Genomic DNA, 144,179 nt, shown 5'->3' with positions numbered 1-144,179 from the left:
TTTCAGAGAAACTGCTATGTTTATATTAGGGTTAATCCAGCCTCTAGTGGCTGTCTCATTGACAGCCGCTAGAGGCGCATGCGTGCTTCTCACTGTGAAAATCACAGTGAGAAGACGCCAGCGTCCATAGGAAAGCATTGTAAATGCTTTCCTATGCGACCGGCTGAATGCGCGCGCGGCTCCTGCCGCGCATGCGCATTCAGCCGAGGAGGTGGAGAGCAGGAGGAGAGCTCCCCGTCCGGCGCTGGAAAAAGAGGTAAGTTTAACTCCTCCTTCTCCATCCAGCCCGGCGGGAGGGGGACCTTGAGGGTGGGGGCACCCTCAGGGCACTATAGTGCCAGGAAAACTAGTATGTTTTCCTGGCACTATAGTGGTCCTTTAATTGTATTAAACTATACATATTGGTTAAATATATTGATAAGTAAACATAGTATTATAAGAAACCGGGGAAGCGACTGTCCCCCTTTGATTGTTTTTATAGAAGTGCTAAGTTCTTATTAATGTTGCTCTATAATATTACAACTATAAAAATACTAGTTACGGTTAGTCATTATAGGGTTTGTAAATTCCCATTACATTTTCCTCTAATTAATTTATGGAATAACATTGTATTGAGGTTCTTGCTAATAAACAGATTTCACTGTTGTTGTAGAGGTGATGACCTTTCTTAATTAAGCATGCATTGGTCATTAGTTATTACTAATCAGCGGGAGATGTTCTCTGTATAGCAAGGGTCTTGTTTCTTTCCGTTCATATTAGAATCTTATTGTGGCGTCTATTCACAGCTGCATTGTCTGCACTGAGCAATGTGTCCACACTTCATAAATAATAAGCCAACTCTCGGATCAGTGGCAATGAGATGGCCATATAATCCCACTGGAACCCGATGCTAATCTTTACATACACTACATGAAGAAAAGGATGAGGACGGTTATTTGTCATTTTTATTCTGAATTTATGTCTATTAATATAGAGTTGCTATCTCATTTGGTGTAATAACAGCGCCCACTCCACTGGGACGATTTTTCACTAGATGTTAAAGCAGTTCTGTCAGATATAAATTTTGTGAAATACAGATGCTGACCACATTGAAATGTCACTAAAATTCTAACAGAATCTAAAGATGCCATATGAACTACTTTGTCTTGTGGACAGGCCCGAGTCTGACAAATGGCGCAGCTCTGCTGCCAACTGTTGTCCTATCCCAGTAGCCGTCATAAGTGAAAGCTGTGCAGTTCAGGCGTGAGAGTGCGGGAGCTGAAGAAAGCCACCAGGAAAAAGATGGAGGAGGCCGCGAGGGACAGGTTCAGGTAAGTATAACCTACCTTCCCCTGCACCCCATGTCCAACAGACCCTAACTGGACCTGTCAATTTAGATGGTCTTTGCAAAATGTGTACAGACCCTCGAAAGTGGCAAATCTGCTTTCAAACATTCTTGCAGAGCTTTGCTTCCATTAATTCACATGTGCCTTATATATGTGTATGGATCTCACTTTGTTTATTGTTATACTGCCTTATATGCTGCTGCAAAGCATTGTTTATTTCAAACTTTCTGGTTTATTGTACATGGGATTGATGATGACGCAGAGATCTGGCCGGTGCCATGTTGGTCTCCGTTTCATTGCTGCTTGTATCTTGCACGGTGTCTGGCAGATGTCTGACAGATAGGTTTCCCACTTTTGTATCAATCCCACTCTTAAAGATCTACAGACCATTCTTGTTCTGAGGAATTAAGGAAATATCATTTTTACCTCACCTTTTCTGCTCCTACGGCCTCAGACGCCCACACCTAGGACAGATTCCCTCAAATACGCAACTAGGTGAGTATTCCCAACAAGCTAACTATCTGACCCCTAATCAATCAGTTTTTTTTGCCAGAATCACTCTACTACAACTGTGACATCCAAACTGGCATGGAACAAGAAGACCTAACTGGAGTTATTTTCCTTGATTTTGGTCTTTGATACAGTAGACCACGACATTCTACTGCACAAACTAGAAAACTCAGGTATTGGTGATCGTCGGCTAACCTGGTTTTGATCGTATGTATTGGATCGATCACAATATGTGTCCATTTCTGACAGCGACTCCCTCCCTCTTCCAGTCACGTGTGGTGTTCCCCAAGGTTCCATTCTCGGCCCCCTACTATTCACATTATTTATAAATGATCTGCCTAATGTCTGCAAATCCTGAACTGTACACATGTACGCAGACGACACAGTGATCTATGCGAGCAAATCCGATCTTCCGCAGCTTGAGGCTGTGCTCCAAGACCAGATACAGAGGTAGAAAAGTGAATCGCAAAAAACAAACGCTTCCTAAACACTGACAAAACTGTCACAATGATCTTTGGAACAGTACCTAAATTACACAATTACACAATTACACAGCATAAACATTACAACTTTTTTTTGAATGGCTTTACTTCTACCTAGGTCCATAGGGCAACGACAATCCTTTCAGTCTTCAGAATATCAGTAAAGCAGAAGCTCACACTCTATGCCAACAAATGATGTCCAAAATGTTGCTAAAGCAGAATGGAAACTTCTGCTTTAGATATATCAAGAAGACTGGAAAGACTTCAGTCCCCAAAGGCCCCATGTAAGTGTCCAATGGGAACGGTTTGACTCCTTACAGTTAGACAGTGCCACAGGGCTCCTGGAGTAGGACCCTACAAATATACAGATATACTCAGTTCTTCAAACATACACACAGACATACTAACTAAGACGCTCTTACAAAGACACTCACAGACATACTAAGACGCTCTTACAAAGGTACTCACAGACATACTAACTAAGATGCTCTTAAAAACATACCAACAGACACACTAAGACGCTCTTACAAACATACTCACAGACATACTAACTAAGACGCTCTTACAAAGATACTCACAGACACACTAAGACGCCCTTACAAACATACTCACAGACACACTAAGACGCTCTTACAAACATACAGACACACGAAGACGCTCTTACAAACATACAGACACACTAAGACGCTCTTACAAACATACTCACAGACACACTAATACGCTCTTACAAACATACTCACAGACACACTAATATGCTCTTACAAACATACTCACAGACACACTAATACGCTCTTACAAACATACTCACAGAAACACTAAGACGCTCTTAGAAACATACTCACAGACATACTAACTAAGACACTTTTTTACAAACATACTCACAGACACACTCAGACGCTCTTACAAACATACTCACAGAAACACTAAGATGCTCTTAGAAACATACTCACAGACATACTAACTAAGGCACTTTTTTACAAACATACTCACAGACACACTGAGACGCTCTTACAAACATACTCTCAGACACAGTATGACGCTCTTACAAACATACTCACAGACACACTAAGACGCTCTTACAAACATACAGACACAGTATGACGCTCTTACAAACATACTCACAGACACACTAAGACGCTCTTACAAACATACAGACACAGTATGACGCTCTTACAAACATACTCACAGACACACTAAGACGCTCTTACAAACATACTCACAGACATAGTAAGACGCTCTTACAAACATACTCACAGACATAGTAAGACGCTCTTACAAACATACTCACATACACACTAAGACGCTCTTACAAACATACAGACACACTAAGACGCTCTTACAAACATACTCACAGACATAGTAAGACGCTCTTACAAACATACTCACAGACATAGTAAGACGCTCTTACAAACATACTCACAGAAACACTAAGATGCTCTTAGAAACATACTCACAGACATACTAACTAAGGCACTTTTTTACAAACATACTCACAGACACACTGAGACGCTCTTACAAACATACTCTCAGACACAGTATGACGCTCTTACAAACATACTCACAGACACACTAAGACGCTCTTACAAACATACAGACACAGTATGACGCTCTTACAAACATACTCACAGACACACTAAGACGCTCTTACAAACATACAGACACAGTATGACGCTCTTACAAACATACTCACAGACACACTAAGACGCTCTTACAAACATACAGACACAGTATGACGCTCTTACAAACATACAGACACAGTATGACGCTCTTACAAACATACTCACAGACACACTAAGACGCTCTTACAAACATACTCACAGACATAGTAAGACGCTCTTACAAACATACTCACAGACACACTAAGACGCTCTTACAAACATACTCACAGACATAGTAAGACGCTCTTACAAACATACTCACAGACACACTAAGACGCTCTTACAAACATACTCACAGACACACTATGACGCTTTTACAAACATACTCACACACATAGTAAGACGCTCTTACAAATTGTTACGGCACCCCCAGGCATAAAAGGGTTAAACCTCAGTTTAGGATATCTTCCCCTTCCAGAGATACAGGCACAGCTACTGCAGAACACCAAACTGACAGTAAGATGCTCTTACAAACATACTCACAGACATAGTAAGACGCTCTTACAAACATACTCACAGACACACTAAGACGCTCTTACAAACATACAGACACACGAAGACGCTCTTACAAACATACAGACACACTAAGACGCTCTTACAAACATACTCACAGACACACTAATACGCTCTTACAAACATACTCGCAGACACACTAATACGCTCTTAGAAACATACTCACAGACATACTAACTAAGACACTTTTTTACAAACATACTCACAAACACACTCAGACGCTCTTACAAACATACTCACAGACACACTGAGACGCTCTTACAAACATACTCTCAGACACAGTATGACGCTCTTACAAACATACTCACAGACACACTAAGACGCTCTTACAAACATACAGACAGTATGACGCTCTTACAAACATACTCACAGACACACTAATACGCTCTTACAAACATACTCACAGACACACTAATACGCTCTTACAAACATACTCACAGACACACTAATACGCTCTTACAAACATACTCACAGAAACACTAAGATGTTCTTAGAAACATACTCACAGACATACTAACTAAGGCACTTTTTTACAAACATACTCACAGACACACTAAGACGCTCTTACAAACATACAGACACACTAAGACGCTCTTACAAACATACAGACACAGTATGACGCTCTTACAAACATACTCACAGACACACTAAGACGCTCTTACAAACATACTCACAGACATAGTAAGACGCTCTTACAAACATACTCACAGACACACTAAGACGCTCTTACAAACATACAGACACACTAAGACGCTCTTACAAACATACTCACAGACATAGTAAGACGCTCTTACAAACATACTCACAGACATAGTAAGACGCTCTTACAAACATACTCACAGACACACTAAGACGCTCTTACAAACATACTCACAGACACACTAAGACGCTCTTACAAACATACTCACAGACACACTAAGACGCTCTTACAAACATACTCACAGACACACTAAGACGCTCTTACAAACATACTCACACACATAGTAAGACGCTTTTACAAATTGTTACGGCACCCCCAGGCATAAAAGGGTTAAACCTCAGTTTAGGATATCTTCCCCTTCCAGAGATACAGGCACAGCTACTGCAGAACACCAAACTCCCGAACAGGATACAAAACAGCACTCCAACTCCTGAACTGGAACCTCACAAATAGCTGCTAGCAGACGAACAGGAAAAGCAAACAATCAGCTTACACTCCTGGCAATCAGTCTCTTACAGCATACAGTAAATCCCCCCAAAAAAAGAGACAAAGCTCCGTGTTGAAGGTCAGTAGGTGATCTGCTTTAATGTGGGCTACCTGCCCGGTATTTATGCAGATCTCCCACCTGGTGGACACTCCCATAGGGGACCAAATGGGAGACTGTGACAAGGACATTGTAAAAACCAATCACAGAGTTACACACATAGCCATTCCCCTTTAATTACCCAGGACCCTCTGCTCTGCCCGGGAGATAATTGTGAAGTAATTCAATTATCTCCCAGGACCGAGCCTAAACGCCATTTTAAGTGACAATGACAAAATGCATAAAAATACATAACTTTGCAATATTATACTATAATACAGGCATTTAATGTGTCCCCAGATAGCTGGGATCTGAGCGCACAAAACTACCGAATAGCGCTCAGATCCTATGCATACAGTTCAATCGCCGTGGAGTCAAAGTGTTCACATAGTCTGTTCCCCATACGAATAGACTCCACGGGATGGCTATCTGGGGTATGGCTTTTCGTGTCAAAAGTACCGAATACAGGGGCGTTCGTGAGCTTTCTACCGCACGAGAAGGGAGGTCGGTGGCTTCAGCGGTGTTCGTGCCAAATAGTGTCCGTTTCTAGTTCCATAGAATCCTGGCTGAACACCGCTGGTCTTTCGCGTGTTTAAAATGGCCGCCGCCATATGTTCGACAAACGAACGAAGGCCACCCAGTATTCGTCAATTAAGCTGCGGTTAACCGCAGCTTCTGGGAGGTAAATTGCCGAAACACTCCAGCTCCCAGGTGGTCCAGTCATTCGTGCGTTAAGTCGGTAGATTGAATCTACCGACCGCCGGGCAGAAAGGCATGAACAAGCCTTTTCTGCAGGCGAAAAGGAATACTTTTAAACATGGGGCCATAGTCCAGATGCAACAGGCGGGCAACCAGGCTCCTCCAATGCAATGTGGCGAGATTGGTCTCGTCACACAAATATACTCACATACACACTAAGACGCACTTACAAACACTCACAGACACACTAAGACACTCTTACAAACATACTCCCACACGAATGTACTCTCAGACACACTTACATACAGTCTATTGCAGATGTTAAAGGAACAAGTTAGGAGTACAAACCTGTGTTCTTAACGTTATAGTGGCCTTGTCCCTAGACAAGTAGATAAGTATCCCCCTCTTCCTGTCTGCATAAAAATTTATATAAAAAAAAAATCATTGCGTGATGGTCCAATCCAGGATTGCTCATAGAGGATCATTGGGGATCTGTTGCGAATGTGCTTTAAGTACCAATCGGGCAGCCAGTCCCACTCGTGTAGCCAAGTTTCGACATAGGAAAGCATTTTATTCCATGCTTTCCAATGAGTTTTCGTGTCAGATGACTGATCAGTTTTACTCACTCAGTACAGTGGAATCTCTTCTATGGATAGATATATCCCTGCAATGTTAACACTGCATTCTCTACGACAATTCACCATGACATCACAACAATAAAAGACATTCTTCCGGGTGGCAAAAAAGGGAGTGGGGGCTGACCGCCAAGCGGACTGGTCGCACCAAGCGAGAGCTCCATGCAAGATCCCCTAAAACTCTATCATCCCGACATTTAAACGATCAATCTAAGTCAGAGACTTCACATGGCTCCCAACTCAGAGTGGCTGAAAAGAAAGCAGACCCACCTAACTCCATCTCAGCACAAGTCTCCGCGAAAACTGAAACGGCTGGGCATGGTGCAAGACATGATCGAAGGCGGCGAGCTCCGCAACACTGCCAGACCTGACAAGCCTACTTACTCCGCTTGCCAGGTTTCCAAGCCAGCAGGAAGCAACGCCTCGTCCTGAACCCGATCCTGACCCTGCAAGCTGACCTACCCCGTCCAACGACAGCTGGGCCTAAAGGCTGGTTTTGCCTTGCTGGGAAGCAGAACTATCATACACCCTTAGCAGGAATCGGCTGAATGAGCTCCCAGGCGGCAGAAGACAGGGCAGACACCGCAAGTTGTTAAATTCTCTCTGGCATACCTAATTCATTATTGTTTAGCCTAGACTTCTCTTTCATACTGTGCACACAAGCCTGTGAAACCTCCTTGGGAACTGTGTCTGTCCTAACATATCCCTGTTTCATCTTTCTCCCTGTTGATGCATAGCAATAGCATAGTATAGCAACATGCCCTAATCTGATTTATACTCATGTATATGTTGTCCAGCGAAGTCAATAACTCTGATCAGTTAAAGCTTCCCGTCTCATGATCTTGAGTGCCTCATATCTTTACAAATGTTCAAATAATATGTTAAGTTCATTATGCATATCGGGATACCCCTCATGATAACATCTGTAATATATGGTGACCTGCACAATTACTAATAACTTGTCTTTTGCTACAAGTACACACGACTCACATGCTGCTCGGTACCATATGCAGATCTTAGCCTATCTCACGCACGTACACTAAGGATCTCTTCAGGTCAGTGGAAGCCGCTCGCGTTCTGCCTCACAGAAGTATCTTGGTGCCTATTGTTTACAAACATTCTGAAATCCACTCTAAAAACCTGTAATGTTTTAGATTGCAGGGTTAGAAGGACAGGGCCACTGCACCCAGACCACTCCTTTAAGATGAAGTGACTTTAGTGTTCCTTTAATTTGGTGTAGTCACTTTCTGGGTCTTGCTGCTTGACTCATACAGCAGGAAATACTCTTGACCTCATATTCACCTATCTCTGTACCACCTCCAATCTCTCCACTGTTCCATTTCCTTTAATTGACCACCATCTGTTGACCTTTGACATCAGCATACCCCATACCCAAATTTCACCACCCTTAACTCTCCAATCTTGCAGAAACCTCCACTGCCTTGTGTAACGGACCATTTCGCTCACAAGAGGATAAAAACCGTTTAGGTGATAATCCCCTTCCAGATAGACAAGCAGCTACTGCAATTACCCATCTCCCGAACTGCAAACTGCACGAATTCACCAACTCCCGAACAGGAAATACACGAACACTGGAAGCAGCCGAACAGGAAAAGCCCTATGAACAGCTTACACTCCTGGCAATCGGCATACAATCAAATTCCCCCCAAGAATGAGACGACACTTCACTTTGAGGGTTAAGCAGGAACTGACTGTCCTGGCACATACAGTCTCTTTTTTATTTCCAATCCACAACCACAGTACAGCCCACAGGGTATTACAGAACAACCAATCAATCCGTACAATACACACAGACACTCCCACAAAAAATCCTCCCCTCTGCCTGTGATATGATTACTGAACACAATGGGTAATCTCATGATCAAAGGGAGAAGAATACAAGTTTTTACACAATATTTATAGCTTCTAAAATATACATGTCACAAACATAAACCATACATTTTCATAAGCAGCATACTCCAAATACAAACATATGTCAAAATCATCCAAATTGGTCCATTGGTTATTACATAAAATACAGACATTCTACCTATCCCCAGATAGCTTAGATCTGAGCGCACATTATTACCTGATGGCGCTCAGATCACATACATACAGTTCAATCGCCATGGAGCCAAAGTCTTTCATACAGTCTTTCAGTATACGGCTGGGCTCCATGGCATAGCTATCTGGGGTAGCATGGCTTTAACAGTCCGCAGAAAGGCACAAACCAGCCTTTCTGCAGGGAAAAAGAATAGGGGCCATAGTCTAAAGGCAAGAGGCGGGCAAGCAGCCCCCTCCAAGGACACGTGGCGAGGACGGTTTCGCCACACCTTGATCTCCAGCATTTCTCAACCAAGCTCTCTTTTTACCAATCTCAAATCTCACTTGGCCTAACTCTGCAACCTCACTCTAAAACTCCACTCTGTCCTCTCAACTAGACATCATAGCACCTCCTACATTTAAAGGCAGCAAGCGTTCACAATTACAACTCTGGCATACCAAACTGACCCGATATTTCCAAAAATGTTCAAGAACAGTCTGCACCTGACTTCCTCCACTTTAAATTTATGCTGCGCTCCTACACTCTGGCTCTTTCCTCTGCAAAAGTAAATTACTTCAGTACCCTTATAACCACACTCTCCCGTGAACCCAAACGACTATTTCACACCTTTAATACTCTCCTTCGCCCTGTTGTCCCCCTCCTCCTACCACCCTGTCAGCCTTAAAATTTTCAACTCACTTAATTGAGAAGATGTCTACAATCAGGGAAGAGATCTTGAACTTCTCTCCCTTCTCTGCCAATACATCACCAAACCCCACTCCCTCCGCTGTTTTATGCTCATTCGCACCTACTACAACGGAAGAGGTTTCTGCTCTTCTCTGGTCCTCCCGCCCCACCACCTGTTCCCTCAATCCTATTCCCTCATATCTCATCCGCACTCTGTCTCCCTCTCTTCCTTAAAATATTTATTTAACCAATCATTGTTAACAGGAGTATTCCCAGAAGATTGGTAGTTAGCGAATGTTGTGCCAATTCACAAGAAAGGTAGTAGGGTGGAGTCGGGCAACTATAGGCCAGTAAGCCTTACTTCAGTAGTGGGGAAAGTAATGGAAACCATGTTAAAGGATCGGATTGTTGAACATGTTAAAACACATGGATTTCAAGATCAGAGACAATCTTATTGATTTTTTTGATTGGGTAACTAAAATTATAGATCAGGGTGGTGCAGTAGACATTGCTTACCTAGATTTCAGTAAGGTTTGTTGCACATAGAAGGCTTATCAATAAACTGCAATCTTTAAGTTTGGATTCCAATATTGTTGAATGGGAAAGGCAGTGGCTGAGTGACAGGCAACAGAGGGTTGTAGTCAATGGAGTATATTCGAAGCAAGGGCTTGTCACCAGTGGGGTACCTCAGGGATCTGTACTTGGACCCATTCTCTTTAATGTTTTTGTTAGTGATATTGCAGAAGTGATAAGGTATGTCTTTTTGCTGATGATACTAAGATGTAACAGGGTTAAAGTTTCAGGAGGGATAAGCCAAATTGCAAATGATTTAGTTAAACTAGAAAAATGGTCAGAGTTGTGGCAACTGACATTTAATGTGGATAAGTGCAAGATAATGCATCTTGGACGTAAATACCTAAGGGCAGAGTACAGAATATTTGATAGAGTCCTAACCTCAACATCTGAGGAAATGGATTTTGGGGTGATTATTTCTGATGACTTAAAGGTAGGCAGACAATGTAATAGAGCAGCAGGAAATGCTAGCAGAATGCTTGGTTGTATAGGGAGAGGTATTAGCAGTAAAAAGAGGGAAGTGCTCATGCCATTGTACAGAATACTGGTGAGACCTCACTTGGAGTATTGTACGCAGTACTGGAGACCGTATCTCCAGAAGGATATTAATACTTTAGAGAGAGTTCAGAGAAGGGCTACTCAACTGGTTCATGGATTGCAGGATAAAACTTACAAGGAAAGGTTAAAGGATCACTATAGTGTCAGGAAAACCAAGCGGTTTTCCTGACACTATAGTGCCCTGAGGGTGGCCCCACCCTCATAGTCCCCCTCCCGTGGTGCTGAAGGGGTTAAAAACCCTTCAGCAGCTTGCCTTAATCCAGCGCCCACGGCGCTGATAACCTCTCCTCCCCCGACGTCAGCGGAGCCAAATGTGCATGTGCGGCAAGTGCCGCTCGCGCATTCAAAATGTCCATAGGAAAGCATTTCTCAATGCATTCCTATGGATGCTCTGCAAGATGGAGGCGAAATGTGCCTCCAGCGTCGCAGATGCGACTCTAGTGGCTGTCATGAAGACATCCACTAGAGGCTGGATTAACCCCAAATGTAAACATAGCAGTTTCTCTGAAACTGCTATGTTTGCATCTGAAGGGTTAAAACCTGAGGGACCTGGCACCCAGACCACTTCATTGAGCTGAAGTAGGACGGGTTGTCTATAATGTCCCTATAAAGGATCTTAACATGTATAGCTCGGAGGAAAGACGAGACGGGGGGATATGATAGAAACATTTAACCCCTTAAGGACCAAACTTCTGGAATAAAAGGGAATCATGACATGTCACACATGTCATATGTCCTTAAGGGGTTAAATACATAAAGGGAATCAATAGTAAAGGAGGAGATATTTAAAAGAAGAAAAACTACCACAACAAGAGGACATAGTCTTAAATTAGAGGGGCAAAGGTTTAAAAATATCAGGAAGTATTAGTTTACTGAGAGGGTAGTGGATGCATGGAATAGGCTTCCAGCTGAAGTGGTAGAGGTTAACACAGTGAAGGAGTTTAAGCATTCGTGGGATATGCATAAGGCTATCCTAGCTAGAGAGATAAGGCCAGGGACTAATGAAAGTATTTTAAAAAATTGGGCAGACTATATGGGTCGAATGGTTCTTATCTACCATCACATTCTATGTTTCCTCTTCCTCTCACTAAAATTTTAAATCTTTCCCTTTTCTCCAACTAATTTCTCTCAACCTTCAAGCATGCAAATATAACGCCAATTCTGAAAAAGCCCAACCTTGACCCCAACTCCCCATCCAACTGCCTTATAACACTACTGCCATTTGCCTCCAAGATCCTTGAGAGAGTTGTGTATGCGAGATTGACAGACTTCCTTGTATCCAACTCTATGCTTGAACCGCTTCAGTCTGGATTCCACCTCGTCACTCTGTTGAAACAGCTGTAACCAAAGTATTCAACAATTTAATCGCTGCTACAATATCCTTATTCTCCTTGATCTTTCTGTTGCCTTTGACACTTTTGATCATCAACAGCTTCTTCTCATTCTCCGTAATCTCGATGTATGGGATACTGCTCTCTCCTGGTGTTCCTCCTACCTTTTCTAACGCTTTTTCAGTGTTTCTTTCTCTGCCTCTTCCCCCCCCAACCCCTCTCTGTTGCGTTCCCCAAGGTTTTGTCGTTGGTCCCCTTCTGTTCTATATCTATACTGCCTCCCTTGGTAAACTCATTAGCTCCTTTGGCTTCCTTTATCATTTATATGCAGATGACACACAATTCTACCTGTCCTCTCCTGATCTCTCTTCACCCATCTTGACTCGTGTCTCTGACTGCCTCTCCGCATTCTCCGACTGGATGGCTGCTTACTTCCTTAAACTCAACCTGTCCAAAACAGAACTCCTGGTCTTTTCTCCCTCAAGTGTTGCTACTCCCGTGTATGTCAACGATGCCACCAATGCTCCAAGTCAACGATGCCACCATCACCTCTACCTCGCAGGCTCGCTGCCTAGGTGTTCTCTTTGACTCCGACCTCTCTTTCACCCCTCATGTCCAGTCGATCACCAAATCCTGCCGCTACCATCTCAAAAACATAGCTCGCATCCGCCCTTATTTAACACCAGACACAGCTAAGGTGCTGGTCCATGCCGTTGTTCTTTCTCGCCTTAACTACTGCAATCCCCTTCTCAGTGATCTTACGTGTTCCCAGATTGCACTGCTGCAATCTATAATATATGCGGCAGTGAGGCTCGTTTTCCTATCCTCCCAAGCCTCCCCCTCTGTCAGTCCCTACATTGGCTTCCAGTTAGATATAGGGCTCAATTTAAGATTCTGGAGCTTGTTTACAAGTCCCTACTTAATGATACTCCAACCTACCCAATACACAAATATGTCCCATTGAGGCCCCTACGCTCAGACCTACGCCTAACCTCTGCCAGTACTCCCACATCTGATGCTCGCCTCCAAGTCTTCTCCAGGGCCACACCTTTTCTGTAGAAATCTTTGAAAACACACTTCTTGAGGAAAGCATATCATCTAAACTGTTAGCGGGTTTTCTTCCCCCCTCTCCCACCCCCCCAATGACTAATCTCCTGTCAAATATAACCTACTAAGTTCTCAGTGATTACTTTTCTAGAAACCTATTTTCATTACCCCTACTTATAGCCTTTGTGTCACTATACCCCACTCCCTTTGGCATGTATGACCATCAACCCCTCTGTCCCTGTGCGTCCATTTGCAGTGGTGTATCCTGGTTTTGTGCTGCCCTAGGCATGACAAAACTCAGGCACCCCACCACCCTTCCCCTCTGCCCCGCCTTCTAAATACACACAGAAACACATTCACTGAAAGACACGCATACACTAGCTAACAGACATACACACTCACTAACAGACACATACAGTCATTAGCAGACACACACATTCACTAACAGACACGCATACACTCTCCCTTTCCCTGGGGTCCAGTGGGGCTGCTGGGCGGGCGGCACTGGCGAGGGAGCACTGATTAGTGAGCTCTCTGCTCAGCTCCCTTGCCCGCCGCAAAGTGATGCCGGGAGCCGGAATATGATGTCATATTCCGACTCCTGGCATCACTCTGCGGGGTGCGAGGGAGCTGAGCAGAGAGCTCAGGGGAAAGTGCTCCCTCGCCAACGCCGCCCGACCGGATTGTTAGTTAGCCGCCAGGCTAACAAGACATTTGCCCTGGGCATTTGAGGGTGGCTTTTTTTGCTGCACACTGGAATTTGCCGCCCAAGGTAAATGCCTTGTTTGCCTCGCGGCTAATACGTCCCTGTCCATTTGTCTGGTTATAATTACGTGTCTGTTAGTCCACCCATTGTACAGCGCTACGGAATTTGATGGCGCTATATAAATAATAAAATAACAATAATGTGCGATGGCTGGGGGGAGAATATAAATACTTAACAGAAGTTCTCCCTCATGAGCTCCTCCATCTTTTTGGTGGGGTATGTCTTCAGCTACTGACGCTTCATGCGCCTCGAGCCATATCATTATCGTACCTTCGCACATGTAAAAGATCTAGCAAGACTCCATAGGATCCTCCATGGAACTTTCTAACACAATGCACAGAATGATCACCTTTCTCACAGGCGTTTTGGGGAAATTACAAACATGGATGATGGCAACTCTGTCTGTTGTCAACCTCGGACTTAATCATAAGACATAAGACTTAATCTGTCATATGATACCTACTGATCACATTGGAATTAACACCAATGTAGGTATTTTATAAATGTACCTTTATGAAATCCTAAGAATTGAGAAATGCGATTTGAGATGGCAGACTGATTGAATTTGTCCATTTTCTGGTATTGGAGCATTCTCCATTCTTCTTTCTTGTCTTTATGTTATGTGCAGTTATTCTATGTCTGATCACCAGGACACTTATAACATGAGAACTGGCTCAGCCATTAGTACAAGCTAAATAAACAAATGAAAAATCACTCATACGTAGACATATGGCGCCCATTAATGACCTTCTTGTCTCAACAATGTTTTAGGCAGGGGAGCCATCCCTTTCCTTTGGTATACTATACTGATGTCTCATATAAACTATACTTTAACCTAAAATACAGAATTACCATACCACCCGAATGTGACTTTTTAAAAAAGAATATTTTATGGCTATTGTTTTTTTTTTCTTTATTTGTTTCTTCTTGGTCTCTCTCCCATATCTTAGCAAAGAGTTTTATTTCTTTAGCTGTGCTCTTATTACATTCAGATTAGTTATATAGCTGTGTTCTTATTATAATCAGGTTAGTTATATAGCTGTGTTCTTATTATAATCAGGTTAGTTATATAGCTGTGTTCTTATTACATTCAGGTTAGTTAAATAGCTGTGCTCTTATTACATTCAGATTAGTTATATAGCTGTGTTCTTATTATAATCAGGTTAGTTAAATAGCTGTGCTCTTATTACATTCAGATTAGTTATATAGCTGTGCTCTTATTATAGTCAGGTTAGTTATATAGCTGTGATATTATTATAGTCAGGTTAGTTATATAGCTGTGCTCTTATTACATTCAGATTAGTTATATAGCTGTGCTCTTATTATAGTCAGGTTAGTTATATAGCTGTGATATTATTATAGTCAGGTTAGTTATATAGCTGTGCTCTTATTATAGTCAGGTTAGTTATATAGCTGTGTTCATATTATAGTCAGATTAGTTAACTACCTGTGATCTTATTATACTCATGTTAGTTATATAGCTGTGCTCTTATTATAGTCAGGTTAGTTATATAACTGTGCTCTTATTATAGTCCGGTTAGTTATATAGCTGTGCTCTTATTATAGTCAGATTAGTTATATAGCTGTGTTCTTATTATAGTCAGATTAGTTAACTACCTGTGATCTTATTATACTCAGGTTAGTTATATAGCTGTGATATTATTATAGTCAGATTAGTTATATAGCTGTGCTCTTATTATAGTCAGATTAGTTAACTACCTGTGATATTATTATAGTCAGGTTAGTTATATAACTGTGCTCTTATTATAGTCAGATTAGTTAACTACCTGTGATCTTATTATACTCAGGTTAGTTATATAGCTGTGATATTATTATAGTCAGATTAGTTATATAGCTGTGCTCTTATTATAGCCAGGTTAGTTATATAACTGTGGTCTTATTATAGTCAGGTTAGTTATATAACTGTGGTCTTATTATAGTCAGGTTAGTTATATAACTGTGGTCTCAGGTGTGTTATATAGATGTGTTATTATTATAGTCAGGTTAGTTAGATAGCTGTGTTCTTATTATAGTCAGGTTAGTTATATAACTGTGCTCTTATTACAGTTGATATAGATTCTTTTAAGCAAACAAATAAGTTTGAATGCCTATCTGTTCCTGTCCAAATTAGAGATGATTAAATTGCGTATACGCAGAAGTAAATTCACACTGACACACGGAGTTCAGGTTAAAAGAACTTCGAGAAAATTTAATGGCATCTGGTTAAAAAGCGGGTATGCAGACCCTTTTAAAAGCAATATTACATCATCATAGAATATCAAGATAACAACAAATAAACATTATTAATTGGTCTATGTGTTAAGTGGTAGGTTAAATGCCCTCCCATCTATATTATTAATTGGTTTAGGGGTTAAGTGGCTAGTTGGGCATCCTCCCATCATGGGATGTCGTCATTGTGACGAAGTGCCCTTCGCCACTTTGTCCTGGAGAGGCCTGCTTGCCTGCCTCCTCCCCTGTGACTATGGCCCTGGACTGTATTGGCCTGGAAAACGTACATTTGGGCATAATAGATTTGTGTATACTGCTCCTGGCCCTTTTAATACTTGGGAGCAGTGTTTCAGCGTTTTAACTGGCACTTCGAATACAGTCGAAGTGCCGAAGCCGTCGAAGTGCCAAAGCCGTCGAACTATCGAAGCCGTCGAAGTGGCCGCCATTACAGCCGAAAACGTAGGGGCGGCCATCTTAAGGCAACTGAACGCGGTCAGCGGTGAACTGTACTTTCCCTTATCCTTCGACACCACAGCTGGAGACTAAGTCCCGTTCGAACGTTCGAACACCCGTTCGAATGGGACTTTATCATCTTTTCAGGGGAAATAGATCGCCACTCGACTAGCGATCACCGCGGAAGTTTTAACCGCATTTGACTTCGACACTTCGACAAAAGTCGAAGTGTGTTCGAATATTCGAACACCGATTTCGGATGGAACTTTACCGTTTTTCAGGACAGAAATAGACCGACCACACAGCCTGAATCTGTGGAACTGTTTTTGGGCATGCAAACAGGCGTGCGGTCGGTCCAAAGAGACTTTTTAATATCTCTGGAACCACTACACGGATTCTCACGAATTTTGAATATGTTGTTCCACAATTTATGTTGTGCATAAAAATTTAAGTTTTATTAATGTACTATGTAAAATGGGAAAGTTATGAAAGTGCATACAAATGTGTAAGTTTTAGCTTGGAGATAATTGAGTAGATACAGTAGGAAACTCAATTATCTCCCAAGCAGAGGGGAGGGAAACTGTGGGCTGTACCATTCTGTTATTGGTTATTTTATGCCTCCCCCTGGGTGTGTCCTGTGTGTACTTTTTGTAATAAAAAGCAGGCTGGGTGTCCCAGACCTCAGAGTTCTTCTTGACCCTTCAAAACGTAGCCTTGTCTCGTTATTGGAGGGAATTGCTGTATCACACTGGGGATTGCTATGCTCTGCATATTCCCCTGAGCTTAATCACTTAGCTCTTTTAAGAGCTTGTTCCTGCTTCGCTCTGAAGGGAGATAGCTGCAGCCTGCGGTGCTTATGGTGTCTGGTGGAGTGCTTGGAGTCCTCTGGAAGCGCTAGGAGCATCCATCAACGGAGGGTACTCGGTCGGAGTACACAGAGATCCGTTACAGTGGTGGCAGTGGTGGGATGGCTTCCCTAGTGCGAAGAGCAGCATCCTGGGAACACCAAGCAAACCTGGAGTATTGGTATACGTACGGTTTGACGCTATACTGAAGAGGCGGTTGGCTCTCTACGGGCCCTACCTAACAGAGGAACTTGTACAGTACATAAGGAGAGAACTGGCGGATGATCTGCAGAAGGAAGCAGAATATCGGGCAGTGATAGCGAAGTATTCCGTCCCTGCGCCCCAGCAACAGCGTGAGTTACAGGGGGCCGAAGGTGCCGTCCTTCCCCCCCAGCGGCAGTGTGAACCCCAGGGAGCTGAAGGTGTCGTCCTTCCTCCCCAGCGGCAGTGTGAGTTACAGGGGGCCGAAGGTGTCGTCCTTCCCCCCCCAGCGGCAGTGTGTGTTACAGGGAGCTGAAGGTGCCGTCCTTCCTCCCCAGCGGCAGTGGGTACCCCAGGGGGCCGAAGGTGTTGTCCTTCCCCCCCAGCAGCAGTGTGTCCTACAGAGAGCAGAGACAGTTGGTCCCTCTCTACAGCAACAGGACAATGTTACGGGAGTGGAGACAGGCGGTCTCCCTCTCCAGCGGCAGCCTGTGTTTCCGGGAAAGGAGCACAGCGCCCCCTCTCCCCAGCGGCAGTGTGTACCCCAGGGGGCCGAAGGTGTTGACCGTCCCCCCCAGCAGCAGTGTGTCCTACAGAGAGCAGAGACAGTTGGTCCCTCTCTACAGCAACAGGACAATGTTACGGGAGTGGAGACAGGCGGTCTCCCTCTCCAGCGGCAGCCCGTGTTTCAGGGTGAGGAGCACAGCACCCCCTCTCCCCAGCGGCAGCTTACCCTAACAAGGGGAGACACCAATCTCCCAGACGGCGCAGATGGGACCGTGGTCTCTGTGCCTGACCTACAGGGATGCTGGACAACCTGTCAAGATCCCCAACTACCCTCACCGGGACAACAGGAGGAGGGGGTAAGTACAAATTCCCCTCCCCAGCTAACTCCTGGCGTGGCACCAGGGCTAACCGAGGCGACATTAACGCTCACTGACTCTTATGTTTCCCTGGCTACTGAGCCAGACTATGTTACCAGCACCCCAGTAGAAGAGCTGGCAGCTGGGCAGAGTGCAGTTGGCCTCTGCCCTACCTTTGTCCCTGGTCCAGAGCCTGATGCCCTGCAGGCTACCCCAGCAGAAGAGCTGGCAGCTGGGCAGAGTGCAGTTGGCCTCTGCCCTACCTTTGTCCCTGGTCCAGAGCCTGATGCCCTGCAGGCTACCCCAGCAGAAGAGCTGGCAGCTGGGCAGAGTGCAGTCGGCCTCTGCCCTACCTTTGTCCCTGGTCCAGAGCCTGATGTTCTGCAGGCTATCCCAGCAGCAGAGCTGGCATCAGGGCAGGGCGCTGCTGGCCTCTGCCCTTCAAGTCCCCTCAGCGTGTTACCCCATCACCACAGCAAAATACCCAGGTGCAGTGACTGTTTGTTGTGGGTGGGCTGCTCTTGTACTTTGGTGTTGTGGGGGGGCTACTCTGGCATCTATTTATTGTGGGTTGGTGGATCGACTAACGGAGGCACTGACCGACAGAAGGTTAAATAAAGAATAATGGTCAATCAATAATAGGTAATTTAATAATTCTACAACAGTCCCCCTATAAAATGTTAGTCACTAAAAGATAAACTATATATGTTAGTTCCAGAAGACATGTTAGCCCAAAGGCACAAAACCCTATGAAGTAACGGTTCCTAAAGTCTTTTTAGTTCTTCAGAGGGACATCATAAAATAGACAAGCTTACATTACCATATGGACCTGTGTTATCTGGAATATAGGCACAACAAGTCATGGTGACAGGTAGTATTTTACATACACCCCCCTTCTCAGCTAGAATCATGTCTAAGGCCATTCTGTTCTGGAAGGTCATCTGGGATGTGGCCTGCAACTGTTCGGCCAAGCCCTGGAGGGCATCTCTGGTGTAGTTGACAAAACGTTGTTGGTTGCAATAGATATAATAAATGCAAATCAAAATATTATTATTAGCAGTGACGGTTGGGAAAATGGACTCAAACTTTTCTTTAACTGCAAAATCATCTGGTACCCCCCTTGGCACACCTATGGCATCAATATATATGTATATATGTGTCAAACTTCCCTTTAGAGGGGTGCTCCTTTTTTTTTTTTTTTATTCTGAAGCATGAATGTGGTGTGTCCAGAGTACCTTGTCATGTATTATGTGTATGGACATAATAACCTTGGCTAGGGCACATTTACTTATTCATCATAGTATTAAACCTGTCCCACACTACATCAGTGTAGGTGGACTCGGATCATATAGTCAATATTAATATCACCACAAACTCAGGATGGGCAGATAATCCTGAAGAAGCTTGGCGTTTGAATCTCTTTAGCTTCACGAGGTCTCCTTTTGGGGTCCTCGGCTTTCCATCGATGGCAGGTGGTCAGGCATTATTATGGCCATCAAACACCTACTTGTTGATATCTTTTTGTCTTCTAACAAGTCATTTTTCCTTTAGAGTCAAAGGTTTGTCAAGATCAACAAATGTTACTTCCCATGTTGCAGAGAGAGTCTTGAATCTGGAACAGTGAATCCCCTGAGTGATCTCTGCAACTTTCACAATGCACTATTGGGTATATGGTCTTGGTTGTCACATTGATGACCGACTAGGCCTCTGGCCATCCTGGCAAAATGTCTATTATAACTAGTGCATATTTGAACCGGCAGCTCTTTGGCACCTGGATATAGTCACTTGGATTCTTGAAAGGGATAGTGAGAGTTAGCTAGGTGCTTAGGATTCTCCTCCTCTTCTGCCTGAGCTGTCCTTGGCACAAATGACACAGGATCGGCAGTAACTGTTGATTAGAGGAGTAATTATAGGTGCTTCAGAGTATTTAGAGATCAAAGAGTTCATGAGGGTCTTGGATAGGTATAAAACTCCATGGGCCCACTGCCCAGTACATGTTTTTGGGTAAACAGAACTTGAGAGTGTTGGAGTACAGCCCGTCTTCAAGGATTGCCTCTTTCTGTTTTCAGCTTTGTATTTCTTCAGGGTCAGCAGCTGCTTGTCATTCTTTCGGGAGCTTGAGATCTGTGGATAGGATCTACATAGTGAGTATAGAAGTTTCTTCAGCGGACACCCTTCTGTCCACTTCCCTTGGTGCACTTGTGGCTTGGTTGGCAGCTTGGTCAGCTGAGTGGTGCTTCTTCTAAATTCAGTTTTCCGTGGGCCTTTACCTTCAGTATGGCCACTTCTTCAGCAGGAGTAGGGCATCCACCAACTTCTTAATAGCCGTGCTATGCTTAACTGGCGTGCCAGTCGCTGTATGAAATCTTCTTGTCTTCCAGTTTGACATTTTGTATGCCACTGAGAAGGCTGTCAATTCGGCGTCTTGAGCAGATGTGGGTGAGGAAAGTGAAGATGTTTGACGTACCTGATCTTCTGTGGCAACAGCAAATCCAGTATGGTACCTTTCCTCTTCATCCGCAAACAGAGTGGAGTCAGGATCTGGCAAAGCTACTGCATGCCCTGTTAAGAGGTGTCTTGTTTCTTCTTTCATCTGTTCAAAGCAACCATGAGGAGCAGTAGAAGAGGTATCCTCAACTATTTCTGTGTGAGATTGGGGGTATTTGTCTTTCTATTTACAGTTCTCTTGCTGACCCCCCTCTGTAGAGAGCTAAAATCGTTTTTTAGTGTTTCATGTTTCTAATGAGCCAGGTTCCTTTCATGAGATTTCTGGGGACTTAGTGAAGAAAACATGAGGGACAGCCACACAGAGACACAAAAACACAACATTTACCCATACTATAGCAGAAAGTAATATGGCCATGTACACATTAGAATAATCATATAAACAGTAAAACACAGCAAATAACTTCCTGATCCAGTCAGGTCAATCATAATATAGTAATAATCTCAGTGAAACTCAATACAAAACCCCAACCCTCTACTAGGGTGGTCCTCTGCCATCTAATGGCTAACACAAAATACAAAAACCCCACAGCATTTAAGATTGGGGTAGGGTGGGGACCAGGGATGGTGACCGTGGTCAGCTACATTTCGGTCATTACTGACGGGATGATGGGAGTGGTCACCTCCTGGACGCCATGACAGGGCGCTGGCTGGGAGAACTTCCCAGTAACACAATTATTATGATAAACATACAATCTTAAACCTTTGCGATCAATTTCTTCCTCAACCCATCCCTCTTGCTGAATAGCTCTTACTACTCTGTACCAGGCTTCTGCTGTACGAAGTAAATCATTATCTGTAAGCTTGCCTCTCTTCTCTGTCAGTAATCTGCGCCAGCTCTCTGGCTGTAATCTACCACATGAAGGTACAGCAATTCCACACACTTTAGCAATCTTTTCAACTTTCTTAACCATATCTTCACCCTCTCTGTCTTCAACTAGATCACACGCTAACCAGCCCTTACTGGGCTTATCTAACCCCTGTCCCATTCCCCCTATAAAAGGCGTCCCAGATATAGAGGAAGAAAATGAAACAGAGTGTCTACAATGCTCGACTGCCACGTAAGGGTGGGTCCCTACGTGCGTCTTCCCAAAACGTAGACTAGTCACTTATTCCGCCTACCCGAGGTAGCCACGGATTGGAGCGAGGTGAGAAGTGTGTGACCAATCACTTCTCTCACAAAGAGAAATAGGAGGGGAAAGTGTAAATAACACAGGTAGTAGAGTAAAAGTAAAAAGTGAAATTAGAGATAGACACAGGAGTTTGAATGACTCCCAATTAAGACAACATTTCAATTGAAATACAGTGCATGCATCACAGTTCACATAAATTCAACAGTAATCCCTTTCCTTTACTCATGTGGCCAAAGCCACCTCCCTCAACCTCGTAGTGTCCCCGCTCGGAGAACGACTTTCGTAATTCTCACTACCAGCGGCCACAGGAAACAGCAACCATCTCCGACCCGAATCCTGTGTAGCCTCCCTTGTTACAGTGGCCCGGTACCCGTGACCACCACTTCCCTCACTCTCGTAGTGCCCCTACGGACCCACCCGTAAGTCCCACTACCACGTGGTGCTGGAGACAGCAATGCCTGCTTGAATCCACCCGCCACAAATAAAATTGGAATGCCACCAGCCTCAGTGCTCAATGAGGCTAGCTAGGCTATCAAAGTGACACCATGGGGAATCCCCAGGAAGCAGTGAGTCTACACCCCTCCACAGATTCCCCCCTCCTCTTTTTCCTTACTGCCGCAGCTACCCGGCACCTAAAAGAGGTAAACAGGCAAAAGAAGACCCCCAGGAAACCCCCTTTTTCCTTACAGCCACAGCCACGTGGCTCCTAAAAGGGGTAAACAGGCATTCACTCTACCCGGGCACTAAGCTAAAAACAAAACAAGGCAAACACACCCAGGCAACAGATAGTCAACATGCAGGTAAAATAGGTATTAACAAATAAGGTATAGGTTCTCTGGGCAAGATATTACCTGTCTTTGATGTCCTCTTGGCAGCCAATCACAGACACTGGGACAGGTAAATCACAGGGAAAAGGAACATACCGGCCAGGCCAGGAGCTGCAGCAAACTCTACCGTGTATTCAGAGGTGATCAATCTCCTTCCTTCCTCCAGGATTCATCTACCCAGCGACTTCTTGGACGGCTGCCAGATAGGTCATAACCCAGAGCCCCACGTTGGGCGCCAAATTGATATAGATTCTTTTAAGCAAACAAATAAGTTTGAATGCCTATCTGTTCCTGTCCAAATTAGAGATGATTAAATTGCGTATACGCAGAAGTAAATTCACACTGACACACGGAGTTCAGGTTAAAAGAACTTCAAGAAAATTTAATGGCATCTGTTTAAAAAGCGGGTATGCAGACCCTTTTAAAGGCAATATTACATCATCATAGAATATCAAGATAACAACAAATAAACATTATTAATTGGTCTATGTGTTAAGTGGCAAGTTAAATGCCCTCCCATCTATATTATTAATTGGTTTAGGGGTTAAGTGGCTAGTTGGGCATCCTCCCATCATGGGATGTCGTCATCTTTGACACGGGAGTGGACATAAGATACAAGCGCCATTGTTGTTTAGCACGAGGCTCGCTCGATGGGAGGGGGGATCTGGCAGCCAGCCATTTTGAGTACTTGGCACCATTTAGCTTCAAGGTTAGTTTCTCAAGCTTTAGTGAATAAACATTTTATTAGTACAGTTCTCATGATCTAACTATGGCATACAATGTTTCATACTACAGGAACTTGACTGTTCCGGTGCTGCTCATAACCTTCTAGAAAAGCATTTCCTTCTAATATTCTAAATACTGTTAAATAAAGAATAATGGTCAATCAATAATAGGTAATTTACTAATTCTACAACACAGTCAGGTTAGTTAGATAGCTGTGTTCTTATTATAGTCAGGTTAGTTATATAGCTGTGCTCTTATTATAGTCAGGTTAGTTATATAACTGTGCTCTTATTATAGTCAGGTTAGTTATATAGCTGTGATATTATTATAGTCAGGTTAGTTATATAGCTGTGGTCTTATTATAGTCAGGTTAGTTATATAACTGTGCTCATATTATAGTCAGATTAGTTATGTAGCTGTGCTCTTATTATAGTCAGGTTAGTTAGATAGCTGTGTTCTTATTATAGTCAGGTTAGTTATATAGCTGTGCTCTTATTATAGTCAGGTTAGTTATGTAGCTGTGTTCTTATTATAGGCAGGTTAGTTATGTAGCTGTGTTCTTATTATAGTCAGACTAGTTATGTAGCTGTGCTCTTATTATATTCAGGTTAGTTATATAGCTGTGCTCTTATTATAGTCAGGTTAGTTATATAACTGTGCTCTTATTATAGTCAGGTTAGTTATATAACTGTGCTCTTATTATAGTCAGGTTAGTTATATAGCTGTGCTCTTATTATAGTCAGGTTAGTTATATAACTGTGCTTGTATTATAGTCAGGTTTGTTATATAGCTGTGCTCTTATTGAAGTCAGGTTAGTTAAATAGCTGTGCTCTTATTATAGTCAGGTTTGTTATATAGCTGTGATATTATTATAGTCAGATTAGTTATATAGCTGTGCTCTTATTATAGTCAGGTTAGTTATATAGCTGTGCTCCTATTATAGTCAGGTTAGTTATATAGCTGTGTTCTTATTATAGTCAGGTTAGTTAGATAGCTGTGTTCTAATTATAGTCAGGTTAGTTATATAACTGTGCTCTTATTGTAGTCAGGTTAGTTATATAGCTGTGTTCTTATTATAGTCAGGTTAGTTATATAGCTGTGTTCTTATTATAGTCAGGTTAGTTATATAGCTGTGTTCTAATTATAGCCAGGTTAGTTATATAGCTGTGCTCTTATTATAGTCAGGTTAGTTATATAGCTGTGCTCTTATTATAGTCAGGTTAGTTATATAGCTGTGATATTATTATAGTCAGGTTAGTTAGATAACTGTGCTCTTATTATAGTCAGGTTAGTTAGATAACTGTGCTCTTATTATAGTCAGGTTAGTTAGATAACTGTGCTCTTATTATAGTCAGGTTAGTTATATAGCTGTGGTCTTATTATAGTCAGGTTAGTTATATAACTGTGCTCATATTATAGTCAGGTTAGTTATGTAGCTGTCTTCTTATTATAGGCAGGTTAGTTATATAGCTGTGATATTATTATAGTCAGGTTAGTTATATAGCTGTGTTCTTATTATAGTCAGGTTAGTTATATAGCTGTGATATTATTATAGTCAGGTTAGTTATATAGCTGTGATATTATTATAGTCAGGTTAGTTATATAACTGTGCTCTTATTATAGTCAGCTTAGTTAGATAACTGTGCTCTTATTATAGTCAGGTTAGTTATATAGCTGTGATATTATTATAGTCTGGTTAGTTATATAGCTGTGTTCTTATTATAGTCAGGTTAGTTATATAGCTGTGTTCTAATTATAGTCAGGTTAGTTATATAGCTGTGCTCTTATTATAGTCAGGTTAGTTATATAGCTGTGCTCTTATTATAGTCAGGTTAGTTATATAGCTGTGATATTATTATAGTCAGGTTAGTTAGATAACTGTGCTCTTATTATAGTCAGGTTAGTTAGATAACTGTGCTCTTATTATAGTCAGGTTAGTTATATAGCTGTGGTTTTATTATAGTCAGGTTAGTTATATAACTGTGCTCATATTATAGTCAGATTAGTTATGTAGCTGTGCTCTTATTATAGTCAGGTTAGTTAGATAGCTGTGTTCTTATTATAGTCAGGTTAATTATATAACTGTGCTCTTATTATAGTCAGGTTAGTTATGTAGCTGTCTTCTTATTATAGGCAGGTTAGTTATATAGCTGTGCTCTTATTATAGTCAGATTAGTTATATAGCTGTGATATTATTATAGTCAGGTTAGTTATATAGCTGTGATATTATTATAGTCAGGTTAGTTATATAGCTGTGTTCTTATTATAGTCAGGTTAGTTATATAGCTGTGATATTATTATAGTCAGGTTAGTTATATAACTGCTCTTATTATAGTCAGCTTAGTTAGATAACTGTGCTCTTATTATAGTCAGGTTAGTTATATAGCTGTGATATTATTATAGTCAGGTTAGTTATATAGCTGTGTTCTTATTATAGTCAGGTTAGTTATATAGCTGTGCTCTTATTATAGTCAGGTTAGTTATATAGCTGTGCTCTTATTATAGTCAGGTTAGTTATATAGCTGTGCTCTTATTATAGTCAGGTTAGTTAGATAACTGTGCTCTTATTATAGTCAGGTTAGTTAGATAACTGTGCTCTTATTATAGTCAGGTTAGTTATATAGCTGTGGTCTTATTATAGTCAGGTTAGTTATATAACTGTGCTCATATTATAGTCAGATTAGTTATGTAGCTGTGCTCTTATTATAGTCAGGTTAGTTAGATAGCTGTGTTCTTATTATAGTCAGGTTAATTATATAACTGTGCTCTTATTATAGTCAGGTTAGTTATGTAGCTGTCTTCTTATTATAGGCAGGTTAGTTATATAGCTGTGCTCTTATTATAGTCAGATTAGTTATATAGCTGTGATATTATTATAGTCAGGTTAGTTATATAGCTGTGGTCTTATTATAGTCAGGTTAGTTATATAACTGTGCTCATATTATAGTCAGATTAGTTATGTAGCTGTGCTCTTATTATAGTCAGATTAGTTATGTAGCTGTGCTCTTATTATAGTCAGGTTAGTTAGATAGCTGTGTTCTTATTATAGTCAGGTTAGTTATATAACTGTGCTCTTATTATAGTCAGGTTAGTTATGTAGCTGTCTTCTTATTATAGTCAGGTTAGTTATATAGCTGTGCTCTTATTATAGTCAGGTTAGTTATATAGCTGTGATATTATTATAGTCAGGTTAGTTAGATAACTGTGCTCTTATTATAGTCAGGCTAGTTATATAGCTGTGGTCTTATTATAGTCAGTTTAGTTATATAACTGTGCTCATATTATAGTCAGATTAGTTATGTAGCTGTGCTCTTATTATAGTCAGATTAGTTATGTAGCTGTGCTCTTATTATAGTCAGGTTAGTTAGATAGCTGTGTTCTTATTATAGTCAGGTTAATTATATAACTGTGCTCTTATTATAGTCAGGTTAGTTATGTAGCTGTCTTCTTATTATAGGCAGGTTAGTTATATAGCTGTGCTCTTATTATAGTCAGATTAGTTATATAGCTGTGATATTATTATAGTCAGGTTAGTTATATAGCTGTGGTCTTATTATAGTCAGGTTAGTTATATAACTGCTCATATTATAGTCAGATTAGTTATGTAGCTGTGCTCTTATTATAGTCAGATTAGTTATGTAGCTGTGCTCTTATTATAGTCAGGTTAGTTATATAGCTGTGGTCTTATTATAGTCAGGTTAGTTATATAACTGCTCATATTATAGTCAGATTAGTTATGTAGCTGTGCTCTTATTATAGTCAGATTAGTTATGTAGCTGTGCTCTTATTATAGTCAGGTTAGTTATATAGCTGTGGTCTTATTATAGTCAGGTTAGTTATATAACTGCTCATATTATAGTCAGATTAGTTATATAACTGTGCTCTTATTATAGTCAGGTTAGTTATGTAGCTGTCTTCTTATTATAGTCAGGTTAGTTATATAGCTGTGATATTATAGTCAGGTTTGTTATATTATGATATTATTGAATGTTGAATGTAATTAACTGTATATAACTTTATTCTGTGATTATTCTGTTTTTATATTTCCTGTGTGTAATTCGCTTTAACAAAAAAACAATCCTTTCCATCTTTTGCTAAGCTGTGTGTCCCAGTGCAGTGCTGGCTGACAGTCATGAGAGTTACAATTCATCATGTTTTATCCTCGGTGCGCTGCAGTTCCTTCTTGTTCCGCCAGGTGGCGATATCACAGCTGTGTCTCCCCATGCTACTTTCTCCGTCCCCTGCATGACATCACACGGCGTTCCGATCTCCCTGGTTGCCATGGGAGACCCGGGTCCTCTTGTTTCTATCAAAATGTTCCCGCCCCTCCTCTCAGTATTGGCCGAAGTTGAAGCGGACCGAGTGACGTCACCTCTTATTGCTGCCTCCTCACTGGTGGGTATCAGTGGAGCCGCAGAACCTCAGGCAACCCCAGCAGGGGCACATCATCACACACCCCAGGAGGGGAACATCAACAGGTACCCCAGCAGGGGCACATCATCACACACCCCAGCAGGGGCACATCATCACACACCCCAGCAGGGGCACATCATCACACACCCCAGCAGGGGAACATCAACAGGTACCCCAGCAGGGGCACATCATCACACACCCCAGGAGGGGAACATCAACAGATACCCCAGGAGGGGAACATCAACAGGTACCTCAGCAGGGGCACATCATCACACACCCCAGGAGGGGAACATCAACAGATACCCCAGGAGGGGAACATCAACAGATACCCCAGGAGGGGAACATCAACAGATACCCCAGGAGGGGAACATCAACAGATACCCCAGGAGGGGAACATCAACAGATACCCCAGGAGGGGAACATCAACAGATACCCCAGGAGGGGAACATCAACAGATACCCCAGGAGGGGAACATCAACAGGTACCCCAGGAGGGGAACATCAACAGGTACCCCAGGAGGGGAACATCAACAGGTACACCAGGAGGGGAACATCAACAGGTACCCCAGCAGGGGAACATCAACAGGTACCCCAGCAGGGGCACATCATCACACACCCCAGCAGGGGAACATCATCACACACCCCAGGAGGGGCACATCAACATATACCCCAGGATTGGAACATCAACAGATACCCCAGGAGGGGAACATCAACAGGTACCCCAGGAGGGGAACATCAACACGTACCCCAGGAGGGGAACATCAACAGGTACCCCAGGAGGGGAACATCAACAGGTACCCCAGGAGGGGAACATCAACAGGTACCCCAGGAGGGGAACATCAACAGGTACCCCAGGAGGGGAACATCAACAGGTACCCCAGGAGGGGAACATCAACAGGTACCCCAGGAGGGGAACATCAACAGGTACCCCAGGAGGGGAACATCAACAGGTACCCCAGCAGGGGCACATCATCACACACCCCAGCAGGGGCACATCATCACACACCCCAGCAGGGGAACATCATCACACACCCCAGGAGGGGAACATCAACAGATACCCAGGAGGGGAACATCATCACACACCCCAGGAGGGGAACATCATCACACACCCCAGGAGGGGAACATCATCACACACCCCAGGAGGGGAACATCATCACACACCCCAGGAGGGGAACATCATCACACACCCCAGGAGGGGAACATCATCACACACCCCAGGAGGGGAACATCATCACACACCCCAGGAGGGGAACATCATCACACACCCCAGGAGGGGAACATCATCACACACCCCAGGAGGGGAACATCATCACACACCCCAGGAGGGGAACATCATCACACACCCCAGGAGGGGAACATCATCACACACCCCAGGAGGGGAACATCATCACACACCCCAGGAGGGGAACATCATCACACACCCCAGGAGGGGAACATCAACAGATACCCCAGGAGGGGAACATCAACAGATACCCCAGCAGGGGAACATCAACAGATACCCCAGCAGGGGAACATCAACAGATACCCCAGCAGGGGAACATCAACAGATACCCCAGCAGGGGAACATCAACAGATACCCCAGCAGGGGAACATCAACAGATACCCCAGCAGGGGAACATCAACAGATACCCCAGGAGGGGCACATCATCACACACCCCAGGAGGGGCAGATCAATAAGTACCCAAGGAGGAACAGATTACCACGCGATCAAGGGCAAATCACCAAATACCCCATCGGGGCAGATCATCAGGAACCTCATAGGTGCTACAGGTAAATATGGTCAGATATGTCGGTTCTTGCGATATGGAGACTGCAACTAAGTGGCTAGAAATTGAAGGAGGAAGGTGTAAAGTGTTATTTCAATTTATTGCAACATTGTAATTATATTACAGCACAGGGAGTATTTATTATACAGGAGAACTACCAGAGGGTATTTGTTATACAGGAGAACTGTCGGAGGGTATTTGTTATACAGGAGAACTGTTGGAGGGTATTTGTTATACAGGAGAACTGTCGGAGGGTATTTGTTATACAGGAGAACTGTCGGAGGGTATTTGTTATACAGGAGAACTGTCGGAGGGTATTTATTATACAGGAGAACTGTCCGAGGGTATTTATTATACAGGAGAACTGTCAGAGGGTATTTATTATACAGGAGAACTATCGGAGGGTATTTATTATACAGAAGAACTGTCAGAGGGTATTTATTATACAGGAGAACTGCTGGAGGGTATTTATTATACAGGAGAACTGTCAGAGGGTATTTATTATACAGGAGAACTATCAGAGGGTATTTATTATACAGGAGAACTAACCAAGGCTATATGTATGTATGAATGAGTAGAGCCAAGGCTATATGTATGTATGAATGAGTAGAGCCAAGGCTATATGTAAGTATGAATGAGTAGAGCCAAGGCTATATGTATGTATGTATGAGCAGAGCCGGGACTATATGTGTGTATGTATGAGTAGAGCCGGTCTATATCTATATATGAGTAGAGCCGGGGGTATATGTATATATGAGTAGAGCCGGGGGTATATGTATATATGAGTAGAGCCGGGGCTATATGTATAAATGAGTAGAGCCGGGGCTATATGTATATATGAGTAGAGCCGGGGGTATATGTATATATGAGTAGAGCCGGGGGTATATGTATATATGAGTAGAGCCGGGGGTATATGTATAAATGAGTAGAGCCGGGGCTATATGTATAAATGAGTAGAGCCGGGGCTATATGTATATATGAGTAGAGCCGGGGCTATATGTATATATGAGTAGAGCCGGGTCTATATGTATAAATGAGTAGAGCCGGGGCTATATGTATAAATGAGTAGAGCCGGGGCTATATGTATAAATGAGTAGAGCCGGGGCTATATGTATATATGAGTAGAGCCGGGGCTATATGTATAAATGAGTAGAGCCGGGGTATATGTATAAATTATTAGAGCCTGGGCTATATGTATATATGAGTAGAGCCTGGGCTATATGTATATATGAGTAGAGCCTGGGCTATATGTATAAATGAGTAGAGCCTGGGCTATATGTATAAATGAGTAGAGCCGGGGCTATATGTATAAATGAGTAGAGCCGGGGTATATGTATAAATTATTAGAGCCTGGGCTATATGTATATATGAGTAGAGCCTGGGCTATATGTATATATGAGTAGAGCCTGGGCTATATGTATAAATGAGTAGAGCCTGGGCTATATGTATAAATGAGTAGAGCCGGGGCTATATGTATAAATGAGTAGAGCCGGGGTATATGTATAAATTATTAGAGCCTGGGCTATATGTATATATGAGTAGAGCCTGGGCTATATGTATATATGAGTAGAGCCTGGGCTATATGTATAAATGAGTAGAGCCGGGGCTATATGTATATATGAGTAGAGTCGGGGCTATATGTATAAATGAGTAGAGTCGGGGCTATATGTATAAATGAGTAGAGTCGGGGCTATATGTATATATGAGTAGAGCCGGGGCTATATGTATATATGAGTAGAGCCGGGGCTATATGTATATATGAGTAGAGCCGGGGCTATATGTATAAATGAGTAGAGTCGGGGCTATATGTATATATGAGTAGAGCCGGGGCTATATGTATAAATGAGTAGAGCCGGGGCTATATGTATAAATGAGTAGAGTCGGGGCTATATGTATATATGAGTAGAGCCGGGGCTATATGTATATATGAGTAGAGCCGGGGCTATATGTATAAATGAGTAGAGCCGGGGGTATATGTATATATGAGTAGAGCCGGGGCTATATGTTTATATGAGTAGAGCCTGGGCTATATGTATATATGAGTAGAGCCGGGGCTATATGTATAAATGAGTAGAGCCGGGGCTATATGTATAAATGAGTAGAGCCGGGGCTATATGTATAAATGAGTAGAGCCGGGGCTATATGTATAAATGAGTAGAGCCGGGGCTATATGTATAAATGAGTAGAGCCGGGGCTATATGTATAAATGAGTAGAGCCGGGGCTATATGTATAAATGAGTAGAGCCGGGGCTTTATGTATAAATGAGTAGAGCCGGGGCTATATGTATAAGAGCTGTGGTTTAGAACTTATTCTAATGTGCCCTTAACTAACAATTCTTCTGGAAGTCAGGGTTTAATTTTTGTTGGCGATGTAGCATGCATTAGGTAGTGGGGGTGCATACAATATATGTTTATTTTACAGCCCGGCATCCTATATGTTTTCTGTCTAGGTGATGCAAAGCCCGTATTCAGTTGTGCACGATAGCTGGCGTGTACAATATGTGTCCCCTTTCTTCCTTCACTAAGCTCTCGCTGTTTGTTCTCAGATTGGTCGTAGAGGAAGCCGATGATGGTGGATACTTTGAATGCAGATAGTGGCCTGTACCAGCAGCGGCATGCAACTGAAGGCAGTATACGGAAGGTGAGGCCATTATACATCTATCCATTACACCTATATATATCCACTGCACCTATATATATATCCATCCACTGAACCTGCGTACATCTATCCACTGCACCTGTATATATCTATCCACCGCACCTCTATATATATTTATCCACGGCACCTGTATATATCTATCCACTGCACCTGTATATATCTATCCACTGCACCTGTATATATATTTATCCACTGCACCTGTATATATCTATCCACTGCACCTCTATATATATTTATCCACTGCATCTGTATATATCATTAAACTGCACCTGTATATATCTATCCACTGCACCTGTATATATCTATCCACTGCACCTCTATACATATTTATCCACTGCACCTGTATATATCTATCCACTGCACCTCTATATATAGCTATCCACTGCATCTGTATATATCATTCAACTGCACCTGTATATATCTATCCACTGCACCGGTATATATCTATCCACTGCACCTGTATATATATTTATCCACTGCACCTGTATATATCTGTCCACTGCACCTCTATATATATATTTGTGTAAGGGGCAAATAGCCGTATATGGAGTAAGGATCCAGCATAAGCGTAGGATAGTATAAAGGGAGCAAGTCGGTTGTGGTGTGCCGAGACCGACGATACGGTAGGCCTGTAAATAAAGAGGGCCCACCAAGGAGTAAGAAAGTAAAGTAAATGGAAAGAAAAGAGAAAGTGTTGAAATGAGGAGTGGGTGGGAGGGTCATTCTGATGCTGACCTCAAGCGATATGAGTCAGGTAAGGGGTGTCCCTTATATAGGGGAGTGAATTAATTTAAGCCCCTCCCACAAATACAGGCCAAACGGCCTTAATACTTGTGTAAGGGGCAAATAGCCGTATATGGAGTAAGGATCCAGCATAAGCGTAGGATAGTATAAAGGGAGCAAGTCGGTTGTGGTGTGCCGAGACCGACGATACGGTAGGCCTGTAAATAAAGAGGGCAAAAAGGAATAATCAAAGATTTAATACAGTCAACAAATATATACAAATTAACCAGACATTTCCTTAAATGCATTACAGTATTTAATTCCAGGAAGAATTTTTGAAGGTAGGAATCTAGGACCGAAAGTGAACACCATTTGTTGTGGGTAGGATAGTATGTTATCTCTACTGTTGGTCCGTGTTGACTCGTTTCGGAATGTGGTAGAGCCAATAGGTAATGAAATATGTGTTTACGTACGTGGGATCGTTGAAGACAATGATCTGTCTGAGTGGTGGTGATGGTAGTGAATTCTCTGGCCTGAGAAAGGCATAAAAGGCAATGTGCATGGCTGGTAATGGCCGACTTTGTAGTATAATTGAATGGTTGTAGATCTAATAGGTCCGATAAGGATGAAAAGTTGGATGGCTATTGGTAATCTCTGAGAGGAACGTGGGAGAATGGATTCCTGAAAACCTCTGAGTATATTCTTGTCTGGTATGATAGCATGAAGTTATGGTAGTTTTGGCCATAGGTTATCCTGTGTTGTTGAATGCCTGTAAACTATATAATTAATGGTGTGTGAGATAGTTTAAGTTTAAGGTGGCAAAAAGAAGCAAAACCTAGGAGAAATGTTATGACACAGGTTGAGCTATGTCATGTTCCAATGAGATTCTTTAAGCCAGGTGAAAAGCTGTGTTATGTGTTCTATAAGTATGGGACGAAAGTGCTAGGTGGGATAGTGCATGCTATGCTGCATGAGTATGTCTAATCCATGATTTTGTCTCTGGAACGAAAGCGTGGCCGTGACTGTATGGGCGGCTGTAGGAAGCGTATGATGAACATGCCTGGAATATAAATGAGACAATTATCGGCAGGGATGTATACCCCCGTCTGGTACATGAAAGTGAAATGTGATAAGTGGCCAACCAAGTGAGTTCCCCAGAAATATCATGACCTTATGGATGAGTAGTGGCGATTGTTGATGATATGACATGTGCCTAGTTGTCAGAGTAATAACGGATTGATGACCCTGACCATGATTTACCCCATGCCACAGCAGCTGCTACAATGGGGTAGATCTCCCAAAGGGGCTGAGGTGGTGGAAAAATTTCCAAACCTGGATGCCATGGCCAACAGCTCCAAAGCAATCGTTCCCGGTAGATCGCTGCCAAACCCGTGGTAGACGCCGCGTCTGACCATCTGGTTGGAGAAGTGTCAGACAATCCTGGAAGGAACATGCTTTTACCATGCCAAGTGGTTAAGAAATTCCCCCCCATGTGCAGGTCTGCTGTTGCTGAGGTGTCTAGGGACATCCTCTGATCATCATGTTGGAAGTGTGGAAAAAAGGGGAAAGTACTCTGGATGTGAAAGCGTGGTTTTGTGGTATGATTGGCGTGGCAAAATTAAGGAACCTGGTAGGGATTGTAGTTCCTTGTAGTTGTAAGTACTAAGCAGGAGGTAGTGATTGATGTGGATGAGAATGTTCCCTATTTGTCTTGTGGTAACTTGCATGTATGGATGCTGACTCAAGTTGTATGCCCAGTAATGTGATGATAGTGTCTGGGCCTTCTGTTTCTTATGGGGTACTGGGATGCCCAAGTGGTCAACCAGACTAAGCTGCCGTGAGGCTTCTAGATAGTGAGGCTTCTTGTTGATCTTGTTGCCGTGAGGCTTCTTGTTGATCTTTGATCAACAAGAAGTCTTCTAGATAGTGTATGACTGTAAGACCTCTGGATATGTTATCATAACCAGCACAGAGTATCTGCGAATATCGATAGGCTAATCTGTAGCTGGAAAGTTGAGCGGGGAAAGGATTGCCCAATTTATGCCATGTAAGTGCCAGTGTGTAGGGTAGATGGTAGCCGTTTACTGCGTTGATGATATTGGTCTTACTTAACCAAGCTTCAACCCATGCTTGAGTGATAGCTGTAAAGGTAGATCAATGGTGTTGTATAGTAAGAAAACTCCTTGGAGGGTATGAGGGAGTTGAGACTTGGGGTAGCGGAGGTGTGTGGTGCCAATAAGTCTATGGTTAGTCTTTGTTTAAGGGAAGATTCCTTGTGACAATACCAATGTGTTTGTGTTTGGTGCCCTGCTGTAAATGGTGGAGATTGGAAGACCCCTCTGCAAATCTTGGCTATGAGTGTGTTTATAGCCAATGGTTTTGTTGTGCTGACTGTAAGTGAGGGCATGCTATATTCCTTGAAGGTGTGTTTATGATACCTGTATGGGAGACCTTTGAAGCTCCAGAGCTTTAGTAAATCTACTACAAGTCTGGAAGTGTGATGAGTCAGTAGTGTTGAAAATGCATTGGTGTGTACGTTATTTGTAAGTTGTATTGGGACACATGGTTTGTCATGTGCCCTGAACCATTTGAACATATATGCAACAGTCTATATGCAATGCAACTACTCATATCAATGGTCTCTGGTAGTTCAGAGGTGCTGGTACCTGGAGCCTGAGAGCGCTCGTCCATTTGTTTGGGACAAAATCCCTTCTGTATGGGTACCTGCAAAAATAAACATCTCTGCATATTCCAATTGCCAACCCAACCAAGGGATGGTCAGTTCCCGATTTACCTGGAATCCCTGGATCTGACCACCACAGATACATCATCATACATATATATGCCTTGCTTCCCCAATGTGCTGACATCATACGTGCAGGGTTAACGTCTTGTGTGTCATAAGAATTGATTGTACCAGGTAACCGAGTTTTGGTTGGTGCTGGTTGTACAGTAGCGTGAGGCCCAGCCTTGTGAGGGCTGTGGTGACCAACTCGAGATTGCCAGTCTGTCATAAATTTTTTGGCTCATGAGTTTATGAGTGAGGCTAGTATAGCCTGGGTGTCACCTGAGTTGATGTAGCTGGGCCTTCCCCTGCCTCCGTGTTGTCCGTTGATGTATGGAGGAGTTTGAATAACTCTGCTTTCCTTGCTGTAGCAGGGTAGGGTATTTGTCACCTCCTTAGGTCGGTGGTAATGTGTGGGATCGTCCAGGATCTGATTGCTGCTGGACTAGCAACATCTCCTCTGCTTGAAGGTGTATCAATTCTAGCCGGGGTGCTAGGAAGAGGTGATTCTTCACCATCTTTTTGAGAAATACTTAAATAACAATAAAGATTGCAATTATTATTTGTACCCAGGGTTCTTGTACTGGCTTGCTAGCTAAGCCGTAAGGCAAAACGATTAGGCTTGGTGTTTTTTGGTGACTGGTGAGGCCCTGCTAGTTGCCAAGTGGCTTGAGAGGCTCTATCTATGCTTGGCGCGAGGGGATTTTGAGTGGCCACCGAACGTTGTGGCAGGATGTTGGCCTCTCGGTGACAGTAACCAGAAAATAGGAAGGGGAGTGACAGGTGAGGCCCTCTCTATGATACAATGCGAGGCGGCTAGCTCACGAGTGGCCCGAGGGGTGTATGCCTCCGAGTGTGAGGCGGGGTGTTGGCCTCGCGGGACCACTAACCGAAGCATAATGCAGAGAAAAAAAAGGGGGTAATACCTATTGGGCCCTAGAACCCTAATTGCCAGTATACTATTACTATTCCAGGGAAGGTAAGAGATGAATAACTACGTGAGCAGGTGTATGTACTTGGTAGTATGGTATTGAACCTGACAATCCCTATAGGTTTTTAGTAGTAACTGTAAGCTGAATGGATAAAACTGTATGGCATAAGGAAATATGGCATAGACCAAGCTTATCTTAATACGTACAGTATATGTGAAAAGTAAAGTGCCGTGATGTGTAAATATTAAACATCGTAGCCATACTGGTTAAATATGTATCAATCTTAACCCATTAAGTGCCGTATGTACAAGTGAAAATGTGGTCTGTCTCCACCTTGTATGTTGTATGTCCCCTTGCTAGGGGAAAGTCTGTTGTGTGAGCAGCGTGCTGTGAAAAATGTATGTGAACTATATTACCAGTTACGTATATACAGATGCGTCTGCTATTGTGTAATAATATATGTATTTATACCAGATGTTGATATAGTGCTTGCTATGTGAATTGTTGGATGTCTTATTGAATGGTAGGGGTCAGTGAACATGGTGTTGCAAAATGCAAGTGCACTGGAGATCTGCCGAGTGCCCTATAGGTGGCAGTGTAGTTGGATACTGATTGGTATGTGAAATTTTGTTTGTCTGTTGACCTATAGGTGTCAGTGTTTTGGTGTTTGTAAAACCCCATGAAAATTGTCAATGTACTTGACAGACCTGTAGGTGGCAGTGTTGATAGAACCACTGTTGGTCTTGATGTGAAATGTAAATTATTGTGAATTAAACCTGAAGTTGAGCCCGTGCTGGAGTTTAATTTATGGTTTATGGTTATGTTTAAAACAATCTTATGTGTAATTTATATTGGCTGGTAAATTGTATATGACATGTGAAGACTGTTTTGCTGTTGACCAGTAGGGGTCAGAAATGCTGATTGTATGTTAAAATACCCTTTAACCCCTTAAGGACCAAACTTCTTGAATAAAAGGGGATCATTACATGTCACACATATCATGTGTCCTGAAGGGGTTAATCCTACCGTTTGACAGATAGGAGTCAGTATAAAAGCAAAAATGCTGTAGTTAGTTTGTTTGCTTATGAAGTGAAATAAAGTCTGAGAAGCCTATAGTATACCGATTGACCGGTAGGGGTCAGCATGTAGGCGAAAATGCTGTGGTTAGTTGGTTTGTACATGAAGTGCAATAATGTCTGAGAAGCCTGTAGTACACTGAATGACCGGTAGGGGTCAGTGTGTAGGTGAAAATGCAGTGGTTTATTGTTTTGTACATGAAAAGCAAAAACGTCTTAGAAGCCTGTAGTACACCGAATGACTGATAGGGGTCAGTGTGTAGGTGAAAAATGCAGTGTTTTGTTGGTTTGTACATGAAATGCAATAATGTCTGAGAAGCCTGTAGTACACCAAAAGACCAGTAGGGGTCAGTGTGTAGGCGAAAAAAGAGTTGTTCGTTGATTTGTACATGAAATGCGATAATATCTAAGAAGCCTGTAGTACACCAAAAACCGGTAGGGGTCAGTGTGTAGGTGAAAATGCAGTGGTTTATTGGTTTGTATATGAAAATGCAAAAAATGTCTAAGACGCCTGTAGTACATCGAATGACCGATAGGGGTCAGTGTGTAGGTGAAAAATGCGGTGGTTGGTTGTTTTTTACAACATATTGGGTAGTGTTTGCACTCAATTACTCGGTGGTGCTGGTATTTAAGAGGTATCCCTCTACTATAACCTCCAAATTAATGAAAACCAAAATACCAATAAATAAAATACCGCACTCTTAATATTGTTTCAAAAAATGAAAAAGGTAGAAGTAATATAGTTATGCCAAAAGATAATTTAATATATATACACAATCAAAAATTGATATCTATTCATACAAAAAATTTCGTTGGTTGTTTTTTACATGAAATACAATAATGTCTGAGAAGCCTGTAGTACACTGAATGACCGGTAGGGGTCAGTGTGCAGACGAAAATGCAGTGGTTTGATGGTTTGTACATGAAATGTGATTATGTCTAAGAAGCCTGTAGTACACCCAAAGACTGGTAGGGGGTTTAAACAAATGATATGCATGAACATGCAATAGTTTTAGAACAGACTTAGACAAAATGCAGCCGTAAAGTGAGGACCTGACCCGTGAATGGTGCCGTGGGACTGATGCCTGGCGTAACGGGTAGGTCGACTTACGGTTTGTGAGTCACTTGGGCACCATCCACGGCGATGGATTGAAGAAAGAAGGTGGTAGGCCGGAAAAGCCTGTGGCTGGATTCCTGACACAGCTCTGCTTAGAAAACCTCATGGAGTAATCAGGTAAAATGGCGTCTGGATGACCCGGAAGTGGAAATCATTCTGATGCTGACCTCAAGCGATATGAGTCAGGTAAGGGGTGTCCCTTATATAGGGGAGTGAATTAATTTAAGCCCCTCCCACAAATACAGGCCAAACGGCCTTAATACATATATATATATGTATCCACTGCATCTGTATATATCATTCAACTGCACCTGTATATATCTATCCACTGCACCGGTATATATCTATCCACTGCACCTGTATATATCTATCCACCGCACCTGTATATATCTATCCACCGCACCTGTATATATCTATCCACCGCACCTGTATATATCTATCCACTGCACCTCTATATATATTTATCCACTGCATCTGTATATATCTATCCACTGCACCGCTATATATATATTTATCCACTGTATCTGTATAAATCTATCCACTGCACCTCTATATATAGCTATCCACTGCATCTGTATATATCATTCAACTGCACCTGTATATATCTATCCACTGCACCTGTATGTATCTATTCACTGCACCTGTATATATCTATCCACTGCACCTATATATATCTATCCACTGCACCTGTATATATCATTCAACTGCACCTGTATATATCTATCCACTGCACCGGTATATATCTATCCACTGCATCTGTATATATATATTTATCCACTGCACATGTATATATCATTCAACTGCACCTGTATATATCTATCCACTGCACCTGTATAAATCTATCCACTGCACCTCTATATATATTTATCAACTGCACCTGTATATATCTATCCACTGCACCTGTATATATATATATTAATATATATTTATCCACTGCACCTGTATATATTTATCCACTGCACCTCTATATATATTTATCCACTGCATCTGTATAAATCTATCCACTGCACCTCTATATATATTTATCCACTGCATCTGTATATATCATTAAACTGCACCTGTATATATCTATATCCACTGCACCTGTATATATCTATCCACTGCACCTGTATATATATTTATCCACTGCACCTGTATATATCTATCCACTGCACCTCTATATATATTTATCCACTGCATCTGTATATATCATTAAACTGCACCTGTATATATCTATCCACTGCACCTCTATATATATTTATCCACTGCATCTGTATATATCATTAAACTGCACCTGTATATATCTATCCACTGCACCTGTATATATCTATCCACTGCACCTCTATATATATTTATCCACTGCATCTGTATAAATCTATCCACTGCACCTCTATATATATTTATCCACTGCATCTGTATATATCATTAAACTGCACCTGTATATATCTATCCACTGCACCTGTATATATTTATCCACTGCACCTGTATATATATTTATCCACTGCACCTATATATATCTATCCACTGCACCTGTATATATAGCTATCCACTGCACCTCTATATATATTTATCCACTGCACCTGTATATATCTATCCACTGCACCTCTATATATATTTATCCACTGCATCTGTATATATAATTCAACTGCACCTGTATATATCTATCCACTGCACCTATATATATATATATATATATACATATCCACTGCACCTGTATATATCATTCAACTGCACCTGTATATATCTATCCACTGCACCTGTATATATCTATCCACTGCACCTCTATATATCTATCCACTGCACCTCTATATATCTATCCACTGCACCTGTATATATCTATCCACTGCACCTCTATATATCTATCCACTGTACCTGCGTACATCTATCCACTGCACCTGTATACATCTATCCACTGCACCTGTACTATATACCTACTGCTGATAAGCCTTTAGGGTTCCTGAGGTTTATTCATTATGAGCTGTATGGTAACTGTCCTTCCCCACACCAGCAGGTATATACTATATTACTATATCAGGATGGAGAGTAGGTTCGCCAGATTGGCACCTATGATGTTTACATGCTGATGGCCACTTGGCCAGTACCTGAATACTGCTTTCCTGTAGCAGCTTTTCTTTCCTCAGTACGATGGAGGTTGGAACTCAGAAGGTGTTTATAGAATTCATTTATCTATTATTTCCATTAGAATTCAAGAATGGATAACGGAACTAATTTAAAAATTCAGGAATGGTTCACGAAGTTAATACAATGTGCATCATTTTGGTCCCTGCCAAAAGACAGTAAGTAGCCCTGAGCTAGGTGAATGCAAAGCAGATATACATATCCTAAGAGCGGAAACGTTGCGACTAACGTCTATTGTTCTCAATCTCTAATTTAACTTTTTACCTGTTTTCAAAGTTTTGTGAATAATGCTGTGTAATCCCCATGTGATGTCAGAAATCATCACCAGCAGCACATCATACGTACAATTCCCAGAAGCCATCAAACTGCATTTTTTATTAGGTGTAATTGGGCCAACTGTTTCTGTTCACTTTGAATGTGAATGAACTTTTTTTTTCTTCTAGTGAATGATAGAGGTGAGCGTGTGGTGGTATACACGTATAGGTGAGCGTGTGGTGGTATACACGTATAGGTGAGCGTGTGGTGGTATACAGGTATTGGTGAGCATGTATTGGTATACAGGTATTGGTGAGCATGTATTGGTATACAGGTATTGGTGAGCTTGTAGTGGTATACAGGTATTGGAGAGCATTCAGTAGTATAAATGCACTTCTGTTACATCGTTCCCCAGAAGATTCTCATTAAATCTTCCACAGAAGGCTGGGGTCTGAGCCGATTACTACAGACATCACTGGGGAAGGATCATTAGACTGCATGTAACTATATTATATGGGATATCCATTGGCTTTTTTTTTGTACATGCTTTTCTGATGTGTAAATAAAACAGGTGCTATTTTGGTTGCAAAGTGACAAATTTTGAGAGACATTGTACTGGTTTCCATGGTAATTGCTCCTTATTTAGTTTTTTGACACAGTACAGCTCCTATTTTTGCCCCTCGTTTTATGCTTTTGTTTCCACATATGGCAAATGATGGCTCTATGGTGAGAATCTTTATTCTGTTTGTGATAACTCCCAGTTTATAGTTCTCTTATCTTTAAAGCTACTTTCTTCTATCCAAAGTGTTAACATCACAGAACACCAATGTCAGCTAATTGCTCGGAGATTAGAACATGAATCTTTTCTATTCACAGATCACCTTATCTTATGTTGCCAGATTAGAATAATTACAATTTACATTATCCTTATCACTGATAATAAACACTGCCACCAGTAATTCATGGCTACATAAACATTTGTTAGAAAGGCAAGTTTACGTTAAATCAAAAAAGGAAGGTTTGAGAGGATACTAAGGAGCAGGGAAGCCATGCTGTGTTTAGTACTCGGTAACACTATATGGCAGGCACGGAGCGGTGTACTCTGCTTGTTTTGCGCTAGTTGTAAGTATTTAGTTATAGACTCGTCCATTCTGACACACATGGGGAATGGACAATATGTGATATAAATGCAGCAATGGGCACAGATTGTGAGGTAAGCTGTGTATGTCAGACATGGTCTCTGAGTAATAAAGGGTGCAGTCTGCTTCAAAACATCATGGTTACTTCCCTTTATGTTTTAAAACTTATATCTGGAATACTAGTCTATATCTCCATTACCCAAAACAAAAATCCATTGTAGATGCTCTTTCTTTCTACGTCTCTTTCTGTGTATTCAGTAACCGTCCCTCCCTCTCACCCCATACTGTGTATTCAGTAACCATCCCTCCCTCTCGCCCCGTACTGTGTATTCAGTAACCATCCCTCCCTCTCGCCCCGTACTGTGTATTCAGTAACCATCCCTCCCTCTCGCCCCGTACTGTGTATTCAGTAACCGTCCCTCCCTCTCACCCCGTACTGTGTATTCAGTAACCATCCCTCCCTCTCACTGCGTACTGTGTATTCAGTAACCGTCCCTCCCTCTCGCCCCGTACTGTGTATTCAGTAACCGTCCCTCCCTCTCACCCCGTACTGTGTATTCAGTAACCATCCCTCCCTCTCACTGCGTACTGTGTTTTCGGTAACCGTCCCTCCCTCTCACCCCGTACTGTGTATTCAGTAACCGTCCCTCCCTCTCGCCCCGTACTGTGTATTCAGTAACCGTCCCTCCCTCTCACCCCGTTCTGTGTATTCAGTAACCGTCCCTCCCTCTCACCCCGTACTGTGTATTCAGTAACCGTCCCTCCCTCTCACCCCGTACTGTGTATTCAGTAACCGTCCCTCCCTCTCACCCCGTACTGAGTATTCAGTAACCGTCCCTCCCTCTCACCCCGTACTGTGTATTCAGTAAACGTCCCTCCCTCTCACCCCATACTGTGTATTCAGTAACCGTCCCTCCCTCTCACCCCGTACTGTGTATTCAGTAACCGTCCCTCCCTCTCACCCCGTACTGTGTATTCAGTAACCGTCCCTCCCTCTCACCCCGTACTGTGTATTCAGTAACCGTCCCTCCCTCTCACCCCGTACTGTGCATTCAGTAACCGTCCCTCCCTCTCACCCCGTACTGTGTATTCAGTAACCGTCCCTCCCTCTCACCCCGTACTGTGCATTCAGTAACCGTCCCTCCCTCTCATCCCGTACTGTGTATTCAGTAACCGTCCCTCCCTCTCATCCCGTACTGTGTATTCATTAACCGTCGCTCCCTCTCACCCCGTACTGTGCATTCAGTAACCGTCCCTCCCTCTCACCCCATACTGAGTATTCAGTAACTGTCCCTCCCTCTCACCCCGTACTGTGCATTCAGTAACCGTCCCTCCCTCTCACCCCGTACTGTGCATTCAGTAACCGTCCCTCCCTCTCACCCGTACTGTGTATTCATTAACCGTCGCTCCCTCTCACCCCGTATTGTGTATTCAGTAACCGTCCCTCCCTCTCACCCCGTACTGTGCATTCAGTAACCGTCCCTCCCTCTCACCCCGTACTGTGCATTCAGTAACCGTCCCTCCCTCTCAGCCCGTACTGTGTATTCAGTAACCGTCCCTCCCTCTCACCCCATACTGTGTATTCAGTAACCGTCCCTCCCTCTCACCCCATACTGAGTATTCAGTAACCGTCCCTCCCTCTCACCCCGTACTGTGTATTCAGTAACCGGCCCTCCCTCTCACCCCGTACTGTGCATTCAGTAACCGGCCCTCCCTCTCACCCGTACTGTGTATTCAGTAACCGGCCCTCCCTCTCACCCCGTACTGTGTATTCAGTAACCGGCCCTCCCTCTCGCCCCGTACTGTGTATTCAGTAACCGTCCCTCCCTCTCACCCGTACTGTGCATTCAGTAACCGGCCCTCCCTCTCGCCCCGTACTGTGTATTCAGTAACCGTCCCTCCCTCTCACCCGTACTGTGCATTCAGTAACCGGCCCTCCCTCTCACCCCATACTGTGTATTCAGTAACCGTCCCTCCCTCTCACCCCGTACTGTGTATTCAGCAACCGTCCCTCCCTCTCACCCCGTACTGTGTATTCAGTAACCGTCCCTCCCTCTCACCCCATACTGAGTATTCAGTAACCGCCCCTCCCTCTAACCCCGTTCTGTGTATTCGTTAATCGTCCCTCCCTCTCACCCCGTACTGTGTATTCAGTAACCGTCCCTCCCTCTCACCCCATACTGAGTATTCAGTAACCGCCCCTCCCTCTCACCCCGTACTGTGTATTCGTTAATCGTCCCTCCCTCTCACCCCGTACTGTGTATTCAGTAACCGTCCCTCCCTCTCACCCCATACTGAGTATTCAGTAACCGTCCCTCCCTCTCACCCGTACTGTGTATTCAGTAACCGTCCCTCCCTCTCAGCCCGTACTGTGTATTTAGTAACCGTCCCTCCCTCTCACCCCATACTGAGTATTCAGTAACTGTCCCTCCCTCTCACCCCTCATTCTGTCCATCATGATTTTATGTTTTATGTATTCGCCCCCATTGGAACATTCCCGGAATTCATGTGAGATCCTGATAAACTGTGGATTTGCTTAGTAAAATACGTCAACAAGGGATGTTCTGGAAATTCCTGACAACATTGCAATAGACAAATCTGTTAATTAGCTAATCCCATTAAACTATTGTGTTTTTTCTCTGTTAAATGGATTGCTTTTATTTAAAGAGTTGGATGTCAGTTGTCACGAAAATAACTGCCACGTACCCTTAATTGGTGAATGTATTGCCTATTAAAGCTTCAGTTATAAAATAAACAATATCCTCAGGAATTTATAATAATTTAACGCACTCTTTGGATAAGTTATATAACTGGCGGTAGTGGAGCCCTAGTCCTAGCAGGGACCCTTCTCAGCTGGATCCACCAAAGTACAATCAGGAAGAAGAGAAACACCAACGAAATATCCCACCTCCTCCCCAGCAACTGGACTACGCACAATTCTGGGGGTACAACTGAAGTTTGAGTCACACATGGCTTTTATGCCCAGTCCCATACAAGGGGTTTTCAACACAACAATACAGGGGTGCCTGAGAGATAATTGCGTGAGAAAATCATCTAATTTAATTATCTCTCAGGTACAGAAAATCCAACAAAATATTCTGTACCCCAAAAGTATCCCCACTGTACATAGGAACCCCACAAAAGTACATACCCTGATAGCCCCGATCTTGGTGTATAACATATTCAAGAATCACTCAGATCGGTTCGGTGAATCGGAAATGCCATCGAGGTAACGTTTTGACCGGCCAGGCACAAGGCGCTAGCCCAAACAGTTCCAGGGAAATAGGTGCCTTGGCGGTTTCCGTTCGTGAGGTTCCAGTGTGAACACCATGCAAGGGAATTTCTTATTTTTAGGATACGAATGCTCCCCCTGTTCGGCAGTTCATATCTCCTGAACGTCGTTCGTCTAGGTGGTCTGGAAATAGAACGGGCAGCGGTCTAAGTTTTACCAGCGTTGCACGAGTGCCTAACCGAAAAGAGTTCCAGGCACTCGACGACCAAGTACCACTGCCCAAGTTCGGGCGACAATATGGCCACCACTCTTTTGTCTGCTACGTGTTCGGTTATACGAAATGGCGGCCACCCAGGGGAAGCATTCATTAATTACTTCCCTTGCGGTTTCTCCCTTAAGTGGTCGGTATCAATGTTCTAATAGGGTACAGGGGTGGTCCTCGTTTGGGAGAAGAAATAATTCTGACAAAGTTGATCACAATTTTTAGTTCCTTTCATGTGCAGTGGAGACTAGCCTTGCACACAAGCTGCACCCTTTTATTTTTCTGCACCCAGCAGTTCTCTTCCCTTCGAAGGTTCAACTGGCTTGCCACAACTTACAGGAATGTTTTATCTATCTATGTATATATACAATATCTATCTATCTATCTGCGTTTGCACACCAGATGCGAGATATTCTGCGTTAGAGTTAATAATCGTGACTTTTCAGATCCCTTGCTGCTTAACGAAAGCTCTGGAGATATACTGTGCTGCTCAGTTTTATAATGAATCTAGCCTATTAATGTGTGGTCTCCCCATTAATCTGTGTCAATCCCCAATTAAAGCCATTGTGCGATGCCTGATTATAATACTGTGTTTATGTTGCAGGGATGTGACCCGTTTGCTCAGACCCAGCGCAGCAAATTGCAACATCGCCGGGCACGGATAAACCAGCAGATTAACAAGGAGATGAGAATGAGAGCCGGAGCAGAAAATCTCTTCCGGTTAGTGCCACATCTATTATTATTATTATTAGTCTTGGTGCTATTTTATGATTGATGCATTATGACCACAGCGCATTGAAGGGTATGCAAGGAATGCAGCTAGCCTTTTCCAGCATCTTGTAGTCTTTAGCCCTAATAGATTGCCTTGCGTGCCCCATGAAGGGCTAACCTGTCATAATCACGAGCTCTATATAAAATTATTTGTATAAACATCTTTTAAAGGGTTACTCCAAGAACCTTAGTGCAAGGATTCTATAGTTATTCACTAAACCATGAATTGTTGGGAAATTCTGCATTTTTAGATCATAGTATCGGAATTCATCACCTATGTTTCCAGTTCAGCTATTTCAGCCTTAACGGAGCACTCTATGCACCAAAACCACTTAATCTTAATGACCGAATGCTGAAGTTACATTGGTACATAGGCTGAAAAGACACATGCATATATCACGTTCAGCCTTTCTCACATTTGTTTTTACTATTGATCCAAAAGAAGGCAAAAAAACAACTGTGAAGCACTTTCACTTTTTAAATAAAATATTTATTCACCCCAGAATGGCAGTCAGATATCTCCTTGGATCAAGCATCTATTACCCCACAAATTAAACATTATATCCCAGTATGCTATGTTTTTGCAAGTACTTATCCAATTGCTGTTTAAACATCGGTATAAACTCTGATAAAACCACCTCGTCAGGAGGGTATTGTCACATCCTTATTGTTCTTACTGTAAAAAAAACCTTTCCTTTGCCTTAGACCAGGGGTGGAGAACCTTCAGCCTTTTTTATGTTGTGGACTACATTTCCCTTGTTGCTTTGATAGCATTATGGCTGTAAGCATTATGGGAGATGTAGTCCAAAACATCTGGCGGGCCGAAGGTTTCCAACCCCTGCCTTCGACCTTTCTTCCAGTCTAAATGCGTGACCTCTTGTCCTATGTATAGTGCTGTTCATGAATAGATTTCCAGACAATGGCCCTGAATATATTTGTATAATGTTATCATATCCCTCGAAGGCGCTGTTTTTCCAAACAAAAAAATATTTCAATTTGTTAACCTCTCATCATAATTAAAATGCTCCATTCCTTTTATAAATTTTGTAGCCAGCCTCTGCACTTTTTCTAGTGCCATGATATCCTTCTTTAGAACAGGTGCCCAAAATTGCACAGCATATTCGATATGTGGTCTTACCAGTGATTTATAAAGAGGCAAAATTATATTTTCATCCTGAGAATTAATGCCCCTATGTGGCAAAACTAGCCACTTAAAACTGTATTTTCTTAAATGTGTGCCTATAGCTTTAAGAATCAAGTGTATTCATGTATAGTGTATTACATGCGAACAATAGCGTTCGTATGCTGGTGGCATGAAAGCCACCAACATTCATACAATAGTTTCACGAACCGTGAATTTCAACACTGTTCGTGAAACGAACAAACTACCGAAGGGAAACCACACACAGGAGGTCGAGTGGCTCCCATTAAAGATTGCAATACTGTTGCAATCGGTAATTAGAGAGATTCAGGGTGGCCGCCGTTCGGCTACCGACCACGCGGCGGTCGGCCATCTTGGATCCTTTGTTAGCCCAGCTGTATTTGGTCGTCGAGCGCCTGGAACTAAAATCGGCTACTCAACGGCACAAATACCGCTGGACTTTCAAGCCGTTCGGGAGCCCCGGTCCTTCGGTAATGTGTTTCCCTAAGATCAATCGGTAGTTTGCATGTCATTTGAAAGTAATGTTTGTTTCGTGCGGTGTTCGGTTATTTATGCTGGGACCTGAGCGGTACTTTCACGAAATGTGCGCTCAGACCCCAGCTATCTACCGAACGTCCATTTGTTTAAATATAATGAATAATGTTGAAGTTATACATTTATATGTAAAATATTGGTTCTGCTGTACATAGGGATAATTCACTTAACTGTATATTCTAGTATCCCCACTAGTTCTTCTAGTATCCCTCTCGTACAGCAGTGCATGATGGGAGAAATGTCCAGGTTGTTAAGTTTCCCATGTAGTCCCCTACTGTACAACCCCTGTAATGTCAGTAGGGAAACCCCTTGCATGGGGAATCCCATAAATACTGTGGCCTGTGATTAAAAGCTCAGTTGACTCCAAGCCTATGTGTCGTCTAGTTCTTGGGAAGGAAGGATTTTTACAACGCTACCGGGATTATTGTATGCTGTCTTTATTTGCCTGGATTATTTTATGCTGTTCCTGTTACCCAGCGGAGATACTGTGGATTATACTACCTCTCCGCTACACCCTATTTATACATGACAAAACCTTACTGACCTTAGCAACTGCAGATTGACATTTACATTGTATCCTAGTTTGTTGTCTATAAAAATTCCCAAATCCTTCTCGTGTGTTGTTAGCCATAATTCGCTACCATTTACGGTGTATGTTGCTTGTGCATTCTTTACCCCAAAGTGTATAACTTTGCATTTCTCTACATTAAATTCCATCTGCTATTTGAGTTCCCAGTCCCCCAATCTATCTAATTCCCTCTGGAGAAAAGCAATATCCTGCTCACGTTTTATTACTTTACAGAGTTTTGTGTCATCTGCAAACTCTGAAACATGACTTTCAATGCCTATTTCAAGATCATTTATAAACATGTTAAAGGACCACTCCACATCCCAAAAGCACTTCATCTTGCTGGATAGTTTAACCCTAGTTTATAAAAGCGCTGATTTCTATGAGAAATCAGCACTTGTTTAAATTAACTAGGGAACACCTTTCCTCCCCTCCACCCCCTGTCAATCAAACTGCCAGGGAGGATTCCTTCTTACTTCTATTAGCTCACTGAGTGCCTGCCTCCCTTCCCTCCCTTTGCAGACCTCAGACCAGCTCCTAAGCTTCAGAAGTGCACATAAGCCGGCACACGTGCACGTGTGTAAACATGCCGGTGCAAGCTTGCACGTGGGGACTCAGAGGCTTTTCAATGAGAAAAAAATTAAAACTTTATTGTAAAATGTTGTGGCGCCTATTTCTTGTTGTAGTGATTTTATTTTATATAGCAGCTGAAAAAACACTCTGTGGGTACTCCAAATAACCCACCAACCAGAAAATATATGTCAAATGTGCACCTTATATTTACGTGATATACCCTTAACGTATAAAGTGCGAGTGCAGCGCTTCAAAATGAATATAGGGACTTACCCTCAAAATTGTAACAATTATGGATACATGTGAATAAATACAAAAAGACTAACAATGTGTAGTGCCTTTTCAGGGTATAGGCTCTAAACTCTGTAGCCTCTTGTGCCTTTTATGTGGCAAGCAACAACCTTTCTTCAAGGAATATTCTTATCAGGAGCTCCCAATGTAGTACATGTTAATGAAAAATAATAAAGAGACAAGACGCTTTCCAATTTTGTTGGATAATATGTGACCAAATATGGTGCTCACCTTGATTGGAGCTTTTTGACAACTGGCTCCAAGTTGAAAAGACCTGTGTCACTTTGGGGGTGACACTCCCCTAACTAGAACCTGGATCAGATGAGGAAAAACAGGAGGGAAATAAAATATGTATATACCTTTTTTATTACCTTCGAAAATATTTAAAAACAATATGTAAATAAAACATGGGCAAAATAAAAATTCTCTTCTCCTGTCTCCCGAGGCGCGTTTCACCTGGAATGGTGTGTTTTATAATTGATTTCAATCAAATTGTCTTCCCTATTAAGAAACTGAAAGTCTCTTCGGGAAAAAAGGGGAGGACTTACAAAAACTGCAGTCATAACAACTGCAACTTTTTAAAGCTGTTTTACACTATACCCCCAATGAATACATACATAAAAATATGCATGCATATATTCATTGGTGTATATCTACTAAACTGTTGGGCGATTTTTAAGGGGCTGAGCGAGGTCGGAAATGTGGACTGGTCCTTTAAATAGAAGCGGTCCCAGAACAGATTCCTAAGGTTCCACTTTTGTCCGGATTGAAAATTTACAACTCTCTGTACTCTATTTTTAAGCCAATGTTCTACCCAAGAACAAGAATTTTTATCTAGACCAATTTCTTTGAGTTTGAACATTAACCTAGTGTGGAACTGTATCAAACGCCTTGGCAAAATCCAAGTAGATCAAATCCACTGCAACACCCTGATCTATACACTCTATATATAAACCATGGTGATTATTGCAAATAACAATGTTCTTCCTAATGAATTCCTGAATAGTTAGAGGGACACTATAGTCACCAGAACAACTACAGTTTAATGTAGTTCTGGTGAGTACAGTCAGTCCTGCATGTTATTTAATGTAAACTCTGACTTTTCAAAGAAAAGGCAGGGCTTACATTGCAGCCTAGGGACACCTCCAGTGGCCACTCCTCAGATGGCTACTAGAGTTGCTTCCTGGGGCAGTGCTGCACAGTGTGACTGACATTCAGCACCTTCGGCATGGAGACACTGAACTTTCCCCACATAGATGCATTCATTCAATGCATCTCTGTGAGGAGGTGCTAATTGGCCACGCCACCTCACCCCCTTGAAGATCTCAGCCAATCCAATGCATTTCCTTCTGATGATGTCAGCCAAGAAGGCTGAGAGGGGTGAAGTCAGCACCAATGGACCAGTGTGGCACTGTAAAAAAGGTGAGTTTTCACCTTACGTAAGGGAAGGTATTGGGTATTGGGTAAAATCGTGATATTAAAACTATAGATTCCATAATACATGTTTGTATTCCTGATCCTATAGTGCCCCTTCAAATATTTTCCCAGACACAGAAGTTAAGCTCACAGGTCTATAATTTCCAGGCAAAGATTTTGAACCCTATTTGAATATAGGAACCGTAAAGTAAATCTAATTTTTACACCACATTTTATAAAAGGTTTATTCTTTAACATTACAATGTTCCTTCAAACTTTTAGCTATAATATTTATTCTGGGTCCGAGAACCATAGCTTCATGTTTTGGTTATGTAGAACGAGAACAAACTTTGGGAGGGCCCATGAGAAAACACAGCAGTGATGGCAATAATTGCTGCAAGTGGGATGTGCCCACATGCCATCAATCTGCTGGGTACAATATAAACAAGCCAACTGATTAAAACGTCATTAATTAGACTTTCCTAATTATCCATCTTATGTTTCTCTGTAGTAAAATATTTACTTTCTCCCTGGTGACCTGAGGAGGTCACTGCTCTGTTGGTTTGTCCCCAAACTGTGTATTCTTAACACTTACATCAATTCACAGCCTCCATCTCTTAAAGGGAAACATTTTCTTGGGAAAGTGTGTACTGAAGAAGTATGATAATAGCATAGAATAGGCTAATGTGTACTCGCTGTGTTGCAATACAATGATTAAATATTGCAGTTTATTCTGTCTGAAATGCAGATGTGTCTTATATCCTGTATTCGAGGTTCCTGGCCTGCAACATTTATATTTTAAATGTTTTTATAATAATCACTGTTAATCTCGCTTTCATGTTACACATGTAAACTTCTGGGTTTTAAGACACTCATTTCAACTCCTGCTGTCCCACGAGTCCAACACCAGTTGTAAATGAAGTCATAATTCTCTATTGCATGCTGGGAAACCCATGGTGTAAGAACAAATGTAGTTTGGCAAATCCATAAATGGTAAAATGCTTTTTGAAATACAACCTAGAGGTGCTTTATGATCTAGTATTTAACAGAAAATAAATCAGAACATTGGACCAGTCTTTGATTAATTTCTATGCATCATCCTCAAGGGTAACACCGTACTTGCGCTGCATTTTTTAGTACAGGTCAGAATATATATTATTATGTACGGGTCAGAATATATATTATTATGTACGGGTCAGAATATATATTATGTACGGGTCAGAATATATATTATTATGTACGGGTCAGAATATATATTATTATGTACGGGTCAGAATATATAATATTATGTACGGGTCAGAATATATATTATTATGTACGGGTCAGAATATATAATATTATGTACGGGTCAGAATATATATTATTATGTACGGGTCAGAATATATATTATTATGTACGGGTCAGAATATATATTATTATGTACGGGTCAGAATATATATTATTATGTACGGGTCAGAATATATTATTATGTACGGGTCAGAATATATATTATTATGTACGGGTCAGAATATATATTATTATGTACAGGTCAGAATATATATTATTATGTACGGGTCAGAATATATATTATGTACGGGTCAGAATATATATTATTATGTACGGGTCAGAATATATATTATTATGTACGGGTCAGAATATATATTATTATGTACAGGTCAGAATATATATTATTATGTACGGGTCAGAATATATATTATTTAATCTCTGCTGTGTCTGCAAACAGAGGCACTTCGAAATCTGTTTACCATTTAATAACAGAACAGAATGGAATATTTTGCACAACAGAACTGACTTTAAGCTCTTTGACCTCAGTCTACTATTTTTTTTATTTTTTTGCAGTAAATTTTCCGTTTTGCAGGAAGCAGAGTGACTTTAGCCGTCCTGTTATGCTTGGACATGTTACACAGGAGGCAGTCAGAGACCAGCTCTCTCACGTTAATCCCTGATGGTTAATACACACCAAACCATGCAGTGGTTATGGGGCACTGAGAAGTCCTTTAAAGGTGCACTCTAAGCCCAATAACCACCACAGCAGGATATAGTGGCTATGGTGCTTAGAGTGCATCTTTAAAGGAGCACGCTGTGCCCAGTTCTGTGTTAACACAGTTTCAGCGATTTGACAAACATGGGGTGTTCCCTTGGCCTGGTCCTTCATTCAGCATATTATTATCGCCATGTCAGTATTTTCCAGATTTTGTGCCGGCTGACTGGCTCAGCCAATTAATGGTGTCCAAATATGGATGGAATTCTATTACTAATGTGGGCGTGCAAATTCTGTAATAAGTTATATTTCAACTGATTTTTTTAATCTTTTTTTGTTTCTTAGGCTTTACTGCTACACATAATGTATTCTTCCATGTGAAGTGTATAATACATTTCATCATTTTTAATAATCTATTAGGGAGCAATCTACCGGTATATGGTGCAAGTCACAGTATTAGCAATCCTAAGCATTATTAGTCTACACAGTGCTTTAGGAACCCCTAATGTTTGTACTTGATGGGAGTGGGGATTCTCCCCAAACTACTGTCAGGTCGGATATTAAAGGGAGCATAATACATGGGCTAAAACATTACAATCTTTATTACATAAGGTATCCCTGTTCAGCATTTATTTAACATTGTGGTGTCTCACATTGGGACATACGTAGCCTTCCAAGCTTCAACAACAACCTCTCATTCATCCAGGAAGCTGAAACTTGCGTTCTACAACTCTATAAATATTAATTTCTATTGTTCCTAAATCTGTTCTATGATGTAAATAAAACCAGTGTTGCAGTCTGTAAAATCTAGTTTAATTACAGTACAAGGTCTGGCAAACTATTAACCGAGCATGAGATGAGAAATTCTAAATTAAACAGAATTTGCAATAATGGAAGTTTAAAAATTAGATCTCCCTTTACAGGATATGTTTAGGAAAGCCATGTGAGTCACATGCAGGGAGGTGTGTCTAGAGCTGCATAAACAAAGTGATTTAACTAAATGGAAAATAATTGAGCAGTGTGATTGCAAAGGCATGATCTATACTCCAAAATTGGATAATTAAGATAACATGTTTTGGTGACTTTAGTGTCCCTTTAATGTATAGTGTAGTGTGTTGGGATTAAAGGGATTAGAGAGAGTTACAGTCCTGGGTCGAGCTATACTGGCTGCCTTCATTAAAATTGTGGCAGATGTCACTTAATAGCTTAACTCCCACTAATCTCAGACAGACCTGGTTGTGTATATTGAAATAACAGTCAGATTGTGTAATAAATATATATAATATATTTACGCAGATACATACGTTCAGGAGCATATCCTGCTTGAATATAAATTAAATTTTTCTTTTAAACCGTATAAAAGTACAGATGAGATTCTCATGTCTAGGTGACAGGCCAGCCGTGGTGCTCGGTCTGATAACAATCCAGAGAAGGATGCACTCCATGTGCCGTTGCATGTCTCCTGCACATAAAGCATGTCTAACATGGGCGCACAGTAACTGGGACTCTTGTCTACCACGGCTGTTTTCTACAGATAAGGCCCTTACAATGGATTGGAGAGGTGACTCATCACTAACCATGGCTTATTTTCCTCAAAGCCTTTTGTGTGAGAATTTCGTGGAGCTGAGTAAAGACATTGCTCCCAGCAGCAGAAGAGAAGGCTTTGTGAATCCTGAATAGGTTTCCAATATAAAAGACATGCGTTCTTTGGACTCAACAATACGTCTCGCTATTTCAATGCTAATCAGATTCTTTTGGATAAAAATAAGACATTTTATGTATTCCATTATCGAGCTGCAATAGTGCAGCAATTTTATTTGTACCCGACTTGTCATCTTGGAATATACTAGTTTTTAAATTTTTGCAAAAAAAGTTGATGTTAATGTAAGCGGTATCATAGGTGGAAGCCCCTTCTAAATGGCACAGATAGTCATGGAAAAAAGATAGTACGTCCTCTTTGAATTCTATAGTTTTACATATCAGGACGACATAATAATCAGTTCTCACAACACTTGACATATTACACTGTGTCATGATTTATTTAACAAACATAAAGCCAAAATAAAGAAACTATGTGTGAAAAACGAAGTACACCGTCTGATGCAATAGCTTGTAGAAGCACCTTTAGTAGCAAGTACCGGTAATCATTTTCTGTATGACTTTGTCAGTCTCTCACATGATGTCAAGGTGTCAAAGTAACATCCACATTAAAGGGCCACTATAGTCACCCAAACCACTTAATCCCATTGAAGTGGTCTGGGTGTAGTGTCCCAGTCCCACTTAGTCCTGCAATGGAAATCATTGCAGTTTTTAAAGCAATGCTTTCCTATGTTTAGGGCCTATTGCACTCGCCGTGCAAGCGTATTCGCTCGCCCCCACCCACAGTAGCACCAATTCGAGTAAGTGATTTAAAGATTTTTTTACCCTTTATGTGTCGGGAGTGGGGGACGCGAGGAAAGGGGGGACCAGAGGGCTCTATAGTGTCTAAAGTTTTATATGTTAGTTCCTTTTGGAACTTGTGTCCTGTGTGGATTAATAGGAATCCCAGTGACAGTCTTTAGACCTGTTTGCTGGCTGAAGGATGCCTTTAGCCCGGGGATAAATCAAGTGAGCAAGGCCTGAGAGCCGCAAGTGCCTTTGTAAAGGCATTGGCTATAATCACTGTAACCAGAGCTGCAGAGGAATAGGCAGAGGGGACGATACCTGCCTGGAAGGAGAGCTGCAGTCTGGTCGGGTGGAAAAGCTCCAGAAGGACCCCAGTCAAACTGTGGCGACTGGAGCAGAAGCGCTTCAGGTTTCCCGGTTCCAGCTAGGAAGTAAGCTTGGCAGAGGTACCCAGCCGGGGTACACATTCATTTCACCTATCAGTGGTTTTAATGTGGCTGAACAGTGTACATTGTATTACAATTCATATCACTCTGCGTGTTGGGTTTCTGACTTGTGACAATTCTGTGTACCTTTAGTACACATCCCAGGGCAATTACTTAGAATGACACCTATACATGTGACCACAGTTCAGTATACATTCAGTGATTCATTGACACAATAAAAATAACAGCATCTGTCTGTCCGTCTAACCCTTTGTTTATCTACACTTGAAGGATATTCTAAAATTATGGAATTATGTAAATATAAACTAGTGGGCTTTCTCTGTGATATAGAGGGCGAGGAAGTATAGTACTAGAGATGGTTGCATACCCACCGGCATGCAAGAAACATCTGCAAGATATTGAAATGTAGTTTTTGTAGTCTTGATTTGGGCACATTAAATTGCCCTCTTCCATACGTCTTTTAAAGCTTTTCTTGAGTCAGTATGTTTCTATTGCAGTGCTACCACGAACCACAAAGTGAAAGAAACCGTGGCATTGGAGCTCAGTTATGTCAACTCCAACCTGCAACTCCTTAAGGAAGAGTTAGCAGAACTGAACAGCTCTGTGGAAGTGTACCAGAATGAAAGGTAAACATTTTTATTATATCCAAATGCTCTTCACCTCATAACTCACCCAATGGCTGTCCACCCAGTATCTCACCCAATGGCTGTCCACCCGGTATCTCACCCAACAACTATCCACCCAGTATATCATGTGGCGGGACCGCTGCATGTTCGTGAATTGCTGTATTCAATTCTGTGTGTTTCCCCATTATTTTCTATATGAATGTGCCTGCGCCCAGTTCGTGAGGTCCTACACGAAGGGGATGAATTCACCTCGCGAACGGGGACCACCCCGACAACTCGTTTAGAACATTCACACCTCGTAATGAGGGGTCAAAACCAAAAAACGCAAGGGAAGACTCGGCGTGTGCCTCCCCTGGGTGGCGGCCCGTTCGTTATACGAACGCTGTCCATGGGGAAGCATTTGCGGATTGCTTCCCACCTCATTCGGTTCCCGAGTGAGGACTTACCCAGTGCCCCTTGGAATGTTCGCACCAATCAATTAGAACATTGGCAACTTGCAACATAAGTGTTAAACCGCAAGGGAAGTAATTGAGTGCTCCCCTGGGTGGCCGCCGTTCGTATAGCCTGGCGGTGGCCAGGGGGAGCATTTGTGTGCCGAAAGGAGACGCTTCCCTTGCCTGGTTTCACCCAGGGACCCCGTGAACGGAGGCTGTTCGTGGTGGTTACCGTTCTGGGGGTCCCTGAGATTGGTGGGGACACTCTTTGGGGACAATGGCTGGCTTTCTGTAGCTGGGAGTCCAGGAGGTGGGAAGCTTTCCCGCGCTGGGGATCCCAGGTACAGAGGCTCATGGGATGAAGACCCCCTGCTCACCGGAGGTGGGAAACCCTGACTAGGGGGGCGGGAACAGGGGACTTGGAAATTCATCAAAGTGTTCCGGTCTAGATATGGTCCATATTATGTAAGAAGAGGTGATTGTCCCACTTTTAATACACTTTGATAAAGTTCCCCCTTCAAGCACAATGCAAGGTGTAGTGGTTTAATGTGGAATATTGGTTGGTGGTGAGCCACAGAGTGCAATTTAGTGCGAAATCAGGGAGGAACCATTGGTTGTATTATCAGGAAGAATCCATTATGTGTAATTATTGGGTGGAGAGCTAATGGGTGGAATGGATTAGGGGGAACCTTTAGGTGTATTATCAGGAAGAATCCATTATGTGTAATTATTGGGTGGAGAGCTAATGGGTGGAATGAATTAGTGGTATTCCATTCCACCCATTAGCTCTCCACCCAATAATTACACATAATGGATTCTTCCTGATAATACACCCAATGGTTCCTCCTAGTCGATTCCACCCATTAGCTCTCCACCCAATAATTACACATAATGGATTCTTCCTGATAATACACCCAATGGTTCCTCCTAGTCAATTCCACCCATTAGCTCTCCACCCAATAATTACACCTAATGGATTCTTCCTGATAATACACCCAATGGTTCCCCTAATCCATTTCACCCATTAGCTCACAACCCAATAATTACACCTAATGGATTCTTCCTGATAATACACCCAATGGTCCCCCCCTAAACCATTCCACCCAATAATTACACATAATGGATTCTTCCTGATAATACACCCAATGGTTCCTCCCTGATATCGCACTAAATTGCTCTCTGTGGCTCACCACCAACTAATATTCCACATTAAACCGCTACACCTCGCATTGCGCTTGAAGGGGGAACTTTATCAAAGTGTAATAAAAGTGGGACAATCACCTATTTTTACATAAAGGGACCATATCTAGACCGGAACACTTAAATTTCCAAGTTATCAACCCCCAGCTCTGATGTTAGATCTTTTGGGAATTTGGGAATCGTCATTCTGTATAGAACCAACCTGCCTCGATATACACAGCCAGATTCTGTATTTGGTGATCATCGTGTAGTCACACAATAATTACATTTTCGTTAGTGGTTTCATTGAATATTCCAAACAGAATCAGTGATGGCTAACTCCAGATTTTGAGAACGTTTATCCCCAAGAAACTCAGCCAGCCTTTGCCAGCCAAGGTTACCTGCAATGGCTGTAGATCCTCTTTGACATAGAAATATCAGAACTTTACTGAGTATGCACTTCAGGTATTAACCAGGACTTGCTGGAGAGGACGCACCAAGGACTCTGACTCCCGTGTTGTCCTTCAAACGCTCCTACAGTAATTACTATGTTTCCTTCACTTACACTAACCTATTGTGCTTCATTACAGTCCACCTGTAATAGATTATCCATGTTAATCATGCCTTGCAGACTGGTGTATGTCATTAGAAATATGAGATACTGCGTTCTCACTGTACTCCCCTTACCAATCCATCTCTCCAGTATGTTCTCCAGCACAGGATTCACAGGAGAAAGCATGGCGTAGCTATTTGTTACCAGTGAGATGGAGAGAGTTAAAATGAACACTTTACAGAGTTTCTTTCAAAATAATGACAACGTGTTGCAATCTTTCCCTCTATGTTATATAATGTGTAAAAACATAATCTGCCCAATTAGCGATAGATTATGGAAACTCATATTCTGGCCAAGGTGTACTGAACATGTTAAATTACCAAAAAAAAAGCCTCCATACAGAAGGATTCATCATCCATTTTATATTTATTAGTAAATCACTGTGGTATTATGTGTTTAAGCTTTCTTCTGCTGTAAATTAACCTGTCCTGTGCTGCTACTTCTGAAAACTTACTGGAGGACCAGCTGTAAATTAGAGGGTAACAAGACATAGGGAGGACAATCAATTACAGGTTAAAAGGCTGCAAGGAACCTGGTTTCTGTGTCTTGTATGGGGAGAACATTCAGTGCAATCCCCTCCTCTCTGTGGTAAAGGGAGAACCCAATATGAAAAGTTTTTTGGGAGCATTCAGTGTAATCATAATGCAGCGTACCAGAATTGGTGGGGGAGACAGGGTTAGGTCCCAATGCATCATCTATAGATAGTGCTGAAATCTAATGTGTAGACTACTTTTACATCCCACAGCACAGCCACGTGTGTGTATCCTTTCCCAGAAATGATAAAATAACTGTCTCCATATACATTTAATAGAATAATGTATGGATAATATGAGCAGCTGTAGAAAACAAGATTATGTCCTTTTTGTCAGTGTCTGTCCTGTAGAGTTTACAATCGTTTAACCAAATGAATAAATGTTATCCCCGCATATTACCAAAGCAAAACAGGATGTGTTTTTGTGTATTTAATCTCTGTACTGAATGAATAGACATTAGTTCTTTACTGTTTCAGTGAAATTCTTAGTGTTCCGATGATACCTCTGGGATTAAAAGAAACAAAGGAACTGGATCTCACTGATCCATTAAAAGTGAGTATTGTGCAGTGTCCCCAATTCTATCAATGTGTATACTCAGTCCGAGTTCCAGATCTGACCATCGCAGTATGATAAAACGAAATTATATATAATTCTATTAATGTGTATTCTCAGTCCGAGTTCCAGATCTGACCATCGCAGTATGATAAAACGAAATAATATATAATTCTATTAATGTGTATTCTCAGTCCGAGTTCCAGATCTGACCATCGCAGTATGATAAAACGAAATAATATATAATTCTATTAATGTGTATTCTCAGTCCGAGATCCAGATCTGACCATCGCAGTATGATAAAACGAAATAATATATAATTCTATTAATGTGTATTCTCAGTCCGAGTTCCAGATCTGACCATCGCAGTATGATAAAACGAAATACGGTAATATATAATTCTATTAATGTGTATTCTCAGTTCGAGTTCCAGATCTGACCATCGCAGTGTGGCTGCCGCGTCCTACCTCATAAAACGCAAATAATATAGATTTCATTGATGGGTTAGATGTTTAACCTGAGAATAAACATTATACATGGGCCTTCTCTTTGTTCGTTACCCCAGGTATATTAATATGTTCATTTATGAGCGAATACAGTCTAGATTTGACTGTAACAGAATCGAGATACATATTAATATTGTATAAAATGTAATTGTATAAAATATTTTTTTCCCTGTATGTTTTTAAAAATAACTATGTCTGCTGTTATGACCTGCAGTGGTTATGGTACTGCAGTCTTCTATTCCTTTCCCAATAGCTGAGCATAAGTGATTATAACTGCAGTTAGGGTGTAGAGGAATAGTGTAGATGAATGCAGCTTCCAAGACGATTCTCCCCAGCAAGTAGAATATTTCCCAAGCATGAGCCTAGACTTCATGAAGGGTGTAACAGGAATGATTTTTATTGATGCCACACTGGCTTTTATGAGAATCCTCCTGAAAGAGGACCTCCTTCAGTAAACAAAGGAAATAACCAATCAGCATACAGATTTACAGTAACACACTCCCTCTCTCTGCATGGGAGATATTGAGATAAGTTAAGGAATAACCCAATTATCTCCAGGCATAGGGCACACAATTTTCCCAAAAAATAGAACACCCCTTTATACAACAGGTATCCCCACAAATTACATATCCCCTGATAGCCCCGATCTGGGGGACCAACGTATTCAAATTTCACCCAGATCGGTTCAGGGGTTCTCAAAAAGTGTGGAAGTCATAATTTACCGACCACACACGAATGTCCTGCCCAAAACAGTTCCAAGAATTCAGCGTGTGCGGTCGGTCACTTCAGAAAATGGCATAAAAACGAATAAAGTCACGAATGGATCCTCCTGGCTCAATGGAGCGATTGCTCCCCTTGTTCGTATGAAGCAAACTACCGAATGGCGCTCTCCTGGCTGTTCGGCAACTAAAGGAAGCAGGCGTTCGTATGTTTCAGCTGTGGTTCAGGAAGTCGAGTGTCCGATTTTAATTCCAGACACTCGACGACCAAGTCCCGCTGCCTCCTTTCGAGCAAACAAGATGGCTGGCGATTTCTGTTCCATGTGGCATTCAGCTATACGAACGGTGGCTGCCCAGAGAGCGCTTAATAGGCGGTTCCCTTTGAAGTTATTGAGCCAGGAGGGTGGTCGGTGTTCGGTAGTTTTAAACTGCTGAACCAATAAATCCAAAACAAACTAAATGTTGCAGAAAAGCACGAACACAGAAGAAATTGACGAAACTCAGTCTATTTTCTTCACATCTGCAATGTCAAATACATTAAGGAACTGTTGTTAATTAGATTATTGTTGTCTCGTTACACTAGGATTTCATCAGCAGTCACTATGGAGAAGACGGCTCTCTATATGAAAAAGAAATCAGAGAGTTTATGGACCTGCGACAGGTTAGTACTTTGTCTTCTTAGTTATCTGGTCTGCATAGAGTGAGCATTTACAACTTCTCAAGGTGGTCCTTTACAATTATATGATCTTCATTTTGACATGCTTTGTTTACCTCTTTTGTTCATCATTGCATATGTCTTGTGCATGTCAAGCTTGGAACTCTGGGATAGTTGTGGAAACATGAATTCTCAAGTTTGTGTGCCCAAGGGGAACTTTCCAAAGTCCAACTTGAGATATGCAATTGATGCAAAACAGTAATTTTCTCTTTTAACCAGTTTGAGTTTTATTGTGTTTGGTCTGACCACAATCTTTATGGCACCTAGCTGTATGCTTTCAGACCAGAAGAAGAGAGCTGTGTTTAAAACAGCATCCATTGTTAAGGGTACCTCCACAAATTCAGAATACAATCTTACTAACGATCCCTGTCAGTTCTTATTTGGATGTCAAGCTGGGAATTGTGGGATACTTGTGGAAACCTGATTTCTGTTGTGATGCACAACAGTAATTTTCTATGCTCGTTATAAGAAGTAAAAATATATAAATACTTAATGCTCTCCACATTATAACTGAACAGTGCTGGACTGTTCAGTGTTACTGTTATTTCTATCCCTGATTCTATCCATGAAAAGCAATCTTTCAAAGCACTTGCTCTCTTTGCTGTTGGCAGGCGATGAGGACTCCGAGGCGAAGCGAAGCTGGAGTAGAACTCCTGATGGAATATTACAACCAGCTCTACTTCCTGGATAATCGATTCTTCCCTCCCAACAAGAACCTGGGAGTCTACTTCCACTGGTCAGTCTGGTTTCTAGTGCTTCATCACATGAGTACATTTCTATCTCTAAATTTAAAGTCTATGCATACACATGTAGGAGAGAACAGATCGAAACAGTTTATTGCAGAACTTGGTATAAAATAAACATTTGTTCCCATGATTAATTTGCAGACTCGGGGTGATGGGTCCTGTGTTTCAGTATTATGGCTGTTTAGACAATGATGGGTGCAGGGTTAGATTATTATCTGTAGGTCTTATTAAATCATTGATATTGTGTTATTGTTTTCAGGTTATCTGTAGAGGCATGAGATAGGATTGTGGTAATGTTCTCTGATTATATGCTTTTTTTTGGCGATTCAGTTGCATGCTCTTATTTGCCTCCTTGTAGGTACGATTCGTTGACTGGTGTCCCCTCCTGTCAGCGAGCTCTAGCATTTGAGAAGGGCAGTGTGCTGTTCAATATGGGTGCTTTGTACACCCAGGTTGGGGCGAGACAAGACAGGCTGTCAGTACGAGGAGTTGACATAGCAATTGATGCTTTTCAGAAGGCTGCAGGTAAATGTGTGACCGTTCTGATTATTTCTCATATCTGTGCTTCCTGTCTGTTATATTGACCCTCGGCTCATGGAGCAGGGGAAATGCAAGGTGCTTGCTCAATATGTGAAGGTGTATTCATGGGCAGTTAAAATACCACTTACATTATAATTGCATTTATGGAGTTACCATTTCTGAGTATACATTTTGGTCCATGTTTCCATTTTTGGGTAAAATTGCCAGTCGATCTATTCCCATTAATTCATACTAATTGTTCTTTGAAGTTATATTACTTCAGAAGAAGGAGGGATTTTATTATATAAACGTGTTGGGAACATAATATTAAGTTATATAAATAATATTTAAAATATATTTATGTTTAATGCTGAAGTGCTCCTTCCTTGCATATGTATCCTGTTTTTAAAACATGTAAGAGAAAAAAAGGAAAGACACACACCGGACATACAGGTGCAAAAACAGATGTATAGAACTGCATATGACTGGAAGTAATCTAGTAGTCTAACACTAAATAATACCATATAACAAACAAATGCTAGATATCCCAATTAAAAAATAGATAGAGATATCATATGCCTTCACACAACTTAAAAAGAAGAGTACATTTACACCATATTTGTCCGAATTTAAGTATGTTGATTTATTCATGGAACTGACTTGCAATGAGATAGAGAATTTGGATAAAAGAGAGTTTGATGTTTCTCCATATAGTAACATCACTCCCCAAGAACGTAAATCTTTGAAGCATCTAAGATATTGAAGAAATCATTCTGAAACCTTCAGATAAAGGTGGGAACCTGGTTATCCTTGACAGATATGACTATGTGTCTATGGCACAAAGGATACTTCAAGACGAAGATACATATGAGATACTAGATAACAATCGTACAAAAAGATATCTTTCGGAACTAAAGATGATCTTGGATGAAGCAATGTCCCTGTCACTCATTTCTAAAGATGAATATCTTTTTATGTACATTAAAAATCCAGTGGTCGCAACCTTCTATTCGTTACCAAAAGTGCACAAACAGCCATTAATGAGTGGAAGACCGATTGTCTCTGGTAATTCAAATCTAACACAGAATGTGTTACGTAAAATTGTTATTGATTTACCATCTTATCTAAGAGACACTAAACACACTCTGAAGGTCTTTGATGGGATCAATCTCCCTGAAAATGCAATTCTGTGCAGTTTGGACGTGGAGGGTCTGTATAACTCCATTCCACATGAAATATGGTTGACACACTTGAAAGCACATCTTGACAACAACCTAACCACTTCAAAGAGACATAATCAATTTGTACGAGACCTCATGAAATATATTTTGACACATAATTATTTCATGTTTCAGGGAAAATACTACCACCAGGTGCGAGGGACAGCTATGGGGACGGCTTGTGCCCCCTCATATGCGAACCTCCACCTAGGGTGGTGGGAAAAGACCATAGTATTTGGTACATCATTGATAGAATACACCAAATACGTCAAGATGTGGAAACGCTATATCGACGATATAGTAATAGTGTGGATTGGGACCACTGAGCTCTTTAAAGAATTTGTACATATTCTAAATCATAATGACATCAACTTGAAATTGACTTATGAAATGGGTGGCAGGGCCATAAACTTCTTGGATATCTCAATTATGATTACTGAGCAGGTTAATGTGACCACTACTCTATTCAAGAAACCAACTTCGACCAACAACCTCTTAAACTGGGAGAGTTACCATCCACTTACCCTCAAAAGAGGAATACCAGTGGGTCAATACCTGCGTCTAGGTCGCAACAGCTCTACGATAGATGATTTTAAGAACAAAGCAAAGATTCTAAAAGAGCAGTCCAAAAGAAAAGAATATCCCAATAGATGCCTGAAAAATGCATACCAACGAGCCCTGGGGACAGACAGAGAAACCCTCTTGCTAGATAAAGACAAAGAAGCGAGAATACACAATTGATAAGATGTATAGGTAACTTTGATGCCGGCTGGCATCCAACGCTCAAAATTCTTAATAGATTTTGGCCACTTCTGCTACAAGACCACCATTTACAGAAAGTGATTACACCATATGCATCAGTTACAGCAAGACGGGGAAGAAACATTAAAGACATGTTAGTCCCAAGCCATCTACGATCCCCATCCACTAAATATACATGGTTGAAATCTACAGTTTCTAGAACGTACCAATGTGGCAGATGCAAAGCGTGCAAATTTATACTTCACCCATCTAAAAAGATCTCGGACTCTACAAATACACATGAGTTTGACATTAAAACTTTTTTTAATTGCCAAACCACTGGATTAATCTATTTACTTACCTGTTCGTGTAAAACAAATGTACGTGGGGAAGACCATCCGTGCATTTAAATATAGAATCCGTGAACATGTAACATCAGTTAACCCAAGGAGATTAGTTGACACCCCAATCTCGAAACATCTTAAACTCCATCATGGAGGTTCTGCACAAAGCTGACTCCATGTAAATTGTATGTAAATTGCCATAATACAGACAGTGACTCGAGTATAAGACGAGATGGGGATTTTCAGCACAAAAAATGTGCTGAAAAACTCATCTTATACACGAGTATATACGGTATATTTATCTTACACAAGTAGCTCTACACATTGTTTGATATATTGAATGCGTTTTATTTATGCTTTTTATTCCTTTTTGAATCTGCTCATTTACAACATATGTAGTCCACACTCCTATGTATTTTTGGTTTCCCCTGCCTTACTCCATATGTAGCTCTCAATACTGAGTATGCTTTGCTGAATATATCTAATCATTAGAGCTACTTATAGAAGATTATATATATGTACCTTTATTCCTATGGTTATTAGCTTCATGTGTATATATATTTCTGAATAAAAGATATAATACATACCTACATGTATGTATTATAATATAATATTTCACTGAATTAGCTCTATATTGAATAGCTATGCCTTATTCTTTTATTATACACTTACAAACAATTAGGATCCACAGTGTTTTAATAAGCACTTTGTAATAATACCATTGCTTAAAAATTGTAATCATTGGGCATATAACGATAAAACACAGCAGCATAATATCATTCTACACGGAGGAAAGTGGGAGGAGCCTATTTCAATGGTTACACGCTGTCCGTTCCATTCTCTCTGACGTCCTCGAGTTAATCATACCGGATAGGTTTATCAGGCGCGGGAAATTCCGGCCACGCCCCCTATTAAGGTAGGACGCCTATTGGCTGTCGGACTTACAACATAGGATATATAAAGGATTTTCCGAGCAGTATACTGTTTGCCTCTGACGAAGGTGCTTTGAACAGCACCGAAACGCGCGTCAGGCGTTTCTTGTCTTTTTTAGACCTTACACTTTTTCACAGTATGGCACTGTAATCACTTCACTTATGTTTTGTTTTATGTTTTAATAGATAGTCATTTTTTTTCTACCACAGTAAGAAGTTTAGCATATCTAGCTAAGCAGACAACATAGTATCTTAACAACTAGACACTCTGTTGATTTCTAGGCTGCTACAAATTTAAGCAGCTTTTGCTACATCTATCCTGCTTATACATCTTGACTATTACTCTGTCTATAGATATGCCGTGAGCATTCTAAGCTTCACAATATCTATATTTCTCCATCTCTCTATATATAACTTTATATTATATGTATTTAGAACATTTTCTTTATTCTCCATTGTATTTGTATGTAGAATATTGTATAAATTGATACTTTGAGGCTATTATATTAGCCCATATATATATTGGAGATACTGAATCTTTCTGTTTGCCCCCTTCTTTTCCTTTTTCCTTTATTGGTTACATTAATCCAATAGAGCAGTGACAACATTAAAGCTCAATTTTGTTGTTTCAATACTGCCTACATAGGAAAGGATATAGTACTACTATTAGGGGGCATATGATATGTCTATCTATTTTTTAATTGGGATATCTAGCATTTGTTTGTTATATGGTATTATTTAGTGTTAGACTACTAGATTACTTCCAGTCATATGCAGTTCTATACATCTGTTTTTTGCACCTGTGTGTCCTGTGTGTGTCTTTCCTTTTTTTCTCTTACATTATCTGGGGTTAGGCCCCTGGAGACCCCTGGAGTCTCCATTAGGTACTGGGCAAGTTTGCCTCTATCAGCAACATCTTTTTTGTTAGGTGTTATATGGTAGAAGTCTGCTTCTCCTACCCATAGTTTTTGTTTTTAAAAAATATTGGTAATCCATGGCCAGGCACGCTCCACAAGGCATCCGCTCCTTTCTCAATGAGATCACCTGTCCAATCCAATACCTTTCATAGAACCTACCGGACATGCATACAGTCATTTAGCCAATCAGATACTTCTCATAGCAAAGGCGTTATTCCTGAATGCCTTCACAAGGAAGGGTCTCTAGTGGCTGTCTGATGGATTGACAGCATTAGAGGAATACTGTCAATGTGAACATTGCTGTTTTTCACCGAGGGCAATGCTTACATCTGTCATACTACAGGGACAGGGTCTGTGCATCAAAACATGCATAGAGTGTCCCTTTAAGCATCAGTATAGTCACAATTCTGTTAGTTTGAAGTGGGTTGTCCTAAACTAAATATATATATATATATATATATATATATATATAAAGTTTCCCCATCTTTGGAATGTAGTTTTAGTTTTATGTATTGCAAATTTAGTGAAAGGAAATTGCTGAAAATTTTAGAAATCACTGCTGTGGGCCTGTCCTCCCATGGTTCACTGCACATCCAGTGCAACATGACACTCATTACAATGATCTGACCTTCCGTGTCACCAGTAAAGTCTGTAAAATGTATTTATTTATTTATAAAATATTTTACCAGGATGGATACATTGAGATTTCTCTTGTTTTCAAGTATGTCCTTGGTTGGTGAAAGGCACTGTGTATCTGGTGTTTATCCAGGATATGTCTCTCCTGTAGGTTGTTTTAACTATTTGAAAGAAAACTTTTCAAACGCTCCCAGCCTGGACATGAGCTCAGCGTCCCTGAACATGCTGGTCCGCCTGATGATTGCACAGGTCCAGGAGTGCATCTTTGAAAAATTCACCTTGGAGAACACCCAAAATACCTTCGTGACACAGCTGCAGATGGCACAAGAAGCTGCAAGGGTAATCTCCACATAGACAAATTATAGACTGGAGGAGCAGGAGGTCTGTATAAAATACATTAAGGAATCCTGTCCTGGGGACGTGAACTGTGATGCCCACCTGTTGTGATCCATTATGGGGAGTCGTTTCTAACAATGTATCATCGTGTTTCTCTGCAGGTGGAAGATGTATACAGCCTAGTGTACAGGACAATGTCTCACCCACCCGTTAAGGACTATGTCCCCTTCTCCTGGACTACCATGGTCTGTGTTAAAGCCGAACATTTCAAAGCACTGTCCCATTTCCATGCTGCCAGCGCACTCTGTGATTTTACTAGTGAGTCTAAACCTTCTTCCTTTACAGCTCATGCCCGGAGTGAGGTATAACCATGGGTCGGGCCTACATTCAGAGTTCTGGGTTTACCACCCCGGATACAGAGTTTCATAGAATCATATCTTAGCATAAGTGTAGGTCTTCCTTTTCTAATGTCTGTAAAGACCTTTGATGGGCTGATAACCATATGTGAATTGAACCAGTTGCTGGTACAGGCTAGGTTAGAAGTGTCTCATTCTTATAAACCGTCTCTGCTCTGAGTGTTACAGAGTGTTACAGTGAGTGTGTGCCTGGAATGTTACAGTGAGTGTGAGCCTGGAGTGTTACAGTGAGTGTGTGCCTGGAGTGTTATAGTGAGTGTGTGCCTGGAATGTTACAGTGAGTGTGTGCATGGAGTGTTACAGTGAGTGTGGGCATGGAGTGTTACAGTGAGTGTGGGCCTGGAGTGTTACAGTGAGTGTGGGCCTGGAGTGTTACAGTGAGTTTGAGCATGGAGTGTTACAGTGAGTGTGGACATGGAGTGTAACAGTGAGTGTGGGCATGGAGTGTTACAGTGAGTGTGGACATGGAGTGTTAAAGTGAGTGTGGGCATGGAGTGTTACAGTGAGTGTGGGCATGGAGTGTTACAGTGAGTGTGGACATGGAGTTTTACAGTGAGTGTGTGCCTGGAGTGTTACAGTGAGTGTGTGCCTGGAATGTTACAGTGAGTTTGTGCCTGGAGTGTTACAGTGAGTGTGGACATGGAGTGTTACAGTGAGTGTGGGCATGGAGTGTTACAGTGAGTGTGGACATGGAGTGTTACAGTGAGTGTGTGCGTGGAGTGTTACAGTGAGTGTGTGCGTGGAGTGTTACAGTGAGTGTGTGCCAGGAGTGTTACAGTGAGTGTGGGCATGGAGTGTTACAGTGAGTGTGGGCATGGAGTGTTACAGTGAGTGTGTGCCAGGAGTGCTACAGTGAGTGTGGGCATGGAGTGTTACAGTGAGTGTGGGCATGGAGTGTTACAGTGAGTGTGGACATGGAGTGTTACAGTGAGTGTGGACATGGAGTGTTACAGTGAGTGTGGACATGGAGTGTTACAGTGAGTGTGGGCATGGAGTGTTACAGTGAGTGTGGGCATGGAGTGTTACAGTGAGTGTGTGCCAGGAGTGTTACAGTGAGTGTGGGCATGGAGTGTTACAGTGAGTGTGTGCATGGAGTGTTACAGTGAGTGTGTGCCAGGAGTGTTACAGTGAGTGTGGGCATGGAGTGTTACAGTGAGTGTGTGCCTGGAGTGTTACAGTGAGTGTGGATACAGCCTAGTGTACAGGACAATGTCTCACCCACCCGTTAAGGACTATGTCCCCTTCTCCTGGACTACCATGGTCTGTGTTAAAGCCGAACATTTCAAAGCACTGTCCCATTTCCATGCTGCCAGCGCACTCTGTGATTTTACTAGTGAGTCTAAACCTTCTTCCTTTACAGCTCATGCCCGGAGTGAGGTATAACCATTCAGAGTTCTGGGTTTACCACCCCGGATACAGAGTTTCATAGAATCATATCTTAGCATAAGTGTAGGTCTTCCTTTTCTAATGTCTGTAAAGACCTTTGATGTGCTGATAACCATATGTGAATTGAACCAGTTGCTGGTACAGGCTAGGTTAGAAGTGTCTCATTCTTATAAACCGTCTCTGCTCTGAGTGTTACAGAGTGTTACAGTGAGTGTGTGCCTGGAATGTTACAGTGAGTGTGAGCCTGGAGTGTTACAGTGAGTGTGTGCCTGGAGTGTTATAGTGAGTGTGTGCCTGGAATGTTACAGTGAGTGTGTGCCTGGAATGTTACAGTGAGTGTGGGCATGGAGTGTTACAGTGAGTGTGGACATGGAGTGTTACAGTGAGTGTGGGCATGGAGTGTTACAGTGAGTGTGGGCATGGAGTGTTACAGTGAGTGTGGGCATGGAGTGTTACAGTGAGTGTGGGCATGGAGTGTTACAGTGAGTGTGGGCATGGAGTGTTACAGTGAGTGTGGACATGGAGTGTTACAGTGAGTGTGTGCCTGGAGTGTTACAGTGAGTGTGTGCCTGGAGTGTTACAGTGAGTGTGGACATGGAGTGTTACAGTGAGTGTGTGCCTGGAATGTTACAGTGAGTGTGGGCATGGAGTGTTACAGTGAGTGTGGGCATGGAGTGTTACAGTGAGTGTGGACATGGAGTGTTACAGTGAGTGTGGACATGGAGTGTTACAGTGAGTGTGTGCCAGGAGTGTTACAGTGAGTGTGGGCATGGAGTGTTACAGTGAGTGTGGACATGGAGTGTTACAGTGAATGTGGACATGGAGTGTTAAAGTGAGTGTGGGCATGGAGTGTTACAGTGAGTGTGTGCCTGGAGTGTTACAGTGAGTGTGGACATGGAGTGTTACAGTGAGTGTGGGCATGGAGTGTTACAGTGAGTGTGGACATGGAGTGTTACAGTGAGTGTGTGCCAGGAGTGTTACAGTGAGTGTGTGCGTGGAGTGTTACAGTGAGTGTGTGCCAGGAGTGTTACAGTGAGTGTGGGCATGGAGTGTTACAGTGAGTGTGGGCATGGAGTGTTACAGTGAGTGTGTGCCAGGAGTGCTACAGTGAGTGTGGGCATGGAGTGTTACAGTGAGTGTGGGCATGGAGTGTTACAGTGAGTGTGGACATGGAGTGTTACAGTGAGTGTGGACATGGAGTGTTACAGTGAGTGTGTGCCAGGAGTGTTACAGTGAGTGTGGGCATGGAGTGTTACAGTGAGTGTGGGCATGGAGTGTTACAGTGAGTGTGTGCCAGGAGTGTTACAGTGAGTGTGGGCATGGAGTGTTACAGTGAGTGTGTGCATGGAGTGTTACAGTGAGTGTGTGCCAGGAGTGTTACAGTGAGTGTGGGCATGGAGTGTTACAGTGAGTGTGTGCCTGGAGTGTTACAGTGAGTGTGGATACAGCCTAGTGTACAGGACAATGTCTCACCCACCCGTTAAGGACTATGTCCCCTTCTCCTGGACTACCATGGTCTGTGTTAAAGCCGAACATTTCAAAGCACTGTCCCATTTCCATGCTGCCAGCGCACTCTGTGATTTTACTAGTGAGTCTAAACCTTCTTCCTTTACAGCTCATGCCCGGAGTGAGGTATAACCATGGGTCGGGCCTACATTCAGAGTTCTGGGTTTACCACCCCGGATACAGAGTTTCATAGAATCATATCTTAGCATAAGTGTAGGTCTTCCTTTTCTAATGTCTGTAAAGACCTTTGATGTGCTGATAACCATATGTGAATTGAACCAGTTGCTGGTACAGGCTAGGTTAGAAGTGTCTCATTCTTATAAACCGTCTCTGCTCTGAGTGTTACAGAGTGTTACAGTGAGTGTGTGCCTGGAATGTTACAGTGAGTGTGAGCCTGGAGTGTTACAGTGAGTGTGTGCCTGGAGTGTTATAGTGAGTGTGTGCCTGGAATGTTACAGTGAGTGTGTGCCTGGAATGTTACAGTGAGTGTGGGCATGGAGTGTTACAGTGAGTGTGGACATGGAGTGTTACAGTGAGTGTGGACATGGAGTGTTACAGTGAGTGTGTGCCTGGAGTGTTACAGTGAGTGTGGGCATGGAGTGTTACAGTGAGTGTGGGCATGGAGTGTTACAGTGAGTGTGGGCATGGAGTGTTACAGTGAGTGTGGGCATGGAGTGTTACAGTGAGTGTGGGCATGGAGTGTTACAGTGAGTGTGGGCATGGAGTGTTACAGTGAGTGTGTGCCTGGAATGTTACAGTGAGTGTGAGCCTGGAGTGTTACAGTGAGTGTGTGCCTGGAGTGTTACAGTGAGTGTGTGCCTGGAGTGTTACAGTGAGTGTGGACATGGAGTGTTACAGTGAGTGTGTGCCTGGAATGTTACAGTGAGTGTGGGCATGGAGTGTTACAGTGAGTGTGGGCATGGAGTGTTACAGTGAGTGTGGACATGGAGTGTTACAGTGAGTGTGTGCCAGGAGTGTTACAGTGAGTGTGGGCATGGAGTGTTACAGTGAGTGTGTGCCAGGAGTGTTACAGTGAGTGTGGACATGGAGTGTAACAGTGAGTGTGGGAATGGAGTGTAACAGTGAGTGTGTGCCTGGAGTGTTACAGTGAGTGTGGACATGGAGTGTTACAGTGAGTGTGTGCCTGGAGTGTTACAGTGAGTGTGGGCATGGAGTGTTACAGTGAGTGTGGGCATGGAGTGTTACAGTGAGTGTGTGCCTGGAGTGTTACAGTGAGTGTGGGCATGGAGTGTTACAGTGAGTGTGGGCATGGAGTGTTACAGTGAGTGTGGGCATGGAGTGTTACAGTGAGTGTGGGCATGGAGTGTTACAGTGAGTGTGGGCATGGAGTGTGTGCAATTTTTACAGTGAGTGTGTGCCTGGAGTGTTACAGTGAGTGTGGGCATGGAGTGTTACAGTGAGTGTGTGCCTGGAATGTTACAGTGAGTTTGAGCATGGAGTGTTACAGTGAGTGTGGGCATGGAGTGTTACAGTGAGCGTGTGCCTGGAGTGTTACAGTGAGTGTGGGCATCTAGTGTTACAGTGAGTGTGGGCATGGAGTGTTACAGTGAGTGTGGGCATGGAGTGTTACAGTGAGTGTGGGCATGGAGTGTTACAGTGAGTGTGGGCATGGAGTGTTACAGTGAGTGTGGGCATGGGGTGTTACAGTGAGTGTGTGCCTGGAGTGTTACAGTGAGTGTGTGCCTGGAGTGTTGCAGTGAGTGTGTGCCTGGAGTGTTGCAGTGAGTGTGTGCCTGGAGTGTTGCAGTGAGTGTGTGCCTGGAGTGTTGCAGTGAGTGTGTGCCTGGAGTGTTGCAGTGAGTGTGTGCCTGGAGTGTTGCAGTGAGTGTGTGCCTGGAGTGTTGCAGTGAGTGTGTGCCTGGAGTGTTGCAGTGAGTGTGTGCCTGGAGTGTTGCAGTGAGTGTGTGCCTGGAGTGTTGCAGTGAGTGTGTGCCTGGAGTGTTGCAGTGAGTGTGTGCCTGGAGTGTTGCAGTGAGTGTGTGCCTGGAGTGTTGCAGTGAGTGTGGGCATGGAGTGTTGCAGTGAGTGTGTGCCTGGAGTGTTGCAGTGAGTGTGTGCCTGGAGTGTTGCAGTGAGTGTGTGCCTGGAGTGTTGCAGTGAGTGTGTGCCTGGAGTGTTGCAGTGAGTGTGGGCATGGAGTGTTGCAGTGAGTGTGTGCCTGGAGTGTTGCAGTGAGTGTGGGCATGGAGTGTTACAGTGAGTGTGGGCATGGAGTGTTACAGTGAGTGTGGGCATGGAGTGTTGCAGTGAGTGTGTGCCTGGAGTGTTGCAGTGAGTGTGGGCATGGAGTGTTGCAGTGTTTATGCTAAGTGGTGAACATCTCTTTTTGATCTTCCTGTCAAATGTTTGACTCAATGTCAGGCAAACACATTCAACATTGTCTCTCCTCTGCCTATTACTAAAAAGCCCTGGACTGGTTCTCCATCCGGCCAAGAGTAAAACTCTTAGTTTCACTAATCTCATCACTCTGAGCCCCATCGTAGCTGCAAGCTGATTCACACACTTTCCTTTAACTTAGAAATCTCTTGGTGCTATATAAATAAATCACTTACTGCGTTTAGGGAACTCTGAATAGTCCATACGTATACACATGGGGAGAGCGAGCAGTGGTGCTGACTAAACTTGTCATAGCTTCCACTATTGATACAGAGCTGAGCAGATTCTCTTAGAGGGGTTACTGGCCATTTCTGCCGGCCCGCTATTATTAATGCTATTAACACATTGAATCTACACAGTAAATGTCATGATTGATCCATATGGAACGGGCACGCTGTCCCTCTGTGTTATTCTATCCTTCATCTAACAGAGATATTCACCAAAGTGTGAATTCAAAGTGATTTTTACAATTCAGCTTTGCTTTTCAATTCGAGTACTCAGTCGTTAAATGTGAAATTCAATGTGGACAAACCTAACTATCCCTGTAAATGTACATCTAAATAAAGTGAGCGAAATGCATAGTGACTTTTACTTCATCTTCATGAAAGCCCCTTCGTTCTTATTGAAATAAACATTCAGAGCTGTAACCCATCAATACGCTCTATTCTTTGTCTCCCCAGTCCTGTTCACAGTATAATCCCTGAGAACAGCTAAATCCAGGCTTATTCCCCAAATCCCTTTTACACACATTCTTTTTATGATGGTTTTGACAGAAATTATGTAACCTTAAATCTCACGTCTGTTTTCAGGTCACGTGGTGTTTGGCTCTCTGCTCCTAGCTGGATAGAGCTCGCTAATGTTTTCAATAACGGCTGCCATTGTCAGCTCCTTTTATGTAACTCAAACATATTTCACAGTGTTGGGTGCATTGAGTACAGAAACAGCCCAAGCTTTAAATGGGATATATTCAGTGGTGTAAACTAAAGATATTATTTCTAACACTGCATTTTCTAACTTTGTGCACATTTCCATGAAAATCGATGTTAAAGTGCTCAAAATGTATAAACAGCTGTATATTTTAAAACTAAATATTTATGATTTATTTGTTGTGAAATGGGTGCAGGACTCCAGTAAGGTGATTGGCTAGATTCTTTGTAACACCTGAAATAGTCCTTTGAAATGTATTTTAAAAATATCTTTATATAATTATGCGCAGTTTCCACACTTTGTTTCATGTGGCTGTCATATCACTATTTAGCTATATAGGCAATATTTGATGGTAAAGAACGACGGTGAGGATGGTGAACGCGGTTATACCGTCTGTGTTGTTATAACCTGTTTGTAACTGTTTTTCAGCTGCCTCTGAATCAGAAATGGTAGAGCATGAAAAGGCCTTTGTTCAGTTCCATGTTACGGCCCCAGAAAGTCCTTCTATTAGCTTCCTACTGCAAGACCAAGAGGAGAGAAGGAAACTAGGTAACATATCCTCCTCTGTTCTCTGGGGAATTGTGGGAAGTCATTGCATTGCATCCTTACTGTGTATGTCAGTAAGGCACTATAGAATACTCAACCTCTATCACTTCGCTGCTCCATCTAGATCGTGTCACGTCTCCCAGGCAACGGTAGATGCTTGGGAGAGACGTGCCCGATCGTTCCATGCTGCTGGACTGAACTATAGACATGGCTGGAACACATAAATCAGTCTCTCTCTCTCCATGGCAACCCAGTAACAGACAACTTCATACACCAATAGGGTGTTATGGAGGCTTGCCAGAAAAGGTGTGTCTTACAACTGGCACCCGATTTAAACACAGAGCAGCTGAGCCTTCATTGCTCAGTTGTTCTGGGCTACTCTCCCTGTTGCCTTGCTATATTCTACCTGCTCTCTTGGATTTATCTGACCTCTTTGCCTGTCTATCACTCGTGAACCTCTGCTGCCTGGAAATTGACCTTGGATTACCTGACCTTGCCTCTGCCTTACCCCTTATCAGACTTTGCTATTTTTCTGCTTTTTTTTTGCAAGTACTGCATTTTGGGTTCCATAACCCCATACGTGACCACATCTGTAAAATGTAAACATGGCAGCTTCGATTTGATCACTGGCAAGCTGCAAGTGGCTCCTTACGTCACGTTCATATTTGCATAGTGCATTCTAATAACAAATCTATTGGGCTGTTACCACCTGGTACATGGATGCTATTTAGTAGGGGAGCCCTGGTGTATGTATCGGTCGTCCTCCTTCAGCCATCCGTAATCCTCCCACACCGCTTTCCTCAAGCCTTTATAATGCCTGTACAACCTGAACAGACACCTCGATATGGTCAGACCCGAAGACATTACTGACCAGGAATCTCTCCAGACACCAGGCAAATAACTGATCTGATACTGCTTTACTTATCCAGGATGTCGTGACTAATGTTACTGTGCAGGAGAATGACCACATTAACTACAGCTCCTAGTAACCACATGGCAACTCATTAATGCAGCATGGGGCTTTATTTTATTTTATATTACAAAAGTGCAGAGTTCAATGCAAACTTTATAAATGAACCTTGTTACATCCCCTGGCTGTCAATCAGACAAGCGGTCCTGTTATTTCCTGGTTTCTTGCTCAGTGGAACGAAACTCAAGAGACGGCAATTGGCCAGATCACCTGCCTTGTATCTCAACTAACTTGCATTGCATTGGGCTGCATTGGGAAGTCTGTGACTGGCCAGTCTTAGTGGGGTTAGAAGGAGAGAGCTTGCAAAGGATGCAGACAAGATAACTGCATGTTTTGCAAGCTGTTTTTAAATATGCTCACAATGATAAAAATGTGTAATTAAATACACGCATGCTTCCATTTGGGGTATATCTACTAAACAGTCATTTTTTATTTTTTTTATTTGGGCAGTGGAGTGTTCCTGAGTGGAAACTTCTTCATAAACTGACAGACTTGACAGTGTTTCTAGCAGAAGTGAAAACAATCTGTGAAACAGCGCCCCTGGTGGAATTTTGTAATGTGAACAGTTAACCGAATAACCCTAAATCCTCAGCCTGGTTGATAGAAAAGGAAAAACGTTTTCACTTTCACATGACATTTTCTACTCACATTTATTTTACTATAAATTACACGCTCTTCTCAGAGCATATTTTCTATATTAACGGGAAAACAATAAAAAATAGAGGGAAAATAATATGGAATCTGTTTCCACTAGGTTACCAAACAGAATGGAAATCCAATGAAATGTGACCTTCGGTTTTGATATGATGCTCCAGCCCCTTAGCAACACTCTACGCTGACCAGGAGTAGACTTTCCCCTGCTTCCCTTGTAACTCTGATTTCTCTTCTTAATTCTTCTTTTTTTCTCGATTATGGCACTGTTTTATTTTATCTCTGTGATTTCCACCTTTTTCTTAGTAAACATCCAGAGAGATAACTACAGAGTATGTGTGATTTATGAAACCTTTGCTTCTAAATTTGAAATACATTTAAAATACAGGGAGTTTGTGCCGCCTCTCATGCTATGTCCCGCTATTGTCCCTCAAGGTAAGGCGCATTTGAAGAAGGCCATTATGAAGCATGAAGAAGCGATGCGGATCCATGGGCTGTGTAAGATACTGCGTAAGATGGATATACTGCAGGAAGTCCTTACCTCAGCTCACAAGAGATCCCTCAGCAAGTACTCTGATATTGACCATGAAGAGGACTTCTTCGAGACAGGAGAGGCCCCAGACATTGAGCGTAAGAGTAAATAATGTACTCACCTGCTATCTTTTAATATGGTTCCTGCATAGAAGCACAGTCAGGATAGCCGCTTTTTCTTGCACAATGGTTATGGTTATTTAATGCTCCCCCTCTCTAACCTACACACTCTAGGACTTTCTAGGTGCATTCGAATGCGTTATGAATACTGCCATAGTCATTTTACAGCTAAAAGCAATAGAATTTCATACAGGGCCACTGTTTTTTGGCTGTCATTTCCTTCTTATATGCAAGACTGCCACACTTCCATCCTCCTTTATAACTGCTACTCACTTACCTGATAACATACTGAATAGTCCTGCTACTCACTAACCTGATAACATACTGAATAGTCCTGCTACTCACTAACCTGATAACATACTGAATAGTCCTACTACTCACTAACCTGATAACATACTGAATAGTCCTGCTACTCACTAACCTGATAACATACTGAATAGTCCTGCTACTCACTAACCTGATAACATACTGAATAGTCCTGCTACTCACTAACCTGATAACATACTGAATAGTCCTACTACTCACTAACCTGATAACATACTGAATAGTCCTGCTACTCACTAACCTGATAACATACTGAATAGTCCTGCTACTCACTAACCTGATAACATACTGAATAGTCCTGCTACTCACTAACCTGATAACATACTGAATAGTCCTACTACTCACTAACCTGATAACATACTGAATAGTCCTGCTACTCACTAACCTGATAACATACTGAATAGTCCTACTACTCACTAACCTGATAACATACTGAATAGTCCTACTACTCACTAACCTGATAACATACTGAATAGTCCTACTACTCACTAACCTGATAACATACTGAATAGTCCTGCTACTCACTAACCTGATAACATACTGAATAGTCCTACTACTCACTAACCTGATAACATACTGAATAGTCCTGCTACTCACTAACCTGATAACATACTGAATAGTCCTGATAACATACTCACTAACCTGATAACATATCGAATAGTCCTGCTACTCACTAACCTGATAACATACTGAATAGTCCTGCTACTCACTAACCTGATAACATACTGAATAGTCCTGCTACTCACTAACCTGATAACATACTGAATAGTCCTGCTACTCACTAACCTGATAACATACTGAATAGTCCTGCTACTCACTAACCTGATAACATACTGAATAGTCCTGCTACTCACTAACCTGATAACATACTGAATAGTCCTGCTACTCACTAACCTGATAACATACTGAATAGTCCTGCTACCTGCTACTCACTAACCTGATAACATACTGAATAGTCCTGCTACTCACTAACCTGATAACATACTGAATAGTCCTACTACTCACTAACCTGATAACATACTGAATAGTCCTGCTACTCACTAACCTGATAACATACTGAATAGTCCTACTACTCACTAACCTGATAACATACTGAATAGTCCTACTACTCACTAACCTGATAACATACTGAATAGTCCTGCTACTCACTAACCTGATAACATACTGAATAGTCCTGCTACTCACTAACCTGATAACATACTGAATAGTCCTGCTACTCACTAACCTGATAACATACTGAATAGTCCTGCTACTCACTAACCTGATAACATACTGAATAGTCCTGCTACTCACTAACCTGATAACATACTGAATAGTCCTACTACTCACTAACCTGATAACATACTGAATAGTCCTGCTACTCACTAACCTGATAACATACTGAATAGTCCTACTACTCACTAACCTGATAACATACTGAATAGTCCTACTACTCACTAACCTGATAACATACTGAATAGTCCTACTACTCACTAACCTGATAACATACTGAATAGTCCTGCTACTCACTAACCTGATAACATACTGAATAGTCCTACTACTCACTAACCTGATAACATACTGAATAGTCCTGCTACTCACTAACCTGATAACATACTGAATAGTCCTACTACTCACTAACCTGATAACATATCGAATAGTCCTGCTACTCACTAACCTGATAACATACTGAATAGTCCTGCTACTCACTAACCTGATAACATACTGAATAGTCCTGCTACTCACTAACCTGATAACATACTGAATAGTCCTGCTACTCACTAACCTGATAACATACTGAATAGTCCTGCTACTCACTAACCTGATAACATACTGAATAGTCCTGCTACTCACTAACCTGATAACATACTGAATAGTCCTGCTACTCACTAACCTGATAACATACTGAATAGTCCTGCTACCTGCTACTCACTAACCTGATAACATACTGAATAGTCCTGCTACTCACTAACCTGATAACATACTGAATAGTCCTACTACTCACTAACCTGATAACATACTGAATAGTCCTGCTACTCACTAACCTGATAACATACTGAATAGTCCTACTACTCACTAACCTGATAACATACTGAATAGTCCTGCTACTCACTAACCTGATAACATACTGAATAGTCCTGCTACTCACTAACCTGATAACATACTGAATAGTCCTGCTACTCACTAACCTGATAACATACTGAATAGTCCTGCTACTCACTAACCTGATAACATACTGAATAGTCCTGCTACTCACTAACCTGATAACATACTGAATAGTCCTGCTACTCACTAACCTGATAACATACTGAATAGTCCTGCTACTCACTAACCTGATAACATACTGAATAGTCCTACTACTCACTAACCTGATAACATACTGAATAGACCTGCTACTCACTAACCTGATAACATACTGAATAGTCCTACTACTCACTAACCTGATAACATACTGAATAGTCCTGCTACTCACTAACCTGATAACATACTGAATAGTCCTGCTACTCACTAACCTGATAACATACTGAATAGCCCTGCTACTCACTAACCTGATAACATACTGAATAGTCCTACTACTCACTAACCTGATAACATACTGAATAGTCCTACTACTCACTAACCTGATAACATACTGAATAGTCCTGCTACTCACTAACCTGATAACATACTGAATAGTCCTGCTACTCACTAACCTGATAACATACTGAATAGTCCTACTACTCACTAACCTGATAACATACTGAATAGACCTGCTACTCACTAACCTGATAACATACTGAATAGACCTGCTACTCACTAACCTGATAACATACTGAATAGCCCTGCTACTCACTAACCTGATAACATACTGAATAGTCCTGCTACTCACTAACCTGATAACATACTGAATAGTCCTGCTACTCACTAACCTGATAACATACTGAATAGTCCTGCTACTCACTAACCTGATAACATACTGAATAGTCCTGCTACTCACTAACCTGATAACATACTGAATAGTCCTGCTACTCACTAACCTGATAACATACTGAATAGTCCTGCTACTCACTAACCTGATAACATACTGAATAGTCCTGCTACTCACTAACCTGATAACATACTGAATAGTCCTGCTACTCACTAACCTGATAACATACTGAATAGTCCTGCTACTCACTAACCTGATAACATACTGAATAGTCCTGCTACTCACTAACCTGATAACATACTGAATAGTCCTGCTACTCACTAACCTGATAACATATTGAATAGTCCTGCTACTCACTAACCTGATAACATACTGAATAGTCCTGCTACTCACTAACCTGATAACATACTGAATAGTCCTGCTACTCACTAACCTGATAACATACTGAATAGTCCTGCTACTCACTAACCTGATAACATACTGAATAGTCCTGCTACTCACTAACCTGATAACATATTGAATAGTCCTGCTACTCACTAACCTGATAACATACTGAATAGTCCTGCTACTCACTAACCTGATAACATACTGAATAGTCCTGCTACTCACTAACCTGATAACATATTGAATAGCCCTACTACTCACTAACCTGATAACATACTGAATAGTCCTGCTACTCACTAACCTGATAACATATTGAATAGTCCTACTACTCACTAACCTGATAACATACTGAATAGTCCTACTACTCACTAACCTGATAACATACTGAATAGTCCTGCTACTCACTAACCTGATAACATACTGAATAGTCCTGCTACTCACTAACCTGATAACATACTGAATAGCCCTGCTACTCACTAACCTGATAACATACTGAATAGTCCTGCTACTCACTAACCTGATAACATACTGAATAGTCCTGCTACTCACTAACCTGATAACATACTGAATAGTCCTGCTACTCACTAACCTGATAACATACTGAATAGTCCTGCTACTCACTAACCTGATAACATACTGAATAGTCCTGCTACTCACTAACCTGATAACATACTGAATAGTCCTGCTACTCACTAACCTGATAACATACTGAATAGCCCTACTACTCACTAACCTGATAACATACTGAATAGTCCTGCTACTCACTAACCTGATAACATACTGAATAGTCCTGCTACTCACTAACCTGATAACATACTGAATAGTCCTGCTACTCACTAACCTGATAACATATTGAATAGTCCTGCTACTCACTAACCTGATAACATACTGAATAGTCCTGCTACTCACTAACCTGATAACATACTGAATAGTCCTGCTACTCACTAACCTGATAACATACTGAATAGTCCTGCTACTCACTAACCTGATAACATACTGAATAGTCCTGCTACTCACTAACCTGATAACATACTGAATAGTCCTGCTACTCACTAACCTGATAACATACTGAATAGACCTGCTACTCACTAACCTGATAACATACTGAATAGTCCTGCTACTCACTAACCTGATAACATACTGAATAGTCCTACTACTCACTAACCTGATAACATACTGAATAGTCCTGCTACTCACTAACCTGATAACATATTGAATAGTCCTGCTACTCACTAACCTGATAACATACTGAATAGTCCTGCTACTCACTAACCTGATAACATACTGAATAGTCCTGCTACTCACTAACCTGATAACATATTGAATAGTCCTGCTACTCACTAACCTGATAACATACTGAATAGTCCTGCTACTCACTAACCTGATAACATACTGAATAGTCCTGCTACTCACTAACCTGATAACATATTGAATAGCCCTACTACCTACTACTCACTAACCTGATAACATACTGAATAGTCCTGCTACTCACTAACCTGATAACATATTGAATAGTCCTGCTACTCACTAACCTGATAACATACTGAATAGTCCTGCTACTCACTAACCTGATAACATATTGAATAGTCCCGCTACTCACTAACCTGATAACATACTGAATAGTCCTGCTACTCACTAACCTGATAACATACTGAATAGTCCTGCTACTCACTAACCTGATAACATATCGAATAGTCCTGCTACTCACTAACCTGATAACATATTGAATAGTCCTACTACTCACTAACCTGATAACATACTGAATAGTCCTGCTACTCACTAACCTGATAACATACTGAATAGTCCTGCTACTCACTAACCTGATAACATATTGAATAGTCCTGCTACTCACTAACCTGATAACATACTGAATAGTCCTGCTACTCACTAACCTGATAACATACTGAATAGTCCTGCTACTCACTAACCTGATAACATATCGAATAGTCCTGCTACTCACTAACCTGATAACATACTGAATAGTCCTGCTACTCACTAACCTGATAACATATTGAATAGTCCTACTACTCACTAACCTGATAACATACTGAATAGTCCTGCTATTCACTAACCTGATAACATACTGAATAGTCCTGCTACTCACTAACCTGATAACATACTGAATAGTCCTACTACTCACTAACCTGATAACATATCGAATAGTCCTGCTACTCACTAACCTGATAACATATCGAATAGTCCTGCTACTCACTAACCTGATAACATACTGAATAGTCCTACTACTCACTAACCTGATAACATACTGAATAGTCCTACTACTCACTAACCTGATAACATACTGAATAGTCCTGCTACTCACTAACCTGATAACATATTGAATAGTCCTGCTACTCACTAACCTGATAACATACTGAATAGACCTGCTACTCACTAACCTGATAACATACTGAATAGTCCTACTACTCACTAACCTGATAACATACTGAATAGTCCTGCTACTCACTAACCTGATAACATACTGAATAGTCCTGCTACTCACTAACCTGATAACATACTGAATAGTCCTACTACTCACTAACCTGATAACATACTGAATAGTCCTGCTACTCACTAACCTGATAACATACTGAATAGTCCCGCTACTCACTAACCTGATAACATACTGAATAGTCCTGCTACTCACTAACCTGATAACATACTGAATAGTCCTGCTACTCACTAACCTGATAACATACTGAATAGTCCTGCTACTCACTAACCTGATAACATACTGAATAGTCCTGCTACTCACTAACCTGATAACATACTGAATAGTCCTGCTACTCACTAACCTGATAACATACTGAATAGTCCTGCTACTCACTAACCTGATAACATACTGAATAGTCCTACTACTCACTAACCTGATAACATACTGAATAGTCCTACTACTCACTAACCTGATAACATACTGAATAGTCCTGCTACTCACTAACCTGATAACATACTGAATAGCCCTACTACTCACTAACCTGATAACATACTGAATAGCCCTACTACTCACTAACCTGATAACATACTGAATAGTCCTGCTACTCACTAACCTGATAACATACTGAATAGTCCTACTACTCACTAACCTGATAACATACTGAATAGTCCTACTACTCACTAACCTGATAACATACTGAATAGCCCTACTACTCACTAACCTGATAACATACTGAATAGTCCTACTACTCACTAACCTGATAACATACTGAATAGTCCTACTACTCACTAACCTGATAACATACTGAATAGTCCTACTACCTGCTACTCACTAACCTGATAACATACTGAATAGTCCTGCTACTCACTAACCTGATAACATATTGAATAGCCCTACTACCTGGGGCTTGCAATAACATTAATAAATGAAATGTACATCTTCTGCCAGAACACAGCCTTAATCCTATTTAAATCTCTCTTTCAGCAATATCAGAACAAAGGCCTGAAATAAAAATGCCAATTTTCTCCAGGGTGAAGGTGGCAGACCTTTTCCATCGCCTTGTAAGTGTAAAAGATGTCTAGCTCTCTTATATCCACATCATGTGTTGTTATACATGGTTTATGGACTCTTCTCTTGCTGTGTGTTATTAGATACTCGCCTATCTTTGTGCTGTCAATTAGTGTGAAAGGTCTGTTTTACATAAATTACAGAACAAACAAAGGAGTAGGAGCGATGCTAAACAACTGAACAAAAATAAAGAGAGAGAGGAGGCAGCATATCTAGTATAGGGGATTCCCTCTAAAACCCTAAAAGGAATTACACAAGTAAAACAGAAAACAGGTAGCGCCAAAGAAAACCAATAAAAGAAGAGATAAAAAATATCTAAAAGAACAGTGAAAAAAATTGTCTAAAAATCTGTTAAACAAATAGAGGAAAAAAAAAAAAATACAAGACACAGTCTAAAATAGGTAATAGAAAAACTTCGTCTTCAGATGTTCATAAAGTGCTTTAGGGACAGCTCCATCCAATAGCAGCATATGAAAAAGAACACAACGAGAAAAGAACCAATAGTGCAATTTTATGTAAGTTGGCATTTTTAGACCTTCTGCATTGTTTATTATATATTACCCTGCAATATTGCACTATTGGTTATTTTCTCTTTGTGTTACATAGTTACATAGCTGAAAAGAGACTTGCGTCCATCAAGTTCAGCCTTCCTCACATTTGTTTTTTTGCAGTTGATCCAAAAGAAGGCAAAAAAAACCAGTTTGAAGCACTTCCAATTTTGCAACAAACTAAGGGGAAAATTCCTTCTTGACCCCAGAATGGCAGTCAGATTTATCCTTGAATCAAGCAGCTATTACCCTACATTGAAAGATTATATCCTTGAATATTCTGGTTTTGCAAGTATGCACCTAGTTGCTGTTTGAACATCTGAATGGACTCTGATAAAACCACGTATTCAGACAGAGAATTCCACATCCTGGTTGTTCTTACAGTAAAAAAACCTTTTCTTTGTCTTAGCCAAAATCTTACTTCTTCTAGTGTAAACGCATGACCTTGTGTCCTTTGTAAAGTCGAGTTTATGAATAGATTTCCACACAATGGTTTGTATTGGCCCCGAATATGTTTGCATAATGTTATCATATCCCCTCTGAGGCTATGTTTTTCTAAACTAAATAGCTTTAAATTTGTTAACCTTTCTTCATAGCTGATAGGTTCCATTCCTTTTATTAATTTTGTAGCCGCCTCTGCAATTTTTCTAGTGCCATAATATCCTTCTTTAGAACAGGTGCCCATAATTGCACAGCATATTCAATATGTGGTCTTACCAGTGATTTATAAAAAGGCAAAATTATATTCTCATCCCAAGAATGAATGCCCTTTTTCATGCATGACAATACCTTACTGGCCTTAGTCACTGCTGATTGACATTGCACATTGTTGCATAGTTTGTTGTCTACAACAATTCCCAAGTCCTTTTCGTGTGTTGTTATCCCTAATTTGCTTCCATTAAGGGTATACGTTGCTTGTGTATTCTTTACGCCGAAGTGCATAACTTTGCATTTTTCAACAATACATTTCATCTGCCATTTGAGTGCCCAGTGCCCCAGTCTATCTAAATTCTTCTGCAGCTAATTAATAACCTGCTCACATTGTATTACTTTACAGAGTTTTGTGTCATCTGCAAACACTGAATCATGGTTTCAATGCTTTTTTCAAGATCATTTATAAACATGTTAAATAGAAGGGGTCCCAGAACAGACCCCTGAGGGACACCACTTGCCACCTCTGTCCAGCTTGAAAATGTACCATTAATGACAACTCTTTGTACTCTATTTTTACGCCAATGTTCTACCCAAGAACAAGCATTTTCATCTAGACCGATTTCTTTGAGTTTGAACACTAATCTTTTGTGTGGAACTATATTAAATGCCTAGACAAAATCCAAATAGATCACATCCACTGCAACACCCTGATCTATACTTCTACTTACTTCTTCGTAGAATGCAATCAAGTTAGTTTGACATGACCTGTGCTTCATAAAACTTAGTTCCTTAAGTACTAGTGGATGGATACTGTCAGGCCCTGGAGCTTTGTTTATATTAACTTTCTTAAGTTGCTGCAGCACCTTGTCTTGAGTTAACCAATTACAATTTGTCTTCAAGTTTTTAGCAGCAATTATTTGCACATCTATTGCCATGGGTTCTTCCTTAATATATACGGAGGAGAAATAGTTATTTAAAATTTCTGCCTTTTCCTGGTCTTCATTAACGAACACTCCCATTCCAGTTTTTAGTGTACCTACACTCATTTTTTTTTTCATTTTTTTTTTTAGAATTTATGTACTGAAAAAATGCTTTGGGGCTGGTTTTCCTCTCTTTGGCTATCATTTTTTCATTTTGAAGTTTAGTGTTCTTTTTCATATGCTGCTATTGGATGGAGCTGTCCCTAAAGCACTTTATGAACATCTGAAGACGGAGTTTTTCTATTACCTATTTTAGACTGTGTCTTGTATTTTTTATTTTTTTTCCCTCTATTTGTTTAACAGATTTTTAGACAATTTTTTTCACTGTTCTTTTAGATATTTTTTATATCTCTTATTTCATTGGTTTTCTTTGGCGCTACCTGTTTTTTGTTTTACATAAATACATGTTTCCTCTAAATCTGCCCATTGTACAGTGGTTGGAGTGATGAGCCCTCGAAAGTGTACCTCATACTGCAATGTACCCTTATGTTAACTCATAATTTGCATAATGCATAAAAAAATCTGGTGTGGCGAATGTAACCTCGCCACAGGCTCCTCCAGGAGCCTGCTTGCCATCGTCTTTCCCCAGTACTATGGGCCCTGCAAAAAGAACTGCAAAATAAATTTTAAAAGACTCCGTTCGGTTGGGTTCCCTTTGCTGTTTGGGAACCGAACAGATCCACCAACTAAAGACCTCCCGGGAGCTTGTTAAACATTATTGACACCTTGTAACGATTCTGCCAGCAGTGTTCTAAGTGTTCGTCTGGGTGGCCACTATTTGTATGCCCGAACACATGGTGGCGGCCATCTTATTTTCACGAACGCAAACAGGGTTTGGTCGTCGAGTGCATGGAACTAAAATCAGACACTCAACCTCACGAACACCGCTGAACTTCCATCCCGCCTGTGTTTGGTACTTTACATCCTGGAAGAGCTCTGTTCGGTGGAATCGTTCGTATGAATGAGGTTAAAGGGACTCTATAGTCAACATATAAAAGCTAGAAAGACAAGTCCCCCAGCCTTCCTTCTTGCTTTTATATGAACTTACATTTAATAAAAATAATTTTCGAGGTGTTTTTATATTAAAAACTTACCTCCGTTCCAGCGCCGAGCTCCCAGCCATGCCGCGCCCCCTTTTTCGTCAAAATGACGAAATCGCGGGGCCCAATAGGACGCTTCTCACAGAGAAGCGTCATCGCGATGTGGTGCGCATGCGCGGCTTCGCGCTGCACCAATCGCGTTCTTCATAGAGCGGCATTGACAGCCGCCCTATGAAGAAATTCAGCGCTTTACCGCGCATGTGCACGGAATGCGCGTTCGCGAGCTGAGCTGTCTGACTGACAGCTCAGCTCGCTTTCTAAAACTATCAATAAGGGGGGGGGGGGGCCTATTGATCCCCCACCCGCCGCACAGGGGTGGGGGCCGGGGGGGGCAGTATGTCCCCCCCTTATTGATAATTTTAGGGCCCCCACCTGCCGCACAGGGGTGGGGGCCGGGGGGGACAATAGGTCCCCCCTTATTGATAATTTTAGGGTCCCCACCCGCTGCACAGGGGTGGGGGGCAGTATGTCCCCCCCTTATTTTTAATTTTAGGGCCCCCACCCACCGCCCAGGGGTGGGGGCTGGGGGGGGGGAGGAGAGTAGGTCCCCCCCCCCCTTCAACCACTATTGTGGACAGAAAGCGTCCCTGTGGGTTTAAGCTTCAGCCCACAGCAGTGCTGACAGCCTCAGCACACAAAGCGCGTTCACAGTGCTTTGTGTGCTGATAGCCCGTCTGAAGTATTCACCCAGAATGCATCAGACGAGAGGCCTTTTTAGGGCCTCTGAACTCGGAAGTCCCTCTGGTGGCCGTCTGATTGACTGCAACAAGAGGTGTTCCAAGCTTCCAATGTAAACACTGCATTTTCTCAGAAAATACAGTGCTTACAAGAAAAAGGCTCCGGGTAGCTGTAGCACTCACCTGAACAACCTCATTAAGCTGAAGTTGTTCAGGTGACTATAGTGTCCCTTTAACAAGCTCCACGTTATACTTATGGATTATGTTCAGTATTTTGGTCGCATCCAACTCCCGAAGTTGACCGACAAAAGCACAAAACGCCCTGGAACTGTTTTAGACATAGGACCATGTGTGCGACCATTCAGATATTCCACACGGTGGCGTTTCCCCTACACTGCACGGATCTGAGTGCTATTTAGAGAACTTGGGCGCTCAGATCAGGGCTATTTGATGATATAAAACTTGTGGGGGTCCCTATCTATATTATATAAATTTGTATGTGTTTTGTAACGAAGTGTTATAACTATGTGTTCACATCATGTGTAAGATGACAGTGATATGGGAATTGTATTGATCTTTGAAATGAGCACACCACCCAACAGTCCCAGAGTTTGGCGGGACAGTCCTGATTTGAGGCTTCCAATCTGCCTTCCTGTGCTTAGTCCCAGAATTGGGACATAAAGGAAATGTGCCTAGAAAGTACAACTCGAGCACATCACTTGCACTGTGCAGAGTAAACTCATCCAATGGGCAGAGCCCTGCATAGATAGGATGCTTTCCTGAGTGCCATGCATGACAGGTTGGCAGGACATCTCATTTTTGGACAGATGTAGTCCTTGTAGCCTCTCTCTTGTGTCTCAATGTTCCTCCCTAACTATATAACCTATTTTAGTGGTCACTAACCAATTGGTCCTTCTTGTCTTGCTCTGAAGGGGCCTCTTTCAATATTCTCAGCAAAACATAAATGGCATCCTGCGCAGAAAATTCATCTAGAGAAGGGAGATGATGGCTTTGGGTTCACACTAAGAGGCGATTCGCCCGTCCTCATTGCTGGAGTGATCGTTTCAGGCTGTGCAGCTGTAAGTATAATAACTAAATTCTTCTTAAAGACAATATTACAGGACTAGCTGTCATGCGATTGATAGAACTGTAAAAGAATTGAAGGAGCCAGTTAGTGGAAGATACTATATGATGGGTAGGGCTGTGAGGGGATTGGAGGAGTGGGTTAGTGCAAGATACTATATGATGGGTAGGGCTGTGAGGGGATTGGAGGAGTGGGTTAGTGCAAGATACTATATGATGGGTAGGGCTGTGAGGGGATTGGAGGAGTGGGTTAGTGGGAGATACTATATGATGGGTAGGGCTGTGAGGGGATTGGAGGAGTGGGTTAGTGGAAGATACTATATGATGGGTAGGGCTGCAAGGGGATTGGAAGACTGGGTTAGTGGAAGATACTATATGATGGGTAGGGCTGCAAGGGGATTGGAGGACTGGGTTAGTGGAAGATACTATATGATGGGTAGGGCTGCAAGGGGATTGGAGGAGTGGGTTAGTGCAAGATACTATATGATGGGTAGGGCTGTGAGGGGATTGGAGGAGTGGGTTAGTGGGAGATACTATATGATGGGTAGGGCTGCAAGGGGATAGGAGGAGTGGGTTAGTGGAAGATACTATATGATGGGTAGGGCTGCAAGGGGATTGGAGGACTGGGTTAGTGGAAGATACTATATGATGGGTAGGGCTGCAAGGGGATTGGAGGAGTGGGTTAGTGCAAGATACTATATGATGGGTAGGGCTGTGAGGGGATTGGAGGAGTGGGTTAGTGGAAGATACTATATGATGGGTAGGGCTGCAAGGGGATTGGAGGAGTGGGTTAGTGGGAGATACTATATGATGGGTAGGGCTGCAAGGGGATTGGAGGAGTGGGTTAGTGGGAGATACTATATGATGGGTAGGGCTGAAAGGGGATTGGAGGAGTGGGTTAGTGGGAGATACTATATGATGGGTAGGGCTGCAAGGGGATTGGAGGAGTGGGTTAGTGCAAGATACTATATGATGGGTAGGGCTGTGAGGGGATTGGAGGAGTGGGTTAGTGCAAGATACTATATGATGGGTAGGGCTGCAAGGGGATTGGAGGAGTGGGTTAGTGGGAGATACTATATGATGGGTAGGGCTGTGAGGGGATTGGAGGAGTGGGTTAGTGGAAGATACTATATGATGGGTAGGGCTGCAAGGGGATTGGAGGAGTGGGTTAGTGGGAGATACCATATGATGGGTAGGGCTGCAAGGGGATTGGAGGAGTGGGTTAGTGCAAGATACTATATGATGGGTAGGGCTGCAAGGGGATTGGAGGAGTGGGTTAGTGCAAGATACTATATGATGGGTAGGGCTGCAAGGGGATTGGAGGAGTGGGTTAGTGCAAGATACTATATGATGGGTAGGGCTGTGAGGGGATTGGAGGAGTGGGTTAGTGGAAGATACTATATGATTAGTAGGGCTGTGAGGGGATTGGAGGAGTGGGTTAGTGGGAGATACTATATGACGGGTAGGACTGCAAGGGGATTGGAGGAGTGGGTTAGTGCAAGATACTATATGATGGGTAGGGCTGCAAGGGGATTGGAGGAGTGGGTTGGTGCAAGATACTATATGATGGGTAGGGCTGCAAGGGGATTGGAGGAGTGGGTTAGTGCAAGATACTATATGATGGGTAGGGCTGTGAGGGGATTGGAGGAGTGGGTTAGTGGAAGATACTATATGATTAGTAGGGCTGCAAGGGGATTGGAGGAGTGGGTTAGTGGAAGATACTATATGATGGGTAGGGCTGTGAGGGGATTGGAGGAGTGGGTTAGTGGAAGATACTATATGATGGGTAGGGCTGCAAGGGGATTGGAGGAGTGGGTTAGTGCAAGATACCATATGATTAGTAGGGCTGCAAGGGGATTGGAGGAGTGGGTTGGTGCAAGATACTATATGATGGGTAGGGCTGCAAGGGGATTGGAGGAGTGGGTTAGTGCAAGATACTATATGATGGGTAGGGCTGTGAGGGGATTGGAGGAGTGGGTTAGTGGAAGATACTATATGATTAGTAGGGCTGCAAGGGGATTGGAGGAGTGGGTTAGTGGAAGATACTATATGATGGGTAGGGCTGTGAGGGGATTGGAGGAGTGGGTTAGTGCAAGATACTATATGATGGGTAGGGCTGCAAGGGGATTGGAGGAGTGGGTTAGTGGGAGATACTATATGATGGGTAGGGCTGTGAGGGGATTGGAGGAGTGGGTTAGTGGAAGATACTATATGATGGGTAGGGCTGCAAGGGGATTGGAGGAGTGGGTTAGTGGGAGATACCATATGATGGGTAGGGCTGCAAGGGGATTGGAGGAGTGGGTTAGTGCAAGATACTATATGATGGGTAGGGCTGCAAGGGGATTGGAGGAGTGGGTTAGTGCAAGATACTATATGATGGGTAGGGCTGCAAGGGGATTGGAGGAGTGGGTTAGTGCAAGATACTATATGATGGGTAGGGCTGTGAGGGGATTGGAGGAGTGGGTTAGTGGAAGATACTATATGATTAGTAGGGCTGTGAGGGGATTGGAGGAGTGGGTTAGTGGGAGATACTATATGACGGGTAGGACTGCAAGGGGATTGGAGGAGTGGGTTAGTGCAAGATACTATATGATGGGTAGGGCTGCAAGGGGATTGGAGGAGTGGGTTGGTGCAAGATACTATATGATGGGTAGGGCTGCAAGGGGATTGGAGGAGTGGGTTAGTGCAAGATACTATATGATGGGTAGGGCTGTGAGGGGATTGGAGGAGTGGGTTAGTGGAAGATACTATATGATTAGTAGGGCTGCAAGGGGATTGGAGGAGTGGGTTAGTGGAAGATACTATATGATGGGTAGGGCTGTGAGGGGATTGGAGGAGTGGGTTAGTGGAAGATACTATATGATGGGTAGGGCTGCAAGGGGATTGGAGGAGTGGGTTAGTGCAAGATACCATATGATTAGTAGGGCTGCAAGGGGATTGGAGGAGTGGGTTAGTGCAAGATACTATATGATGGGTAGGGCTGTGAGGGGATTGGAGGAGTGGGTTAGTGGAAGATACTATATGATTAGTAGGGCTGCAAGGGGATTGGAGGAGTGGGTTGGTGCAAGATACTATATGATGGGTAGGGCTGCAAGGGGATTGGAGGAGTGGGTTAGTGCAAGATACTATATGATGGGTAGGGCTGTGAGGGGATTGGAGGAGTGGGTTAGTGGAAGATACTATATGATTAGTAGGGCTGCAAGGGGATTGGAGGAGTGGGTTAGTGGAAGATACTATATGATGGGTAGGGCTGTGAGGGGATTGGAGGAGTGGGTTAGTGGAAGATACTATATGATGGGTAGGGCTGCAAGGGGATTGGAGGAGTGGGTTAGTGCAAGATACCATATGATGGGTAGGGCTGCAAGGGGATTGGAGGAGTGGGTTAGTGCAAGATACTATATGATGGGTAGGGCTGTGAGGGGATTGGAGGAGTGGGTTAGTGGAAGATACTATATGATTAGTAGGGCTGCAAGGGGATTGGAGGAGTGGGTTAGTGGAATATACTATATGATGGGTAGGGCTGCAAGGGGATTGGAGGAGTGGGTTAGTGCAAGATACTATATGATGGGTAGGGCTGCAAGGGGATTGGAGGAGTGGGTTAGTGGAATATACTATATGATGGGTAGGGCTGTGAGGGGATTGGAGGAGTGGGTTAGTGCAAGATACTATATGATGGGTAGGGCTGCAAGGGGATTGGAGGAGTGGGTTAGTGGAATATACTATATGATGGGTAGGGCTGTGAGGGGATTGGAGGAGTGGGTTAGTGCAAGATACTATATGATTAGTAGGGCTGCAAGGGGATTGTTGGAGTGGGTTAGTGGGAGATACTATATGATGGGTAGGGCTGTGAGGGGATTGGAGGAGTGGGTTAGTGGGATATGTTATAGGATTGGTAGGGCTGTGAGGGGATTGGAGGAGTGGGTTAGTGCAAGATACTATATGATGGGTAGGGCTGCAAGGGGATTGGAGGAGTGGGTTAGTGGAATATACTATATGATGGGTAGGGCTGTGAGGGGTTTGGAGGAGTGGGTTAGTGCAAGATACTATATGATGGGTAGGGCTGCAAGGGGATTGGAGGAGTGGGTTAGTGGAATATACTATATGATGGGTAGGGCTGTGAGGGGATTGGAGGAGTGGGTTAGTGGAATATACTATGTGATTAGTAGGGCTGCAAGGGGATTGGAGGAGTGGGTTAGTGGAATATACTATATGATGGGTAGGGCTGTGAGGGGATTGGAGGAGTGGGTTAGTGGAATATACTATATGATTAGTAGGGCTGCAAGGGGATTGGAGGAGTGGGTTAGTGGAATATACTATGTGATTAGTAGGGCTGCAAGGGGATTGGAGGAGTGGGTTAGTGGAATATACTATATGATTAGTAGGGCTGCAAGGGGATTGGAGGAGTGGGTTAGTGGAAGATACTATATGATGGGTAGGGCTGTGAGGGGATTGGAGGAGTGGGTTAGTGGGAGATACTATATGATGGGGAGGGCTGCAAGGGGATTGGAGGAGTGGGTTAGTGCAAGATACTATATGATGGGGAGGGCTGCAAGGGGATTGGAGGAGTGGGTTAGTGCAAGATACTATATGATGGGTAGGGCTGTGAGGGGATTGGAGGAGTGGGTTAGTGGAAGATACTATATGATGGGTAGGGCTGTGAGGGGATTGGAGGAGTGGGTTAGTGGAAGATACTATATGATGGGTAGGGCTGTGAGGGGATTGGAGGAGTGGGTTAGTGCAAGATACTATATGATGGGTAGGGCTGCAAGGGGATTGGAGGAGTGGGTTAGTGGGAGATACTATATGATGGGTAGGGCTGCAAGGGGATTGGAGGAGTGGGTTAGTGGGAGATACTATATGATTAGTAGGGCTGTGAGGGGATTGGAGGAGTGGGTTAGTGGGAGATACTATATGATGGGGAGGGCTGCAAGGGGATTGGAGGAGTGGGTTAGTGCAAGATACTATATGATGGGGAGGGCTGCAAGGGGATTGGAGGAGTGGGTTAGTGTAAGATACTATATGATGAGTAGGGCTGTGAGGGGATTGGAGGAGTGGGTTAGTGGAAGATACTATATGATGGGTAGGGCCGTGAGGGGATTAGAGGAGTGGGTTAGTGGAAGATACTATATGATGGGTAGGGCTGTGAGGGGATTGGAGGAGTGGGTTAGTGCAAGATACTATATGATGGGTAGGGCTGCAAGGGGATTGGAGGAGTGGGTTAGTGGGAGATACTATGTGATGGGTAGGGCTGCAAGGGGATTGGAGGAGTGGGTTAGTGGGAGATACTATATGATTAGTAGGGCTGCAAGGGGATTGGAGGAGTGGGTTAGTGGAATATACTATATGATGGGTAGGGCTGCAAGGGGATTGGAGGAGTGGGTTAGTGGGAGATACTATATGATTAGTAGGGCTGCAAGGGGATTGGAGGAGTGGGTTAGTGGGAGATACTATATGATTAGTAGGGCTGCAAGGGGATTGGAGGAGTGGGTTAGTGGAAGATACTATATGATTAGTAGGGCTGCAAGGGGATTGGAGGAGTGGGTTAGTGGAAGATACTATATGATGGGTACGGCTGTGAGGGGATTGGAGGAGTGGGTTAGTTGAAGATACTATATGATTAGTAGGGCTGCAAGGGGATTGGAGGAGTGGGTTAGTGGAATATACTATATGATGGGTAGGGCTGTGAGGGGATTGGAGGAGTGGGTTAGTGGAAGATACTATATGATTAGTAGGGCTGCAAGGGGATTGGAGGAGTGGGTTAGTGGAATATACTATATGATGGGTAGGGCTGCAAGGGGATTGGAGGAGTGGGTTAGTGCAAGATACTATATGATGGGTAGGGCTGCCAGGGGATTGGAGGAGTGGGTTAGTGGAATATACTATATGATGGGTAGGGCTGTGAGGGGATTGGAGGAGTGGGTTAGTGCAAGATACTATATGATTAGTAGGGCTGCAAGGGGATTGGAGGAGTGGGTTAGTGGGAGATACTATATGATGGGTAGGGCTATGAGGGGATTGGAGGAGTGGGTTAGTGGAATATACTATATGATTAGTAGGGCTGCAAGGGGATTGGAGGAGTGGGTTAGTGCAAGATACTATATGATGGGTAGGGCTGCCAGGGGATTGGAGGAGTGGGTTAGTGGAATATACTATATGATGGGTAGGGCTGTGAGGGGATTGGAGGAGTGGGTTAGTGCAAGATACTATATGATTAGTAGGGCTGCAAGGGGATTGGAGGAGTGGGTTAGCGGGAGATACTATATGATGGGTAGGGCTGTGAGGGGATTGGAGGAGTGGTTAGTGGGATATGTTATAGGATTGGTAGGGCTGTGAGGGAATTGGAGGAGTGGGTTAGTGCAAGATACTATATGATGGGTAGGGCTGCAAGGGGATTGGAGGAGTGGGTTAGTGGAATATACTATATGATGGGTAGGGCTGTGAGGGGATTGGAGGAGTGGGTTAGTGCAAGATACTATATGATGGGTAGGGCTGCAAGGGGATTGGAGGAGTGGGTTAGTGGAATATACTATATGATGGGTAGGGCTGTGAGGGGATTGGAGGAGTGGGTTAGTGGAATATACTATGTGATTAGTAGGGCTGCAAGGGGATTGGAGGAGTGGGTTAGTGGGAGATACTATATGATGGGTAGGGCTATGAGGGGATTGGAGGAGTGGGTTAGTGGAATATACTATATGATTAGTAGGGCTGCAAGGGGATTGGAGGAGTGGGTTAGTGGAATATACTATGTGATTAGTAGGGCTGCAAGGGGATTGGAGGAGTGGGTTAGTGGAATATACTTTATGATGGGTAGGGCTGCAAGGGGATTGGAGGAGTGGGTTAGTGGAATATACTATAAGATGGGTAGGGCTGCAAGGGGATTGGAGGAGTGGGTTAGTGGAATATACTATGTGATTAGTAGGGCTGCAAGGGGATTGGAGGAGTGGGTTAGTGGAATATACTATATGATGGGTAGGGCTGTGAGGGGATTGGAGGAGTGGGTTAGTGGGAGATACTATATGATGGGGAGGGCTGCAAGGGGATTGGAGGAGTGGGTTAGTGCAAGATACTATATGATGGGGAGGGCTGCAATAGGATTGGAGGAGTGGGTTAGTGCAAGATACTATATGATGGGTAGGGCTGTGAGGGGATTGGAGGAGTGGGTTAGTGGAAGATACTATATGATGGGTAGGGCTGTGAGGGGATTGGAGGAGTGGGTTAGTGGAAGATACTATATGATGGGTAGGGCTGTGAGGGGATTGGAGGAGTGGGTTAGTGGAAGATACTATATGATGGGTAGGGCTGCAAGGGGATTGGAGGAGTGGGTTAGTGGGAGATACTATATGATGGGTAGGGCTGCAAGGGGATTGGAGGAGTGGGTTAGTGGGAGATACTATATGATTAGTAGGGCTGCAAGGGGATTGGAGGAGTGGGTTAGTGGAATATACTATATGATGGGTAGGTCTGCAAGGGGATTGGAGGAGTGGGTTAGTGGGAGATACTATATGATTAGTAGGGCTGCAAGGGGATTGGAGGAGTGGGTTAGTGGGAGATACTATATGATTAGAAGGGCTGCAAGGGGATTGGAGGAGTGGGTTAGTGGAAGATACTATATGATGGGTAGGGCTGTGAGGGGATTGGAGGAGTGGGTTAGTGGAAGATACTATATGATTAGTAGGGCTGCAAGGGGATTGGAGGAGTGGGTTAGTGGAATATACTATATGATGGGTAGGGCTGCAAGGGGATTGGAGGAGTGGGTTAGTGCAAGATACTATATGATGGGTAGGGCTGCAAGGGGATTGGAGGAGTGGGTTAGTGGAATATACTATATGATGGGTAGGGCTGTGAGGGGATTGGAGGAGTGGGTTAGTGCAAGATACTATATGATGGGTAGGGCTGCAAGGGGATTGGAGGAGTGGGTTAGTGGAATATACTATATGATGGGTAGGGCTGTGAGGGGATTGGAGGAGTGGGTTAGTGCAAGATACTATATGATTAGTAGGGCTGCAAGGGGATTGGAGGAGTGGGTTAGTGGGAGATACTATATGATGGGTAGGGCTGTGAGGGGATTGGAGGAGTGGGTTAGTGGGATATGTTATAGGATTGGTAGGGCTGTGAGGGGATTGGAGGAGTGGGTTAGTGCAAGATACTATATGATGGGTAGGGCTGCAAGGGGATTGGAGGAGTGGGTTAGTGCAAGATACTATATGATGGGTAGGGCTGCAAGGGGATTGGAGGAGTGGGTTAGTGGAATATACTATATGATGGGTAGGGCTGTGAGGGGATTGGAGGAGTGGGTTATTGCAAGATACTATATGATGGGTAGGGCTGCAAGGGGATTGGAGGAGTGGGTTAGTGGAATATACTATATGATGGGTAGGGCTGTGAGGGGATTGGAGGAGTGGGTTAGTGGAATATACTATGTGATTAGTAGGGCTGCAAGGGGATTGGAGGAGTGGGTTAGTGGGAGATACTATATGATGGGTAGGGCTGTGAGGGGATTGGAGGAGTGGGTTAGTGGAATATACTATATGATTAGTAGGGCTGCAAGGGGATTGGAGGAGTGGGTTAGTGGAATATACTATGTGATTAGTAGGGCTGCAAGGGGATTGGAGGAGTGGGTTAGTGGAATATACTATATGATGGGTAGGGCTGCAAGGGGATTGGAGAAGTGGGTTAGTGGAATATACTATAAGATGGGTAGGGCTGCAAGGGGATTGGAGGAGTGGGTTAGTGGAATATACTATGTGATTAGTAGGGCTGCAAGGGGATTGGAGGAGTGGGTTAGTGGAATATACTATATGATGGGTAGGGCTGCAAGGGGATTGGAGGAGTGGGTTAGTGGAATATACTATGTGATTAGTAGGGCTGCAAGGGGATTGGAGGAGTGGGTTAGTGGAATATACTATATGATGGGTAGGGCTGCAAGGGGATTGGAGGAGTGGGTTAGTGGAATATACTATATGATTAGTAGGGCTGCAAGGGGATTGGAGGAGTGGGTTAGTGGAATATACTATATGATTAGTAGGGCTGCAAGGGGATTGGAGGAGTGGGTTAGTGCAAGATACTATATGATGGGTAGGGCTGTGAGGGGATTGGATGAGTGGGTTAGTGCAAGATACTTTATGATGGCTGTGAGGGGATTGGAGGAGTGGGTTAGTGGGATATGTTATATGATTAGTAGGGCTGCAAGGGGATTGGAGGAGTGGGTTAGTGGGAGATACTATATGATGGGTAGGGCTGTGAGGGGATTGGAGGAGTGGGTTAGTGGGATATGTGATAGGATTGGTAGGGCTGTGAGGGGATTGGAGGAGTGGGTTAGTGGAAGATACTATATGATGGGTAGGGCTGTGAGGGGATTGGAGGAGTGGGTTAGTGGAAGATACTTTATGATGGGTAGGGCTGTGAGGGGATTGGAGGAGTGGGTTAGTGGGATATGTGATAGGATTGGTAGGGCTGTGAGGGGATTGGAGGAGTGGGTTAGTGGCCCTAAATAACTGATAGGGCTGTCAGGAGATTGGAGGAGCAGGTGAGTGGGAGATGCTATATGATTGGTTGGGCTGTGAGGGGATTGGATGAGCGGGTTAGTTTGAGTTGGTTTTTGAATGGCCTGATTGTGAAGTGTTTGGAGGAGAGGGTTAGTGGGAGGTGTTATAGGATTGATTGAGCTGGAAAGGGATTGGAGGAGAAAGATATTGGGTGTTGTCATGTGATTGATAGGTCATTGATTAGAATGCGAGAGAGAGTTAATGGGATATGTCATATGTGTTACCAGGCAGTGAAGGAAGGGACGTGTATATAAGTGAATTAGTATAATTAGGGCAGATTTCCCCATAAATCCATCATTGCGTTTTAATTGATGAAAGTATTACACTGGGTATTTACTGGGTTCAGTATGGTGAATGAGATAAAGTATTTAAATAAACAGACTGTCCGTATGATAGTACTGATAAGAGGATGCAGGTGTGGTGCATGCTGTTCTACATGTATAATAAATATAATCTATATTATTATCAGAGTTGAAACTGTAACAGGGCAGATTTTAGAACTCACAGTAAATTTAAAGCCAATTTCAAATTTAAGACTAAAGTAGTCAAACTGACATCTTAGTTGGCTAACGAGAATTTTTGGTTATTTTCATCATAAATTGACTTTGAATTCTAACTATACTGAAAACTTGTGATACAGTTTTTTTGTTATCATACAATTGTAGGTTTTCAAAAGAACAGCAAGTGCCCAACTTGTAAATATGTCACTTCTTTCTCTCTCTCTCTCTCTCTTCCTCTTCCTCCTACTCTTTCTCTCTCTTCCTCCTGCTCGTTCTCTCTCTCTCTCTGTCCCTCTTCCTCCTGCTCGTTCTCTCTATCTCTCTGTTCCTCTTCCTCCTGCTCTTTCTCTCTCTCTCTCTCTCTCTCTGTTCCTCTTCCTCCTGCTCTTTCTCTCTATCTCTGTTCCTCTTTCTCTCTCTCTCTTCCTCCTGCTCTGTCTCTCTCTCTCTTCCTCCTGCTCTGTCTCTCTCTCTCTCTTCCTCCTGCTCTTTCTCTCTCTCTCGCTTCCTCTTCCTCCTGCTCTTTCTCTCTCTCTCTGTTCCTCCTGCTCTTTCTCTCTCTCTCTCTCTCTCTCTGTTCCTCTTCCTCCTGCTCTTTCACACTCTCTCTCTCTCTCTCTCTCTTCCTTCTGCTCTTTCTCTCTCTCTCTCTGTCCCTCTTCCTCCTGCTCTTTCTCTCTCTCTCTCTCTGTCCCTCTTCCTCCTGCTCTTTCTCTCTCTCTCTGTTCCTCTTCCTCCTGCTCTTTCACTCTCTCTCTGTCTCTCTTCCTTCTGCTCATTCTCTCTCTCTCTCTCTCTCTCTGTCTGTCCATCTTCCTCCTGCTCTCTCTCTCTCTCTCTGCCCCTCTTTTTCCCACACTCTCTTTCTCCCCAACTCATTGTCTCTCTCTCTCTCTCTGTGTGTTCTTCTTTCCCACTTCCTCCCACTCTCTCTTTCTTCCCTGCTTAACTTTCTCTCTCTTTTCCTCGTTCTCACACTTTCTCCCCCCGCTCTTTGTCTTTCTCTCTGTATCCCTTTTCCTCCCACTCTCTCTTCCCCCCACCCCCTGCTCTTGGTCTCTCTCACTCTCTCTTGCCCCATTAATATGTTGTTTCAGGTTGCTGGGGTGAAGGAGGGATCCTATATTGTCACAGTGAATGGTAAGGATTGCCGCTGGTCCAAGCATTCTGAAGTTGTGCAGTTGCTGAAAAGCACTGGAAAGGAAGGTGTGGATATCGAGGTGGTGACATTCCATAATCCTGACACACAGAACACGGTATGTTGCATACAATGGTGGCTGCCCATTGGTCCGTGGGAAGAGGGATATATGTTTAATTGATCTAGGGGACCTCTGCTTTATTCATTTTTATATGAACTTCAACATTCTGGAAATAACAATGTAATTGTTCAGGATTTCATTAACATACTTGAACTATTTTTACCTGTTTTTTGGGCCATTCTGGCTGATTTGGATGGGTTTCAGTTTTTGTATGCATCTAATCAATTCAAGCCAGTTTGCTAAATTTCTGAGGATAGTGAATTTAGTGAACTACTTATGAAACTTTGTCAGATATTTCCCAAATAGCTTAGTGGACTTTGGTAATTTGGGTCTTTCAATGTGTGAATATCCTAAATATGTTCTCTTATGTTTTTGTAAATGTGTGTGCTACGGCCTTCCCTCCTCCTGGAATAGCATACTTACCGGATGGACTCCCATTTCATTTTACTTTGTTTTTCCCCCTTTCTATACTCCCTCCTTCCCGAGGTCCTTTGGATCACAGTGCACTCTAGAGAACACTATTCTATCTAATGTACTATTCTGATAACAACCTATTGTATTTACTAAACGATGTACATACCAAGAAATGTCATAGATAACCTTTATTCTTCAATAGACTGTAAGCTCGTTAGATCTTCAACCTATCGTTCCTGTAAGTTTTCTTGTGAAATCCTCCCTCTAATAATATTGTAAAGCACTACGGAATCTGTTGGCGCTATATAAATGGTGATAATAATAAAAAAAAACAATGTATTCTTTGTGCTGCCATGTGAATGAACAGGAAACCAGAGAGCTGTTTGTGTCAGCTTTTGTTGTTGTTTTAATGTTTTATTCAGTGATATAAATACTCCTTTAAAACCAAGACCACCATTCGGTGCTCGATGATTATCCCACTCTAATATTTGGTTTGGTTGTTGTTTTTTTTTATCATCAAAAGCCCTTGATTTAACATCGAAAACAAAAGGAGCTGATGATTCCGGATTTGTTTTAGTTGGCATGGGAAATAAGGATTGACATTTCACTGTTTTCTCTTGTAGATGATGGACAAGAAATCGTCCATGCTGTCTTCTAGTGAGATACTCAAAGGGAACAAGGAGAATAGTAGGAAATCGATGACTGGCACCAAGAACACCAGTACCCTATTAATGTGGAATAAGAAGCGAAATCAGACTAAACCGAACACCAACAGCAGCACTCTCCAGCTCCCTTTTAGTGCTGTGCAGAACAGCGAGTCCATGTACTGACCACGAGCAGTGGGATGTCCACATACTAGACAAGACCAAGGCCAACAGAGGTCCTACTCCTGTAATGCCTGCCCCTGTATCTGTTAATGAGTAGGAGTGCTGAGTTTTAGGAACAATGAGTGGTGGGGGAATAATATCAAGTCTAGACTACTTGGATCTAGTGAAGATCTATAACAGAAAGGCCCCCAGTGCCTGATTTGGCTAGTAGAACTTCATCTTCTGAAACTTGAACATTTGATAGATTTACTTGTTTTTAATTTGCTTTGTATATAAATGTGACTATTTATAAAGTGGTTTATTGTTGCAGCTATTTTGTACTGTGATCTTAAAGTGCGATATTTGGTCCCAATGTGGCCTTTCTTCTGTTCCTAGAAAAGATTGAATGATGAAATGAATCACCACATTATGTGTGAATAACATAGAAAGTCACTACAATAGAAACAACTAAACTGGGTATGTAGAAACAAACAAAAAAAAGGTTTACACTGTTTTATTTCCAGTGAGTCAGACCCTTTTTACCAGGAAAAGAAGAGGAATCTGGCACCAGTAATAAACCACATACTAAACAATCAATTTACGTAGAGCAAGGATAGACATTTCCTTTCAGTTTTATTGGAAATATTTACAGAAATAATCCAGGACGATGTTCATTTTTACACATCCGGAACTTCACTTACAATATTCCCAGTTTTCGTCATATGTAATAAAAGAACAACCAATCTATATGTAAAATCTACAGAACAGAGCAAAATATGCAAAATAAACGACCACAGTGGACATTTGCTATATAGACTGCAATAATAGGAGATCAGGATGTGCATCATGCACAGTGAGATTGTCTCTTTGATTCCCTGAACCCTAAAACTTCCACTTTAGGTAAAGATTAGTCTGTAAAATAGATACGCAGCGAATACCAACCAGTGTATTTAAAAGCCAGTTTGATAAATGCTTTAAGTGAAAGTTTTGTATTTGCAGACTCCAGGCCAGAATAAAATAGCCACCTGTCATTCCTTCTGAGTAGAGGACTCTAGTGCCTCGTTTCCACTGAGCGGATCGGTTCGGTTCAATTCGGTACGGTTCGCTACTTTGGGTGTTTCCATTATGAAAGTGGTCCATATAAGCGAACTGTACCAATCCATTCAGGGTCCTGCTTCAGATGTAGGGCCATAGAAATTGGAATGGTTCGGTTAGGGCGGAACTACTATACAATCCATTGATTGGTGGACAGGAAGAGCATTTTTTCTAAACCCCGCATGGCCCTGAATGTCTGACTTGCAGTGGAAACGCTCACCAGAATGGGCTGGTCCATTCTAAACCTTCCAAACTGTACCAACCCGAACCGATCCGCTCAGTGGAAACAAGGCAGAGCTGTCCCATGCTGTCAGTGCATCTCCTCGTATTTCATTTGTATTTTCTGGCTGCTGCCAACACAATTTGAACACATTTTAGAGGTGCTTGGGACGGTCTTGGAGAGTACACCCAGAATTACTAGTGCTGGAGAGAGTGCAATGTTTAGATGTAGCCATTCCTTGATGAAGGCTTCTGTTTCCACCTTAAAGACGCACAGATATGAACAGCTCCAAACCAACAGATGTTTAATTTACATATAGGAGATTATCATTCCATTGAGTTCATAGCACCTAAAGTACCTAAGACAGGATTGTGTACACCTTAAACGTATTGGTTTCCGCAAATAAAAACTGCAAAGTGCCATTACTTGGGAAAAGCAATCCTCGCTGAACGTGTGCTTCATTTCCATTTGTGATTAGATTGTTTTGCACAACATATATCATCCTTCTTTGCAGTATCACAGCCTCTGCTTCCAGGAAGGGCACGGATTGGACTATCCTCGTGGGCACTGAAATCTCCACTCTAGCTGCATTTTGTGAGGCTTATCTCCATAGGCGTGCGCACGGGGTGTGCCTGGGCACACCCTAATCCCCATGGCACGCACTATGTATTGAGTCCTGCAGGAACAGCGTTCCTGCACTTTTATTTGAGCAGGAACGCTGTTCCTGCAGGCACTCAGTGCCCCCCAAATGCCCCCTTCCGGCCCCATGTTCCCCCTGTCATGGGGGGGGGGGTGGGGAGCAAGAGGTGATGGATCCCCCCCCCTCTCTCCATCTCAGCCGCGGCGAGGGAGCTGTGTGCTCTCTGCTTCCTCTCGCCGCTCGCCGTTTGCTGATGCCGGAGCCGGAATATGACGTCATATTCCGGCTCCCAGCTACAGCAGACAGCCCGCGCGGTGAGAGGAAGTAGACAGCACGCAGCTCCCTCGCCGCAGCTGCGATGAAGACAGGCACCCGACCCACTGGACCCCAGGGACAAGTCCACGCCAGCACTCCAGGTAGGGAGGTTGGGTGGACATTTTTTTTATTAAAAGAAAAATAATTTGTATGTGTGTGTCTGTAAGTGTGCCTGTGAATGTATGTGTGTGTGTCTGTAAGTGTGTCTGTCTGTCTGAGTGTGTGTGTGTATGTGTGTGTGTGTCTGTGAATGTGTGTGTGTCTGTCTGTCTGAGTGTGTGTGTGTCTGTCTGAGTGTGTATGTGTCTGTGAATGTATGTGTGTGTGTCTGTCTGTCTGAGTGTGTGTGTCTGTGAATGTGTGTGTCTGTGAGTGTATGTGTGTGTGTCTTTCTGTCTGAGTGTGTGTGTGTATGTGTCTGTGAATGTATGTGTGTGTGTCTGTAAGTGTGTCTGTCTGAGTGTGTATGTGTCTGTGAATGTATGTGTGTGTGTCTGTAAGTGTGTCTGTCTGAGTGTGTATGTGTCTGTGAATGTATGTGTGTGTGTCTGTCTGTCTGAGTGTGTGTGTCTGTGAGTGTATGTGTGTGTGTCTGTAAGTGTGTCTGTCTGTCTGAGTGTGTGTGTCTGTGAATGTGTGTGTCTGTGAGTGTATGTGTGTGTGTCTTTCTGTCTGAGTGTGTGTGTGTATGTGTCTGTGAATGTATGTGTGTGTGTCTGTAAGTGTGTCTGTCTGAGTGTGTATGTGTCTGTGAATGTATGTGTGTGTGTCTGTAAGTGTGTCTGTCTGAGTGTGTATGTGTCTGTGAATGTATGTGTGTGTGTCTGTCTGTCTGAGTGTGTGTGTCTGTGAGTGTATGTGTGTGTGTCTGTGAGTGTGTGTGGGAGTATGTGTGTGCACGCGTGCATATATATGTGTGTGTCTGTGTATGTGTGTCAGTATATATATATATATACACACACACACACGCATGTATATTATTTTTTTGGGGGTGGGAAAAGAGTTCCCACACTTTATTCCCCAGGACTTCTCCGGAGATCTCCGGATCTCCCCTGCCGGCTCACGCAGAGACGGCACTATCTGAGTGCCGGCTCTGCTCTTAGCCTCCATGGGCTGGCGGGGAGACCAAAGATCTACCTCACCAACCCACAGCAACATGGAGGGAGGCAGGAGAGGACCCGGGGAGCTCTAGACAGCAGCTCTGCCAGGTTCCTCTCACAAGATCTGAGCATTGCCACGGCAACACTCAGATCTCGCGAGAGTTAACTCTAGCTCCGCAGGCTAGAGTTCACTCTCCACTGGACCACAAGGGATGGCGCATAGCAGCAAGGATCCCCCCTCCCTACATAAGGTAGGGAGGGGGGATATTTACTAATCTGCCCCCACCTCCACAATCCCTCCAAACATACAGCCCACACACACACAGCACCTAGACACATACAGCACGCTCACACACACAGTACACTAACCGCACCCTCACAAACACACAGAGCACCTTTACAAACACACAACACCCTCACACACAGCACACTAAAAGCAACCTCACAAACACCCACACACACACACACAAACAGCACCCTCACAAATACACGACACCCACACACATCACACAAACAGCACCCTCACACACACAGCACCCTCACACAGCACAGTAACAGGACCCTAACAAACACCCTCACACACAGCACACTACCAGCACCCTCACACACACATCACACTAACAGCACCCTCAGACACACACTAACAGCACCCTCACACAGCACACTAGCAGCACACACACACACAGCAGTGTATGTGTATATATATTGTGACCGAAAGCAAGGAATTGTGCTGGAAGGAACCTATATACCTCCCCAGATTTTGCAAGGTTCTTACTTTGTGTAATTAGCCCCAGGGAATTATGTTATGTTATAATGAATGTTGCACTTTAAATATGTGTATATTTGGGCCCTGGGGTGGAGCACCTGGAGAGTAGGGTGGGCCAGTGCTCCACTCCACAATTTGGAAGTTGCTTGTAACCTACAGGTGAGAAGTCCAGTTCCAGAGTTTGAATCCTAATCTAACTCACCTGAAAAGGATTGTCAATTACCAGTGCTATTAAGTACTCCCCTGCCAAGGAAGGAGGGAGATTGTGTTTGGTTTCTGTGAGTGGAAACAGAGAGCTGAAAACCCTGAAACAGTAAGGTTGTTTATATTTATGTTTATGTTGGGAAATGGATAAGCCATCCAACCCAGTTAGCTGATTATTTTGTTTAGTTAGTGCTCAGAAGAGCAAGGCTTTTGTTTGATATATTTTTGTTACCTTTATACCTTACTGTGCATTTATTTTGGAACCTCAATAAAAGAGCAAGTCCTTTTACCTCATCCAGCGTGTGAAGTGTCTCTAAAGCCTGAAAAGACTGTGTGTAACATCCCAATCCCAGGACAAGGTACCAAGGGAAAGGAGTACTTTTGTCACATATGGTGGAGAATGCGGGCAGCACACGGCAAAGTCTGTAAGTAGGGAGAAAGAGACTGCTGAGAAAATGGAGGATGTCATGAAAGCTTTGCTCCAGTCCACTGCTGTACAGCAAGAGACAAACAGGAGGACTGCAGAGACTAATGCAATACAGCAAGAGAGCATTTCAATACTGCAGCAGCTTGTACTGGCTCAAAAGGAAAATACAGATGCTTTATTCAAGCAAGTTGAAGCAACACAGGCAGCAGCTCATCAATTGCTCAGAGAGGAGCAGCAGCATGCCACATGTGTCATACAGCAGGAGATCCAGAGTCTATCACAAAGGCTGGCCAGGGATGCCACAGAATCACCACAATGTCCAAAGGTGATCATAGTGAGTCACTACTTGCAAAAGATGGTATCCACAGATGATGTAGAGGCCTACCTGTTGGCATTTGAGCGAACCGCTGAGCGAGAAGGTTGGCCTGAAGTGGAATGGGCAAGTCTGCTAGCACCATTTCTTACTGGTGAATCCCAGAAAGCATACTATGATCTGGAACCAGCGGAAGCCAGTGACTACAAGAAGCTAAAAACAGAAATACTGGCACGCCTGGGGGCGACAACAGCCGTCCGTGCCCAGAGATTTCATTCATGGACTTACAGCCTGGATAAAGCGATTCGTTCACAGATGTTTGACTTGATACACCTTGCCAGAAAATGGTTGCAGCCAGAGATCAACTCACCCAGCCGCATTGTGGAGCAACTGGTGATGGAAAGATTCCTAAGAGGCTTACCTATTGGGCTTCGTCGGTGGGTCAGCCAGAGCAATCCCCAAACAGCAGACCAATTGGTTGAATTGGTTGAACGGTATATAGCAGCGGGAGAACTGCTTCAACCTCCTGGCCAAGAGAGACCCAAGAATCCGAAAACCTACAACCCCAGCAAATCTGGTAAGACTGTTCCAGGGAAAAGGGGGTCTTTTGATGAGAGAACAGGGTCTTATTACCCAAGAGACATTGTTAAAAGAGAAAAAGACTTTGGGAGGTGGGAAGAGCCTACAAATGAATCAAAACGTACTAATTATGGTATAAAATGCTTTAAATGCAGAAACTTTGGACATATTGCAAAAGACTGTCCTGAAAATGTTGAACCAATGGAGTGTAATTTTGGTAATAATTGGGAAGGAATTGCACTTTATTCACAGGTTGTATGTTCTGTGAAAAAAAATGGTTATTTGAATAGTCACCCTGGGTGTACCGTGAATGTGGAGGGAAAAAATATACAGGCATTGCTAGATTCAGGGAGTATGGTTACCCTTCTAGACCAATCCTTATTACAGGATACTCATATTGTTAACTCTGGAAAAGTTGATATTGCTTGTGTGCATGGGATATACATAACTACCCTACTGCAGATATACTTGTTAAAACCCAGTGTGGTACTGTAAACTGCAGAGTGGGGCTGGTACCAAAACTGGCACATGAGATGATTATTGGAAGGGATTTTCCCCATTTTCTAGACCTATGGGCATGTTTTGAAAACCCATCAGGTGAACAGAATGATCAATTTCCTTTTGCAGATACTCTGGCAGATGAGAGAGATCATGATGATGAGCCTAACAGTATGCAGCACTCCCCTATAAAAACATTAGTTGGTGAAAACCCAGAACAAACTAATGCGGGACCTTCTAGAAGCTCTGAACCAGATATAGAATTAGTTGATTTAGAGGTTAGGCCTGGTAAGAAGTGCACAGTGGTCTGACCCAACATTATTGGTAGCCAGGAATAATATTTCTATAAGGAATGGATCCCCTGTCAATCCAGGGAATTCTCTTACTTACCCTTATTTTGAAGTGGATAATGATCTGTTGTACAGAGTTGAGAAAAAAGAGTCCGTTATTACAAAGCAGCTGTTAGTACCACAAGCCTATTGGCGCACTGTGTTAAACCTTGCACATAGCCATGTTTTGGGGGGTCACCTAGGGGTTGACAAAACAAGAGAGCGTGTTTTGAGCAGATTTTACTGGCCTGGAGTAATCGCAGCTATCAAAAACTACTGTTCGTCATGCCCTGAATGTCAGGTCACTGCGCCCTTTACGGCTTACCGTAGCCCTTTAGTACCCTTGCCTGTTATTGAAGTGCCTTTTGAACGTATTGCTATGGATTTTGTGGGTCCTCTGGTAAAATCCAGTAGGGGGCATCAGTATATATTAGTAGTACTAGACTATGCTACCCGTTACCCTGAGGCAATACCTATGCGCACAACCTCAGCAAAGTCCGTTGCTAAAGAGTTAATGATGATGTTTAGCCGGGTTGGGATTCCCAAGGAGATCCTATCAGATCAGGGTACTCCATTCATGTCCAAGGTTACAAAGGAACTCTGCAAGCTCCTTCACATTAGACACCTCAAAACCTCTGTTTATCACCCACAAACCGATGGTTTGGTTGAGCGATTTAATAAAACGTTAAAGGCTATGCTGCGCAAAGTAACTGATAAAGATGGAAAAAACTGGGACTTTTTATTGCCCTATTTAATGTTTGCCATTAGAGAAGTACCCCAAGCTTCCACGGGTTTCTCACCTTTTGAATTATTGTATGGCAGACACCCCAGGGGATTACTTGACATAACAAAGGAAACTTGGGAACAAGAAGCAAACCCACATCGCAGTGTAATAGAACACATAACTCAGATGCAGGAAGTATTGAAGCCATTATGCCAATAGTCAGAGAACACATGCAAAAGGCTCAACAAAATCAGCAGAATAGCTATAATAAGGATGCTAGAATTCGAATATTTCAACCAGGAGACAGAGTATTAGTCCTGGTTCCCACAGTAGAGAACAAATTCCTGGCAACTTGGCATGGGCCTTATGAGATTATTGAAAGAGTAGGAGAGGTAAATTATAAAGTAAGGCAACCAGGTAGAAGAAAGGAAGTGCAAATATACCATGTCAATTTGCTAAAACCATGGAAAGAAAGGGAAGTTCTGGTTACTACAGAGGCTTCAACCTTCCCTGATAAGTGTAATATTGACCCCGAAGTAAATATCTCAGAGACCCTGTCAATACACCAGACAAGGGAAGTTAAGGAGTTTATTAGATTAAATAAAGAGGTATTCTCCCCAGTCCCAGGAAGGACTAGTGTGATTAAACATGACATTTTGACAGAACCAGGAAAAAGGGTCAATCTCAAACCATACAGAATACCCGAGGCTCGCAGAGAAGCTATCAGAGCAGAGGTTAAGAAAATGTTAGATCTTGGAGTCATTGAGGAGTCACAAAGTGACTGGAGCAGTCCAATTGTGCTGGTACCAAAGCCTGATAATACAGTACGGTTTTGTAATGATTATCGCAAACTGAATGCTATTTCTAAGTTTGATGCATACCCCATGCCTAGAGTTGATGAGCTAGTAGAACGACTTGGGAGAGCTCGGTACCTCACTACACTAGATTTAACCAAAGGTTATTGGCAAGTACCACTCACAGAGCGAGCAAAAGAAAAGACAGCATTTTCTACTCCTGATGGCCTATTTCAGTACAGAGTTTTGCCTTTCGGCTTGCATGGTGCCCCTGCCACATTCCAAAGAATGATGGACAGAATACTAAAGCCGCATGTGCGCTATGCAGCTGCATACTTGGATGATGTTGTAGTACACAGTGAGGATTGGGAATCTCACCTTCCAAAAGTACAGGCTGTCCTTAACTCAATACAAAATGCTGGCTTAACTGCTAACCCTAATAAGTGTGCGATTGGCCTAGAGGAAGCAAAATATTTGGGCTACTCTATTGGTAGGGGACTAGTGAAACCCCAAGTTGCTAAAATTGAAGCCATACGAAATTGGCCGAGACCACTGACTAAGAAACAGGTGAGAACATTTCTTGGCCTCATTGGCTATTACAGGAGATTTATATCCAATTTTGCTACAATTGGAAGCCCATTAACTGACCTTACTAAAGCTAATGCTCCAGTAGTGGTAAAATGGTCCCCAGAGACGGAACAAGCATTCAGAAAGCTTAAAGAAGCCATTTGTGCCCAACCAGTGTTGGTAACACCTAATTTTTCTAAAGAATTTATTTTACAGACAGATGCATCTGATGTAGGACTAGGTGCGGTTCTCTCTCAAGAAATTCAGGGTGAGGAGCACCCCATATTATATTTAAGCAGGAAGCTTAATCCCCAAGAAAGAAACTATTCCATTGTTGAGAAGGAGTGTCTGGCTATAAAGTGGGCAGTAGACACACTTAAATACTATCTCTTGGGACGAAAATTCAGACTAGTGACAGACCATGCACCCCTTACTTGGATGAGCCAAAACAGGGAGAAAAATAGTAGAGTAACCCGCTGGTTCCTTAGCTTGCAACCCTATAATTTCTCAATAGAGCATAGGGCTGGGAGTAAACAGGGAAATGCAGATGGTCTTTCGCGGATGCACTCGCTAATGTCCATGGTCGCTCGACCCAATGGGTCTGAGCTGGGGGGGAGGATGTGTGACCGAAAGCAAGGAATTGTGCTGGAAGGAACCTATATACCTCCCCAGATTTTGCAAGGTTCTTACTTTGTGTAATTAGCCCCAGGGAATTGTGTTATGTTATAATGAATGTTGCACTTTAAATATGTGTATATTTGGGCCCTGGGGTGGAGCACCTGGAGAGTAGGGTGGGCCAGTGCTCCACTCCACATTTTGGAAGTTGCTTGGAACCTACAGGTGAGAAGTCCAGTTCCAGTTTGAATCCTAATCTAACTCACCTGAAAAGGATTGTCAATTACCAGTGCTATTAAGTACTCCCCTGCCAAGGAAGGAGGGAGATTGTGTTTGGTTTCTGTGAGTGGAAACAGAGAGCTGAAAACCCTGAAACAGTAAGGTTGTTTATGTTTATGTTGGGAAATGGACAAGCCATCCAACCCAGTTAGCTGATTATTTTGTTTAGTTAGTGCTCAGAAGAGCAAGGCTTTTGTTTGATATATTTTTGTTACCTTTATACCTTACTGTGCATTTATTTTGGAACCTCAATAAAAGAGCAAGTCCTTTTACCTCATCCAGCGTGTGAAGTGTCTCTAAAGCCTGAAAAGACTGTGTGTAACACCCCAATCCCAGGACAAGGTACCAAGGGAAAGGAGTACTTTTGTCACAATATATATATATATATATTACACATGCGGCGTGTGTTTGTGCTTTAGGGTGCACACCCTAATGCAATAGGCTGCGCACGCCTATGCTTATCTCATGTCTACCAGGGGCACGAATGAAACCATGTCCATCCGTCTAAGGACCTGGGAGTATTTGTAATTTACTGAAAGAGGTTTGATCGTTAAAAGATCGTTGAAGGAAAATGTAAAATAAAACATACGGTCTTCCTTTGTCAGACGTTTTTGGGGTGTATGAGTGGGGAAAATTACGTGGCGTTTCAATAATTTCCCACACATAAAAACATTTTCTAATATGAGGTAACTAGTACAACCTTACATTGTTTTTCTTATAGCTGGTCCTATTCCACCTGTTTTGAATTCTATGGTTTTACATATCAGGACATAATAATCATGTGTTCCTTAGCAGGTCTTAAAATTAGGTGAGACCTATTACATACATAGTGGCATGCTGTATTTAACAAAAATAAAGCCAATCTAGAGAAGCCATGTGTGAAAACGAAGTACACCTTATGCTTCAATAATAATAATATTTTGCCATTTTGAATTTTTGTTTTATAGTGCTCTGTTCCTGTGAGACTCAAAACACTTGACAAATATACGAACATAAAGACATAAAAGTTAGGAGTTTGTAATGGTCAGCTGAGCGGACTGAATGCCTGATGGAAGAGGTGGGTCTTTAGCTTTTTTTAAAAGTCAGTAAGGACGGTGCCTCTCTGATTGCGCAAGGTCAAGAGTTATAGAATGTGGGAGCAGCGTGGCTGAATGCCCGAGGACCTCCGTTTGTCTTTATTCTGGGCACTGACAGGAGGGTTTTGCTGGCTGAATGAAGTGAACGGGATGGAATGTAGGGTGTCAGAAGCTCTTTCAGGTACTGTGGACCTTGATTGTTTAAGGCTTTGAAGGTCGGCAGCCAAATTTGTGTATTTGCCATTTAATCGGAAGCCATTGCAGGTAGTGGAGAATAGGTGTTATGTAAAGCATATCAATTAAACTGTTAATGGCTCCCAACTGATTCCTCTCTTGCAACTGTCATTAAAAAACAAAACATTGAATACTATTCTACCAACCTATTCCCTTACCTTTTGTGTCACTGTACTCTAGCATGTAAACTCACTGAGCAGGGCCCTCACTCCCTCTGTTACTGTGTCACTATACCCCCCTCCTTCTAACATGTAAACTCACTGAGCAGGGCCCTCAATCCCTCTGTTACTGTGTCACTATACCCTACTCCCTCTAACATGTAAACTCACTGAGCAGAGCCCTCAATCCCTCTGTTACTGTGTCACTATTCCCCACTCCCTCTAACATGTAAGCTCACTGAGCAGGCCCTCAATCCCCCTGTTAATGTGTCACTATACCCCACTCCCTCTAGCATGTAAACTCACTGAGCAGGCCCTCAATCCCTCTGTTACTGTGTCACTATACCCCACTCCCTCTAACATGTAAACTCACTGAGCAGGGCCCTCAATCCCTCTGTTACTGTCACTACTCCCTCTAGCATGTAAGCTCACTGAGCAGGGCCCCAATCCCTCTGTTACTCTGTCATGTAAGCTCACTGAGCAGGGCCCTCAACCCCTCTGTTACTGTCACTATACCCCACTCCCTCTAACATGTAAACTCACTGAGCAGGGCCTCAATCCCTCTGTTACTGTGTCATTATACCACACTCCCTCGGGCATGTAAACTCACTGAGCAGGCCCTCAATCCCTCTGTTACTGTGTCACTATACCCCACTCCCTCTAGCATGTAAGCTCACTGAGCAAGGCCTCAATCCCTCTGTTACTGTGTCATGTAAGCTCACTAAGCAGGGCCCTCAACCCCTCTGTTACTGTCACTATACCCCACTCCCTCTAACATGTAAACTCACTGAGCAGGCCCTCAATCCCTCTGTTACTGTGTCACTATACCCCACTCCCTCTAACATGTAAACTCACTGAGCAGTGCCCTCAATCCCTCTGTTACTGTGTCACTATACCCCACTCCCTCTAACATGTAAACTCACTGAGCAGGGCCCTCAATTCCTCTGTTACTGTGTCACTATACCCCACTCCCTCTAACATGTAAACTCACTGAGCAGTGCCCTCAATCCCTCTGTTACTGTGTCACTATTCCCTACTCCCTCTAACATGTAAACTCACTGAGCAGGGTCCTCAATCCCTCTGTTACTGTGTCACTATACCCCACTCCCTCTAGCATGTAAACTCACTGAGCAGGGCCCTCAATTCCTCTGTTACTGTGTCACTATTCCCTACTCCCTCTAACATGTAAACTCACTGAGCAGGGTCCTCAATCCCTCTGTTAATGTGTCACTATACCCCACTCCCTCTAGCATGTAAACTCACTGAGCAGGCCCTCAATCCCTCTGTTACTGTGTCACTATACCCCACTCCCTCTAACATGTAAACTAACTGAGCAGTGCCCTCAATCCCTCTGTTACTGTGTCACTATACCCCACTCCCTCTAACATGTAAACTCACTGAGCAGGGCCCTCAATCCCTCTGTTACTGTGTCACTATTCCCCACTCCCTCTAACATGTAAGCTCACTGAGCAGGCCCTCAATTCCTCTGTTAATGTGTCACTATACCCCACTCCCTCTAGCATGTAAACTCACTGAGCAGGCCCTCAATCCCTCTGTTACTGTGTCACTATACCCCACTCCCTCTAACATGTAAACTAACTGAGCAGGCCCTCAATCCCTCTGTTACTGTGTCACTATACCCCACTCCCTCTAACATGTAAACTCACTGAGCAGGGCCCTCAATCCCTCTGTTACTGTGTCACTATACCCCACTCCCTCTAACATGTAAACTAACTGAGCAGGCCCTCAATCCCTCTGTTACTGTGTCACTATACCCCACTCCCTCTAACATGTAAACTCACTGAGCAGGGCCCTCAATCCCTCTGTTACTGTCACTACTCCCTCTAGCATGTAAGCTCACTGAGCAGGGCCTCAATCCCTCTGTTACTCTGTCATGTAAACTCACTGAGCAGGGCCTCAATCCCTATGTTACTGTGTCATTATACCACACTCCCTCTAGCATGTAAACTCACTGAGCAGGCCCTCAATCCCTCTGTTACTCTGTCATGTGAACTCACTGAGCAGGGCCTCAATCCCTATGTTACTGTGTCATTATACCACACTCCCTCTAGCATGTAAGCTCACTGAGCAAGGCCTCAATCCCTCTGTTACTGTCACTTTACCCCACTCCCTCTAGCATGTAAGCTCATTGAGCAGGGCTCTCAATCCCTCTGTTTCTGTGTGTCAAACTTGTCTGGTTACAATTACATGTTTGTTAGTCCACCCACTGTAAAGCGCTGTGGAATTTGTTGGCGCTATATAAATATAATAATAATAATGTAATATGATCAAGTTTGGTTGGACAATAGTCTGGCTGATGCATTTTGTACTGTCTGAAGGCAATGGAGTTTGTTTTCTGGGAGGCCCAAGAAAAGTACATTGCAGTAATCTAGCCAAGAGGATACAAATGCATGAATCAATGTTGGCATATCATCCGGTGGAATGAAGTGTTTTATCAGCACCCCAAGGTTTGTTACCTCTCATGAACAAATGAGTTCAGAGCCTCCAAGCTCAAGGCCAGTTGGGTGATCATGGAATATTTTTGTTGCCCGGGGTCCCCTCACCAAAAGTAACTCTGTTTTGTCTGGGTTCACTTCAATAGCTTATTAAAGCACCTTTTAGCAGCAAAAACGTTTTCATTGAAATTTGTGGCATTTGTTTATTCACGACTCTCTTAAGGTCCCACCATATTTTTTCAATCAGGTTGAGGTCTTGACTTTGACTGGGCCATTGCAACACCTTGATTCTTTTCTTTTCAGCCACTCTGTTGTATGTTTGCTGGGGTGCTTTGGATCACTGTCTTGTTGCATGACCTAATTTCAGCCCTGCTTTAGCTATCAGACAGATGGTCTCACATTTGACTCTAGAATATTTTGGTACACAGAGATGTTCATAGTTGACTCAATGAACAAGATTCCCTGGTCCTGTGGTTGCAAAACAAGTTCAAATCATCAACCCTTCACCACTGTTCATGACAGTTGGTATGACGTGTTTGTGCTGATATTCTGTATTTAGTTTTCGTCAAACGCGGCACTGTGCATTGCGACCAAACATATCCACTTCGGTCTCTTCTGTCCAGTGGACATTGTTCCAGAGGTTGGGTGGTTTGTGCAGATACAGATCTGCACATCTGCAGATCTGATGTCTTTCCTCCTTGGCATTGTGTTAACACACACATGAATGCTCCAGACCAGCAAACTGCTAAAACTTTTGCAGCTTTTGTAGAGGTGGTAACACTTGCTGATGATAAATGAATTAAGGGCATTTAATAAACAGCACCTGTCTGCTACTTAGCCTATGGAAGCAGTGCGGGTGTACTTAGTTTCTCACACATGGCGATACATCATGACACAGTGTAATATGTAAATATTTATCTATTTACCTAATTTTAAGACCTACTAAAGTAACAGATGATTGGTATTATATCCTGATATTCAAAGAGGGTGTACTTTCTTATTCCCATGACGGCACACAGACAAACATATTCCAAATATTTATTTGTTCGGCCACTGTGATTTAAATGTGATTTAAATCTTTAAATTCAAAAGTTTGCCTGAGATTGATGGGAGTCACACTGTAATTATTGATTGATAAGTCTGTACCACTCCTGTTGCTCCTGTCGGCTGGGAGTGATGGGGAGAGACACTCTCACAGTGTCATAATGTCTTTCCTGTTCTCTGTATCTGCACAGTTCCTGAGTCACTTTGGCTTAATAAGGTGCTTTAAATCATTGAAAATTACATATACTGCATATTCACAGCTGTCCCTCTTATTAAAGGAGGACTATCACTTCTTTGAGTTTTACAACATTGAATAAAATATTGAGAATCACTTCTAACTTGCGTTAACCTTTTTCATGGGAATTTTCAATTTATATTAGAGTTTTATCAAACAATGTCTCAATCCAGCTCAAGGCAAGGCACGGCCAGGGCACACATTTCAAATATGGAGGAGAAATAGAAACATTGTTTCATCTCTTCTCTGTTAAGGGGCGGAGCTTATAACATTGATTGACAGGGAACTAAGATGGAGGCGTCCATAGAAACATAGAATTCGGCCCATCTAGTCTGCCCAATTTTCTAAATACTTTCATTAGTCTCTGGCCTTATCTTATAGTTAGGATAGCCACGCATGCTTAAACTCCCTCACTGTGTTAACCTCTACCACTTCAGCTGGAAGGCTATTCCATGCCTCCACTACCCTCTTCGTAAAGTAATACTTTTTGATATTATTTTTAAACCTTTGCTCTTCCGATTTAAGACTGTCCTCTTGTTGTGGTAGTTTTTCACAATAAACAGGTGTGAATTTCTAATTTTTTTTTTTCACAGACATGTTTGTTTAATATAGGGATAAGTAGACATAGTAATAACAATCCTGGGTAGTGACAGCTTTCTTTTAAAGTATTTTTTTTCTCTTCAAAAGTGACATTTTAGCATGTTTCAGGATCAGTGTTGTACACTCAGTTCCCCACTAGAGGGCAGCAAAGGCACATGCAATATTACCTCTGCTTGCATTCGAGTTTCATTGACTTTCGTGTAACTACACAAACATGGTCCGTTATATATTCTGGGTCAGATAACAGCTAATATGCATTCTTCTGGATTTACTGATATTTGCACCATCATAGTCCATAGTGATCTATACTAGAAAATAATCTCCAAGGTCAGATCTGCTTTCTCCAAGGTCAGAATTCAATGATATAGCCTGTTCTACATATTAGAATGTACTTAGAAGGTGGCTTGTCCTGCGTGCAATCTACTTACTTTAAATTGGGTCTGGTCACACTGGATGCCCATTTCGGTTCCCTGTACAGGATGTCCTGAGACGGCAGCTGGCTACATGTGAGATTGTATCTGGTTAAAGTCACTTGTGTCTATACAGTATATCCTTAGAAGCCAGACAATTGCTGTTCAATCTACGGGTCACGGATGGATCTGGCTAATGCAGTTGCTTCTTTAGAGTTCATTCCATTCTCACTCCCAGAAGGCTGCTGGCTTGCTAGCGCACTGTGCCTGAGAAGGTAGTTGGTGTTTTTAACATTATCAACACTAATGGTATCTGTTTATTCCAAAAATCTGGTCCTGTCGGCGTTATCACGCAAGTGGCATCTCGATATCATGACAGTTTGTCCATTAACACAGTGCTGAAACTGTTATGTCTCTGATTTGTCTCAAAGGAATTTATATATTCAATGTATTTGATCGTATATACTGAGTCTGGTCTGTGCTTCAAAATGCCAAAACCGTACTAAACTGTATCATACCAGTATTAAACTGTACCATATCAGCACTAAGTTTTATCACATGACAGGAGGCTTCATATTTTGCATAACTTTCTTAACTTTATGCCCCCAGCAGCACAAGTCAATCAGAAAACTTTAAACCAATCAGTAACAGGCATCACATCCATATATGCTGCTGGAGGCATGAGTAAAGAAAGTCATGCAAAATACTCGCCTCCTGTCATTATTAAGATTATAGGTACACTACGTTAGCACAATCTACAATTGTAGCATACGGTACTGAATGCTATCATACCGGTACTGAATGCTATCATACTGGTACTAAACGGTATCATACTAAATGGTATTATTCCGGTACTAGACTCTACCTTGCCAGCAGTAAAGAGTTAACATTTTTAAAGACAGATGGATAGAGCACACAATCATTCTGTGTAACCTGCAACAATCAATCATTAAAGAGTTACCCCAAGAACCATAACCACTTCATTGATTTTTATATCACTTCAAAACGTTGCGCATACAGAGATTAACCCCTTTCGTGCCAGAGGTGTAACCCCACCTCTGACAGTGTCATTAGTCAAATGAGAACAAGGTTCCAGGCTGCCTAATGTCAGTTCTGTGCAAAATTGGCATCTGACGTCAGTACGCACAGCATGGAGGCACGATGGTTTGTCCTCCCTGACATCCCTTCCTTGATGTCAGCCAAGGATGATCATGATGAGGGTGAACTGGGCCTTGGCAGGGTAACAGAGGTAGTTTTCAGCCCAGACAAAAGGGGTTACTACAATCGAAACCAGTATTTATTCAACACAGTTTTATGGTTGAAGTAACCCTTTAAATAGAGGTGAGATGTGATTTAATGAGTTTTAAGGCAGTTGTGCTTCATCCTTTATGATTGGACCCAAATTCCGCACATGAAATTATCTCAATGACCTGTCCCTCACCTGTGAAACTGTCACAATTACCAATTATTTCAAAGTTATGAAACAACAAGGATTCTACAGAAACCTCATTCTTTCAAACCTTTCCAGAGGGGTCTTCTTATCACTAAGGGGGCAGCACTGCTGTGGAGTCCAGATTATTGTGCAGAGACCTGGGGGTTGGTAAATATGACGAACCTGTCTCAAACATTGAGAACTCCGTGAAACAGCTAAGAACTGATTCTTTAAGGTATAATTAGTGCTGTTACCCAATTAAAGGACCACTATAGTGCCAGGAAAACATACTCGTTTTCCTGGCATTACAGGGTCTCTAGGTCCCCCCCATCCTTAGGGCCCTCTCCTGCCGGGCTCTAGTTGGTGGAAAGGGATAAATCTTACCTGTTTTCCCCCGCCGGGCTCCCTTGGTGCTGGAGACTCTCAAGAGCCACGCGCGCATTCAGCGAGTCTCATAGGAAAGCGTCATCAATGCTTTCCTATGGACGCTGGCATCTTCTCACTGTGAAAATCACAGCCTCTAGCGGCTGTCAATGAGACAGCCGCTAGAGGTTGGATTAACTCATATGCAAACATAGCAGTTTCTCTGAAACTGCTATGTTTACAGCAGGCAGGGTTAATCCTAGATTGACCTGGCACCCATACCACTTCATTAAGCTGAAGTGGTCTGGGTGCCTATAGTGGTCCTTTAATGACTTTAGGAGAACAATAAGGGGGCTTCATAATTGATAAGGGCATTAACACTGGAATGTTATATTTTAGGCAACATTGGCAAATTTGACAAATATGTTGGAATATATTTCCCGTTCAGACATTAGAGATTTGTAATTTTCTACAAATCCCAGTTTAGCGAATAAATCACAATATGTGTTTTTCCATAATAGTTTAACAAACTAACCTTGTTCATGGCATTTCCAGACTGTGTTGGTCTCATCACGTTCTCTTTACACACAGCCTCTGTTACAGAACAAGCGCATGGTATTGGCCTTTCGTTCATATCGTAAAGAGACACTAGATGGCAGTGTTGATACATTCTCCGTATTGGTGTCGCTGTACAGTGATTTCTTCTCCCCATGCAATCTTGTTCATAGCTGAAATAGCATTGCTTCACTTGCCAACATATGCTTGATCATCAATTTTACACAAGCCTTTGGGAAGCTGAACTCTCCGGCTTCTAGGAGACCAGGCTCGGTGTCTGTTAGAGGGTTGCACAGTCACTAATCTGAATATCGGGGACAAGCTGAGCCAGTCCTGGTCATAATACATGCAGACAAACATTGAACTGGTCCCGTTTATTCCAATGTTCATCATCTGTTAATGTGCACATTAAATCATTGTACAGCACTACATGGGATGTTGGAGATTTATTTATAATTATTAAAAAATAATAAAGATTGCATTAACGTCCTCAGGAGGGAGGGAGGGTGGTGCGAGATTGGAAAAAGAAGACTTGCTAATAACTGTTTATTCATAAACTCACAGCTCCAGCCACTAAATCACTGTAATGTTACAAATTCCTCGCGCAGCACACGCTTTATATACCGGGGGGTTAAAGTGGCATGACCCCTCCGTAAACACGAGATAAACATATACGATGCATTAATGAGTAGGCGTAGAACCAAGATCGCAAAACCCAACTTTATTTCACTAAGAAAGCTTTATTGAAATGGCAACCTCTGCTTATTATCATTTATTGAGTGCCAACATAGTCTGTAGTGAGGTATAATGGCTATTAAACAGAGCTATTGATTTCAGAGGAGATACTTTAAAAGTTGAATTTATTTTCTATAATATTACTGATAATATATATATATAAAGAAACTAAGAGGGCTGCACTCACCTCAACATGCATACATAGGGTGCTGCTGGGGCCAAAATATACAAAATACAGAATCCAGCGCACTCGCTTATTCACTAAACAGTGATTTCAAATCTTAGAGATTGTAATAGTTTTATTTAAAAACACCTCACCTAGGCAAACAATGATGGGGGTTTAGTTACATTATATGATCATGCAGCACCCTATAATGTATGCATGTTGAGGTGCGTGCAGCCCTCTTAGTTTATTTTATATATTTGGGAGTCCCAGGCCAACTCCTTGGTTTTGCACCCCTCCCTGTTACAGGTGCCTCCTTCCAGGACCCTATTTAGCCGTGACTTGCGGAGAGTCCCAGTAAGGAAGTATTTCCCAAGTAAGTGGATTAATCTCATAAGAGCAAGCATTAGGCTGCTAGTGGGATAGGACCTGCCGAATACGGGGTACTTTGACGGAGTTGGCAGGCTTATGCAATGTATGATCATATAATGTAACTAAACCCCCATCATTTTTTGCCTAGGTGAGGTGTTATTAAATAAAACTAGTACAATCTCTAAGATTTGAAATCATTGTTTAGTGAATAAGCGAGTGCGCTGGATTCTGTATTTTGTGTATATATATATAAAAAAATATATATACACATTGATCAGCCACAACATTAAACTGACAGGGGAAATGAATAACATTGATTATATCGTTATAATGGACCCTATTAAGGGGTGGCATATATTAGGCAGGAAAACTGGGCAAGCGAAAAGATCTGAGTGACTTTGACAAGGGCCAAATAGGACTGGATCAGAGCATCTCCACATGGCAGGTTTTGTGGGGTGTTCCCAGTATGCAGTGGTTAGTACCTACAAATGGTGGTGCAAGAAAGGGCAATAGGTAAACTAGTGTTAGGGTCATGGGCACCCAAGGCTCATTGATGCATGTGGGAAGCAAAGGTTAGTCTGTCTGGTCAAATCACATGGAAGAGCTATGGTAGCTCAAATTGTTGATAAACGTAATGCTCTATATCTTCATACCTATCAGAATGCCTATGAGGACTCCTGTCCACCGCCAAAAGCTCCTTCAATGGGGACATGAGCATCAGAACTGGATCATGGAGCAATGGAAGAAGGTTGCCTGGTCTGAGGAATCACATTTAGATTAGTTGGATGGATGGGTGTACGTTGTTTACCGTGTGAAGAGATGGCATCAGGATGCACTATGAGAAGAAGGCAGGCTGGCAGAGGCAGTGTTATGCTCTGGTCAATGTTCTGCTGGTAAACATTGGATCCTGGCATTCATGTGAATGTTACTTTGACGCGTACCACCTACCTAGAGATTGTTGCAGACCATGTACACCCATAATGGCAGTGGTGTTCCCTCATGGTAGTTGCCAGTGGCGTACCCATGACCCATGGGGCCCCGGTGCGAAAATTGATCCGTGCCCCCCCCCCCCCTCGCGCTTACTCTGCGCAGGCCGGGGCAGCAACACATGGCGGCGGGCACCTGGTCGCAGGAATTGCAGGGCTGCAACCGCGGTATGTACGCCAGTGCATGCAGATGCACACACACACTTAAAGGACCACTACAGACACCCAGATCACATCAGCTCAAAGAAGTGGTCTGGGTGTCAGGTCCCTCTCATTTTAACCCTGCAGCTGAAAGCATAGAAGTTTCAGAGAAACTGTTATGTTTCACTGAGGGTTAATCCAGCCTCTAGTGGCTGTCTCACTGACAGCCGCTAGAGGCGCTTCCGCCATTTTAAGACACTGAACGTCCATAGGAAAGCATTGAGTAATGCTTTCCTATGGGCGGTTTGAATGCGTGCACGGCTCTTGCCGTGCATGCGCATTCGGAGCTGAGAGGCGGAGGGATCCCCAGCGCCATGGGAGTCCGGCGCTGGAGAAAGGTAAGTGCTGAAGACACACACACACACACTCTCACAAACAAATGCATACACACTAGCTAACAGACACACACATTTACTGACAGAATCACACTCAGCGGCAGACATACATACACACTCACTTACAAAACATACACTCTCACTGACAAACACACACTCACTAACAGACATCAAACACACTCACTGACACTCACTAGCAGACACACACACTCTAACACAAACATCAACAATCACACTAACACACACACTAACACTCACACACACACTAACACACTCACTCACACACACTTACACTCACACACTAACACTCACACACACTTACACATGTTTTTTTTTTATTTAATCCCCCCAGCCTCCCTACCTTTTGGAGTGCTGAGGGGATTCCCTGGGGTCCAGTGGTGCTGCTGGGCTACTTGGCGGCCGGTCAGGCTGGTGCGCGAGGGAGCACTCTCCCCTGAGTGCTTCCTCTTCAGCTCCCTCGCGTGCCGCGTAGGGATGCCGGCGCCGGAAGATGACATCATCTTCCGGCTCCGGTATCAGTGCGGTGCGCGAGGGAGCTGAAGAGGAAGCACTCAGGGGAGAGTGCTCCCTCGCGCACCGGCCAGCCTGACTGCCCGCCGAGTGTAAGCAGGGCCAGCCTCGGGGGGCCCTGAGGTGGCCGGCTCCTGGGGCCCTCAGGAGAAGAGGCTGGCCCAGTGGGTACATACAGGGTCGCAGGGGTGGCCGGGCCCCCTGGTGGGCCGGGCCCGGTCGCAGCCGCGACCCCTGCAACCCTGGTATGTACGCCACTGGTAGTTGCTTCTTTCAGCAGGATAATATACCCTGCCACACAGCAAAAATTGTTCAGGAATGGGTCGAGGAACATGACAAAGAGTTCAAGGTGTTGCCTTGACCTCCAAATTCATCAGATCTCAATCCAATTGAACATCTATGGGATGTGCTGGAACAGCAAATCTGATCCCGATGGAGGTCCCACCTCACAACCTGCAGGACTTGGTGCCAGGTACCACAGGACACGTTCAGAGGTCTTGTGGAGTCCATGCCTCGATGCATCTGAGCTTTTTTGGCAGTACGAGATGGACCTAAACAGCATTAGGCAAGCGGTTTTAGGGTTCTGGTTGATCACTATATATATATATATATATATATATATATAAAATATAATAATTCACACAAATCTACAGGAACAAATAACATATTAATATTTGTAATATCAGAAGAAACTCATAACTAGTAAAAAAAAATATATTTAAAGAGAAACATGCAGTTTAAGTAAATACACATATATTATTATTATTATTATTATTGGTGTTTCTATAGCGCCAACTAATTTCGCAACGCTTTACAATATAAAGAAGGAGAGAAAATTTACAATAAATGAGACAATTACACAGGAACAATAGGTAGATGAGGGCCCTGCTCAAACGAGCTTCCAGTTTAGATACAGACAGATATCTATGTTGTTTGGCTTAAAATATTTAAATTATTTGTTTTAGAAATTGAAACAATTTTGTTTTGATGTGACAAAGCAGTTAATTCTTAAATATCAGTTTAGAAACTGCTTTGTGCTGCATAATCCTCATAGCCGCCTGTAGTCTGTCTGTCAATGTGCTGTGTCTCTGTCTGTGCCTGATATGGAGCGCATTGTCTCTGGCTGTTAGTGTGCTCACGGTCTCTCACTGCTTGTGTGCTCCCTGTGTCTGCCTGTTAGTGTGCTCACTGTCTCTCACTGCTTGTGTGCTCACTGTCTCTCACTGCTTGTGTGCTCACTGTCTCTCACTGCTTGTGTGCTCACTGTCTCTCACTGATTGTGTGCTCGCTGTCTCTCACTGCTTGTGTGCTGGCTGTGTCTGCCTGTTAGTGGACTGTCTCTCACTTCTTCCTGTGAGTGTGCTGTGTCTCAGACTATGTGTGTTTGAATTCATTTCTGCTGTGTCTCTCTGTGAATACTGTTAAAGCTTTGAGCTGTCTTTTTCTATGTGTGTGTGTGTCTGTTATTGCTTTGAGCTGTCTCTTTCTATGTGTGTGTGTGTGTCTGTTATTGCTTTGAGCGGTCTCTTTCTATGTGTGTGTGTGTCTGTTATTGCTTTGAGCGGTCTCTTTCTATGTGTGTGTGTGTCTGTTATTGCTTTGAGCGGTCTCTTTCTATGTGTGTGTCTGTCTGTTATTGCATTGAGCTGTCTTTCTATGTATCTGCCAGCATTTTCTATATTTGTATATTTCTCTGAGTGTCTCACAGTTTGTCAAAATATCTAAACTACAAAAATTAGGTGAGATTTGTTATTTTCCACTTTGCTTATTTTAACCTAAATTTTGCAATTCTGTTCTAATACTAATTATCCACAAATCTTCACGGTTTAGTGAACAAATAAAAAGTTTTTTTGTAAGTTTAAAAAAAGACTTCCCTTTAAAAAATAAACTCTAACACATACTGGTTAAATGAAGCACATTGGGTGCTATGTTAAAACGGCATCAAAACACTCATCGTACGCGGCACGTAAAAACGCATTATGTGGGAAATAAGCAGTTTAACTGCAATAAAACTCTGCGCTATGTCTGTGTGCATAGAGCAGCCTCGTAAGATGGAATATTATGGACTGAAAACACCAGGTCAAAGAATGATCACTCTTTCTCTGGCCTTTGTTTGATTATTATAAATAAAACATTGAAAATCACCAGGAAATTCATTGACGATTTAACAAATGACATCATGACCGAGTTCAATCTAGTGAGCCTTGTTTATGAGACGCTCAGCTTTCTTCTTAATGTATTTTTAAAATATAACCGGTTACATTGTAATCCAGTTCAGTGAAGGGAAAGCCAGGGAAAGGAGAAATATATGAAGGGGATAAATATAAACATTATTCAATGTCTCCTCCTCTCTGTCTGCTCTCTCTGTGCTGAATGCCTGGAGTAAAGTACAGCACTTATCACAATGATTGACAGGGAGCCAAGATGGCTGCGCCCAGCTGCATGATAGATGTGCGGATTTCTACGTTTCATTTTATTTTTCAGATCGTTACAATCACATATTCGTTAAAGGTAGGGATAAGTAAACATAATATAGAATATACAGGGATCGGACAGTTTCCCCTCCAAATGCGTATTCACTAATGATTCCTTAATGAATGAGTTATGATAAATCGGAAACCAAATTTCAAATATTAAGCCAACACTCAATGTCATATTCAAACATATAATAGAAATCAGCCAAGAATGAATTAATATTGCGGAAATTCAAAACATTTTTAATAGCAAAAAATGATCGAATCCATTGTTTTATGACAAAATATGAAATTTCTTTATTTTCGATATATTGGAAAGAATGATTAAACTGGCTCCATTTCATGTCCGGTAAATCTGACCTAAGATTAACCCCTTAAGGACACATGACATGTGTGACTTGTCATGATTCCCTTTTATTCCAGAAGTTTGTTTCTTAAGGGGTTAAAGGAACACTATAGTCACCTAAACAACTTGAGCTTAATGAAGCAGTTTTAGTGTATAGATAACGCTTCTCGGGTTTTACTGCTCAATTCACTGACATTTAGGAGTTAAATCACTTTGTTTCTGTTTTTGCAGCCCTTGTCACACCGTCCCTGGCTCTGATTGACAGAGCCTGCATGAAAAAAAAACTGGTTCACTTTCAATCAGATGTAATGTACATTAAACAATTGTATCTCTTTCGCTGTAAATTGAACTTTAATCACATACAGGAGGCTCTTGCAGGGTCTAGCAAGCTATTAACATAGCAGGGGATAGGAAAATCTAAATTAAACAGAACTTGCAATAAAGGAAGGATAAACTTTAGGTGCCTCTTTACAGGAAGTGTTTAGGAATGCTGTGCAAGTCACATACAGGAAGGTGTGACTAGGAATGTACAAACAAAGTGATTTATCTCTTAAATGGCAGATAATTGTGCAGTGAGACTGCAGGGGCATGATCTATACACCAAAACTGCTTCATTAACCTAAAATTGTTTTGGTGACTATAGTGTCCCTTTAAAACAAACACAATATACAGGGACTCCATGACATCACCTTACAAATAACCCCTCCACGAGAAAGCCAAACTAAAACCCATCACTGTACACAAAATATTACTGGCATGTGAATTTCAGATTTTTGAAACATGATGCTGTTTTGTAAATTCTATTGTTATATATACAATGTATTTCTGAGAGATTTGTTTGTTGCACATCTTACGTCCATCATGATTATCCTTTTGGCAATAAAACATACTGTTCTTGATTGCTGAAAACTACAGACTCGTCTATTCTATTCCAAATGCTAACGGTGTAAAGTAGAGCAATACAACATCCATTTGGGAAACAAGCAGGAACCCTGCTGTGCTGGTGGATTAAAACGTAGTTTTATATATATATATATATTTACGACACCCCACTCATCCATCCCTTCTCTAACAGTACCAGTTGTTTTAAGTGTAAAACCTTATTATATTGATCAGTATTGTTTCAGACCTGAGGAAGAGGAGAGAACTTTTGAAAGCTTATATTTTAAATTTCATGTTAGTTCAATAAAAATGGTATCTTTGCATTATATTTTTTTAGTAATATCTAAATCTGGAAACTCAGTTTTCTTTGTGCTGATTTTGATTTTAAACATTCTGCTCATCAATAGGTGGAGTTTATGGGGGCCATGTCTGAGCCCATGGCCGTGCCCTAAACACAGAATATTTCCTGTTTAGAAGTACAAGTAGAATTCTATGTATCTTCTCTCTGGCATCTTCACTATGGCCATCCTGCCCTTGTCATATCAGAAGGATTTAAACGGAAAGACCGCGTCACAATTGGCAATAAAACTTTTCAATATTCATCGTCAAGTCAACATTCATGACCAAAGATCCCTATAAGATATTAGAAGTGAAAAAAACAAAAAAATAGAAATAATGTAAACAATCCCAAACTGTTGTTGGTTTTGGGTCTTTCTGGATTTTGGGAAGGTTTTTTTTTTGTTGTTTTTTTTTTAAATAATTGGTCTCAAATGTGTCAAGGTGATCAGCGATGTTCAAGGTGATTTTCTATTCAGCCGTCTCAATTTTTGAACTTGATAGCTTGAAAGGCACTTTTGAAGTCTAGGTGTCATCAAACCTGCAAATTCCCTGAAGTCTGTATGTTAAAATGATCTGCTCTCCTTAAACTGGTACTGTCACCATTTGCAAAATAAGTATTTCCTAGAGATACAATCTTTATAAGAACGGGAAAAAGGGAAAAAAGGCTCTATGTATGGAGAATCTCACTGTGTCATGCGCAAGAATACAGCACTGACGTGTGTTCCTGGCAGCTGAAGTACTAGGAGCTGAAGAGGATTGGCAAGAAGAGCATGGTGGTGGCAGCCAGACAGTTTCAGGTAAGAATAACTTTAATGAGTAAAACCCCAATAAAGAAATGTGTTTTTCTGCTTCTGGGAGACCAAGTTAGATCGGAAGAGACGATAAGTGAGGCTTATTAGGCTGAATCTCAGATTTCATTACAACTTCAGGGGACACATTGTAGAGCAAAACAGGAAAGCCATTTCCATCTATGCTAAAAATTAGCAATATAAGCATATTAAAAAAAAAAAAAATAGACCTGAGAAACTACTTTTCAACATTTTCACCATTAACCCCTTAAGGACGGAGGACGGTTCAGGACCGTCATCGGCATTTTTGTGTTGCCGACCTGCGACGGTCCTGAACCGTCCTAATGGTCCAATGTACTTACCCGATCGCCGTCGTTCCCCCGGCGGCGATCGGCGGTGCTCCCGTTGTGGGGAGACTGCCTGCAGCCCAGATAGTCTCCCCATGGCGAATTAGGACCCCTGTGGCCATGTGATCGCCCAACAGGGTGACCACATGGTCACAATAGGTGTCCATGTGTCTGCCTGCAGGGGGACTTTCTGTGCTGACAGGCAGTCTCCCTGCTAGTGTAAAATCATTAAAAAAAATTAAGTTAAAGTTAATAAAAAAAAATTATTATTATATATGTGTATATATATATATGATATATAGACATATATTATATCTATATAATATATGTCTATATATCATATACATAATGTCATGCTAAGTGTATTTTTATATTAATATGTACATATATTAATATAAAAATACACTTATAATTAAATTACACATATATATAATATATATAATAACTATATATATTGTATATATATATTATTATAAAATACAAATAATAAGTAATTTAAATTAAATTAAACATGTAAAAATAATACTAAATTTTTTTTACAAAATTAAATATTTATACGAAATTTTATTCTAACTGTATTTTGATATTAATATATATGTATTTATATTAAAATACACTTAGAATGAAATTGTATATATATCTATGTATATATAAATAAAAAGAATACGAACTATGTCCATATACAAAATTACATAAATAATTATATAAATATACACGTAGACTTCAAATATATAAATATGCATATATATTTAAATTCTCCGAGCGTATTTATGTCATATTTTTACATAATTAAGTTATTTTATTGATTGCAATTTAAGGGACCTGCCTGCCAACCCAGGCCGAAAGTCCAGAGAATTTCATTTGCTATCACTGTATTTTACCCTGTAACGTTCTACGACACCCTAAAACCTGTACATGGGGGGTACTGTTTTACTCGGGAGACTTCGCTGAACACAAATATTAGTGATTCAAAACAGTAAAACATATCACAGCGATGATATTGTCATTTTTCACACACAAACAGCACTTTTACTGATGATATAATTGTTGTGATACATTTTCCAGTTTTGAAACACTAATATTTGTCTTCAGCAAAGTCTCCTGAGTATAACAGTACCCCCCATGTACAGGTTTTATAGCGTTTTTGAAAGTTACAGGGTCAAATATATGGGTCAAATATTTTTACATTGAAAATGGCCAGGTTGGTTACGTTGCCTTTGAGAGCGTATGGTAGCCCAGGGATGAGAATTACCCCCATGATGGCATACCATTTGCAAAAGAAGACAACCCAAGGTATTGCAAATGGGGTATGTCCAGTCTTTTTTAGTAACCACTTAGTCACAAACACCGGCCAAAATTAGCGTTCAATTTAGTTTTTTACTTTTTTCACACACAAACAAATATGAACGCTAACTTTGGCCAGTGTTTGCGACTAAGTGGCTACTAAAAAAGTCTGGACATACCCCATATTGAATACCCTGGGTTGTCTACTTTAAAAAAAATATGTACATGTGGGGTGTTATTCAGCGATTTATGACAGATAATAGTGTTACAATGTCACTATTGATACATTTTACAAATTTATGTTTTGAAACCGCAATATCCTACTTGTACTTATAGCCCTATAACATGCAAAAAAATAGCAAAAAGCATGTAAACACTGGGTATTTTTAAACTCAGACCAACATTTGGAATCTATTTAGCAGTTTTTTTTCATTCGCTTTTGTAGATGAGTAAAAGATTTTTCACATAAAAGTCAAAAAACATGTATTTTTTTCAAATTTTCATCATATTTTTTCATTTTTTTTAATTAAATTACATGAGATTATATAAATAATGGTATGTAAAGAAAGCACATTTTGTCCTGAAAAAAACAATATATAATTTGTATGGGAACAGTAAATGAGAGAGCGGAAAATTACAGCTAAACACAAACACCACAAAAGTGTAAAAAGATGCCTGGTTGCAAATGTACAACATCGCAAAAACAGTCCGGTCCTTAACGGGTTAAAAAGTCTTGTGGAAACAGTCACACAGATCACAATTAAGGAGTTATTTTGACACATTGACCATCAGACACTTAGAAAATTCAAAAAAGCTAAAGGGTATTCAGCGCCAAGCAATAACTGTAAGAGTCCAAATGGTAGCTAAATCACCGGAGCTGGGGTATCTCGTCCCGTTCACAAACCGATGAAAGTACAACGAGTGGTGCAGTGCCTAAAGTGTCCTTAAAAAAATATATATAAAGGCAGGAAGAAAAAGAAAAAAAGGGAAAATATATATTGTAGTATGTCACTGTCCAAATACATAGAATAAAACAAAAGAAATACACTCACAATTTCCTGGAGCTAAAATTATAGCTCCAACTTGAATGCCTGGGCGGAACAATCTCCGACTATGGATATAGTGTGGTTCTTGGTGGTTGCAGTCACTCAAATGGTGGAAACATAAGAAGCTCTGCGGGTATGGGCTTAGGGTATTATAGTGTAGTGCCCACTAAGTATAGATGATGGTCTTTTCCCTCTAGAAATGTAGGAGAAAAATAAAAACCAAAATAGTGTTTCGCATAAGGCACAAAATACAATTAAAGTGGTAAGAAATTTACCCACATTTGATGGAGCAGATGTGGACTGCTCTATCCCTCGGGCTTGGGTGGTACAATCCCCACCACGGATACGCTAGTTCAAGCAAAATAGCAGCAAAGGTTGGTCCAATAAAAATGTTATTTTATTTAAAGGTACCGTATTTATCGGCGTATAACACGCACCGGCGTATAACACGCACCTCAATTTTAGAAAGAAATTCCAGGAAATTTCCCCCCCCATAGTATTCCCCCCCCCCTCATCCCATAGTATTCCCCCCTCATCCCATAGTGTTCCCCCCCTCCCATAGTATTCTCCCCCCCTCCCCTCCCATAGTATTCTCCCCCCCTCCCCTCCCATAGTATTCTCCTCCCCTCCCATAGTATTCTCCCCCCCATCCCCTCCCCTCCCATAGTATTCTCCCCCCCTCCCCTCCCATAGTATTCTCCCCCCTCCCCTCCCATAGTATTCTCCCTCCCCTCCCATAGTATTCTCCCCCCTCCCATAGTATTTGTAACGGACCGTTTCACTTACAAGAGGATAAAACCCAGTTTAGGCGATAATCCCCTTTCCAGATGCACAGGCAGCTACTGCAAACACCATTCTCCCGACTGGAACCACACGAACACTGGAACAGCTGAACAAGAAAAGCAGACATCGGCTTACACTCTTGGCAGTCAGCATACAATCCCATTCCCCCAAAGACCGAGACGACACATCGCTTTGAGGGTTAAGCAAGAACTCTGGACTGGGACACCCAGTCTGGCTTTTATTTCCAACTCACACATACAGGCCACACCCAGGGGGAGGCATAAAAGAACCAATGACATAGATGTTACCTCCCACACATCCCCTCCCCTTAGTGTGACACATAATCCCATTATGCATACAGAGTAAAATATACTTTTACACAACTTTCATAACTTTAAACCCATACATCACATTCACATAAAAATACATATCCACAATCAATCCATTCAGGGGAACAACATATTAAAAAATGGCATGAATCCGACCAGGGGTTTAAAAGTTACTAAAAGTATCTTTTGGGCCCTGGCTTGCAGCATAGCACAATCTGGCCCAAACAGAAGTAAAACATCCCCCACAATGCATCCTGGCTTCCTCCCTTCTGCCCTGGAGTTAATTGGAGAAGTAATCCAATTATCTAGGACTAGAGTCAGACTCCATTAACCACATGGTTGCAAAAAGACAGTAAAAGACATAAAATTACATACTGATACATTTAACACATAAAACACACATTTCTACATATCCCCAGTTTAACTGAACACATAAATACCTACATAATATTTAAGACAGTATTACTGTGATATGTTACAAAGTCTTAAAGGGACATTAGTCCCAAAAGTCCCAATATGTCCATCGCTGATTTTAAAGGGCCAGTAGCAGCAATATAAATTATTACATGCCCAAATATAGTGTTTATAGAGCAATATGTCCATGGGCCGTAGTCGCAGGGCAGGAGGCTAGCAGCCAGGCCTCTCCAGTTCACAGTGGCAAAGCTGGTTTCGCCACAGTATTCTCTCCCCATCCCCTCCCCTCCCATAGTATTCTCCCCCCTCCCCTCCCATAGTATTCTCCCCCCCCTCCCCTCCCATAGTATTCTCCCCCCCTCCCCTCCCATAGTATTCAACCCCCCATCCCCTCCCCTCCCATAGTATTCTCCCCCCCTCCCCTCCCATAGTATCCTCCCCTCCCCTCCCATAGTATTCTCCCCCCCTCCCCTCCCATAGTATTCTCCCCCCCTCCCCTCCCATAGTATTTTCCCCCTCCCCTCCCATAGTATTCTCCCCCTCCCCTCCCATTCTCCCCCCACTCCCATAGTATTCTCCCCCCTCCCCTCCCATAGTGTACTTCCTCCCCCTCCCCTCCCATAGTGTACTTCCCCCCCTCCCCTCCCCTCCCATAGTGTACTTCCCCCCCCCCTCCCATAGTGTACTTTCCACCCCCCCTCCCCTCCCATAGTGTACTTCCCCTCCCATAATTACTTACCTGTCCTGAAGCGTGGGCCGGCTTCACAGCTTGCACCGCGGTACAGGAACTTTAATTTCATGTTCCGGTTTCCGGCGGGACTGAAAGGAAGTGTGCACACTATTGTGCACACTTCCTTTCAGTCCCGCCGGAAACCGGAACATGAAATTAAAGTTCCTGTACCGCGGTGCAAGCTGTGAAGCCGGCCCACGCTTCAGGACAGGTAAGTAATTATGGGATATCGGCGTATAACACGCACCCACGATTTTTCCCCTATTTTCAGGGGAAAAAAGTGCGTGTTATACGCCGATAAATACGGTAATTCATATAAAAATATAAAACAAGAAAAAATACACTCAAAGTGAGGTAGATAATAATAAATACACTTAACACGAGAGGCTTTCTCAAAAGTGGTTCTGTGACCTTACAGGTCACATGACCAAAAACAATTACCATAATCAATCATACAAAAATATTTAAAATCTTAGTAAGGTAAAATAGAAGGGTAGTGGGGAGTGGATGGAATTGGAATAAGTAAAAAACTAGCGTTTTTAATGCTAAAAATAACTTTATACAAATAAATTAAAAATAAAACTTTATTAAAAAAAAAAAGCTATATGTGATATGCAGAAACAAAACGGCGTTGGGTCGCGTCACATGACCGGCCTGGCCAATAGTAATTCTAGTGTTAAGACTAAGATAAACTAATCCCTTAATGGGTATGCAGAGTGATGGTGCTATTAAAGCTAAAAACAATCAATGTTAAAATGGTGAGAGCCTTAGAAAATTCAGCTCACAAAAAGCACAGGATAAATTACAGAACAGATTTCTCTACCTTTATCTGACCAATATTTTTACAACTATTCAAAGCATACGAGCAGATACCACAAACACCTCTTGTGAAATGCTGATATGTTTTAACAATGGTACCAAACTTACATTAGCTATAGGGAAACTCCAAACACCTAAAGCATTTTAGTTTCCTCGTTCTTTATGTGTGAAGAATGTGTCCTCTGTTTTTACAAAAAGTGCAAATTTCAATAGAAATTGTTCCTTTTCTATATTAACCTAGTTACACCCCTCTGGCTGTCAATCAGACAACCGGTCCTGTTACATATTGGTTTGGTTAGCTCAGTGGAACTAAACTCAACAGACAATTCCCAAGAGCAGCTGACCCGGCTGGGAGTGGCAGCTGACCTCTTCGGCGGGACCTTCTTGGCTGGATTTAGTAAGGTGGAGGTTACCCGGTCTCCACCGCTACTCCACCATACTTACCTCACTACTGAGCAAGCTCAAGTCTCAAGATAGTGGTGAACCGTACATTACCACAGACCTCAGAGGAAGTTCAATTGTATATGCGAATGGTTCTGGCATGCTGTTTACACGCGGGCACTCCAAGCAGCTCCTTTCCCACAGTGAGCAGATCTAGAGGGTATTCCAACCTGTTCCCCGCAATCTGGGCTGGGAACCCAGAAGGGACAGTTACCCAGACATTGTCCACACACCAGGGAGATGATCTCATCACCGGGATTCTCTTGGGCTACAGACACGATCACCCTGTGTGCAGGGGCAGTGGACATTATGTTGGGATTCCTACTGTGACCCAGAGCTGGAGGAACTGGGTTCAGGGGCGTTTTAAAACATGCACTACCAGGATGCTCTTAAGGCCCGACCCAGACCTCAGTCGAGGCACAGACTAAATGTCCTTCCCATGCTGACACAGTCACCTCAGTACCTGTGTCTCTGATCTTCCTGCACGTCTGTAGAATTTTACAACTGTTTTCTTTGTTATGCCTTCTTCAATAATAGTAATCGCCTAAATCTGTCTGAGGTATTGTTTATATTTTTGTTATATATATACCGTGCCGGTGGTCATCTCATCCACTTGACCTGTTCGAAATCTCTAACTTGTCGTTATTTGTGTTTATAAGCCTTCACTATCATAGCTATATATATTAAATCTTACTGTTACCCAGCATGTCTTGTAATCATAAAACACTCTCCATGTCATGATTTACTCTTATGACTGAACATTTGCCTACTTTACTTATTTAGTTTGCTTAGCTTGACTTTGTTGTTTTGTTATTTGAAAAAAAATATTCTGATTTGCTTAGTGTATTTTATCGCATTTCGCTATCATGATACAAGTACCATAACTCCTATTTCATTTTCTGTATTGTATGAATTTTTTGTCTTAAAAAAAATGAAAGATTGACAAAAAAAAAAAGATTTAACTCCTTGGGTTAACTCTCTTTTGTTTTATATATATATATAACTTAAAAAATACATAAGCAATAAGTAATTTATCTTTATTAACAAAACTGCCAAGTGACAGGATGGTTTTAAGGATTAAATCCATAAAAGTATTTTTAATTAGTTCTCTAAATTGTAAACAGTGTGTACGATTTTATTAATATTTTTTTAACGTCAGTAAAGTCTATGGGGATTAAATATAATGAGCAATTACATGGTTACATAGTTATATAGGTTGAAAACACATTCATTTCTATTTGATCTAATGGAAGGTGGAAACCCCAGTTTAAAGAGATATAAAGTGGTGAAATATTACGAGAGGATTGGATGAACACGTTCTTAGTCAATGCAGTACCTGGAGAATCTGGCTAACAGGACAACATTCCAAAATTGTGACCCTCCCACCCAAACAAAGTGCAAACTTCACCCTGTAGCCAAACCTTTGTACCTCTTCCTCATCCCCAGCCTTCCCCATTTGTGTTCCTCTTCCCAAATTTGTTTCCTCTCTATTTGGACTCTTTATGTTCCTCTCTTTCCCCCTATTGTGTCTCCCTCGCCATATTTCCCACCTTTTGTATACCTTTCCCAATCTCTCCACCATACTATCCCGCACCAAGCAGTCTCTTTTTCTCTCTCCATATTCCCCTTGCCCTGCTTTTGCTTTGACCATAGAGCACATACAGGACTTAGTCTTCTGTTTGGTGCTGTGTAGAGGTCGAGGGGATATAACCATTATCATATCCTCGCCATTTCTATTGGCCTATGATTTATCATGTCACTTGACAGATATGAGGGCCGTGGTGGCGCTGCCCCAGACTTGCCCTGCTTTCAAATTCTTGGAAATAAACCTGTCCTTAGTACCCTGTACTATCATGGGGCAATAGATGTATGGAGCAATCAGCAGTAACATTGCGTTGGTTTCCATGGTTACTGCTCCAATTTTAGAACTTTATCTTGATGTTGTTTTCTGTGCAGATAGGGGTCATCTACTAACAACCCACAAATTACAAAAATAATCGTAAAAAGGAACACGAAAAAAGGCTCAGTAGTGAATATTTCATATCATTTTCTTTATTTGCACCTTAAATGACACAAAGATAAATAACTAAAAATAGCTGCCTTGCTGTGAATAAAAAATACTGTAAATACCACATAATAGCACGTTAAAAGAATATATGTAATATTATGCATCCCCAACGGGCTAACATATCCCGCATATTAAATATTTCTGGACATAATTTCGAATTAATTAATATTTTTGGATAAACTTTTACATTTTAATTTTTTTTTTCCAAAAAATTATCAAATTTATGGAAAAAAAAATTAAATATTTTTTCACAATATTAAATTAGTTTTTTTTATTTTATTTGTGAATGTATTTGTGTTAAATGGAAACGAGTAAACCGTGTATATTTTTGTGCTCTTCACGTTTATTTGCGCGTGTCTCCCATGGTCCTTTGTGTCTGCTCGGCAGCTAAAGGGTGATTATAGGCCGTCCTGTTTTACAGTAAGAGAGGAACATTGTATAATTCCCAATACAAATCAGAAGACGATTCTCACAGTCATTAATGTAAGCCTTGCTCACCGGAGTCTAGCCTTTAATGGAGCGACAGAGTGCAGCTGTAGGAAATGGCTGTTAAATGTTTAATACAGAAAACATTGTCTCCTCTATAAACATATGATGACAGAAGCAACCTCTTAAGCTTATTAGCTCTCTACTAGTTCTTTACTTAACTCTACAATAACTGCCTTAATAGCCCGACAGGGAGCTGAGGTGAAACTTCTATTAAAAAATGTATTTCCGAATTTAATTGAAGTTCCATCTTTGGGGAGAGGTGAAATAGACGATAAGGTCACCTCACTGGGGACTCGTGAAAGCTTTTCTCATCTGTGATATGCGGTTTAAAAAAAAAATATTAGAAGGGAAGAACAAAAGCGCATTTATGCAGAGTAGAGACAATACTCACAGCCACGGTTCTAGAACTGTGGACTGTGGACCACCAGTGGTCTGAAGGACCATTCAAAGTGTTCCCTCAGGATGACACAAAGAATGTTGAAGAGGGGATTTGTGTTTTAAGATAAAAAGTACAGCAGGGAGGATCCATTACTTAACTAAAGTATTATTACTAAGCCTCCACCAGCAATGGAAAAGGCAAATATTAGGATTTCTGGAAAAAATACAAACAAAACCTATTTTTAGATTTTGCCTGGACTCCTTCTGAGATACGCTTTCTAGAACTTTGGAAGTTCAGGATGGACGATGAGGGGAAAAAGAGGCTTTGATTGAGTTATTATTAATTATTGACAAAATGGAATGGTATTGCTTGTTTATATCCCGAATGTATTAATTACGTTATTAATTTGCTTACAGAATTGCATAAACCTATCATCAGCTGTCACACAGACAAGGGATACTGTAGGGATAATTGTGGGACAAAATATTATGTCTGACAAGACCAAGAATTATAACCAAGGAAAGACAGGTCATTGTTTAAGGGGTGTTTGTTTACTTACTATGCATCGTCCACATGCGTAAAGGGCGAAGCTATATACAGAGGCGTACCTACAGCATTTGGCACCTCAGGCGGATCCTGTGTTTGGCATCCCTCCCCCTCCTCCAAAAAAAAAAAAAACACCTGCAAAATTTGTAAAATGTTTTTTTTTTAACCCCGTAAGGACTGAGGCACTTTCACAAGTTCAGATCAAAACAAAACATAAACAAAACTTTGAATTTGCGATATTTGTCTGTTCAACCATAATTCACCTCTTTCGTATTAAATGCACCCACACTTATATATCATTTTGTTCAAGAGAAACAGGGCTTTAATTTCACGAGTAAAACAGTACCCCCCATGTATAGATTTAATGTTGTTTTGGGAAGTTACAGGGTCAAATATAGCACGTTACATTTTTCAGTTTTTTCACATTGAAATTCGCCAGATTGGTTACGTTGCCATTGAGACCAAATGGTAGTCCAGGAATGAGAATTACCCCCATGATGGCATGCCATTTGCTACAGTAGACAACCCAAGGTATAACAAATGGGGTATGTCCAGTCTTTTTTAGTAGCCACTTGGTCACAAACACTGGCCAAAGTTAGCGTTCATATTTGTTTGTGCGTGAAAAATGCAAAAAAACTATTTTGAAAGCAAATTTTGGCCAGTGTTTGTGACTAAGTGGCTACTAAATAAGACTATGCCCCATTTGTAATACCTTGGGTTGTCCACTTTTGCAAATGGTATGCCATCATGGGGGTAATTCTTATTCCCGGGCTACCATACGGTCTCAAAGGCAATGTAACCAATCTGGCAAATTTCTATGGGAAAAAACTGAAATGCAAGCCTTATATTTAACTCTATAGCAAAAATTTATCACAGGAACCGCACTCACTCCCACTGGCCACAGGTGCTCTGAACAGGACCAGCAAAAATACCTTGTTAGGTCGAAACGTTGCTGTTCATTTTGTTGCAATAAATCTTCCTGCGGCTTTTACATTTTGAGAGCCTGGGAATCTTTCTTACTGCCTTGTGTTTGACTCTGTCAGTGAGTGCCGTTTGTGTGTGAAAAAAGGCAAAAAATTGACCTTTCACTGACAATATCATCGTTGTGATACGTCTTACTATTTTGAAACACTAATATTTCTGTTCAGGGAAGTCTCCCGACTAAAACAGTACCCCCATGTACAGGTTTTATGGTGTCTTGGAAAGTTACAGGGTTAAATATAAGGCTTGCAAACCAAATTCTGTGGACTTTATGCCTGGGTTGTCAGGCAGGTCATTCAAATCGTAATTAATAAAATTACTTTGTGATGGTACCCCGGGTATGGAAGGGGTTAACACCGTCCAAAGATGTTCTTTCCCCCAAGTATGAAGTCTGCTACCGAATAATCCCAAGCGCTGAACAGGAAGCTTGAAGAAATATCCCCCTCAAGCACGAGACAAGTCTCTGTGTTGAGGGTCAAGCATGAACTGGTTTAATGAGTGCCACAGGCTGGCTTTTATGCAGGTCCTCCAGTAAAGAGATACTCCCACAGGGTCCTTGTGGAGGACTGGAATACGTTACAGAAGCCAATCAAAATACAACACAATGTGAAACACTCCCACACAAACAGCAAAATCCATCCTTCTATCCTGGAGATAATTGGGTTACGTGGCCGTAGCAAACTTAATTATCTCCAGGCACAGAAAATATTACCAAGTTAAACTGTAACAAAAACACATTAAAATACATAACTCATATTCTCCATAACTACACCCCCAAGTTCCACACATCCACAGATAGCTTGCATCTGAGCGCCCAATATGTCCGAAAAACGCTCAGATCCCACGAACACAGTCAGAACGCCATGGGGTTTAAATGTTTTCACCGACCATTCGGCATAAGTCTGTCTATAATCAATTCCAGGGTTTTCAGTCCTCAGGTCGGTCTGGTTCGTGAGTTAAAAGTACCGAACGCCGCTGCGTTCGTATGAATCTGAATGAATGATGGAAGTCGGAAAGTCCCAGCAGTGTTCGTATAGAAACAGTGGCCGAAAATAGTTCCATGCGGTTGATGACATAACATCGCTGGGCGTTCGACAGTTTAAGATGACCACCACCACGTGTTTGTTCATACGAACGACGACCACCGAGCCGACCGTTCCGGAGATGGAAGTATCTGCAGTTAACCACAGTGTGAAAGGGGGTCAAAAAGGTTAACAAGCAGCACACTTCCCTGCTGGGTGGTCGGTCTTTCGGTAGATTGTTCGGTTTAACGAAATAAAGCAGGGAAACAGACAAATAAACAGACAAACACATTTCTAGCAATAATCCACCGACTGGGAGGTCTGTCACAGACTTAATTAAGTAAAAATATTTAATAAATATATATGTAGAATTTAAATATATATACACCCTGTAGCGGAGAGCTGATTTCTCGCAGCTATTCTCCACTTTAGATCCAAGGAAGGCTCAGGAACAAGTCATTAGTAAATCCACAGCAGAGTTTCCAGCAGGTAAAAAGGTACAGCGAAATCCCCACAGCACTCCCAATAACTGGACGACACACAGTTTCAGGAGTAGAACTGACAATCGTTTATTCCAAGGTTTCTTATAAAGCCTGCTCCCATGCAAGGGAGGGAACTACAGTAATTAGGACAGTAACCAATACCATTCTTGTTACCTCCCACACATCTCCTCCCCTCAGAGTGAGTCATAATCCCCTTAAGTTGTACAGTACTTTACCCCAAACTTGGATGTACCCCTAAACCATCACATATCCTTAATATCAGGGTACCGCTAGGTAGCCCTGATCTGGGTGAATATAATATCCAAAATTCACCCAGATCGGACCAGGGGTTCGGTAGTTACAGGCAGGTGAAGTTTGACCGACCGCACACGAGTTGGTATCCGAAAAGGGTTCCATGAGAATGGGCCCTGCGGTCGGTCTCCGTTCGGCAGTTAACACAGACATTTATAATTGCCATCCACATTTACATTCACCTAGATAGTGATTCCCTCATTCGGTACTTTATTACTACCGAATGGGGATTCGTTATGTTTCTCCGTTCGGCAGTTACGGAGCTCTGGAGGTCTCAGCGGTGTTTGGTTGTTTGAGTGTCCGATTTGAGTTCCAGGCACTCGACGACCAAACACCGCTGGGATTTTCATGCGTAAGATGGCCGCCGCCACGTGTACGCATGCCGAATGGCGGCCACCCAGATACAATGTTAATGAGCCGGTTAACTTGCGGTTGGAAAGAATGTGAACTTTAGTAGCTGGCACACTTCTCTCTGGGGTGGTCCCTCCGTTCGGTAGTTTCCATAAGTATATAGTACGGATGGAAACTACCGAATACCATACAATTCACATAATACACAAACGAATAGCAATTTCAACATAGGGAAAACATATACGAACACAGTCACACAGGCATTTTGCAGGACAGGCTCACTGCATTCCGCTACACTGCTCCCCCTTGCCCACAAGCCGGCATACACAGTCTGATCCCACACGGATCGGCTTGGGGATGACCGGGGTGCTCACGGATCATTTCTCCAGATCAGTTTGTCGCGACAACCCGTCGGCGTTTCCATTTTGCTTACCCGGGCGGTATTGAATGTTAAAGTCAAAAGGCTGCAGCGCCAAACTCCAGCGCAGCAGCCTGGCATTGTCCCCAGCCACCCGGTTCAGCCAGACTAACGGGTTGTGATCCGTGAGCAGCGAAAAAGCCTGTCCATACAAGTAGGGTTGCAATTTCTTCAAGGCCCACACCACAGCCAGGCATTCCTTCTCGATGGCGGCGTAGCTTACTTCCCGGGGTAAAAGTTTGCGACTGATGTAAGCCACTGGATGTTCTCCGCCATCGGCCCCGACTTGGCTTAATACTGCCCCCAATCCAAACATAGAAGCGTCTGTGTGAACAAGAAAACGTTTAGTTGGATTGGGAGCGGCCAAGACAGGGGCATTAACAAGTGCATCTTTCAAGTGTTGGAATGCCTGCTCACACTCCGGGGTCCAGGTTACTTGGCGGGGAAGGTTTTTACGTGTCAGGTCCGTGAGGGGTTTGGCCAGGGCACTATAATTGGGGACAAATTTCCGGTAATACCCTGCTGTCCCTAGGAAGGCTAACACCTGGGTTTTAGTTGTCGGGGTAGGCCACTGTGATACTGCCTCTACTTTGGCGGGTTCCGGCTTCTGCTTACCACAGCCCACTCTGTGGCCCAGGTACTGTACCTCGGCCATCCCAATACTACATTTAGCTGGTTTTAGTGTCAAACCAGCCTCCCTGATCCTGTCTAGAACCGCTCCTATATGGGCCAAGTGTTCCTGCCAGGTATCACTAAATATGGCAATATCATCGAGATATGCGCAGGTATAGTCTTGGAACCCATCTAGGAGGCGGTCCACCATCCGCTGGAAGGTAGCCGGCGCGTTTTTCATCCCAAACGGCATGACCTTAAATTGGTACAGGCCGAATGGGGTGACAAAGGCGGACTTAGGGATGGCTTCCGGGGCTAAGGGAATCTGCCAATACCCTTTGCACAGATCAATCGTGGTAAGGTATTGTCCCCTGGCCATCCGGTCTAGTAACTCATCGATCCTAGGCATCTGGTATGCGTCGGATACGGTCTTCTCATTCAATCTCCTGTAGTCCACGCAAAAGCGGGTCGTGCCGTCCCGCTTTGGTACGAGGACCACTGGAGATGCCCAGGGACTATCTGAGGGCTCAATCACTCCTAACTGTATCATCTCCTCAATCTCTTTGCGCATATTCTCCCGGACCGCTTCAGGGATGCGGTATGGGGTCTGGCGCATGGGAAATTGACCTGGGGTGTCTACTCGGTGGGTGGCCAGAGAGGTGTATCCAGGTACATTAGAAAAGGTCTCCTGCTTTTCGTGCAGTAGTTGTTGTACCTCGATACGCTCCTGTGGGCTCAACCGATCCCCCAATACAACTGCTCCTAAATCCCCAGCCAGCTGTCCATCTTCTAACAGATCGGGGAGGGGTAGGCTGTCGCTCTCTTCAGAGGTGGGGGCGCAGATAGCTGTCACCTCCTCTGAACGTTCCTGGTAAGGTTTCAGCATGTTCACATGGATCATGCGTCGCCCCCCATTCCCTGCGCAGTGGCCAATTATATACGTGGTGTCACATCGTTGTTCTACCACTTTATAAGGGCCTTGCCAGGCGGCCTGTAGCTTAGCGTGGCGGACAGGTTTTAAAATTAAAACTTTCTGTCCGACCTGAAAGCTGCGGTCCCTGGCGCCCCTATCGTACCAGGTGCGCTGACGCGTCTGAGCTGCCTGTAGGTTTTCCTTTACCGTCTTGGTGAGTGCTTCCAGGCGATCTCGGAGGGCCAACACATATGGTACAATAGGGGTACCGTCCACGCTACGGTCTCCCTCCCAGTGCTCTCTAATCAAGTCTAGGGGTCCCCTTACCCTCCTCCCAAATAGCAGTTCAAAGGGGGAAA

The 144,179-nt window shown here is 42.5% G+C and overlaps 1 protein-coding gene across 1 annotated transcript; it reads left to right on the top strand.

The window, feature by feature from the left end:
• The first annotated feature begins 29,870 nt into the window (after positions 1 to 29,870).
• On the top strand, positions 29,871 to 103,204 carry RHPN1 (rhophilin Rho GTPase binding protein 1). Its single transcript, XM_063450988.1, has 16 exons — positions 29,871 to 30,075; positions 32,618 to 32,712; positions 46,974 to 47,089; positions 56,994 to 57,122; positions 60,358 to 60,433; positions 62,242 to 62,319; positions 62,985 to 63,109; positions 63,478 to 63,644; positions 68,580 to 68,767; positions 68,926 to 69,082; positions 75,826 to 75,945; positions 77,999 to 78,193; positions 85,225 to 85,301; positions 90,200 to 90,346; positions 101,493 to 101,651; positions 102,692 to 103,204. Exons 2-16 carry the CDS (start codon positions 32,638 to 32,640, stop codon positions 102,896 to 102,898), a joined length of 2,016 nt encoding a protein of 671 aa, XP_063307058.1. The 5' UTR covers positions 29,871 to 30,075; positions 32,618 to 32,637; the 3' UTR covers positions 102,899 to 103,204.
• The last annotated feature ends 40,975 nt before the right edge of the window (positions 103,205 to 144,179 follow it).

The sequence above is a fragment of the Pelobates fuscus genome, chromosome 4, assembly GCF_036172605.1.
Source record: "Pelobates fuscus isolate aPelFus1 chromosome 4, aPelFus1.pri, whole genome shotgun sequence".
NCBI classification, from domain to species: Eukaryota; Metazoa; Chordata; class Amphibia; order Anura; family Pelobatidae; genus Pelobates; species Pelobates fuscus.
This window is presented reverse-complemented; position numbering and strand designations above follow the sequence as displayed.

Bases quoted from the DNA above. Each gene is read 5' to 3' on its own strand.
- RHPN1 (XM_063450988.1), top strand. From the start codon at position 32,638: ATGATGGTGGATACTTTGAATGCAGATAGTGGCCTGTACCAGCAGCGG. The intron at 32,713-46,973 runs GTGAGGCCATTA...TTTATGTTGCAG, and splicing joins CTGAAGGCAGTATACGGAAG to GGATGTGACCCGTTTGCTCA. The intron at 47,090-56,993 runs GTTAGTGCCACA...TTTCTATTGCAG, and splicing joins GGAGCAGAAAATCTCTTCCG to TGCTACCACGAACCACAAAG.